The 144,179-nt window shown below is 40.1% G+C and overlaps 1 protein-coding gene across 1 annotated transcript; it reads right to left on the bottom strand.

The window, feature by feature from the left end:
- Positions 1-77,869: 77,869 nt before the first annotated feature.
- Positions 77,870-143,967, bottom strand: P58IPK (dnaJ homolog subfamily C member P58IPK). Its single transcript, XM_067158052.2, has 11 exons — positions 143,789-143,967; positions 143,221-143,331; positions 130,614-130,738; positions 128,416-128,490; positions 125,013-125,156; positions 122,705-122,886; positions 116,846-116,996; positions 102,412-102,604; positions 100,981-101,149; positions 97,886-97,995; positions 77,870-94,801 (listed from the first exon to the last, which is right to left on the bottom strand). The coding sequence occupies exons 1-11, from the start codon at positions 143,868-143,870 to the stop codon at positions 94,677-94,679; spliced, it is 1,467 nt and encodes a 488-aa protein (XP_067014153.1). The 5' UTR covers positions 143,871-143,967; the 3' UTR covers positions 77,870-94,676.
- Between the last annotated feature and the right edge of the window lie 212 nt (positions 143,968-144,179).

Raw genomic sequence — 144,179 nt, 5'->3', positions numbered from 1 at the left:
TCGTCTCTTTCTGATGGTATCCGTGATTTTTTCTGTGAATTGAAAAATTTCGTGTGGTTTCTTTTTCATCCAAATTCCATTTTCGAACTTTGGTCCTAGGATTTTTCTGAGAATTTTCCTCTCTTGTTTCTCAATGCTTTTCATTTGTGACCTGCCGCCAATGATCAGTGTTTCAGATGCATAAAGTGCCTCTGGTTTGATGACTGTATTGTAGTGTCGTAATTTTGCATTTTTTGATATACATCTTTTGTTGTATCTGTTCCATGTGATTTTGTAAGCCCTTTGCAGTTTAGCAGTTCTTTCTTTGTTAGCTTCCTGATTTAACCCTGCTGGCTGAATAATTTCACCTAGATACTTGAATTTGTCTACTTGGGAAATTATTCCACAATTGGTGATTAATGGTTGATTGTCGAATCTTGATTTAGTTCCTTCCATAAACTGCGTCTTTTCAAATGAAATTTGAAGTCCGGTTTTTGCGGCTATTTCATTCAATTTTTCTATGGATTCTATTATTATTATTATTATTATTATTATTATTATTATTATTATTATTATTATTATTATTATTATTATTATTATTATTAATTCGTTATGCTCAACTAAGGAGTACGATTGAACTTATTTAACTAATGCGTTGCCTTTCTCTTCTCCTGAAATCTCTCCATCCTCTCGTTGTGACTTTTCTTGCCATCTTCTGACCAGGTTTTGTTTGGTGGTAGTGCTGGATGGTCTGCAAAGCGGTGATTGTCGACTAATTTTCTGAACTTAGGTTTCTATAATTCAATGCCATCTGTGATGCCTATTTCCTCAAGATCTTTTCCAAGTTCGAGGAACCAGGTGGGCTTTTACTTTCATTGATAGGGCAAGGTTCAGAATTCTTTTGCCAAAATCTGAGAATCTCATTCTGAGAATATGTCCGTACAATTTCAAATGTTTTTTCCTAAATGTGTCCGCGATTTTCTCTGAGTATTGGTATAAGTCATGAAGTTTTCTTATCATCCACATTCCCTCTGTACAGACTGGTCCAAAAAATTTCTTAAGATTTTTCTTTCTTGTTTTTCTACATCCTGAATCAATGAACTGTCCTGAATGATCAGTTTGTCAGATGCATATAAAGCTTCAGGCTTGATTGCAGCGTTCTAATGCCTTGATCTTGCATTTCAGGAAGTTGATTTTTTATTACATCTCTTCCAAGAGAGTGTGTACGCTGTTAGTAGTTTGCTTCACCATTCAGTCTTTCTTCCAGGTAACTTATTTGAACTTAGACACTTGAGACATTTCGCCATATTGGGTTTTCAATGCTTGTCGATCTATGTACTGAAGAGATCCTTTATCTTATCTTCTTCTTCTTAAACTGTTTATCCTCCAGGGTTGGTTTTTCTTTCGGACTGAGCGAGGGATCCCACCTCTACCGCCTCAAGGGCAGTGTCCTGGAGCTTCAGACTTTGGGTCGGGTGATACAACTGGAAAGGATGACCAGTTCCTCGCCTAGGCGGCCTCACCTGCTATGCTGAACAGGAGCCTGGTGGGGGAAGGAAACGGCCGTGGCCTTAAGTTAGGTACCATACCGGCATTCGTCTGGAGGAGAATTGGGAAACGACGGAAAACCACTTCGAAGATGGCTGAGGTGACAATCGAACCCACCTCTACTCAGCTGATCTCCCGAGGCTGAATGGACACCGTTCCAGCCCTCGTACCACTTTTCAAATTTCGTGGCAGAGCCGGAAATCGAACCCGGGCCTCCGGGGGTGGCAGCTAATCACGCTAACCACTACACCACAGAGATACTTCATTACAGTGGATTTTCTGGTATGAGGTCTGTAGTCCTGCTCTGGATGCAATTTCATGGAGTTTTCAATGGATGAAATCGCTTCCTGTCTATTATTACTAATATCATTATTAACTTGGATATGTTCTTTGGCTCGACGACTAAGTTATCTGGATTTAGGGGCTCCTGGCCGAGGCAGTAAAGGCGTACTCGGTTCACCCAGACGTGGGTTCGATTCCCCGTCAGGAAGTCGAAAAATTTAATAAACGAGTTTTCCACTTCCGGAGGTGCACATGGCCCAGAGGTTTACTCAGCCTACACAAAAAATGAGTACCAGGTTAATTCCTGGGGGAAAGGCGGCCGAGCGTAGAGCTGACCACTCTATCACACAAAGTGCCGAAGTTTTCTTCCACCCTTCCAAGAGCCTTCATGGCCTGTACGGAGATGACTTTGCTTTTTGACTATCTGGAATTAACGTAGGCAATTTTGCCTGGACAAACAGCCAAAACCGTAACCAGGCAACCAGTCTACGTCATACTATTGGGAGAAGGGCGCCATTTTGGTGGACGGAAAGGCATGTTTTTGGAAGATCTTGATGTTGGACGTATTAGATCTATAGGCTGTAAACAAAGCAATGGCGAATAATTTTGACGGGAAAACATCAATTAAAATTCTGAACAGAGCGGAAGGAAGAGAAATTTATGTATTTATTTATTTTTTATTTATTTAATTATTTCTTCTTCTTGTTTTCGAATGGGTCTACTATGGACCACGTTAAGCATCATTCATTTACGGTTCTTCCTCTTTCTATCGGCCCAGTACTTCTTCATCCTTTCGGAGTGGGCTTCTTTACGTTCTCGTGACCAGTTGTTGCCGGTCCGTTTTTTGCTACTTTGATCTTGGAATCCCTTAATTTTGTTGATGATTTTTCTGTATTCCTGTCTGTTGTATACCGCCTGCTGTGATATATTATTTTCCTCCATATCCTCCTTGACCCCTTTAAGCCAGCTAGTTTGTGCCTTCCTGTTCTCCATGTATTCCAGAATTCGCTTGGCTGTTCTCTCTGGTGGCATTCTTTTAATGTGTCCGTAGAAGCAGAGTCTTCTCTTCTTGTAGGTAGGTAGGTAGGTAGGTAGGTAGGTAGGTAGGTAGGTAGGTAGGTAGGTAGGTAGGTAGGTAGGTAGGTAGGTAGGTAGGTAGGTAGGTAGGTAGGTAGGTAGGTAGGTAGGTAGGTAGGTAGGTAGGTAGGTAGGTAGGTAGGTAGGTAGGTAGGTAGGTAGGTAGGTAGGTAGGTAGGTAGGTAGGTAGGTAGGTAGGTAGGTAGGTAGGTAGGTAGGTAGGTAGGTAGGTAGGTAGGTAGGTAGGTAGGTAGGTAGGTAGGTAGGTAGGTAGGTAGGTAGGTAGGTAGGTAGGTAGGTAGGTAGGTAGGTAGGTAGGTAGGTAGGTAGGTAGGTAGGTAGGTAGGTAGGTAGGTAGGTAGGTAGGTAGGTAGGTAGGTAGGTAGGTAGGTAGGTAGGTAGGTAGGTAGGTAGGTAGGTAGGTAGGTAGGTAGGTAGGTAGGTAGGTAGGTAGGTAGGTAGGTAGGTAGGTAGGTAGGTAGGTAGGTAGGTAGGTAGGTAGGTAGGTAGGTAGGTAGGTAGGTAGGTAGGTAGGTAGGTAGGTAGGTAGGTAGGTAGGTAGGTAGGTAGGTAGGTAGGTAGGTAGGTAGGTAGGTAGGTAGGTAGGTAGGTAGGTAGGTAGGTAGGTAGGTAGGTAGGTAGGTAGGTAGGTAGGTAGGTAGGTAGGTAGGTAGGTAGGTAGGTAGGTAGGTAGGTAGGTAGGTAGGTAGGTAGGTAGGTAGGTAGGTAGGTAGGTAGGTAGGTAGGTAGGTAGGTAGGTAGGTAGGTAGGTAGGTAGGTAGGTAGGTAGGTAGGTAGGTAGGTAGGTAGGTAGGTAGGTAGGTAGGTAGGTAGGTAGGTAGGTAGGTAGGTAGGTAGGTAGGTAGGTAGGTAGGTAGGTAGGTAGGTAGGTAGGTAGGTAGGTAGGTAGGTAGGTAGGTAGGTAGGTAGGTAGGTAGGTAGGTAGGTAGGTAGGTAGGTAGGTAGGTAGGTAGGTAGGTAGGTAGGTAGGTAGGTAGGTAGGTAGGTAGGTAGGTAGGTAGGTAGGTAGGTAGGTAGGTAGGTAGGTAGGTAGGTAGGTAGGTAGGTAGGTAGGTAGGTAGGTAGGTAGGTAGGTAGGTAGGTAGGTAGGTAGGTAGGTAGGTAGGTAGGTAGGTAGGTAGGTAGGTAGGTAGGTAGGTAGGTAGGTAGGTAGGTAGGTAGGTAGGTAGGTAGGTAGGTAGGTAGGTAGGTAGGTAGGTAGGTAGGTAGGTAGGTAGGTAGGTAGGTAGGTAGGTAGGTAGGTAGGTAGGTAGGTAGGTAGGTAGGTAGGTAGGTAGGTAGGTAGGTAGGTAGGTAGGTAGGTAGGTAGGTAGGTAGGTAGGTAGGTAGGTAGGTAGGTAGGTAGGTAGGTAGGTAGGTAGGTAGGTAGGTAGGTAGGTAGGTAGGTAGGTAGGTAGGTAGGTAGGTAGGTAGGTAGGTAGGTAGGTAGGTAGGTAGGTAGGTAGGTAGGTAGGTAGGTAGGTAGGTAGGTAGGTAGGTAGGTAGGTAGGTAGGTAGGTAGGTAGGTAGGTAGGTAGGTAGGTAGGTAGGTAGGTAGGTAGGTAGGTAGGTAGGTAGGTAGGTAGGTAGGTAGGTAGGTAGGTAGGTAGGTAGGTAGGTAGGTAGGTAGGTAGGTAGGTAGGTAGGTAGGTAGGTAGGTAGGTAGGTAGGTAGGTAGGTAGGTAGGTAGGTAGGTAGGTAGGTAGGTAGGTAGGTAGGTAGGTAGGTAGGTAGGTAGGTAGGTAGGTAGGTAGGTAGGTAGGTAGGTAGGTAGGTAGGTAGGTAGGTAGGTAGGTAGGTAGGTAGGTAGGTAGGTAGGTAGGTAGGTAGGTAGGTAGGTAGGTAGGTAGGTAGGTAGGTAGGTAGGTAGGTAGGTAGGTAGGTAGGTAGGTAGGTAGGTAGGTAGGTAGGTAGGTAGGTAGGTAGGTAGGTAGGTAGGTAGGTAGGTAGGTAGGTAGGTAGGTAGGTAGGTAGGTAGGTAGGTAGGTAGGTAGGTAGGTAGGTAGGTAGGTAGGTAGGTAGGTAGGTAGGTAGGTAGGTAGGTAGGTAGGTAGGTAGGTAGGTAGGTAGGTAGGTAGGTAGGTAGGTAGGTAGGTAGGTAGGTAGGTAGGTAGGTAGGTAGGTAGGTAGGTAGGTAGGTAGGTAGGTAGGTAGGTAGGTAGGTAGGTAGGTAGGTAGGTAGGTAGGTAGGTAGGTAGGTAGGTAGGTAGGTAGGTAGGTAGGTAGGTAGGTAGGTAGGTAGGTAGGTAGGTAGGTAGGTAGGTAGGTAGGTAGGTAGGTAGGTAGGTAGGTAGGTAGGTAGGTAGGTAGGTAGGTAGGTAGGTAGGTAGGTAGGTAGGTAGGTAGGTAGGTAGGTAGGTAGGTAGGTAGGTAGGTAGGTAGGTAGGTAGGTAGGTAGGTAGGTAGGTAGGTAGGTAGGTAGGTAGGTAGGTAGGTAGGTAGGTAGGTAGGTAGGTAGGTAGGTAGGTAGGTAGGTAGGTAGGTAGGTAGGTAGGTAGGTAGGTAGGTAGGTAGGTAGGTAGGTAGGTAGGTAGGTAGGTAGGTAGGTAGGTAGGTAGGTAGGTAGGTAGGTAGGTAGGTAGGTAGGTAGGTAGGTAGGTAGGTAGGTAGGTAGGTAGGTAGGTAGGTAGGTAGGTAGGTAGGTAGGTAGGTAGGTAGGTAGGTAGGTAGGTAGGTAGGTAGGTAGGTAGGTATTTATTTATTTATTTATTTATTTATTTATTTATTTATTTATTTATTTATTTCGATTTATCGGAACTCTTCATTATCTGCATCCCCTGCATGTTGTAAGACGCTTCTAGGCGGGGAACAACCAAAGAATCTAAATTCACTCTCTCGTCTTCTGAGCCCCAAAACATATCCATGATTGTATGTATTTCCGAGTGGCGTATAAATTTACATTATTATTATTATTATTATTATTATTATTATTATTATTATTATTATTATTATTATTATTATTATTATTATTATTATTTCCTCGCGATGTTGTGCCCAACTAAGGAGTGCGACTGAACTCATTTAGCAGATGAATTTGCTTTCTTCTCTTCGCAGAATCTTTTCATCCTCTCGCTATGATTTTCATCCTCTCGCTATGATTTTTCTTCCGTTCTTCCATTCATGCCGTGGTGATTAAATATCTTTTTAGTAAGTCGTTCATTGTCCATTCTTTGAACGTGGCTATAAAATTTCAATGGTCTTTTCCTAATAGTGTCTAATATTTTCTCAGAATGTTGATATATAACCTCCTTTCATCAACACTGGGCCAAATAATTTCCTAAGAGTTTTCCTTTCTCGTTTCTTCTAAATTCTTAGTTAGTGATCTGTCTCCAGTGATCAGGGTTTCTGATGCGTGTAATGCTTCTGGCTTAATTGCCGTGTTTCAATTTAGTATTCCAAGATATTGATTTTTTTGTTGTACCTGTTGCAAGTGATTCAATAGGTTTTTGTAATTGAGAGATTCTCTCTTTGCGGATGGTTGGATGATTTCCCCTAAATATTCAAAATTATTTACTTGAGAGATGTTGCCAAAGTGAGTTACAAGAGGTTGTTTATCTAAGTATCGAGAAGATGATTTCCTGCAGGCAGTTCCAGATGCTGTGTTTATGGATTGACGAATTGAAAATTCAGTTGTGAAGCTCATGTAACCTTACTCAGTTCATTGTTTCACAATTGTAAATATGTATAGTTTCTATGCATTTTTTGTTGATAAATGTGTGTATTAACCATACGCTAAATGAACAGTATTTGTTCGATTCCCGTTGGTCGTGATTCCTTTATAAACTTCACGGAAAATGATGAGTTATCGACTGTTCAATCAACCGCCACTGATCTGCACTTAGGGTTGTCACCCGGTGGCAGATTCCTCATCAATTGTTTACCTAGCTTTTTCTTAAACGTTTTGGAAATTTATAGAACATTCCCCTTGATAATTTATTCCAATCCCATACTCCTCGTCCTATAAATCAATATTTACTCCAGTTTGTCCTCTTGAATTCCAACTTTGCCTTCATATTACGATCTTTCCTACTTTCAAAAGCTCCGCTCAAGCTTATTCTTCTACTTATATCATTCCACGCCAACTCACCACTGACAGCTCGAAACATACCACATAGTCGAACATCTCGTCTCCTTACTCCGAAGTCTCCCCAGCCCAAAGTTTGCAATATTTTTGTAACACTACTCCTTTGTCAGAAATCACCCAGAACAATTCGTGCTGCTTTCCTTTGGATGTTTTACAGTTTTTGTATCAAGTAGTCCTGGTGTAGGTCCGGTACACTGGAAACATGCTCTAACTGTGGTCTTACAAAAGACATACACGTCTTCTCCTTAACATCCTTACTACAACCCCTACATAATCACGTGAAGAGATCTGTAACCTTTCTTAACAACCTCGTTAATACCCCAATGAAGATCATTCCTTATATTAACACCTAGGTACTTACAGTGTTCCCCATGAGGTAGTATCACCCCATCAGCACAGTAATTAAAAACTGAGAGGACTTTTCCTTTTGGTGAAACTTACAGCTTGGCTTTCTATCCCATTTACCATCATACCATTATCCGCTGTCCATCTCATAACACTGTTTAGGTCCTCCTGCAGTCACTCGCAAACCTACTTTATATAATATAACATCATCCGCAAACAGCCTTATCTGTGATTGCAGTTCTTTACCCATATCATTTATATATAATAAAATATAAAGGTCCAATGATAGTGCCCTGCGGGACCCCTCTTGATCATTACAGGATCAGATAACAATTCACCTGCTCTAATTCTCTGAGTTCTATTTTCTAGAAATTTAGCCACCCATTCAAACACTCTCTTGTCTAGTTCAATATCCCTCATTTTCGCCAGTAATTATAGGCTACGCAAAAATACCATATAGAGTATATCGCTCTCACATACAATAAATTGTCATCATACAGCTCACAAAGCTCTGTGCGCCTTTGTTTAATGTGTTGCTCATGAGCAATGCACTATACACACAAACTCGCGCACTAATAACGAAAGAAGAGTAGGTTAATTAATCAAATAAATAAACAAGCAAACATGAGTGGATCAACTTCAATGGTTAATTCCGACATTTGTTCACGTGTGAAGTATTCCTGGATATAATTTGGCTCGCCTCAAAAGCTAATTTGTTTCATGTCATTCACTTTGTATGAACTGAATCCTACTGTAATTCCATAATCTGCTGGTATTATAACCAAAATAGCATACAGATCTGTTGTGGTGCAGGGATTGTTTCTCTCTACATCTACGGTACGTCAAAATGAGTGGAATTTGACAGCATTTATCACAGTTGAGTGGAAAAGTAGAAATCAATTTAACCTATACCGACGACTTGATCTTAATGGCTTAACGTGCTGAAAGCCTGCAGTCTAATATCTCGGAACTTTAAAAGAAATGCAGAGAATATGACTTGAAAATTGAAGCAAGCTCAGATGATTTAAGGTTCTTGTGTTCTGGTCACAGCTTTTTATCATTTGACAGAGATGTTTGCCTTCATTGTGAAGCGAAGGAAGCTGTGTCAAGTTGTGTTTCCTCTTGGCACGAAGTACGTACGTTATCGCTGATGCCTGCTTGAAGAGGCCTTTCAAATCAAATCAATTCAAATCAAATCAATTCAAATCAGGTCAAATCAAATCAAATCAAATCAAATCAAACCAAATCAAATTAAATCAAAATTACAGTATTTGCAAAATGAGGTGTCTACGTCAATGACAAAGCACTAAATTTTAAATTAAAAAGAAAGGAAGACATTTTCCTAAAATACAGTATTATACAATTTACACTAACATTGTTTCTATTAAACACACAGCTCATCCTTATTAAATGTATATTATTTACAAAATTCTACTCATATCTTCTGTACTTACACGCATAATCAACTCATATAGCCTACTGTATGTGGAATCACTTCAAATAATACAATACAACTGCTATAAGATTTAAATTGACATTGCTTTTTCTTTTTACCAATGTTGGTACCTAACATGCATAACGATCTGCTGCGTCTTAACCAGAGCCGCTTTTGCCATCGCTTTACAGAGTTACTGAAGGGCCTACACAGCTATCCCAGGGCCCTCGAAGTCGCCACTATACTTCACACCTACAGGCAGTCCCCTGCTTCGGCTGTCCAATCTCCACAGACCACGGAATGGAATTAATTTATTCACAAAAAATCTTTATTTAAAATAACCTGCACAGGTCGAATGCCCTCTAACATTTCTTTTTTCTGTTGCTGTTGCTGTTTATTCTTTTCTTGAATATTTTTACAGATTTTCGAAAGGGATCAAACACTTCCCCTGGTAAACTGTTCCACTCCTTCACGCCCTTCCCAATGAATGAAAATTTACCCCAATCGCTTCTGTAAAATCCCGTCTATTTTTATATTTGTGGTCAACCCTGCCGATGTAATTATTTTCCAACTGAATCCTCTCATGGATTTCCCCCATGCTTCCTCTCCTGTATAGACTCTATATACTCCTATAAATATAGTTTTCTCCCTTCCCTTACTTAAAGTTTCCCAACCAAGTTTCTATAACATTTCTGATACACTACTTTTTCTCCTGGAATCCCGTTACAAATCTTGCTGCTTTCCTCTGCACACCATCTATGTCTTTTATTAGGTATTCCTGGTGAGGATCCCAAACACTGTTCGCATATTCCAATAACGGACGAGGCATACTTAAGTAACTCTTCTCTTTTAATTCTTTGTTGCATCCGTTAAGTAGCATCATTATGACATGTAACCGTCTCTTGCATTCCCTTTCATTGTTAATGAGTTGCAGCAGATCTTGGCAGTACTGAGAGAAAGATTAAGAGATCCCAACCCAACAATTACGCAGGCAGTTTGGTTGAAATTTGTGCATGATGATCTATTTGCCGCGTGTGTCATGAAGTAGGCCCTACTGATTTGTGATTCTGAAAATGAAAACCGAAAGTACCAATCAAATTATACTCTTCTCTACAACTTCCTAATCTTAAAAACTGGCCAATTGCACAAAAAACAAAAGATCAACATGGATCAGCTTTAACGTAGACTTAGCTTCCTCGACAACGACAAGACGCTTTTAGTGTTTGGGTAGAACACGTATATCGCCAAGAGTATTCAACTTACGATTATGCTTAATGTCTCAACTGACAGATAAAAGGGGACGCCACCTGTTACAGAAAAGCAATTGAAAATCTGAAACGTACTTTTCATGAAATTGCGTTTCAAAGTAAGGCAAAATTTGTACTAAATAGGTGACGTCACGCGTATACTGTGTTATAAGATGGCGCTGTGTAACCTGGCGCACCCAGTTGGAGGTTAGCTTAAAACAGCGAAAACAATATTTAATAAGTAAGTCTACGAAACTCTAAAAACCCTCCGGTCGTTACTATAGAGACAGCCAAAGACCAGCTTTTTGAAAAAGTGCTGGGAATTCTAGGGCCACTTATCTTAAAACTGATCAGTTAGTGGGAACTGGTTGAAAAGTGGAACCCAATCTTCATAGTCAGTAATGTTACTAGTATGTGGGATGTGAGTTTCAGATCCACTACAACAAAGTGTATCATGTGAAAAAGAAACAAATCACTTTTCCCCTTGTAAAAATCAAATGATCATAAATATATCACTCGGCCATGGCCATCCACCAACAGCTGTTAATTTCAGATTGATTGATTGATTGATTGATTGATTGATTGATTGATTGATTGATTGATTGATTGATTGATTGATTGATTGATTGATTGATTGATTGATTGATTGATTGATTGATTGATTTATTTATTTATTTATTTATTTATTTATTTATTTATTTATTTATTTATTTATTTATTTATTTATTTATTTATTTATTTATTTATTTATTTATTTATTTATTTATTTATTTATTTATTTATTTATTTATTTATTTATTTATTTATTTATTTATTTATTTATTTATTTATTTATTTATTTATTTATTTATTTATTTATTTATTTATTTATTTATTTATTTATTTATTTATTTATTTATTTATTTATTTATTTATTTATTTATTTATTTATTTATTTATTTATTTATTTATTTATTTATTTATTTATTTATTTATTTATTTATTTATTTATTTATTTATTTATTTATTTATTTATTTATTTATTTATTTATTTATTTATTTATTTATCGTATGATGAATACAATATTATAAGCTATACAATAGGTACAACTATCTCAAGTTTATAACTAAAGTTCCATATCAAAATTTGAGAGCCAGAAAAGAGCTTCGCTTGAGACACAGTGTAAGTCCTCTACAGATCCTCTATAAGCACGCAAAGGACACTCAATTGCAATGTGATCCACTGTCTGCTTCTCTTCTTCGCAGTCACATTGCGGTGATGTCTTCCATCCCCATTTGAAGAGAGTGGCTCCACATCTACCTTGGCCGGTCCTAATCAGTTTAGCGTCCTTCACTGCCGTCTGGGAAGGGAAAAATCCATCTGCGCAGTTGCAGCGGTTCGTAATGATGTGCATCCGACCAACCAACACACACTGGCTTCCCACCCTAAGCCACATACCGCCTCCATCCCTAAGAAGATCTCATTCGCTGCTTAACTTATGGAATAAAATAGAAAACAATCCTCATCTCCCTATTCATTCTGACATAGCAGCTTCTCCAGCTAAACGACTGGAATTCCAGACCCCCTTCTTGGCGTACTGGAATGAATCTACAGGACACCTCCTTTAATGTATCGGACGCCTGGAAAGAACAAGGGCAACAACAATCCTCTTTACCACATCATCACATCATTAAGAATCCCTGATAATTTCAGATATCCACCAGCCATAAGACATAGAGTGCACGGTTGCTAGGTAACATACTTTAAGTGGGGTAGGAGATCCTTCCCAGCCTGTGACTGGTGCAGTTAAGCAGACTGTCAACCATACTGTCACTGAATGTGTAGGCAGAGCATTCACCGGAACAACACAGGACTTCAATATGGCTTCTACTGAGGCCGCACGATGGCTAGAAAATTTAGATCTAAATCTTTGACCAACCTTTTGCTTGCATGATTGTTTCCGCTGCTTGAATGTGTATATTTTGTACTTATAATGTATATTAGGGCTTGCCGTTTATGTATGTTGTTTTCTGTACACATCCATACGCTAATAATAATAATAGTAATAGTAATAATAATAATAATAATAATAATAACTAGAGGACCGGTGCAGCTCCACAGGCATTCCTTATAAATAGTAGTCGTATTGTTTTGTCTTCCCTTTTCAATGGTTTTATGAACATTCAATAAGAAACGCGTTGGGGTATGGCACAGTTCGTAGTCAGAATTCAACCATTCTGACGTCATCATGCCGTCTGTTTGGTAAAAAATCTATAAATCGCTTTTTTTTAATCCTGCAGTTCTTGATGTAAAGCTTGGTATTGTGTCGTAGAAGGTAACGGTATTTCCAATTGCAGTTCGTCTATATAGAACGGTTGTCTTGTGAGCTCATAGGATAATCTCGAAGGTGCGGTTTTTTTTTCTTTTTTTTTGGCTACACAGAGAACTGTTTTATGATATATGGCCTTCACTCTCTTCTAGTGCAACTACGTTATCCTTCGATAGGTGTTCCCAGGTAATGTCTAAGGCGTGTGTCATGATGGGGTCTGTTCGTACGTAGACTTTTTTTCTCTTGGCAGCATGTATTTCGAACGCTCTGCCATTTGTTAAATAAATTTTGGAATAGGAAAGGTTAGAGAATCAAATAGTACCTATCAGGGAATAGTATTCTTCCATGATGAGAGGAAGTGTATACTCTCTGGCTTGACAGGTAGTAATCAAACATGGCTGCATGCAATGACATTACTAAAGATGAAAATCACATATATCAGAATATTACCGGTAGTGAAAGTGTTAGTCGCTTAGCAACCTACTACCGACAGAGTGTATTGCGGGTTAGGGTAAGCCTTCGCCTGCAATTATTGGAGTGATCGTTTAATGATTCGATTTTATGATTACTCGAAGTTGGCTGAACTTAGAGACCTATCAATGTCTGATGATTGACCAGCAGTAATTCCGGAGAAAATAAAACAAAAATGAATCAAATCGAGCCTGTAGAACGGACGGACGGATTTACCAAAGCTGTTTTTTTAGTAAACTCTTTTTAATTACATAGATAATACCGTCTGGCCATCCATCCATACTTTACATCACAGCCTGCACGGTTGCTAGGGTTACACTTCCGTCACACTAACCTCCGTCATGCTAACTTACGTAAAGCAAATTTTCAGATGAACCCCAACCATAAGACAGATTTATGTCAAAAGAAGAAGGTTGATAATAAGACAAAATTGGTAGGTATGTTAGATTCATCAGAACTGCACTACGTTCAAGAGAAGATGAAAGCAGCATTTATGAGATTCAGAATAAATACCATTAAAATGAGTTAAATTCCTCAGAGCTCACTCCAGAGAGAATCATACTAAATTACTAATTACTCGATCTGCATGGAAAACTGTAAACAAAATAAGAAAGGGAGATGAACTTCATAAAAACATGCCTGAAAAGATACCTTTAAAAATTAGTCACTCTACAATATTACCCACCCACAAGAAGTGCGCACTCCTTTCAATAAATTATTTGGTAATTTCATTCATGGAAATACTTGTCTTCATGATACAGTCGAACCTGCCCAAACGGACACCCTTATTCAGCGGACACCTCCCTATACGGACAATATTCCTCGGAACCGATTTTATTTTACATAAGACAAGCGTTAAATTGGCCTCATTTAAACGGACATCTCGAACTTCGGACAGCGGACATAGTCATTTATCCCGTCCACTTGACTTAAGCGGACAATTTATTACGCCGGACCACATGTCATACTTTCTTTTAAAACCATTCTTCAGACATTCATGTACTATTTCGAGTGCAAGGGGAGAGAAGTCACATCGGAATGCGGTGTATAGGCCTATTCCGAGAATTCTAATTGCCCAGAAATGCTGACAGAGACTGTTGACTCACAAGTTACCTGTGGATTTACTTCCCTTCTTGCACCATTCTATTCATAACTCGGATTGTCGCTGATAAGGTCGAGCTGAGGTCGTCAACTTGAGAAGGATAAGACAGTGCAGGCGCTACTTAGTGAGACAGAAATGCAGTAGTATTTCAGTTTCTGTTAAACATGAGTAACAAGGGATTACTTCACGAAGCTGTAATGTTTGTGGATGATGAAAAATCACTTATAATAACTCTCTATGAAATACTAACACATAAATAACTTACAATAATAAAAATAAAGACATGCATGCTTATATTTAAGGTGGATGTTCTTTGCCGTTAAAATGTTCGATTGTTTTTACAAACTTGTTTTAGCGGACACCTCTCGTAACGGACATTTTTCCTCGCGTCGACACAGCTCTTATGGAGGTGATGGCTTAAGAAAGGCCTAGGAGTGGAAGAAAGCGACCGTGGCCTTAATTACGGTATAGTCCCAGCCAGTGGCGAAGCGTGAACTAAGCAAGGGGGTAGACAGAGATTTCTTTTATTTAAACTGTTTTAAACATATTATTATATGGAATTTTGTTTTCGACGCATACGTCTGTATTCAGTATTAATTACTCTGAAAATAAGACAAACCCTATAACAACCTATAACCCTACGTACACTTGCTTTGTTTTTAAATATAGACGAAATAGGCAGCGGGAGTTGTCAAAAAACAACATACTTCTAGAATAAAAATAGCAATATATTTCATTGTTATGCAGATTTAATAAAATAAATAAGAAATAAATAGTTGTTCGTACAAGTCACCTTAAACAACAGTCTTGTAAATGAGTTTATTCCGCCTGTCCTTCATTTCGGTAAATATATCTATTATTCTCGTTTTGAAGTTAGGCGTCTTGCTAAGATTCCACAGAAAATTCTTCTCTATAGCTAGAGTTCCCAAGTTAGACGGTCTCTGGTTGGTCATCCAATTTCTTAAATACGTTTTAATTCATTTGAATGTACTCATAGGGCGTTCACTAGAAAATGACTTTAACGGAATATACAGCATCAAGTTAAGCAATTTTTTCCGTATGCGTACTCTGGAGTACCTTATTAAGACTGGAAGCCAATAGTTATTGGGGTTATAATACCGCAACTAATATTGGCGGGCAAGAAAATGCACGTACTTGAAGGGTTTTGATGCTGTCATTCATTTATTAGGTGTAAGTTTACTATACTTCTTATTTAAATATTATTAATTTATTTTTAAACGTGTCTTAAATTCAAATTAATAACATTAAAAGCATGTCTAAGATGGTAGCCAATAAGAGCACCTTTATAAGAGAGATCCAAATACTAGCCAATGAGAGCAAGAAGAGACGCTGGTAAGTCTGTCTACTGGGCGGAGACATCTCGCTATAGGAAAGTCATAGTTCCACAGTCAGCACCTACAGATAGCGTTAGTGTTGCTCTATCTGAAAGCTTTGAAAATCAACGGGAAAATACACAGAATGGACAGCGTCTACTTTCGCCTACGTGCTTCGTGTAACTAACGCGAGCCTTAGCATTGCCGAAGTGAGAAGAAAATAAGTAAAGCGGGGAATACAATAATGTCACGAATCTGGAAATATTTAATGTTCTAAAAAGTAATTGAATTAACTAGACAATATTTATTTCACAAAATGTTAAGGGTACACGCTGTCTACCCTGTCTCCCCTGACGCTTCGCCCCTGGTCCCAGCATTTGTCTGGTGTGAAAATAGGAAACCACGGAATACCACCTTCAGGGCTGCCGAGAGTGTGGTTCAAACCCAGTGTCTCCCGAATGCAAACTCACAGCTGTGCGCCCCTAACCGCACGGGCAACTTGCTCAGTACCCAAGAATTAGACTCAGCCATTGAGAGCCTAGGAAATTCTCCTTCAGCTGGGTGGGATGGAATATCTTCAAAATTATTGAAACAGTGCAAGAATGAGCTAATGGATATTTTAATCCAAGCGCTAATGAATGGAATCTTTCCAGAGTGTCTTAAAATTAGTATCATTATACCTGTTGTTAAGAAAGAAGCAGTTGATGATATAAACAACAACAACAACCCCATAACTGTAAATTCTGCATTAGGAAATTTCCTTGAGAAAATTATTTTAAATCGTCTTCTTGCATTTCTCGGCAAACATTCTCCTCTTATACATTTTCAAAACATAGGTACACGAAAGTTTTGTCAACGGTTACTAATCTAGCAGCTTTTACTCGTAATGTTTTAAATAATCTTGATCAAATTAATGTTGTTAGTTCAGCATTTTTTGACTTATGTAAAGCCTTTGATAGCGTTGTCCACGATTGACGTGTCTAAAGCATTTGATAGGGTAGATCAAGGGAGACTACTGGCAAATATGAGAGCTATTGGACAAGACAAAAGAGTGAATGAATGGGTTGCTATATTTCTAGAAAATAGATCTCAGAGAATTAGAGTAGGCGAAGCTCTACATGATCCTGTAATAATTAAGAGGGGAATTCCTCAAGGCAGTATTATTCGACCTTTATGTTTTGTTATACATATCAATGATATGTGTAAAGAAGTGGAATCAGAGATAAGGCTGTTTGCAGATGATGTTATTCTGTACAGAGTAATAAATAAGTTACAAGATTGTGAGCAACAGCAAAATGACCTCGATAATGTTGTGAGATGGACAGCAGGCAATGGTATGATGATAAACGAGGTTAAAAGTCACGTTCTGAGTTTCACAAATAGGAAAAGTCCTCTCAGTTTTAATTACTGCGTTGATGGAGTAAAAGTTCCTTTTGCGGATCAATCAATCAATCAATACTGAACTGCATTTAGGGCAGTCGCCCAGGTGGCAGATTCCCTATCTGTTGCTTTCCTAGCCTTTTCCGAAATGATTTCAAAGAAATTGGAAATTTATTGAACATCTCCCTTGGTAAGTTATTCCAATCCCTAACTCTCCTTCCTATAAATGAATATTTGCCCCAGTTTGTCCTCTTGAATTCCAACTTTATCTTCATATTGTGATCTTTCCTACTTTTAAAGACACCACTCAAACTTATTCGTCTACTAATGTCATTCCACGCCATCTCTCCGCTGACAGCTCGGAACATACCACTTAGTCGAGCAGCTCCTCTTCTTTCTCTCAATTCTTCCCAACCCAAACATTGCAACATTTTTGTAACTCTACTCTTTTGTCGGAAATCACCCAGAACAAATCGAGCTGCTTTTCTTTGGATTTTTTCCAGTTCTTGAATCAGGTAATCCTGGTGAGGGTCCCATACACTGGAACCATACTCTAGTTGGGGTCTTACCAGAGACTTATATGCACTCTCCTTTACATCCTTACTACAACCCCTAAACACCCTCGTAACCATGTGCAGAGATCGGTACCCTTTATTTACAATCCCATTTATGTGATTACCCCAGTGAAGATCTTTCCTTATATTAACACCTAGATACTTACAATGATCCCCAAAAGGAACTTTCACCCCATCAACGCAGTAATTAAAACTGAGAGGACTTTTCCTATTTGTAAAACTCACAACCTAACTTTTAGCCCCGTTTATCAACATACCATTGCCTGCTGTCCATCTCACAATATTTTCGAGGTCACGTTGCAGTTGCTCACAATCTTGTAACTTATTTATCACTCTATAGAGAATAACATCATCCGCAAAAAGCCTTACCTCCGATTCCACTCCTTTACTCATATCATTTATATATACAAGAAAACATAAAGGTCCGATAACAATGCCCTGAGGAACTCCCCTCTCAACTATTACAGGGTCAGACAAAGCTTCACCTACTCTAACTCTCTGAGATCTATTTTCTAGAAATATAGCAACCCATTCAGTCACTCTTTTGTCTAGTCCAATTTCACTCATGTTTGCCAGTAGTCTCCCATGATCCACCCTATCAAATGCTTTAGACATGTCAATCGCGATACAGTCCATTTGACCTCCAGAATCCAAGATATCTGCTATATCTTGCTGGAATCCTACAAGTTGACCTTCAGTGGAATAACCTTTCCTAAAACCGAATTGCCTTCTATCGAACCACTTATTAATTTCACAAACATGTCTAATATAATCAGAAAGAATGCCTTCCCAAAGCTTACATACAATGCATGTCAAACTTACTGGCCTGTAATTTTCAGCTTTATGTCTATCACCCTTTCCTTTATACACAGGGGCTACTATAGCAACTCTCCATTCATCTGGTATAGCTCCTTCGGCCAAACAATAATCAAATAAGTACTTCAGATATGATACTATATCCCAACCCATTGTCTTTAGTATATCCCCAGAAATCTGATCAATTCCAGCCGCTTTTCTAGTTTTCAACTTTTGTATCTTATTGTAAATGTCATTGTTATCATACGTAAATTTATTACTTCTTTGGCCTTAGTCTCTTCCTCTATCTCGACATTATCCTTGTAACCAACAATCTTTACATACTGCTGACTGAATACTTCTGCCTTTTGAAGATCCTCACATACACACTCCCCTTGTTCATTAATTATTCCTGGAATGTCCTTCTTGGAACCTATTTCTGCCTTAAAATACCTATACATACCCTTCCATTTTTCACTAAAATTTGTATGACTGCCAATTATGCTTGCCATCATGTTATCCTTAGCTGCCTTCTTTGCTAGATTCAATTTTCTAGTAAGTTCCTTCAATTTCTCCTTACTTCCACAGCCATTTCTAACTCTATTTCTTTCCAGTCTGCACCTCCTTCTTAGTCTCTTTATTTCTCTATTATAATAAGGTGGGTCTTTACCATTCCATACCACCCTTAAAGGTACAAACCTGTTTTCGCATTCCTCAACAATTTCTTTAAACCCATCCCAGAGTCTGTTTACATTTTTATTTACCGTTTTCCACCGATCATAGTTACTTTTTAGAAACTGCCTCATACCGGCTTTATCAGCCATATGGCACTGCCTAACAGTCCTACTTTTAAGACCTTCCTTTCTATCACATTTATTTTTAACTACCACAAAAACAGCTTCATGATCACTAATACCATCTATTACTTCAGTTTCCTATAGAGCTCATCTGGTTTTATCAGCACCACATCCAAAATATTTTTCCCTCTGGTTGGTTCCATCACTTTCTGAATCAGCTGTCCTTCCCATATTAACTTATTTGCCATTTGTTGGTCATGCTTCCTGTCGTTCGCATTTCCTTCCCAATTGACATCTGGCAAATTCAGATCTCCCGCTACAATCACATTTCTTTCCATGTCGTTTCCCACATACCTGACTATCCTATCAAATAATTCCGAATCCGCATCAGTGCTACCCTTTCCCGATCTGCACACTCCAAATATATCAAGTTGCCTATTATCTTTAGAAATTAGCCTTACACCTAGAATTTCATGTGTCTCATCTTTAACTTTTTCGTAGCTTACAAATTCTTCTTTCACCAGAATGAAAACTCCCCCTCCCACCTTTCCTATCTCTACGATACACACTCCAGTGCCGTGAGAAAATTTCTGCGTCCATTATATCATTTCTCAGCCATGATTCAACTCCTATTACAATATCTGGTAAATATATATCTATTAAATTACTTAATTCTATTCCTTTCTTTACAATACTTCTACAGTTCAACACTAACAATTTTATGTCATCCCTACTTGATTTCCAGTTCCCTGTTCCCTTATCACCGCTCCCTAGGCCATCCCGTTTCCCTGAATGTACCTCCCTATTACCCTTCCAAACAAATTTCCTAACTTATACGTACCACTGCGGTTTAAATGAAGGCCATCCGAGCGCAGATCCCTTTCTCCTACCCACCCATTAGGATCTAGAAATTTCACTCCCAGTTTCCCATATACCCACTCCATAGTCTCATTTAAATCCCCAATCACCCTCCAGTCAGTATCCCTCCTACACAGTATTCCACTAATAACAATCTCCGCTTTCTTAAACTGAATTTACCAGATCCCACACATCTCCAACTATGTTGGTACTTATATCAGCTTGCCTTACGTTGTTGGTACCAACGTGAAACACTACCACCTTCTCCTTCCCCTCCTCCCTCTCTTCTACTTTCCTCAACATCTGCCTCAACCTAATTCCTGGATAACATTCTACCCTGGTTCCCTTTCCTCCACACACGTTCCCCACGTGTCTAACGATGGAATCTCCCATGACCAGAGCCTCAACCCTACCCACCTCATTTGATCCCCTCCCCTCCTGGTCAGCCCTATCTTTCCTGATAGCTGCAGAAGCTACTTCCTCCTCCCTTTTCTCCTTCCCATGACCCTGTTCCACCTGTCTTTTCTTATCCTCTACTCTACATTTCCCTTTCCTACCTTTTCCCTTCCTCCTACTTCCACGCATCTCAGCAACAGTTCCCTGTCCCTCATCTTCCCTCTGTTGTTCTACCTGGAGTGACTCGTACCGATTTCCCACAGACACCTGTCCTGAATTCTGATCCTGAATAGAGCCCTTGGCCTGCAATCTCCTTCCCCTTAGAACATTAGAACACCTGTCTTCTACAACTCCTCCCTTTCCTTCCCCTCCCTCTTGTACACCTACTGTAACCTGTACATTGTTTGAGGGAGTCCTATCTTCCTTCCCGTCTTCTGTGAGAATCCTAATTATCTCCCTCAAACTTTCCAACTCCTCCCTCATACCCCTCAATGCCTCACCACACCCACAATAAGTACACTCGCGCTCCTTAGCCATTCTTTACGGGGGGAAAATTTTAAATTAAAAAAATAAAATAACTTATTTGCAAAAAAATAAATGAACGGAGGGATATATTGTCTGGGATAGTACACAACAATAAGGTAATTAATATACGACTACACTACAATACTACTTAGTCGTGCTCTATTATTTTTTAATTTTTTTATCCTACAACCCCTAACAGGATCATTGTAAGTACCTAGGCGTTAATATAACAAAGGACCTTCATTGGGTTAATCATATAAATATGATTGTTAATAAAGGGTACAGATCTCTGCACATGGTTATGAGGGCGTTTAGGGGTTTTAGTAAGGATTTAAAGGAGAGGGCTTATAAGTCTCTGGTAAGACCCCAACTAGAGTATGGTTCCAGTGTATGGGACCCTCACCAGGATTACTTGATTCAAGAACTGGAAAAATCCAGCTTGATTTGTTCTGGGTCATCTCCGACAAAAGAGTAGCGTTATAAAAATGTTGCAAAGTTTGGGCTGGGAAGACTTGGGAGAAAGGAGACGAGCTGCTCGATTAAGTGGTATGTTCCGAGCTGTCAGTGGAGAGATGGCGTAGAAATGACATCAGTAGACGAATAAGTTTGAGTGGTGACTGTAAAAGTAGGAAAGATCACAATATGAAGATAAAGTTGGAATTCAAGAGGACAATTGGGGCAAACATTCGTTTATAGGAAGGGGAGTTAGGGATTGGAATAACTTACCAAGGGAGATGTTCAATAATTTTCCTATTTCTTTGCGATCATTTAAGAAAAGCCTAGGGAAACAAACGATAGGGAATCTGCCACCTGGGAGACTGCCCTAAATGCAGATCAGTAGTGATTGATTGATTACAAGCTGAAACCATTAGCTAATCAACATCGCGCCCACCAGAATTGCCTCTGTTTGTAGAATGTATTGCATAACAATGCATAAAACACAACGTTTAATTCATAGAATAATTTAGAAAGTTGGGCCTCCGTGGCTCAGGTGGCAGCGCATCGACCTCTCACCGCTGGGTTCCGTGGTTCAAATCCCGGTCACTCCATGTGAGATTTGTGCTGGGCAAAGCGGGGCGGGACAGGTTTTTCTCCGGCTACTACGGTTTTCCTGTCATATTACATTCCAGCAACACTCTCCACTATCATTTCATTTCCTCTGTAATTCATTAATCATTTCCCCAGAGGAGGGCGACAGGCTTCGGCAGCCGGCACAATTCCTATCCTCGCCGCTAGATGGGGGCTTCATTCATTCAATTCCTGGCCCGTTCGAATGACTGGAAACAGGCTGTGGATTTTCATTTTCATCGGTCCATTTCACCAACAATTCGTTTTAACATGATGATAAGAATGTAATAAGATGATTTCATTTTTTACATATGTAACAACACAGTGTGCGTTTAGCATTAAAACTCACAAGTGGATTTTAAAATCTTCGCCCTCTGTTTTTGTAATAATGCACTGTGTATTTAGCATTAAGATTCACAACAAGAAGACTTTTGAAAATAGTCGCGCTATATTTTAATGAACTTTTACTTTTCACAACACACCATCTCTTTTATCTATACTAATATTATAAAGAGAAAAGGATTTATTTGTATATTTGTGAACCGATATTTCACATACAGAAAGCTGCATTACCAGTGAGTAACATGGGCTGTATTTTATATTCAAAACAATGAAAATTGAAGTGATGTAACCCCAGGTATCAAAAATGTGTCTATAAAAGGGAAATATAGCCGAAATATGTAATTTATCGCACAAGGACGAGACAAAGTTCACTTTAAGCCTCACGACGCGAAGAAAAAACTCGATAAGGCTCTCCGGCCCCAAAAATCATGTTTTAAGGCCTAAAATCAACCGTTACGGGGGTATAGCTATCACACTACCCCGCTCTAGGAATCAGATGAACTGACCAGCCGTAACCATGGCAACGTCAGCTCAGGGATTCTACAGTAGAATACAGGCCTGCGGTTCGAAGTGGACATGTGCGTAAATGTAGGATAGACCAAGAAGAGATTCTGCTACACATATGACTGTCTAAAACTAGCACTGTGGGGGCAAGCCTCACCTATGGATGGAGGTGGGGAGCGGGTGGGATATAAAAATAATCGAAAATATTGTCGAATCCACAGGTTTAGGGGTCGCTGAGATGAACAGTGACACTCCACAAGTCTTTTAAGTCCAAGTTCAGCTCCCATCGGCATGGGGGTTGAGAATGAGTGAAAAAGTAAAAAACAATGTCCAGATTATGAATTTATGTGTGTGCACCCCTCTGGGCGGGGATGTAAAGGGGGTGAAGTATCAGTCAACGTCACAATAACGAAATCTACAAAAATTCGCTTCACACATAATTAACAGGTAATAAAATACTGAAAATAAACAATCAATAAAGTGCCGGGCCAGCGCCCGGTAGTCTAGCTAGTGTATCATACTTTTCAAGTAATGTTTTACAATGTCTCTAGTTAATTTGTTTGTTAGCCAGCTGAAGATGCCCTAACGGGAATCGAAACATGTTCTGGTGTTATAAAAAAAATGACTTTAATTTTTTATTAATAACGTAAAGTCTTTCTTAACGGTGTATTGAACGATAGAAAATTATAATTGTCTCTTAGGAGTCAATGTTTAATGATATCCAATGCATATTTGAAACCTGTATTTTTAAAATTATTTTTCCGACAGATTTCTCTCTTTTTATGAAATAAACACGTGAGCTTGTACCTAAATATGCTTTTGTACACTAGCTTTTGGCAATAGCCAGTCCAGTAGAAGGGAATTTAATAATAATGTTATTGGCTTTACGTCCCACTAACTTCTTTCACGGTTTTCGGAGATGTCGAGGTGCCGAAATTTAGTCCCTCAGGAGTTCTTTTACATGCCAGTAAATCTACCGACACGAGGCTGACGTATTTGAGCACCTTTAATTACCAACGGACTGAGCCAGGATCGAACCTGGCAAGTTGGGGTCAGAAGGCCAGCGCCTCAACCATCTGAGCCACTAGGCCCGGCCGAAGGGAATTTAAAAACAAAGACAAGAGACAATCGGTCACATTTGAAACAGACATTCAGTTATTCCAAACACCGCCCTTGTGCCAGTAATCTACAATTCCTTTCTATTCGTTTTCCGTCGTTGAATGACCACAGGATAAGCCTCATCATCATCATCCTCTTTTCTTATTTTATCGTAATCTGCTTACCCTCCAGGGTCGGTTTTTCCCTCGGACTCAGTGAGGGATCCTACCTCTGCCTCCTGCCTCAAGGGCAGTGTCCTGGAGCTTCGGGGGATACAACTGGGGAGAATGGCCAGTACCTTGCCCAGGCGGCCTTCGTGGGGGATGGGAAGATTGGAAGGGACAGGCAAGGAAGAGGGAAGGAAACGTCCGTGGCCTTAAGTTAGGTACCATCCCGGCATTTGCCTGGAGGAGAAGTAGGAAACCACGGAAAACCACTTCCAGGATGGCTGAGATGGGAATCGAACCCACCTCTACTCAGTTCACCTCCCGAGGCTGAGTGGACCCCGTTCCAGCCCTCGTACCACTTTTCAAATTTCGTGGCAGAGCCGGGAATCGAACCCGGACCACTGCGGGTGGCAGCTAATCACACTAACCACTACACCACAGAGGCGGACGCTTCTTATTTTATTTCTTTCTAAATCTTTCTCGAACTCTTGTATCTAGCTCTTCGTTGACTTTTTCTGCCAAAGGTACTTGAATATCTGTTTTGTCAATCTATTATCATCCATTCTATAGGTATGTCCAAAAAGTAGCAATCTTCTTTTTCTTATTGTTTCTGCTATATTTTATATGCTCTGGTATTTTTCCTTATTACTTCTTATTTTCTATTGTTCTATTATTCGAAATGCAAATGGTTAATTACGCAATACCTCATGATAGCTTAAAAATGGTTTATCCTTCACTTGTTGACTCACTTATATCATGGTATAAGTGAATGGGGATCAGCTTCTGTTACATACATAAACATGGTAAAAAATTGTATTGTCAAGACATTCTTTAGGTGCCCGGAGAAGTCAATGTTTCTAGAAACACAGTCCGCTGCTAATATATCCCAAAATTAAGCTACCGTTATCTCTATACACACAACAGAATTCTAAATTTAACCTATAATAAGTTGTTTATATGAACTCACCAGGAAATATTCCACGCTCCTTAATTTCTTCTTAAGTTTCCATCGCTTGTGGGGATGAGCTGCTATTTCTGCTATTAACACTTATTCCGGAGGCTGCACTTAATGTAATAATAATTCACACAAAAACACATTCACAACAACACTGGATCATTACTTTCTTTTGAAAAATCACAATTAAAACACACAACCGCGTAGATTAACACTAAAGAAATTCACACACACACTATCAACATTTAAAACACTCTTCTTGTTTTTCCTTCCTGTTCATTTAACGGTTTTTTTCTCTTTATGGTTCTCGTTATGATTTTTAAGAAAGCTTTGCCAGAAACACACGCCGAGATACGCCACTGTTGTATAATTATAATTAAGAACAACTCAATACACTTAAATGCATTTTGTGTATATTATGAAAGTCACAAGCCTGCACTGTTCTTTGGTTGGTCTTTCTTCGAGACTTGGGGTACACGTAGGTGTATGAACTACAGTATCATTCAAAATTATTGCCACGGCTAAGAACCAGTCTTCAAATACGTATTTAAAAGCATAAACAAATCCCTAGAGAGGTATAATCCACTGCTTTGTCAACAAACAACAAATTTAGCACCGCACTAACACTGAATCAAAGATGTGCACGCTTTCAATCCATTCATTGCTAAAACCGAGTTGAAGACAATACAGCAGCAAAGCTAACGGTGATGAACTAACTACTGTCATTGGTGGATCAAATAAAGAGCGGCCTTCTCATTGGTTGTTGAAGACAGGTGAAGCACGCCGGTGATAGAGGAACAGGTAGTAAGAGCTGTCCTGTACAAGCTGTATCAGAAGTGCGTACCTCTCCGTCTGTGTGTGTGTGTGTGTGTGTGTGTGTGTGGGCTTCGTAGAACACTTTCTCTCCAACGAGCTGTCAGCAGACAGAGGGGGAAAACAGTGTAGGTACAGGACGTAGGCTGACAACAAACTAACAGTGAGATGAAGTGGCCCGCAGTAAAGTGAAAGGAATATAACAGGGTGTGGAAATAGATTAGGTGCTTTAACAAGAGACCAGTATTCAGGAGCGTAACGTGGTTGTCTACTTACAGGAAGCTGTCGCAACGTGCCAGGATATTCAAAATCTGAACATGGATATCTCGGTTCAAAGATACCGTAAATTTCTCTTTGACCCCTAAAGAGACTGCTATTAATTAACATGAAAAAACGCAAGCAATTATAATAGGACAGACTAGGCTTTTAAATACACTAAACATCACACAACTACCTACTCTGATGCTCTGTGGTGAAGCTATACCTTTTCAGAAGCCTGTAAATGAATGACACATTAAACTAGAATGAACACATAACAAACGTCTGCAAAAAGGTATATGAATCTCTCCACCCACTAAAAATGAAACAAGCCATTCTTTCGCACAGTATAGAAATAAAACTTACTCAATCTCTCATTTTTTCCGATCATTTATTACTGTGATGTTGTATTAACCGATGCAACTGTAGAAAAAACACTGAAACTTCAAAGGGCAATGAACTCTTGCAAACGATTTATATTTTCTTTCTCCTTATTGAGAAGCCTCCGTGGCTCAGGTGACAGCGCGTCGGCCTCTCACCGCTGGGTTACGTGGTTCAGATCCCGGTCACTCCATGTGAGATTTGTGCTGGACAAAGCGGAGGCGGGACAGGTTTTTCTCCGGGTGCTCCGGTTTTTCCTGTCATCTTTCATTCCAGCGACACTCTCCACTATCATTTCATTTCATCTGTCAGTCATTTGTCATTGCCCCAGAGGAGATCGACAGCCCGCATAATTCCTATCCTCGCCGCAAGATAGGGGCTTCATTCATTCCATTCCTGACCCGGTCAATGACTGGAAAACAGGTTGTAGTTTTTTCCTCCTTATCATGAGAAGCGACGTCCTATTCGTTGGCTGAACGGTCAGCGTACTGGCCTTCGGTTCAGAGGGTCCCGGGTTCGATTCCCGGCCGGGTCGGGGATTTTAACCTTCATTGGTTAATTCCAATGTCCCGGGGGCTGGGTATTTGTGCTGTCCCCAACATCCCTGCAACTCACACACCACACACAACACTATCCTCCACCACAATAACACGCAGATACCTACCCACGGCAGATGCCGCCCACCCTCATCGGAGGGTCTGCCTTACAAGGGCTGCACTCGGCTAGACATAGCCACACGAAATTAAAATGAGAAGCGACGCTGGCTGAAAATCGATAAACTAGGAAACTTACATGGACCTACTGTGACACTAATTTTTCGACTTCTGAACGAACCTACACCTGAATACCTATCCTCACATTTTAACTTCCTCTCACCTATCCATGGACATAAAACCAGATCGAATTCTACTCTTATGATGCCGGTTAATCGCTCATCTGTATACAGCCACTCACTTCAGATGTCTCCCTGTCAGTGTACCTAATAACACTTCAATAGCCTAATTTAAACGGTCTTGTCGGCATTTCCTCTTAAATACGTGAACAGCTTGTATGAATGTCAGTATGATTTTGACCTACTGTTAGGCAATGTAGATAGATAATATTAATCATTAAAAAAATCTATTATAATACTATTTTATTCCATTAATGTAGATAGTTTCTAGAGACTGTATACAGTGTTATATTTCAAATTATGATGGCTTTCCGTGGTTTCCCATTTTCACACCAGGCAAATGCTGGGGCTGTACCTTAATTAAGGCCACGGCCGCTTCCTTCCAACTCCTAGGCCTTTCCTATCCCATCGTCGCCATAAGACCTATCTGTGTCGGTGCGACGTAAAGCCCATAGCAAAAAAAAAATTCAAATTATGTGACTGTGGTTAATTGTAAGAGAGTGCCGTGACCTTAACTTCGCCACATACAAAGGCATAAAGTTAATTCATTCATTTATTCATTTACTAATTAATTAAATGAAAGTAAGTCCATGAGAGATGGAAAGTAAAGGGTAGTTATTAAAACACACGCAGTTTTCCTGTTCTGTTTAATAGTTTCATTGTGCTTTTCCACAACTAGTGTTTGCTGCTCGCTTAAAAACGTTCAGTTCGCATAATTTTCTCCCGATAACTGAAGCGATTTTTTTTTTTTTTAGACTGTGTCTTTTATCTGCTTTAAAAATGTTATTCAAATCGTCGTACCCATGGGTGTTACATGCGTTCCTATCTTTCAAAAAATAAAAGGCAGGGCCAAAAATACATTATATTCAGTTGTTTACACCCACGGTCTAGAGTCATGAAATGCTGAGTAAATGCCGGGCTGAATGGCCTTCTGACCCCAACATGACAGGTTCGGTCCTGGCTCAGTCTCGTAGTATTTGAAGGTGCTCAAATACGTCAGCCTTGTATCGGTATATTTACTGGCACGATAAAGAACTCCTGCGGGACTAAATTCCGGCTTCTCCACGAATTTGCGCTTGGCTACTATTGGGCTAAAGGCTCCAATATCTTCTATGATATTTTGACCTTCTTTCAGTTGATTACTTTAAATAATCTTTTGCTGAGTCTGTCGCTGTCCATAGATATGGCCATAGAAGCTCAGGCGTCCCTTGCGTACGGCATCAGTAAACCTGTCAGTTAATGAGTACAGGTCCGCTATTCTCCTCTTAATCCACATTCCATTCTCTCTCGTGGGACCATAAATTTTCCGAATAATTTTCCTTTCTTGCTTTTCAATTTCTATCATTTTAGTGTGACCTCCAAGGAATATAGTTTCTGAGGTGTGTAAAGCTTCCGCAAAAACCAGCTGTCTTGTAGTGTCGTAATTATGTATTACGCAATATGACTCTCTTGTTGTAGTGATTCCACGTTAGTCTGTACGCCTTATGGAGTTGGGTGACTCTTTCTACGTTGACCCTACTGCCTTGTCCCGATGGTACTATGATTTCTCCAAGGTATTTGAAAGACGACACCTGTGAAGTTGTATCGTTTTCCATCTCTAGCAGAGCTTTTTTTTTGCTATGTTGATAATGATTAGTGAATGACAGATGAAATGAAATGATATTGAAGAATGTTGAACCACGGAACCCAGCGGTGAGAGATGGTGGTGGTGGTGATTATTGTTTTAAGAGGAAGTACAACTAGGCAACCATCCTCTATATACAGTAACAATAATCAGAAGGAAAAAAAGAAGGGATCCGACACTTCGAAAAATGAAGATATCGGTCAAAGAAAGACAAGGGCCACGAAGGGCGTGAAAATGAAAGACTCCCTAGCCCTTGCAAACCTAATAGCGTTGGGGTCGGAAAAGAACAAGAGTTGACCAAGGGAGGTCGGATAGGATAGATGAAAGTGAGGAGCCTGGCACAAGTAAGTGGAAGCAATGCCAGGACTCAGCTAAGGGCCCCGTGGTCGCCAACCCACGCTCCAAAGTTCAGAGCCCCTGGGGCCCCTTTTAGTCGCCTCTTACGACAGGCAGGGGATACCGTGGGTGTTATTCTACCGCCCCCACCCACAGGGGGAAGCGGTGAGAGGCCGACGCGCTGCCGCCTGAGCCACGGAGGCTCTTAATTAGTACTAGCTACCAGTACTTGGCCTTATTTCTGGTGTACCTACTGCACTCTTCCGTCTGGTCAACACACCAACCATGTCGCTATGGCAACAGTCAGATGTATCTGAAACTGCCCTTAACGGGACCAATGACTGAAATTTTCAACTTCCACAATTTTGTAGATATCAGCATGAAATTTTGTGAGCACATTCATGAAGTAAATATTACCTATTATACCAAGTTTCAAGGCAATGGCTTGATTCAATCTTCTTCAATTATTATTTTTTAATGTTCAATTAGCCTATGAGCTACTGAAAAACGTTCTCTGAGACACAATTTTCGTTTCTATGCCTTCAAAATTTGAAAATGGTGTTTACATACATATATAAAAGCGTATTTCTTCTCAAATATGCATTAGACTAGAAATGTTTGAATTTCTGGTTTGCTAATTTCTGTACGAAAATATAGCAAAGTCACCTCCGTACAGGCCATGCAGGCCCTTCGAGGAGTGGAAGGTAAAGGCTTCCACCATTGTTAACCTCGGCACGTGATGGGGTAGAGTGGTTAGCTCTACGTCCGGCCGCCTTTGCCCCCAGGAATTAACCTGGTACTCATTTTTGGTGTAGGCTGAGTGAACCTCAGGGCCATATGCACCTTCGGAAGTGGAAATCTCGTTCCTTAAATTTTACGACTTCCTGACGGGGATTCGAACCCACGTCCTTCCGGGCGAACCGAGCACGCCTTTACCGCCTCGGCCAGGCAGCCCCTATAGGAAAATATATACTGTCTAATTAGATGCATGTAACGTTGCTTCCAATCAACAAATAAAATTCTTTATAAGTATGCTTTGTTAGATGAAGATGTCACTATAACTCCACACATTTTCATATCAATCAAACAAGAACTGCAGCACATGGAATTTTTCACACGAAGCAAAGCACTGGCAAAAGTGAAAGGTGTGAAAACAGTGGAACATCGTAAAGCGCTGACACCATACCACAGTCATTTGTCAAACGTTGGAGCCAAATTCGAACGGCAAAGGGAAAATACTGCCAAAATTTACGATAAAATGTGAGATGGGCGTAGTGGAGAGACCCACACGACAGACCATCAAAATGTCCGCACGGCTTTTAAAAATGGCGGAGCAGGGCTGAGTGGCTCAGACAGTTAAGGCGCTGGCCTTCTGACGCCAACTTGGCAGGTTCGATCCTGGCTCAGTCCGGTGGTATTTGAAGGTGCTCAAATACGTCAGCTTCATGTCAGTAGATTTACTGGCACGTAAAAGAACTCCTGCGGGACAAAATAATAATGATAATAACAATAATCTTCTTCTTCTTCTTTTCCTGCCGCTTTTTCCCACACCTGTAGGGTCGCGGATGCGAACTGCGTCGCACATGTGGATTTGGCCCTGTTTTTACGGCCGGATGCCCTTCCTGACGCCAACCCTCTATGGAGGGATGTAAGCACTATTGCGTGTTTCTGTGGTGGTTGGTAGTGTGGTGTGTTGTCTGAATATGATGAGGAGAGTGTTGGGACGGACATATATACCCAGTCCCCGAGCCAGAAGAATTAATCATAAGCGAATAAAATCCCCGACCCGGCCGGGAATCGAACCCGGGACCCTAATGATAATGATAATAATAATATATAATAATTATTAATTATCATCATCATTAGTCGTTGTGCTCATTACTGAGCGTCGTGACCTCATAACTCCATCATTTCCTTGTTGCAACCTTGACAAGATGTCTCCATCCAGAGCGGTTTTCACATTTCGTTAATATGACCTGAAGTGGTAGCCCAGTGATCTTCTTCGCCTGATCTATCCATCTGCTTGCTGTTCTTCCTCGTGGTCTACTGCCTTCAATTTTGCCTTGTAAAATTACCTTTCCCAAGCTCTCTCCATCTCGTCTTAAAATGTGGCCAAGGAACTGGAGGTAACGCTCACTCACACGGGAAGATAGGCGTTTCTTGATGCAGAGTCTGTCCAGGATACACGTAGCATTCTCGCCAACACCACATCTCAAAGGCATCAATGCGCTTTTTGTCTTTAGCATTCACGGTCCAGGTCTCACAGCCGTACAAAAAGACGGAGAACACTAGTGATATAATATCATATAATATAATATAATATAATATAATATAATATAATATAATATAATATATTATTATTATTATTATTATTATTATTATTATTATTATTATTATTATTATTATTATTTTGCTATTTGCTTTACGTCGCACCGACACAGATATGTCTTATGGCGACGATGGGACAGGAAAGGCCTAGGAATTGGAAGGAAGCGGCCGTGACCTTAATTAAGGTACAGCCCCGGCATTTGCCTGGTGCGAAAATGCGAAACCACGGAAAACCATCTTCAGGGCTGCCGACAGTGGGGCTCGAACCCACTATCTCCCGATTACTGGATACTGGCCGCACTTAAGCGACTACAGTTATCGAGCTCGGTGTTATTATTATTATTATTATTATTATTATTATTATTATTATTATTAAAATTGCAGAACTTGAAATATTCTGCCATATTTTTATTTATTCACAAATACATCGCAAATGGCAAATATCCCGGTGGCAAAGGTCGCTTCCAGTAGTGTAATAATAAAGTAAGATTAACAAATTTACCCAACAACAAGAACAAACAAACAAACAAACAACAAGAGTACAAGAAGCAATTCCATGGAAAGAAAATATCACAAGAAATAGTGCTAGTTTTACTTTCTAAATCCAGCATCATCATATACAAATGCACACACAACTGAAGTATTTCCAGTACTTAACACTACGGCTTACAATACTATAAGCTGAATAGAAGATCAGAAATCAATTTTTTGTAAGGAATTCACGAAAAATAAGTCATTGGTCCCCTTAAAAGGATATAATGAAACTTATCTTTTGGAGAACAAGAAAGTCCCTCCAAGAAAGGACCCTTATTAATAAGCAATGAGTGCTGAAACTTTTCCTGTGAATATCACCAGTGGCTTAGCGTTATAAAACGTCCAAATGAAATGTAAACAGTGACTAAATAAATAAACAAACAAACTACCTGCAGTTTCCCGCGGGCTCCGGCTGCAATGTATTATGATGTTAATTAACGATTCCACGAATGTACTTGCAAAGTAATGAAATAATACACAAGAGCTGTTGTGATAATATAACGTAATATTATATGAACAAACACTTGAAAATACATCACAAATAGAAATTCAATAACATTTGTTTTTCTGCAGTTTGGTATTCTTTTAACTTATTGCGAACTGTTCGTTAACTTAGTACATCTTTCCTTAACTGCGAAATCATGAATCCAGTGCCGTAAGATAAACAATTTTTGCGTGTCACTACCATAAGAAGCGAATTCCAACCCTGGAACAAGCTACATAGAATTGACCATGAGAAGCTAAACATCACACAACTACCTACTCTGATGTTCTGTGGCGAAGCTATAACTTTTCAGAAGTCTGTAAAAAAACCTAAGCGTTGTCATAAATGACATTAAACTGGAATGACCACATAACAAATATCTGCAGAAAGGTATATGCATCCCTTCACTCCCTAAAAATGAAACAATCCATTCTTCCACATAGTATGAAAATAAAACTTATTCAAACTATCATTTTTCCAATCATTTATTACTGTGATGGTGTGTTAACCGATGCAACTGCAGAACAAACTATGAAATTTCAAAGGGCAATGAACTCTTGCATACGATTTATATTTTCTTTGAACTTTAGGACACATATTTCCCCTTATTATGAGAAGCTATCCTGACTGAAAATCGATCAACTAAGAAATCTACATACTGTGACACTAATTTTTCGACTTCTGAACGAATCTACACCTGAATACCTGTCCTCACATTTTAACTTCCTCTCATTTATCCATGGAAATAAACCAGATCGACTTCTACCCTTATGAAACCGGTTAATCGCTCAACTGTATACAGCCACTCATTTCCAGTGTCTGGGGCAAGGCTATGGAACACTCTCTCTGACATAGCACTTCAATAGTCTCATTTAAACGGTCTTATCGAGATTTCCTTTTAAATACGCGATCAGCTTGTATGACTGTCACTATGATTTAGAGCTATTGTTAGGTGATGTAGTTATATAATATTAATCATTAAAAAATAACAATTATAATAAGTTATAATAGTACTCCATTAATTTAGGTAGTTTCTAGAGACTGTCAACAATTTTATTCTTCCAAATCATGTGAGTATGCACTGTATGCTGTGGTTAAGTGTAAGAGAAGGCCGTGAGCCCTAATTTCACCATATACAAAGGCATAAAATAAATAAATAAATAAATAAATAAATAAATAAATAAATGTCCGGTTCCATAGCTAAATGGTTAGCGTGCTGGCCTTTGGTCATAGAGGTCCCGGGTTCGATTCCCGGTAGGGTCGAGATTTTTACCATAATTGGTTCATTTCCCTGGCACGCGGACTAGGTGTATGTGTTCTCTTCATCATCATTTCATCATCATCACGACGCGCGGGTCGCCTACGGGCGTCAGTTCAAAAGACCTGCACCTGGCGTGCCGAACCCGTCCTGGGATCTCCCGGCACTAAAAGCCATACGCCATTTCATTTCAATAAATAAATAAATAAATAAATAAATAAATAAATAAATAAATAAATAAATAAATAAATAAGTTTCCACATTTATCCCTGCTGCTTACAGCGATTGCCAACGCTGTAGTCCCAATGCTCTCACAGGGCATGACAAATCTCGGACTCAAGACAATCCTGACATTTAAAATTAGCGGGTTGCAGCTAGTTACAACAAACTTCTCTCAATTTGGCATAAATCAGGCATAACTTATAGAAGACATTCTATGATGACAAAGAAGAATGTATAGGGTCCGGCAGAAACAATCTACCATTTTAGTAGAGCCTATAGGTCCTATAGTATTACTAAATAGGAAATATAAACGACTAGAGAGGTAATTGATAGGTAACATAATGACACAATAACAAACATCATGTTTTATTTCCATTCCTTGAAAATCACATCTTTTAGATAACCACCGTCTCTTGCGATGCACGCATTGAGTCAACGAATTAAGTTGTCCATTACTTTCACCAGCATTTCAGTTGGAATTGCCTGGACCTCTTCACGAATGCGTCGCCTCGGAGTCTGTGATATGTGCAAAACTGGAGCGTATTTGTTTACTGAATGCCAATAGCATTCCGTACGCTCTCAATGTTTTCTGGCATCCACGTTGTCCATGACTTTCGCGGTGGTTTCTTATTCGTGGCACTTGCGGTAGCACAAAACTGCTCAACCCACTTCCAAGTTGTGTGCCGTTCTGATACTCCTCCATGTCTCCCAATGTTGAATTGCTGTCGAAAGTTCCGCTGTTAAGAACATCACTGTTCGTTGCTTACGTCTTCAGTCTTATGTTCATACATTCAAATGCCTCACTAGTTCACTGATTTCATCCTGAGAAATATATGAAGATGTGGATGCAAAACCACCGGACTTTTAAAATACGCTTCAATCACGAAAGCGCGCATCGCGATCCAACGCTACACAGTAACTAAAATGCAGCATTGCCAACCCAATTTTCATTTAATAAGCTATATCTCATCATCCAATATAAGCTACAAAAAGCCAATTCAGAACTAGAAAAAGTCAAAAAATAAACCAAAAATTTCTAGCACTGCTAGGGAATGAAATTGTCTTCGTTCAGTTTAAACCGTAAACCATGGATATTTAATTAGTATATGTACACTGAGCTAGTCTTGAAAGGTGGAAGTGGTGATGATTATTGTTTTAAGAGTAAGTAGAACTGGGTAACCATCCTCTATTTAACACCGAGCTCGATAGGTGCAGTCGCTTAAGTGCGGCCAGTATCCAGTATTCGGGAGATAGTGGGTTCGAACCCCATTGTCGGCAGCCCTGAATATGGTTTTCCGTGGTTTCCCATTTTCACACCAGGCTAATGATGGGGCTGGTCCTTAATTAAGGCCACGGCCGCTTCGTTCCCACTCCTGGGCCTTTCGTGTCTCATCGTCGCCGTAAGACCTATCTGTGTCGGTGCGACGTAAAATAACTAGCAAAAAAAAAGAAACGGCTTTACAATAGTCCCTATTCTCCCAATACTTTTGGACTTGCTACAAGACAATTTCTGATCCTTTGACACAGGTTGATCATCTCTAATCAATAAATTTCGTTCTGTAGAAATCTGCGGAGGCCTATTTGAAATGGAACTGCATTCCATACTAATTTCTTCCTCTCTGCTAACAAATTGGCTGTCTTCAACATGATTCGAACATAACTTTATGTTATTGTACAAATAGTTCAAATTTTTCTTCATTAAATCAGTCCTACTATTTACAAGCCATTTTCTACATCTGGAAAATTAAAACACCACTATGCGTTAAATTTTATTTAATTTCATAATTAGATGGATTTCCCAATGAGTTACATTTCTGGATAATTTAGAAATGAAACACCTACTTATTTTAAATTACATTTTTATCATCATCATTTTGCAGTCCGCCTCTGTGGTGTAGTGGTTAGCGTGATTAGCTGCCACCCCCCGGAGGCCCGGGTTCGATTCCCGGCTCTGCCACGAAATTTGAAAAGTGGTACGAGGGCTGGAACGGGGTCCACTCAGCCTCGGGAGGTCAACTGAGTAGAGGTGGGTTCGAATCCCACCTCAGCCATCCTGGACGTGGTTTTCCGTGGTTTCCCACTTCTCCTCCAGGCGATAGCCGGGATGGTACCTAACTTAAGGCCACGGCCGCTTCCTTCCCTCTTCTCTTGCCTATCCCTTCCAATCTTCCCATCCCTCCACAAGGCCCCTGTTCAGCATAGCAGGTGAGGCCGCCTGGGCGAGGTACTGGTCATACTCCCCAGTTGTATCCCCCGACCAAGAGTCTGAAGCTCCAGGACACTGCCCTTGAGGCGGTAGAGGTGGGATCCCTCGCTCAGTCCGAGGGAAAGACCGAACCTGGAGGGTAAACAGATGATGATGATGATGATGATGATGATGATGATGATGATGATGATGATGATCATTTTGCAATCATCCAGCTGTGCTGCTAGGTGCAAATATGGTTCCTCTTCCCTTTTTTTTCGGTGTTTCCACCACTCCTCTTCCAACACTGTGTCCCAGTCCACGTTTCTTTCTCTAATACTGGGTTGAATTGTGTCCTTCCATCTCAATCGCGGTCTTCCGCGGCCTCTCCTTCCTTGCATTTGCATTTCCATCATCTGTTTTGGCTTTTTTTTTTCATCACTCATTCGCTTTATGTGCCCAAACTATCTTAGTCGTCTCTTCTCTATTCTATCATTCATTTTTTCCACTCCATTTATCTCCCGTATTTTCTCATTCCTTCTTTAGTCTCTCCTAATCTTCTGTATCATACTCCTCTAGAAAATTTCGGCTGTCTGTATTCGACTCTCATCCTTCTTTGTCATTGTCCAAGTTTCTGCTCCGTAAGTTGTTATGGGTACGTAATACATCTTGTACATAGTATCCTTTGCTTCCATTGGTACATCTTTACCCCTTAACATGTTTCTTACACTATGATAGAAATAGATTGCAGCTTGAATCTCCTTACTAATTTCAGCATCCAGTCGAGCATTCTCCATTAATTCACTCTCCAGGTATTTGAACGTTCCTTCTCAATATTGTTATATTATACGAAATGTACACAGTAGTTCAAGCTTTACTTTTCAAAATCTTTAGGAAACCTAAATAATGATAGCTCTGGTGTCGTCTTCTTCTTGCAATTGGGCAGTTCATTGTGCTACATACATCTCCTTTCGTAAATACAGGGTGACCGACGGATATCTGACGTTTTTGGCATGGCTAGTACTCTCTCTGTAGGAGGAGTGGGGAGCGGAATTGTCAAGCAGGACACTCGCCATGCGTTGCCGTTTCAGTAGCTATGGGGCAGTGGTCGGTTGAACACCGTATGTTTGCGTACGACGCATTTGTGCAGAATGGCGTCACCGCGGCCCTCACACGCTCGATGTTTTCTGGTGTTCTTGCTGTCTTAGTCGGACCTGGATGGCGTTTTTTTAACAATAGATCCTGTTGTCCGTACATTATTAACACGCGAGGACTCGCCCCGCGGTCTTTTCGACCGCACATTCATTTATTCACTTGTAATCTATATAAATAAAATTGTTCATGTCTGTTTGTTTGTCTGTCTGTTTGTTCCACCATCACGTCGAAACGGCTGGATAGATCTCAACCAAACTTCGTATTTAGAGTATACTCATCCCGGTAAAGGTTTCGATATGCATATCATTTTAAAATCTTTGAATACACGGGGGGTTTATAGGAAAACCAGAATGGTTTTTCCACCATCACGTCGAAACGGCTGGATAGATCTCAACCAAACTTCATATTTAGAGTATACTCATCCCGGGGAAGGTTTCGATATGCATATCATTTTAAAATCTTTGAATACACGAGGGGTTTATAGGAAAACCAGAATGGTTTTTCCACCATCACGTCGAAACGGCTGGATAGATCTCAACCAAACTTCATATTTAGAGTATACTCCTCCCGGGAAAGGTTTCGATATGCATATCATTTTAAAATCTTTGAATACACGGGGGTTTATAGGAAAACCAGAATGGTTTTTCCACCATCACGTCGAAACGGCTGGATAGATCTCAACCAAACTTCATATTTAGAGTATACTCCTCCCGGGGAAGGTTTCGATATGCATATCATTTTAAAATCTCAAATCGATTCTGTCCGCATAGTAGGCAATGGGGCCTGCAATTATAATGTAAACTTCCCAACTCGATTGTGAATGGCAGTAGGCAAGTGAGCCTGCCGTTATATTACAAATCCATAACAAACACTTTACATTGGAAACAACGTGCGGGGACCTCCCCATGCTCTTTCTCGGATAACGCTAAGAGACATGCAATTTTAAAACAATCTTATTTACTGCATGCACACTATTTACTTCGATATTCGAATACAATGTAGAATACCGTAGCGAAGCACGGGTACATTCGCTAGTCTGCAATGAACTTACATCTCATCTTGCTCTTGCTTCTCTTATCCTTCGCTGGAGAGTTGACAACGCTAGTGCAGTAACAGTTAATCTAAATTTGTTGTCCATTGTTACCGGGAAGACAAAACTCTGACCTCGACGGAAGTTGCGGTCTTTTCCACCGCGCGCGAGGCCTTGCCTTTGGCGTTGTTCTTTTGTTTGTGTTCCGTAAAGATACGTTTGCGTAGGATTTTGGGTATTGAAAAAGAGGACCAACGTCACGAAACTGTAAATCAGACAGACAATGGTCGCTGTGCTTATTGTGACAGAAAGAAGAATCGGAAAACCAAACCTAAATGCGGTTCATGTCAACGTTTCATATGTAAAGAGCACACATTGCCATCATGTGTCCAGTGCGCGGAGAAAAGTGTTGAAATCGTACAGGAGGAGGGGGATGATGACTAAATTCTTCAGCATTTGTGAGATCTGGCAAGTTCTGAAGGACTTTCCTTTATTGCACTCAGTGTTTAGTTCCGAGATTTGTTTTGAAGCAGCCATAGGTGATGAAAATTACTAATGACTGGTGCATTGGGACTTGAATGGGTTTTCATTCTTTAATGTTTATTATTGTTTGCTTTTACATTTCCAGAGTTCAATTTTTAAACATCGGTAGCCATAAGTTCTGACGGACAGATGTTCAAAGTAGTCAATTGAAATGCATATATCTTTATTTTGTGTCTTGTAGAATATTTTCTCAGCTGATTAGACATACATTTGTGTAATAAAGCTATGATATGACGTTTTTGTGTATTGTGTTCGAAAAAATAATTTGTGCATTAAATAATGGCCCATGGATTCTGTGCGGTCGAATAGACCGCGCGCGAGTTCTGGCGAAAAAATATCAGTGCGAGTTCTCCTGGGTTAACCCAACTGAGAATCGTGTTGCAGCTGGGAACGGCACCACGACGCACACGAAAAAGTCGCTGCACTGTTATTACAGACCCGCCATTCTGCAAACCTTCGATGTTCAATCGACCACTGCTCCATAGCTACTGAAACGGCAACGCATGGCGAGTGTCCTGCTTGACAATTCCGCTCCCCACTCCTCCTACAGAGAGAGTACTAGCCATGCCAAAAACGTCAGATTCCCGTCGGTCACCCTGTACTATGTTAATTGAATAGAAAACCAATAATCTGTAACAGAATTACCACACGCTAAACTCGCAAAACTTACACAAACTTACACATCCCAGAAAAAAAAATGAGCCGAGCTTCGCGACTGTGTGTATTAGACCGTGGTATGGCAGTGTAAACCGGATCTCTCCTTGGCGATATACGGCTGTTTTTTTTTTTAAATTAATTTTGTCGATAAATACCCAATGTTGTCACCTGACACATGCCGACTTCCTCCGAGATGGAGTGTCAGCCTTCAAAAATCCGATTACTTCAGCAGGGTTTGAACCCTCAATCTTATGGTTCTGAATCCGACATCGTACCACTGATCCACAAAAGGAGCTAGCGTGAAAATAGAGAGGAATGAACACGACTTTGTGCCGATGCTGGGATCTCATTAGTAGAGATGGGAATTATAGGCACGAGTAGGTTAGAATGCAAATGTATTTGAACAAGGCGCAAGTGTATGTTACCCGCATGACGGTTCTGCGGTGAGATTTGCATAAATATTATCGATCTGAATTATCAGAACCCCTAAAATTTATGCAACTCCCCGACAATCTGTAGACGCAGAGCGGCTAGATTTCACTTGCGCCTTGTTCAAATACGTTTGCATTCTAACCTATTCGTGCCTATAATTCCCATCTCTACTCATTAGTGAAGCATGGTGGAGTGCTACAGTATTGTATTTCAGAGTAGGAGGAGCGGAACTTATGCAACAAGTACGTGAGTTAATTCGACCACCAAAGAAGTCAGGTCTCTCTTCAAGGATGGCCTTAATGGCTGGGCCCGTCATCTTCAGAGGTGTGGCAGGCGGACGGTAGCAATTAACAAGAGACGTGTATATGCTGGCTCGTAACAGAACGAAAATAGAATGCGCTCCGTACGAGACTGACAATATCACATTATCTTACGGCGTAGAAACCGTCCCTCTTCCCCTTCAATAATAATAATAATAATAATAATAATAATAATAATAATAATAATAATAATAATAATAATAATAATAATAATCGTTGGTTCGTAATCTGTTTACCCTCCAAGGTCGGTTTTCCCCTCGGACTCAGCGAGGGATCCCACATCTACCACCTCAAGGTCAGTGTCCTGGAGATGCAGACTCTGGGTCGGGGATACAACTGGGGAGGATGACCAGTACCTCGCCCAGGCGGCCTCATCTGCTGTGCTGAACAGGGGTCTTGTGGTGGGATGGGAAGATTGGAAGAGATAGACAAGGAAGAGGGAAGGAAGCGGCCGTGGCCTTAAGTTAGGTACCATCCCGGCATTTGCCTGGGGGAGAAGTGGGGAAACCACGGAGAACCACTTCCAGGATGGCTAAGGAGGGATTCGAACCCCCCAGTTGATCTCCCGAGGCTGAGTGGACCCCATTCCAGCCCTCGTACCACTTTTCAAATTTCGTGGCAGAGCCGGGAATCGAACCCGGGCCTCTGGGGGTGACAGCTAATCACACTAACCACTACACCACAGAGGTGGACAATAATAATAATAATAATTTACTTTATATACTCGAGTCAGAAGCATACACCAGAAATTTTTCTTCTTGGTTTTTACATAACAATTTATTAACAATAAAACAAGGAAATTATACTCATACATACCAAAATGGTATTAAATAGTCTTTGCCCAGAAACGAGGTACTGCCACTGTATTTCCTTGTGCCTTGAATAAATCCTCCTTACTGCAAGAATCAAGGCAACACGAGCACTGACACCAGATGCTTGGTAGTCCGCACCTCTCCGCATTCACATAGAGGTGTTACCCATTTCACTAGGTTGTCCTTAGACTTTCCAACACCTTCTCTTAACCTGTTCAGTGATCTCCATGTGATCCAGTCCAAGTTGTGTCCGGTTAGTACGCATTCAGCTGGTATTGTCCATGTTTGAAAAATGACTTGTTCTGGCTGCCGACAATTTTTCTCTGGCTTTCTTCGGAGATGTATGTAGTGGAGATGTTGACTGTAGGAAGCTTCTCCTAGATTTCAATTATATGAGTAAATAATAATAATAATAATAATAATAATAATAATAATAATAATAATAATAATAATAATAATAATAATAATAATAAAATGAACACAAAATTTCGCCAATAAGTTTGAGGAGAAAAGGTAAAATTATTGAAAAAGTTATCTAGTATTTGCAGACGATTTATCTACACTTTTGTAAAACCTAACAAATGCAGAAATAACGATGATAAAATGGATGAAAAGTTAGGTTGTTAAGTTCCACCAAGAGGTAAAGCCTTCTCAGTTTTAATTACTGTGTTGTTGTGGTGATAGTACCAAATACACTGTAGACAATACTAGACACTTCCGTATTCTCCCGTACTTAACTGAGGGACATGTTGACAGTGGCGCACCTGGTGGCTCGACCTTAAACATCAAGTGCCATTGTTGAAACTACAAAAGTTGCATGTTAAAATTGATAGAAATAATGAAACTAAATAATGGTTTTTGCTTTGTTCTGTTACGAAAGTTGAATGTTAAAATTGATAGAAATAATGAAACTCAATAATAATTTCGTTTTCTCCGAATCCTTGGCTGAATGGTCGGCGTTGAGGCCTTCGGTTCAGAAGGTCCTGGATTCGATTCCCAGACGGATCGAGGATTTTATCCCCGTCAAATTAATTTTTCTGGCTCGGGCACTGGGTATTTGTGTTTGTTCTAACACGTTTCTCTTCATATTCAGACAACAGACTAAACTTGCAATCACTACAGAAACATGCAATAGTGATTACTAGTCCTCGGATTTGTAAGTGATAAAATGTTATTTTATCTGCCTAAAATAGATTCTCAAATAGGTTTTAAAATATTTTTAGGCAGATTCAGTTTTACGTATTTTAATTGGCATCAATTAAAATACAATGTTTATTTTGCTAAAATATTAAACAAGTTTCACTCACCTCTTTGCTGGAAACATCACAGAATATAATGTTTCCGATGTGAAACGGGGAAACTCCTGTAACCACGTTTTAATTAAAGATTACTTTGTATCTGAAACTTTCGGCATAATTCATAGTGTATAGTGTACTACTACACTCGGTTCCAAGGCCGTCCCGCTAGGTGCGCTGGCAATCAATGTCTTGTGATATCTCGCAAAGTGGCACGTGTTCTCTGTAGTATATTTGATAGTACCTCATGCGGAACACCGTAAGTACCTAGATGTTGATATAAGGAATGATCTTCATTGGGGGTTATCACATTAATGAGGATATAAATGAAGGGTCATACCTCTTCATAGGGTTATCAGTAGAGATGGGAATTATAGTCACGAATAGGTTAGAATGCAAATGTATTTGAACAAGGCGTAAGTGTACGTTACCCGCATGACGGTTCTGCGGTGAGATTTGCATAAATATTGTCGATCTGAATTATCAGAACCCCTAAAATTTATGCAACTCCCAACATATCTGTAGAGCGGCTAGATTTCACTTGCACCTTGTTCAAATACGTTTGCATTCTAACCTATTCGTGCCTATAATTCCCATCATTATAGGGGTTGTAGCCAGGATGTGAGGGCAGCAGAAATGTTCTCGTAATATGTATCTTGCGAATATTAGGGTCATAAAATTGTGTGCTAAATCAGCGAGCATTTTGTTGGACATGGATCTTGATGCTAAACATTTATTTCTTTTTATCGGAACTCTTCCATCTCCGCTTGAGTAGAGTGGAAGGATGTCTGTCGTAAGAGACTACTAAAAGGCGAACAATCCAAGAATCTGTAGTCACTCTCTCTTCTTCTAAGCCCAAAAACACCAATCACTCATCAGATCTGCGTTTAGAGCAGTCGCCCTGGTGGCAGATCCCCTATCCGTTGTTTACATAGTCTTTTCTTAAATAATTGCAAAGAATTCGGAAATTTATTGAACATATCCCTTGGTAAGTTATTCCAATCCCTAACTCCCCTTTCTATAAACGAATATTTGCCCCAATTTGTCCTCTTGAATTCCAACTTTATCTTCATATTGTGATCTTTCTACTTTTAAAACACCACTCACACTTATTCGTCTAGTAATATCATTCCACGCCCTCTCTCCGCTGACAGCTCGGAACATACCACTTAGTCGAGCAGCTCGTCTTCTTTCTCCCAAGTCTTCCCAGCACAAACTTTGCAACATTTTCGTAACGCTACTCTTTTGTCGGAAATCACCCAGATCAAATCGAGCTGCTTTCTTTGGACGATTTTTGCAATTCCCGATGAAGTAATCCTGGTGAGGGTCCTATATACTGGAACCATGTTGTAGTTGGGGTCTTACCACAGATCCCCCTGTGGGTGCGGGCGGAAGAATAACACCTGCCTGTCCTAAGAGGCGACTAAACGGGGCCCCAGTGGCTCTCAACTTGGGAGCGTGGTTTGGCGATTATGGGCACTGAGCTGAGTCCTGGCATTGCTTCTACTTACCTGTGCCAGGCTCCTCACTTTCATTTATCCTACCCGACCTTCCTTGGTTAACTCTTGTTCTTTTCCGACCCCGACGGTATTATATTGCGAGTACGGTTGCCTAGTTGTATTTCCTCTTAAAACAATAATCACCACCACCTCCACCACCACCTCTTAACAGAGACTAGTATGCCCTCTATTTTATATCCTCTAAATACCCTCATAACCATGTGCAAAGATATGTACTGTTTATTTACATTCGCACTTATATTATTACCCCCAATGAAGATATTTCCTTATATTAACACGCATAAGGAAATTTCACCCCATCAACGTAGTAATTAAAACCGAGAGGGGGCCGATGACCTTCGATGTTAGGCCCCTTAAAACAACAAGCAACAAAACCGAGAGAACTTTTCCTATTAGTGAGACTCACAACCTGATTTTTAACCCCATTTATCATCAGATCATTGCCTGTTGTCCGTCTCACAATATTGTCGAGGTATTTTTGTAGTTGCTCACAATCTTGTACCTTTATAATCTCTCTATTAGTTTGAACGAAATCTGATTGGTAGTTCGGCATAGGGGTTGAGAAGGGTGAAAAAAGGAAATAAGGGAAATAAAATAAATCGCATGCCAAGTCTGATCAGCGGATTGCCTAACGAACAGTATGTGATGATTATGATGCTATTTTTTTGTTGTTGTTTTTTTTTTTTGCGTGGCACCGACACAGATAGATCTTATGGCGACGATGGGGTAGGAAAGGTCTGGGAATGGAAAGGAAGCGGCCGTGGCACTAATTAAGGTACATTTGCCTGGTGTGAAAATGGGAAACCACGGAAAACCATCTTCAGGGCTGCCGACAGTGGGATTCGAACCCACTATCTCCCGGATGCGAGCTCACAGCTGCGCGACCTTAACTGTACGGCCAACTCGCCCTGTGATGTGTTTCTTAAAACTTTTCCTCTTCTTCTTCTATCAACGGTATATAAAATGAAAAGTCCAAGTTCAGTCCCCATGGCATAGAGGGTGAGAAGGAGTGAAGAAAGAAACGGTCGAAAATGACAGAGATTACGGGTGAATGTGTGTGCATGTTCCAGCATGATTTTTTGCATTAATTTTTGAACGATTTCGCGAGAAGGATACTAATTTTCGCGTTATTTCGCGAAATAGACATTGCCGTATCGCTTTGATTTCGCTTTAATGAAATTCTAAAATTAATCATTGTTTCCTTAGTTGGTTGGCTGTGGGACGGTCTCCAAATCCTAACCAATAGAAAAAAGAAAAATCTTTATCAGAAAGAGGTCTTGGAAAACCTAGTCTTACTATCACTGATCGTTGATTGTGGAGGTTTAATTGATGGACTGTATATACCTGGTACATACTTTTGAAGCCATTTCCGGACTGCAGGGTCGTCTACCTTCTCCAGCGGATGTTGGCTTTGAGTAACATCGTTGTTGTTTCGTGAATAAATTCTATTTTTTCACTCTTAGCTTTCTTTTTCATATCTAATGGGAGTTCTATTGTTGCCTGCCGTTTCACTGTTGGAGTGCTAAATTTACGTTCTGAATGTTCCTTATTTTTAAAACAATGTTTTGAGACAGTATCTCTTTTCTCCCACTCGATACGAACATTACAAAATCTACACATTAAAATATTGCTTTCCGAAACGTATACACCTTCACTCGCAAACTGTTTAGCTCTGCTGTGCACCGTAACACTTGTCGAGCGACCTATCTTCGCTGCTGTCTGTGACCTAGTGATGGGTAGTTCGCGAACGAACTAGTTCTCGAGAACTACTTCACTCCCACGAACTGTGAAGTGTTTACTCGTCTCTCGAGAACTACTTCGCGAACTACACAGAGCAAAGAACATAACGAATGAACTGTGAAGTATTCGCTCGTATCTCGAGAACTACTTCGCGAACTGCAGAACTTCACGATTGTGAAGTGAATGGGAAGGAACTTGTTCGCGGGCGAACTACTTCAGCGGTTGCAGAGTGCTCTGGCGGGAAAATTACACATTTTGAAGTAGTTCGTAAAGTATTTATTTCTTGGGAGCGAGAGTGTTGGAGTCTATTGATAAACTTAACCGTGATAGATTAATATGATTCTTTGATCCGTATTGACAAGTCTGAATCTATTACAGAACTATTTAAAGTCGTTTTACTTAAATCCGCCTTGACGTTTAGCGCCACCGGCGAGAAAAAGTTGACCAACACTCAGATATTATAAATTTATTTTTAAGCCAGGCGATGAAATCACCACCAACAAAAGGGTTTTCTTGCGATAACAGATCAGCGTTTAAAACATCTCATTTTCAAGTCGACAATATTTAACAGAAATTGTCATTATCCTTGAAAAGAAATAGGTTTTTCCTACACTCACATTCCTGAGGGGTTGAGGGCAGGGGGAGAGAGTGTGAGCTGACATTACCGGTAATAGGAACGTTCATCTTTGTAGAAACTACGAATGTTATAGAGAAGTGCACCTGCGTGCCACCTGTTGTCCACTTTGTGTACTTCCTCGTTCTAGAAAGCTCGCGAAACTATCAAGCCTTGTGTGAAGGGAATGAGAAGGAACTCGTTCGCGGACGAACTACTTCAGATGTTGCAGAGTGCTCTGGCGGGAAAGTTACACATTTTGATGTAGTTCGCGAAGTAGTTCGTGAAGTAGTTCTTCCTTGGGAGCGAGAGTGAACGAACTAGTTCTCAGAGGTGAACTGCTTCTTCCCATTGCTACTGTGACCACTTTCTTAATTTTACCTGACCACGAAGTCGAATTACACCAGTCAATTGTGCTGCTTGTAGACGTCATTAGGGATTACAGGACTGCACAATACCGTGAGGAGGCAGGCTGGGGTGGGATTACCAGCCACCACAAGAACAACATTCCAAACATTTCGTTTGGCAAGAAGCCTGGAGCCAACCCCTTTTCTTTGATGTCATGTCTTAAAGAGATTTTCCCGAACATTAATGATAACATATTTCTTTCCTGTTGATGAATCTTTGTTCGCTCTTCCTTTTCTTTTCATACATAATCTTGGAACAAAACGTCAAGTTCGTTATTCACTACAGATTTCGGTGTCATATCGCGCTTATCGCGAAATAATTGAATTTCGCTGCGAAATAATTGAATTTCGCTTTAAAATGGCCTTATCGCTTTAATTCTTTTTAATTCGCGAACATAATATCCATATTTTCTTAACCAGAAACATATGATTCGTAAAGATATCGCAAAATAGCTTCAAAATATTTTTTGTCTTGTTTATCGTTAATGCGAAAAAATCATGCCTCTTCTACTCCTATGTCTTACTGTTTGTGAGAGAAAACTGTAGCGTAAGACACCCCTACGGGCGGGGGTGGAAAAGGGGGTGATATATTAAAATAATAGAAAACGACTAACATTAAAAGTGAAAATGATGTACGTCAATAAATATAGTTTTTCTTTGGAATTTAATTAAACGATTTAGAAACATCTAACGCGGGCGACGCCGCGGGCACATGCTAGTTACTTTATACAGTACATCATCCGCACAAAGCCTTATCTCTGATTTCAGTTCTTTATTCACATGCATGATTCAAGGATTTCCGAGTCGGGGAGAAAATGTACGAGTGGAAATCTCTTTTTATGACTAGAGTCGGGGTTTTTAGGTACTGATAGGTCAGAATGCAAACCCACTTGTTCGAGTCACAAGTATACACTACCCTGAACAACGGCTTTGATATGAGATTTGCATAGACATTAGGGGCACGGCCAATAGAACTCCTGAAATTTATGTTACTCTTGCTACATCATGGAAGAACGGGTTGCATAACACATCCTACTAACCAAATTAGTTTGCATTCTAACTTATTACTACCTTAACTTCCAAGGTCTATTTATTACCTTCATGCTCTTCCTTTTAGTACTTTAAAGTAAACACACAATAATTATCTTTCAACATCTTTTTCAACATTGTAAAAACTGCCAGTCTGACAAGAGTTTAAAATATTTTCTTTGTAAACTGGAGCATAAAATTAACTCTTCAGAATGTAAAACTAATGAATGACAGTTGTAAACAAAGAAGATGTTTTCAAGTTCCTGGCCGAGAGAGCGGACAGAGCTTGTTTGTAGCCTGTCTTTTTTAAAGTGGTACGCTCTCAGTCACGTCCCACTCCTTGTTTGAGGGAACGATACACGTGCACTCAGAGTTACCAGCTCTACCAGTCAGATAAACAAGAGATTTAAGCGCGGAAATAATAGCAAATTTCAAATAAATATTCGCCTTACAGAAGTTAAATCACACTACATGCATGATGAACGTACTTCTTCGTCTACAAATCACAGCAGTACAACCAATGAGATGAGATGAGATGAGATGAGATGAGATGAGATGAGATGAGATGAGATGAGATGAGATGAGATGAGATGAGATGAGATGAGATGAGATGAGATGAGATGAGATGAGATGAGATGAGATGAGATGAGATGAGATGAGATGAGATGAGATGAGATGAGATGAGATGAGATGAGATGAGATGAGATGAGATGAGATGAGATGAGATGAGATGAGATGAGATGAGATGAGATGAGATGAGATGAGATGAGATGAGATGAGATGAGATGAGATGAGATGAGATGAGATGAGATGAGATGAGATGAGATGAGATGAGATGAGATGAGATGAGATGAGATGAGATGAGATGAGATGAGATGAGATGAGATGAGATGAGATGAGATGAGATGAGATGAGATGAGATGAGATGAGATGAGATGAGATGAGATGAGATGAGATGAGATGAGATGAGATGAGATGAGATGAGATGAGATGAGATGAGATGAGATGAGATGAGATGAGATGAGATGAGATGAGATGAGATGAGATGAGATGAGATGAGATGAGATGAGATGAGATGAGATGAGATGAGATGAGATGAGATGAGATGAGATGAGATGAGATGAGATGAGATGAGATGAGATGAGATGAGATGAGATGAGATGAGATGAGATGAGATGAGATGAGATGAGATGAGATGAGATGAGATGAGATGAGATGAGATGAGATGAGATGAGATGAGATGAGATGAGATGAGATGAGATGAGATGAGATGAGATGAGATGAGATGAGATGAGATGAGATGAGATGAGATGAGATGAGATGAGATGAGATGAGATGAGATGAGATGAGATGAGATGAGATGAGATGAGATGAGATGAGATGAGATGAGATGAGATGAGATGAGATGAGATGAGATGAGATGAGATGAGATGAGATGAGATGAGATGAGATGAGATGAGATGAGATGAGATGAGATGAGACGAGACGAGACGAGACGAGACGAGACGAGACGAGACGAGACGAGACGAGACGAGACGAGACGAGACGAGACGAGACGAGACGAGACGAGACGAGACGAGACGAGACGAGACGAGACGAGACGAGACGAGACGAGACGAGACGAGACGAGACGAGACGAGACGAGACGAGACGAGACGAGACGAGACGAGACGAGACGAGACGAGACGAGACGAGACGAGACGAGACGAGACGAGACGAGACGAGACGAGACGAGACGAGACGAGACGAGACGAGACGAGACGAGACGAGACGAGACGAGACGAGACGAGACGAGACGAGACGAGACGAGACGAGACGAGACGAGACGAGACGAGACGAGACGAGACGAGACGAGACGAGACGAGACGAGACGAGACGAGACGAGACGAGACGAGACGAGACGAGACGAGACGAGACGAGACGAGACGAGACGAGACGAGACGAGACGAGACGAGACGAGACGAGATTGAGATTGAGATTGAGATGAGATGAGATGAGATGAGATACGATACGATACGATACGATACGATACGATGAGATGAGATGAGATGAGATGAGATGAGATGAGATAAGATAAGATAAGATAAGATAATACTCGTCTCCCATAATATCGAAAACCACAGATTCAGGAGATGGTAGTGTTTATTGTAATCTTTCCTTATATTTGACACATGCAGTAACCAGAAGTTCATATCCTATAGCATAATTAGAAAACACAAATAAAGGAGAGTCAGGAAAACATTATTAAATTTAAATAATATAAGAATTGAAACGAGAAAGAAAGGTTTGAAATTAACGTTAGAAGCGTTGTGGTAAGAAATGCACTTAAAACAAAACAAAAAAGGACTTCTCTGGCATGCTACAGAGGTTCATCGGATATGCCAGAAACGCCATCCCCCGAAGTGAGGGTCATCACAGTCGCCATCCTAATTCCTGCATACCACGGCAACATCTCAAACGAATATAAATATTATCTTATCAAAACATGCAATTTAAATAGAATATGACGGTTCATTACTTATACGCTGTAACTATAATCTACATACCTAATACCTCTAGTATACTGTCTAGGTTACCTTAGCCACAATACCGTCACTAACTAGCATGTATTAATTCTTAGCTCTATCAATTTACTTCTCCACATTCCCTTAATAATGTCGAATAATTTGGCAATTATTTTCTGGTGCATCCACTTCCTATTCAATAACTTTACAACCGTATACGACTGAGTTTCACTATCAGTTTAGGGTTGGCACTATGTCCCTGTTTCGGCACACTGCGCCGGTGCACAATTATGTTCCGCTCTTACGGAACACAGAGCGTCAGTTGTTCCGAAACATTCCCAAGCGAGACCGAGACAGTGACTCGCTATCCCGCCAGAAACGCCACTATGCACTTCTCTTCGCCCACTAGTTGACTGTCGATACCAGCAATGTGCCGCCATGTACTGGAGTGTTCCGTGTTCCGTCGTATCCTCTTTGTTCTGTGAGTTCCGTTATACCGGCAACTGGCCTTCGGTACATGCGGATAACTTAATGTGTTCTGTTTTGTAAGAGTGTTTTCATTGAAGCCTGATCATATGTACCGTACGAAAGACGGTTTTCTGTTTACGACATTTATATAAAATAAAACTGGACAGAGTGAAATGCAATTTATGTTCTACACTGACTGACAGAGCAAATGCAACACCAAGAAGGAGTGGTCAGAACTTTATGCCAATTGCAGGGTAGACTGACGTCACTGAGGTATGCTCATGATGTGAAATGCGCCGCTGTGCTGCGCACGTAGCGAACGATAAATGGGACACGGCGTTGGCGAATGGCCCACTTCGTACCGTGATTTCTCAGCCGACAGTCATTGTAGAACGTGTTGTCGTGTGCCACAGGACACGTGTATAGCTAAGAATGCCAGGCCGCCGTCAACGGAGGCATTTCCAGCAGACAGACGACTTTACGAGGGGTATGGTGATCGGGCTGAGAAGGGCAGGTTGGTCGCTTCGTCAAATCGCAGCCGATACCCATAGGGATGTGTCCACGGTGCAGCGCCTGTGGCGAAGATGGTTGGCGCAGGGACATGTGGCACGTGCGAGGGGTCCAGGCGCAGCCCGAGTGACGTCAGCACGCGAGGATCGGCGCATCCGCCGCCAAGCGGTGGCAGCCCCGCACGCCACGTCAACCGCCATTCTTCAGCATGTGCAAGACACCCTGGCTGTTCCAATATCGACCAGAACAATTTCCCGTCGATTGGTTGAAGGAGGCCTGCACTCCCGGCGTCCGCTCAGAAGACTACCATTGACTCCACAGCATAGACGTGCACGCCTGGCATGGTGCCGGGCTAGAGCGACTTGGATGAGGGAATGGCGGAACGTCGTGTTCTCCGATGAGTCACGCTTCTGTTCTGTCAGTGATAGTCACCGCAGACGAGTGTGGCGTCGGCGTGGAGAAAGGTCAAATCCGGCAGTAACTGTGGAGCGCCCTACCGCTAGACAACGTGGCATCATGGTTTGGGGCGCTATTGCGTATGATTCCACGTCACCTCTAGTGCGTATTGAAGGCACGTTACATGCCGACCGCTACGTGCAGCATGTGCTGCGGCCGGTGGCATTCCCTTACCTTCAGGAGCTGCCCAATGCTCTGTTTCAGCAGGATAATGCCCGCCCACACACTGCTCGCATCTCCCAACAGGCTCTACGAGGTGTACAGATGCTTCCGTGGCCAGCGTACTCTCCGGATCTCTCACCAATCGAACACGTGTGGGATCTCATTGGACGCCGTTTGCAAACTCTGCCCCAGCCTCGTACGGACGACCAACTGTGGCAAATGGTTGACAGAGAATAGAGAACCATCCCTCAGGACACCATCCGCACTCTTATTGACTCTGTACCGCTCGCGGTGGTCCTATATCCTACTGAGTGGATGCCGTGCGCATTGTGTAACCTGCATATCGGTTTGAAATAAACAACAATTATTCGTCCGTGCCGTCTCTGTTTTTTGCCCAACTTTCATCCCTTTCGAACCACTCCTTCTTGGTGTTGCATTTGCTCTGTCAGTCAGTGTATTTTGTCTGCAAAGGGATCTTCAACCGGTGCAATGACGAGACATTTGAATCTTAAACATCCCACAATTTTTATATTCTTGTTCTGCTTGTATACTGCATACGTAAATAGAGTACTCACGAATGTTTCTTCAACTGTGCGAGTATATTTTTAGTTGGTGGAAATAACATTGTGACATTTGTAAACACATCTACTTCCTATGTAATTGTGACAGGTGTATTTCAGAATGAATGAAAACATTCTTATCCTAAAAACGATATTTAGACATGATATTCTGGGAGCCTATTCCAGAGTTACGACTATATTTTCACGTGCCATGAAGTTTTATCCTGGCCCTAATTACTCACAATATAGGCTGATACATTCTACTGGTGAAAATATCATTGGATTAGTTACTTTTAAACACCTGTAATGCCATTGTAACCGTGTTATATGTATTTCATATTGACCAAAAAATCTTCACCTAAAAGCAGCCTTTAAATGTTATTATTGGGCACGAATGTTAGTGTTCCGACTGTTCCTTCACGTTCTGTGCAGCTTTACGCTGGCCGTAACTACACACAGCACGTCCGGTACAGCAGCACATTCCTCTCAACCGCGCAGTTACAGTCCCGTGTGCCGCGCTCCGGCACACTGTACCGAAACACTCCACCCTCAAGCTCCTAATGTTCCGGAACAACTGACTGTTCCGGTTTGCCAAACCCTATATCAGTTTTCCTCCTAATCTCCTCCTTCCCCCCCCTCATAAATGTCTCTCCTATTTCCCTTGTCTCTAAACACTCTTATAAGATGTGCCCATCCCATTTCTTTAGAACATAACAGATATGTACTATCATCTCTATTCTGTCCTTATGCATTATTTTTGTGTAGCGTACTCCCATTAACCACCATATTGTCCGGCTCCAAGGCTAAGTGGATAGCGTGCTGGCCTTTTGTCACAGGGGTCCCGGGTTCGATTTCCGGCAAGGTCGGACATTTTTACCATCATTGGTTAATTTCGCTGGCACGGGGACTGGGTGTATGTGCCGCCTTCATCATCATTTCATCCTCATCAAGACGCGCAGGTCGCCTACGGGAGTCAAATCAAAAGACCCGCACCTGGCGAGCCGAACTTGTCCTCGGACACTCCCGGCACTAAAAACATACGCCATTTCATTTCATTTCATTTCATTTCAACAACCATATTAATCCCCTCATTTTCCTTTTTGTTATATCGTTTACTTTAGCCCTCATTCTTACAATTATAGTGCTAAATTCTCCCTGTGACCGTTTAGTTTTGCATTGTGAAGCAATATGCTGCTTCTCAATATCTTTAATTCTTAGAACAATATTCCTTTTTGAATATTGTATTCTACATAAAACCTTTCCCAGTAATACCCCATCCCTACCCTTTCCAGAATATTCCGTATCCCATCCACCCAATATCCTTGATTTTGATATGTCATTGGGTGTTAATAATAATAATAATAATAATAATAATAATAATAATAATAATAATAATCGTATGGCCTCGGCTACCGTGTACAGACATTTAAATTTGACGCCATCTGGCTGTCTGCTCGTCAACTTCGTCGTTCTGTTTTACTCTAGGCCTACTAGATGGCAGACCAAGTAAACCGAAACTCTGATGGGCGTCTATGGCTGTTAATGAATTCTGTGGGGTAAACACCAAATGTGTCACCAGAGATCTTTTACATGCCGATATCATACGACATGGAGTGTCGAATGGACTTTTTTCCACCTTTCAAAATCAGACTACCTCTGCCGGGTTTGAACCCGCTATCTTGGGATCCGGTGGCCGACACTCTACCACTGATCCACAGAGGCAACTATTGGGTGTTGGAAGGCTATATTTAACATTTTTCTACATTATCCCAACTTCGGTCTTAACCCGTACCTAATTATCTTTTAACAATATCTAACTGTAGACTTATATAATTACACATCAACATTCATAATACACCTAAAGGAGAGAGTCATCGCAGCTATACGAAGCATTAGTGATATTAAACACCTTCCACAGCTACCTTTGGGGACAGCCATGGCTCTGTTTAATACGAAAGTTGTTCCAACAGCCATGTAGGGTCTAGAGCTAATATGGGAACATCTCTCGAAAAGACAACTACAAGAGCTGGAAAGTCCGAAGGCCAGATTTTTTAAGAGTGTTCTATGTGTCTCTAAATATACAACATCAACAAGACTAGTATACGTTCTTGCAAAGGAGGCGTACTTCATTGAAGACATAACATTTAGATTGTTACTTTCAGCGACAAGGGGTTACAGGGAGTTGCTACAAGAACTGCAATCAAATAGGGTACTGATATGGGATGAGTTTTACTCAACTGATGCGATGTTGGACACGCATACAGTGACCAGGTTTGCCCTACACGGGTTCCACCATAAGGTGTGCAGAACCTTGGGATTTCACAAGCCAGGACCAGGCAGCGTATGACTCTTCTGCGACGAACAATGTGATATACTGTATATACCTCGGATTTGTAGGTGGTAATAGGTTAGAATGCAAAGTAATTTGGTTTGTAGGAAGTGTCATGCAACCAGTTGTACCATAATGCAGGAAGAGTAGCATAAATTCAAGGAGTTCTATAGGGTGTACCCCTAATATGTATGCAGATCTCATAGGATAACCGTTGTACAGTGTAGGGTATACTTGTTACTGGCTTAAGTAAGTTTGCATTCTAACCTATCAGCACCTAATAATCCGGACTCTAGACTCATATATACCATGCCATCGAATGTGTCCATAGAAAAGGAAAAGAAGCTTGGCACAATTGTGTCAATAATTGATGATGTTTTGCACTCACTGATTGTATTGTATATTATTATTATTGATGTATATCTAAGTGTATTTAAGTGTATATATTATGAACATTTGGTTGCAATAAATTTATTATATCATTACACATCATTCTTACTCCACAATTGGCTGTACAACTAGGTGATCCCATTACTATTCTACAAGATTTTCCTCAGCTCCGGACAATACCTTAAAGTTAACAACTGCATAAATTCATTTGTATATGCCCTGTAATCAGTGTATTGCATGTCCAGCTCTATGGCTAAATGGTTAGCGTGCTGGCCGTTGGTAACAGGGATCCAGGGTCGGGAATTCTAACCATCACTGGTTAATTGCGCTGGCACGGGGGCTGGGTGTATATATCGTCTTCATCATCATTTCATCCTCATCACGGCACGCAGGTCGCCTACGGCGGTCAAATCAAAACACCTGCACCTGGCGAGCCGAACATGTCCTCGGACACTCCCGGCACTAAACGCCATACGGCATGTCATTTATTTAGTGTTTGGCAATAATTTTTTGTCCAATATATTAATAGCTGACTCATACCGTTTAGTCTCGCTCTGTTTATTTGTTCTGGTCATTTCCCATTTCCAGTTATTATCATGTCCAGGTACTCTATTTTAATAATTTTAATTTTGTGTTATTAGGCCATGTGCATGTGCAGCATTTCACCCAGACCGTGCCATTTGGGCCCGTCAGTTGGACTGGCACGCCTTTACAAAACGCTCCTCGGCAGTCTTAGACTGTCTGCACAGTTCGACCGTGTTAGCAAATAAGGACTGCTAACAATATGATGACCTGTTCACCAGCAGAGATTTCTTGGAGAGCGGACTGAATATTTTGAAATGCATCTGTACAAAAGAATGCATACAGAATCATCATAGGCATTTATTCGTCAACGAATATATAGTATATAAATGCAATGTCATTTGGACGTATTAATTGTGTCGTCTCAGATGGCTGAACAGTCCGATTCCGGATGCACAGATTTATTTATTTATTTATTTATTTATTTATTTATTTATTTATTTATTTATTTATTTATTTATTTATTTATTTATTTATTTATTTATTTATTTATTTATTTATTTATTTATTTTTGCAGTGACAGCACACATTAGTAGTTGCAGCAGATGGTTGTGCAAGAATGCCTGCCATCCCTCGCATTCGCTCGTTCTTTCCTGTGGTTCCTCCTCTCAGCTTCTAATCTTCTCCTATCTTTTTCTAGATGTTCAACTCCATTGTATTGTATAGAGAATAACATAATTAGAAAACACAAATAAAGAAGTGTGCAGAAAACATTATTAACCAAATTTAAATAATTTAAGAATTGAAAAGAAAGTTTGAGGGAATGAGAAGTGATTTAAGGGCGGAAATAACAGCAAATTTCAATTTAAAAATTACATCATATTACCAATATAATGGGTCCGTTATTGGACATTATAAATGTTCAGGCTAACTCATTCCTGTTGCTAGCGTTTCGCCCCAGTGTGCTAATTTAGGCTCGTCAGTTGGTAAATAGCAAACGTACCAAGACGCATGGCTAGAGCATGTGATCTAGACTCTCTGTGTCTGTAGGTTTATCAGTCATTATGTCAACCTGTCTATCGTATGTCTTTCTCTTCATTTTTCATTCAGACTTTTGTAATTCTGGAACGCCTCCTTCTATCCTTCTTCTGCTGAGTGAACTGTGTCACACCTGTGGATTTGACCTTATTTTGCGGTTAGATGCCCTTCCTGACGCCAACCCTACGTAGGGGTATATCCGACCTCGCTTGTTCAACTCTTGTTCTTTTCCGACGCCGACGCTATTACAGTATTCGAGACCTAGGGAGTCTTTCATTTTCATGCCCTTCGAGACCCTTGTGACTTTCTTTGACCGATACCTACATTTTTCGAAGTGTCAGATCCCTTCCATTTTTTCTCTCTGATTAGTGTTATATAGGGGATGGTTGCCACCTTTAAACTTTTGTGCTCTGGAGTTCTTGTTATCTTGTTTTATTTCTTGAGCCTTGCTTTCATTCTTCTTTATATGTTCTCCATATGTGTTATTACGGTTTTGTCCATGTTTGAAGATGGCTTGTTCTGGCTGCCCACAATTTTTCTCTGGCTTATTCGTCAACTAATGCCATCTGTCCACCGACAGCTCGGAACATACCGCTTAGTCGAGCAGCTCGTCTCCTTTCTCCCAAGTCTTCCCAGCCCAAACTTTGCAGCAGCATCCCTTCCATTTTGTCTCTCTTATTGGTGTTATATAGGGAATGGTTGCCGAGTGTTAATTTTCCTGCATAGAAATGAAGACCAGTGAGGAAGTCCTCAACTTGTTAACTAAGAAAACAAGAGCCTCTAACAACTATCAAGGAGAGAAATCTCAGGTATATCAAGAGATATGAATTACTCATCACCGAGGGGAATATTGAAGGACAAAGGAGAAATTACTGGCTTAAAGACCTATGCTGCTGGTATGGATGAACATCTATTGAAATCTTTCGCGAGTTATCATAATCAATCGGATCGCCAACCTTCGCGGGTAGACAGCGTCAGTTAGGCATTCACAGCCGCAGATCGAAAAATAACGGAGAACGGCGAACCTGTTTGTTTCCATCGACGGCGACACTTGAACGACCATTTGGGTTGCACGACTGTGTCTAGATGTCTTGATTGCTATCGTCAATCAATCAGTCAGTCAATCAATCAATCAATTAATCACTCAGTCAGTCAGTCAGTCAATCAATCACTACTGATCTGCATTTAGGGCAGTCGCCCAGGTGGCAGATTCCCTATCTGTTGTTTTCCTAGCCTTTTCTCAAATGAGTTCAAGTAATCTGGGAATTTATTAAACATCTCCCTTGGTAAACTATTCCAATCCCTAACTCCCCTTCCTATAAACGAATATTTTCCACAATTTGTCCTCTTGAATTCCAACTTTATCTTCATATTGTGAACTTTCCTAATTTTAAGAACACCACTCAGACTTATTTGTCTACTAATGTCATTCCACACCATTTCTCCACTGACAGCTCGGAATCTACAACTTAGTCGAGCAGTTCGTCTTCCCAGCTCATACTTTGTTACTCTTTTGTCGGAAATCACCCAGAACAAATCGAGTTGCTTTTCTTTGGATATTTTTTCCAGTTCTCGAATTAATCTTGGCGAGGGCTCCAGACATTGGAACCATAGTCTTGTTGGGGTCTTACCACATACTTATACGTCTTCTCCTTTACATTTTTACTACCGAGCTCGATAGTTGCAGTCGCTTAATTGCGGCCCGTATCCAGTAATCGAGAGGTCGTGGGTTCGAGCCCCACTGTCGGCAGCCCTGAAGATGGTTTTCCGTGGTTTCCCATTTTCACACCAGGCAAATGCCGGGGCTGTACCTTAATTAAGGCCACGGTCGCTTCCTTCCACTTCCTAGGCCTTTCCTATCCCATCGTCGCCGTAAGACATATCTGTGTCGGTGCGACGCAAAAACAAAAACATTTTTACTGCAACCCCTAAACGTGCAGAGATCTGTACCCTTTATTTACAATCCCATTTATGTGATTACCCCAATGAAAATCTTTCCTTACATTAAGACCTAGATATAGTCATCCCCATAAGGAACTTTCACGCCCATCAACGCAGTAATTAAAACTGAGAGGACATTTCCTATTTCTGAAACTCACAACCTGAATTTTAATCCCATTTATCATCATATATTATCATTGCCTGATGTTCATCTCATAACACTCTCGAGGTCTTTTTACAATTGCTCACAATCTTGTAACTTATTTATTACTATATCGGAAAAAGGTCCCATCTATGATTCCAGCTCTTTACTCGTATCATTTATATACAGGGTGGATGAGAAGTCCCCGTTCTCCCGGAACTGGTTAGTATCAAATGCTATTTAGGTTATGCTACTTATGCAGGTTGGTAGCTATATTATTTCTAATTACTTGTTGGAAGCAAGTGTTAGTGTGAAGCTATAACAGATATGAGCGGTAAGAGTTATACTACTGAGGAGCAATTAGTGGCCAGTGTGTGGATGCACGAACGACAACACACGGGGCAGACAATGAGACAGATTATGGGAGCGTTACAGGAAGGCTCCACCGCGAAAAGCAACACTTATCGATAGGGACCTGGGCCGATGACCTTCGATGTTAGGCCCCGTTAGGCCGCTATTAGCCGTGGGCGACTAGTTACGCCACTAGTTGCCAGAGGATTTAAGTATCGGACGATCAGTGGCGCAACTTGTGAATATACCGAGGAATAGTCAGTTGAGAGAATGGCTTCCTACGAAGAACTTCTTCTTCTTCTTCTTCTTCTTCTTGCTCTTCTATTAAAAAGATGACAGTAAATTTTTCAATTACCTGCGCATGTCAAAGTCGTCATTTTACAAATTGCTTGGCTTCATAAAAGAAGAAATAACGGGAAACGACACAAAACAAAACAAGTGTTTCCCAGCTGAGCTGAATCAATGGTACTTGTAAATGTAAACGATTATAGAATTTTTATGGGTATTACATATTTCCATATAAGAGTAGTAAACGTTTTATAATACTCACATACTGGACGAGTTGGCCGTGCGGTTAGGAGCGCGCAGCTGTGAGCTTGCATCCGGGAGATAATGGGTTCGAATCCCACTGTCGGCAACCCTTAAGGTGGTTTTCCGTGGTTTCCCAATTTCACACCAGGCAAATGCTGGGGCTGTACCTTAATTAAGGCCACGGCCGCTTCCTTCCAACTCCTAGCCCTTTCCTATCCCATCGTCGCCATAAGAACTATCTGTGTCGGTGCGACGTAAAGCCACTAGCAAAATAAAATTATAATACTCACTGTTCCGAGGTATCTGTGGAACAGCAGATGTGAAAGAAGGTGCGGGCTGGAATGGGTCTAACTACAAGTCCGAAAGATGAATTTAAAATTTAAATAAAGGTTATTTTTTCAACATATAACAAGATTTAACAATTTTTCACTAGGTGAAACAACAATGAATATTCAGGTACAATAATAATTTTACAAGCGAAAACATAAGTTAAGGTGTCTTTACAAATCCTGGGCTTCGAGCCCCAATTTCACAATCCTTGAGCTCTCAGCTCACAATCACAAATTACCAAAGGGCAGAAAACCCCTAATTACATGGAGCACTTGCTCCCACCTCGTAATGTCAAGCCTCCTAGAGGCACCTTTCAAAATACCAGAAAGAGCTGACCCGCTCTCAATCGTCCAAGCCCATAAAAGGCAATAACAGACTATTACACTAAACTGCCATCAAGGCACAACTTATAATGGAACAGGGGTATCTCGTACACAATCTACTGGGCCTTCGCAGGAAGGAAAACAAAAACGGGTTAAGTTAATGGCCCAAAATACAAAGCTGAATGGAGGCGAGTACTTGCACTCCTACATGAAAGCTTGTTAAAACCTAAGTGGTGGTAGGCCGATTCCACAGGGGCTATTCCCACACTAGGGAGGTGACTCGTATAAGAAGATTTTAATACATTAGGAAGGAGAAGTAAATCGGTTATGAAAACGTAGTCACCTCAGATGAAAATGCAGGGGAGCTCGAGAGGGTAAAGCACTCTCTATCCTCGATGTACAGTTAAAGTAACATGAAAATTTTACATCGAAATGGTATAGGTTACAACAAAACGGTTTCGGACCTTCCCCGAGGATTAAACTGCTGAACTAGCAAGAAAATAAAGATGTTAAACGGCCATTACCTTTTTGAAGGGCTGCTGACTGATGAAAGAGGCGCTTCCCGCCTCCTGCTATTCTTCCATACACTAAGCTAGATGTTGTACGAGTGGCCGAGAGACCAGAAAATCAGCAGCTTAAATACCTTCGTGGAAGATTCGAGACCTTTCATGAATAATTAAGACACATCCACATGCGTTTATTGGTCGACTAAAAGTTACAAGTCAAAAATTAAGAAGAAACCTGTGATTGGAGGGAAATTAATTACAGAAATTACTGATTGGGTAAATTCAAAACAGGCGGAAAGAAAGGATTAATATTGCCAACCCACCAACGAAAGAACGAAATTTAGTAAAGACAACAACTTATGAATACAAAATATCTTCAAGAAAAGTTCCTTCACTTCGCACCAGGGTGCATGATCATAGTTTTTGGTAGAGACATCTGTGAGAGAATATCCACACTTCTTGATAATTAGTAAACAAAAACAATTCGAAATTAACACAGTGACATCTTCTGATAAACGGTTGAATTAATTCAGTTTTAAAGTTCAGAGTTTCAGCAGTAGAGGAGTACTTTAAGGTGGAAAATTCAAATGTGCGGCGTATAGGTGTACCAACCGGTACACTCACCTACAGTATTCTTCTCGCCTACGGGTTTTGCTTCGAATTCTGGAATAAAGTTTTTTTAAATGCTGTTCCAAGAATCCATTGTTTCTATTTTGTCAGTGTAAGCTTCAGTTCTGGAATCCCAAGTGACCGTTTTTCATTCTACCTCAAAAATGGTCTTCAGTATTTATTTGACTTTTAAATAATATTGCCATCTCCTTCATTTGCTGTCGTAGTTTATTTGATGTCTGCATGTTCAATAAATAAACTAACACAATAAGTAAAATATTCACTCTACCACAGCACGAGACCAAACAAGGTAATGAAGAAAGGTAATGGTTAGGTGGATCGCTGACTCAATTGCGTTCCATCTTCCGCATTACGTCAAGCTGGTGTGAGAACCATAGAGTTAGTAAAGAATAGTATTATTTACTAACTCTATGGTGAGAACACGAACTTGAGTGACGTTTCCGTATGCGCGGGGAAGTAGGCACCACTAGTCGCCCACGGGTAATAGGCTACATTCACTGCAATGCCCCGTCACGCAAAGTCGCCAGAGCAGTTGCCGGCTCAGATGACTGCCGGCAACTAGTTGCTCAGTTGCGCCACTAGTCGCCCGTGGCTAATAGGTTACATTTGATCCAATGGTCCGTGACTCGCCAGAGCAACTAGTTGCCCCACAAGTCGCCCACAGCTAATAGCGACCATCAACAAGCATCATCATCATCATCATCATCATCATCATCATCGATTGGGACAGACGTTCTTTTACCTCGGGCAGTGTTAAGGACAGGCCGCGGAGTCGAAGGAAGAAGAATACGAGAAGAAACATGTGCTTCGAGTGAACAGTATCCTATGAAGTCGACGCGTAAACGTGCTTCGGAACTCTGCATACCGAGAACAACAATGCGAGATCACATTAAAAGAGACCTTAAGTTCAGACCTTTTCGACCGACCTCCGTAAACGAGTTGTCGGATAGAGACCGGAATGAGTGCGATCTAGCATGTCGTGCTTTGTTAACTACAACTAAGAACAGCGCAATGCATTTCGCACTATAACACCGAACATGCTCAGAAATATGTCAAGAAGAAGATGGAGACGTATAGAATTGTGTTTACAGCATGATGGGAAACATAAAGATATAGTGAGCATTTAATACGTAAATAGCATAACCTAAATAACATGTAATACTAAACAGTTACAGGGGCACGGGGACTTCCCGCTCACCCTGTATATAAAGCCGGCCCCGTGGTGTAGGGGTAGCGTGCGTGTCTCTTACCCGGAGGCCCCGGGTTCGATTCTCGAGCAGCTCAGGGATCTTTACCTGGATCTGAGGGCTGGTTTGAAGTTCACTCAGCCTACGTGATTAGAATTGAGGAGCTATCTGGCAGTGAGATAGCGGTCCCGGTCTAGAAAGCCAAGAATAACGGCCGACAGGACTCGTCGTGCTGACCACGCGACACGTCGTAATCTGCAGACCTTCGGTCTGAGCAGCGGTCGCTTGGTAGGCCAAGGCCCTTCAGGGCTGTAGTGCCAAGGTCCAATAACAGTGCCTTGAAGCACTCCTCTCTTAATGATTACAGAATTAGATAATTCTTCACCTGGGGCTGGTAAGATGCCAGACTCAGCTGAAGCTCTTTACGAGCAGGTGAAGACAGTGAATGACGTCGCACCTACGACGACCTTCTACACAGTTACCACGAAGATGGTAGTGGGGAGCAAGGTCACGCAGAGAGCAGAAATGTACAGGTAGGAAGATTGTTTGTGTGATACAAGGCAGGGTAAGCGCTATATCCAGACAGTGACAAGTGTGATGTCACACCGAGTTCTTTTCCTGAATACCAAGATGAGAAAATGGTAGTGACAGCTCCTTTTCTGGTGCACAGGAGCACGAGAATACTTATGCAAGAAGCAGAATAAGGTTTATGTTCCAGAATTCACTGCTGTACACAATATGTTCAAGCTGTAATGGCGTCTCTGTTTAATTCATTAAAGACGGTCCGTAGATGCAGAGGAGGTCGCGGCCTATCAGTAGCCACGGCTGGTCCGTGGTCCGACAACTCTCCACACTGACCGGCAAACCGAGCAGAGGAGGGGTAGCCCCGTCCCTACCATGGCTCTACGCCTCTGCATTCGGGAGACGGGACAGGGCTGGACCTCACGGCTGGCCCCAACCGTCGGCTGTCCTGAGAATGGTTTTCCGTGGTTTTCCATTCTCCTGCACTAAGGCGAATGCCGGGACATTTCCTACTATAGGCCACGGCCGACAACCCTATGACCTTCTCCGAGCATCTCCTTCACTGCAACAAATCTCCCGGCCTAAGAGACGGCGTCACCGTCTAGGAGGCCCGCCTCCCCCTTCAGGGGGAACGAAAACATTTTAGCAGTATTGCCATTAAAGACTAACTCCAGAGCCACACACGAAACGATGGTACGTTATCCCATCTATTTCGAGAGTATATCCCCCTGTGGCACCCACGGTATCCTCTGCCTATCGTAAGAGGCAACTAAAAGGGGCTCGAGGGGCTCTCAACTTTGGAGCGTCGGTTGGCGACCACGAGGCCCTTAGCTGAGTTCTGGCGTTGTTTCCACTCATTTATGCCAGGCTCCTCACTTTTATCTATCCTATCCGACCTCCCTTGGTCAACTCTTTTTCTTTTCCGACCCCGATGCTATTAGAGCATTCAAGGCCTAGGGAGTCCTTCATGTTCACGCCTTTCGTGGCCCTTGTCTTTCTTTGGCCAACACCGTCATTTTTCGGAGTGTCGGATCCCTTCCACTTTTTCTCTGAATAATGTTATATAGAGGATGGTGGCCGAGTGATGATTCATTTTAAAACAATAATCACCATCACCAATTCGAGAGTATATGAGTAAAAGTACAGTAATTTTTGTGACAAAGCAAAGAGGTTTTTGTGGCCTCTTAGCAGTGCCGGATTACCCAATAGGCAGAGTATTTATTTATTTATTTATTTATTTATTTATTTATTTATTTATTTATTTATTTATTTATTTATTTATTTATTTATTTATTTATTTATTTATTTATTTATTTATTTATTTATTTATTTCGCATACTGCTACGTCACTAAAAAGTAATATTTACAATTATCTCATAATTACAAACTAATATCTCTGTGAACAACTTGCGCCGTTTGCTGGATTCACGCTTTTCTGCCTCCGCTTGTAACGCTGATTTTACCGGAATGTCTGTCAAAATGGCACTTTCCCTCGTCTTCCGCTTTCCGTGGTCTTACGAGGTCCTGCCTTAGGAAATGGCCTTACTTCTTCTGGACTTACGTGAAGAGTAGTTGAAGAAGGTCCTGGTGAAGGAGACGATGCGGAAGGGTCGCTGCATACATAGCTGTTCAAAATTAGCAATAAAGGATCAAGATCCGCAGAACACTGTTCATTGTTGGTCTCTTGGAGTGGACGATCAGTTACAGCAGAAGGCAAGAAATCATCGTCTGAAAAGATCTGGCTCTTAAAGGGCCATATCTCTGTAACTAAGAACCCAGACTTGATGTTGTTAGGAGTGACAGCTTTGGGTAGCGACTGACGCACTATGGTTGGGATATCATAGATGGAAAGAGTTTTTCCAGGATTACTTCTCATCCACGCGTGAGAAGCACAGCTCACAAACTTCTTGAAAGGTCCGAAAACAGATCTATCCAAGGGCTGTAGTTTGTGAGACGTGTGCGGTGGAAAGGAAAGCAATACCACACCATTTTCCTTTGCGAGGTCGAGAACTGAAATATCAAGGTGAGATTGATGGTTATCCAGAAGAAAAGAACTGGTTTCTCCTTGGTAGACTTGGAGTGAGTAATGAAATGTCTCATGAAGGACTGAAAATCTTGGCCTGTCATCCATCCTGATTTATTTGCAGATCCTGCACTTCCTTCGGGTCCGTTAGCGATAAAATGTTCTCTGAAATTCTTCCTTGGGAACACGAAAAAGGGCGGCACTGAATTTCCACTCGTACTTAGAGCCACAGCAATGGTAACCAAGCTACCCCTCTCCGCAGATGTCACAGAACCAACTTGTTTCACGCCTTTCCTTCCAAGTATCTTGTTTGGGTTTTGAACAGTTGTTACAGCGGTTTCGTCCACATTGTACACTTCATGACACTGAGACTTATACCGGTCATACACGACACTTAACTTGTTAAAAAATTTCCCTACGTTGTGCCTATTAAAACTCGTTGCCTGTGGCGTCCGGATAGACAGCGTACTTTTTCGTTTGAGAAATGCTGATAGCCAATCACAAGAAGCTTGTTCTGTTTCACGTTATTTTTCACAGCATATTGGTACGCTAAGCGTCGGACCTCTTTGGTTGAGAGACCATAATAAAGTTTTGATGCTTTCTCTATGTATTCTGCAAGATCAGACTCTTGGTAATCAGAGAAGACTTGACGAGGACTTGTATCCTACACTAGGTACAACGGAATGTCCAGATTCTGAAAATAGACATAAGGGGAAATATTTGTATTTATCAGGCGCGGCTCCATAACACGATCTGCGGAGCTGCAGAACCACCACAATGAAAGATATGCAGTAATATATAGCGATTAGCAATGCCATCCTTCATATTGAGTGTCTATATCGAGCCAAAGATCGATACCCATACAGCTGTTGGTGATCTGGCAACCCTGTTTAGAACTGTGAACGACAGAACATTAGGAGAGCCAGGGCCGACTGGAAGTGCACACTTAACTACAGCTTTCTTCCGATAGGTGGCTAAGAGTCGCCCATAAGGCTCTGTATGAACTGCACGCCTTGCAGTACGTCTGACCTATTCCTGTGACCACAGAGTTGGTAAATAATACACTAGACAGCGCCACCGTCCGTGAGAGAATCGCTGCAGCGACGAGCATGTTGAAATCTCAGCTGTTTGGGAAAGGCTCCCTCCACTGTACTCATCAGTGTAAATAGAGATTTTTTAAAACTGTATGGATATTGATATGGTTTAAAATTCTTACATGTCAACATTCTCAGATACTATATTATAGTTGAGATGCTTCTGTTCAGTAGAAAGAAAGCCCAAATAGCTTAAATACAGGATAAATGCGCTATAAAAGAGGATGGTTGTGATTAAGTAACACAAAATCAATTTACTGTTCATGTTAAGTCTTCAAACAACGTACCTTGAGATTGACTAGGACTTCAGCATAATTCTATCCAACGACCGAAAACATTCTCTCTCGTACGAAGCGAATGAGCGAGTTCTTAGGCCTACAAGTAATTATGACATTGTTTCTCCGTAATGGTAGTGAATTCTTCCGAGTTAGGTAGTCATGAAAATGATAACATAAACGTTAGTACCATTAGATGATGTTCCCCCTCCATTGAGAAAGCCGGCTCCCAAAGATGTATGCAGGACTCGGAACCTTTGTAAATATGAATGTGTCGAGAGATCAACATTTTTTCGATAAGCGGAAGAGGGGCTTTAATTTTTGTAACTTTTTAATTGTTGTTTTTTGTACAAGTCAGTTATTTATATTGCCGATGTCCCTCGAAATCGGGGTCTTACAAATTGAGATGAACGTCTACCTGTATTTTTTCGGTACATTTCAGAGAACTTCACATTGAAAGGACATGGAGTAAAGCGTTTCCGCGGAGTTGGAGGACGGATTCCTACGAGCTCAGCTGACACTTCCCGTATGCAATACGAATTAGATTTGTCTATTACACTTACTGCAATGGACTGGGCGTCACAGAGCAGAACCACCAACATTATTGAGCACGAGCCGCCACTGGTATTTATTAAGGAAATTTGATTATGGTAAAATGTAACGTGTGACATTAAAAGTGAAAAAATAGAATTACATCCTAAAATAATTATAATCTTACCTCTGTAAATAAAGTAACATTTTTGCATACCTATGATTGAATGAATTACTGTACTGTATTTATTTCATTATCTGAATGATGGAAACTAAGCAGCTTACCTGACGTTCCTTTCTCAAGTTTCTTACAGAATCTCTGTAACGTCATAAAATTTATTCCATATGTTTGTGCCGCCTTCCGTAGGGAACACGAACCAGCAAACACTTGCTTCGCCGCCTCCATGTTACACTCTTTCGGCGTACTGCCTCTGTCTGTCTTGCGTTTATAATTCCTCATATCGGCTGTAAAAAGTAAGCTATATGCATCCTACGCACTTAATACACATTAAAATCTAGTGAGGGGCAAGTTGTTACAGTGTAACAACTTACCCCCAGCTTACTGTAACAACCAGCCCCTTGTGACGCCATTTTGTTTCACAGCTTACATCAACACCATAATATTACAATTTAGCTTTTGTGAATATACTGTCACTTGCCTCAAATATTGATGAATTATTGATATAATTATTGAATCCAAATCTGTTGATGCTTAGAAGCTATGAAACAATATACTGTTAACAAAGAAATTACTCGGAGACACGAAATACACATTTGCTCACATAAACACTGCGTGGCTGAATGCCACGAGTGGCGAGGTTGAAAGGAGAACCGGACCGACAAGTGACACCATCTGCTGGAAGGGCGAGGGTATACTACTGGCGGCTGATTTAAAATTGAAATATAACAACTAGCCCCGGTCTCCCCTACGTGGCATACGTATTAATTCGACCCTACTTTCTCCATAAATTAGCAACAATTCAACGTGATCTCCATAGGAATATATCGCGAGGAAATGAATAAGTGCTTTGACGTGACCTGATCATAGTGGATTATGATCTGTGTGCGCTGGACTCGGGAGGTTGTGGATTCGAATCCCATGCTGGCCGTTCTGAAAATGGTTTTCCTCTGTTTCCCATTTTCACTACCAGGCCGATTTCCTTCCCCCACCCATCCTTAGGGGAAAGACGCCAAATAAGAGCGCACTCCTTAAAACCAATAGCAAAAAATATTGATTATTATTGTATTTCCGTTAAAATGGAGCCTCTCTGTCGTTCAAAAAATTTGCCTCATGCTGGACTCAAACCACAACGCTGACGATATTCACAAACACACCTTGTGCTCCGACCCTTAACTGCTTCAGCCACGAAGTCAACATACGTGATGTTTGTTAGAGATTTAATACGCTGTGTGCTTGCATTCGGGAGATAGTGGGTTCGAATCCTACTGTCGGCAGCCCTGAAGATGGTTTTCCGTGTTTTCCCATTTTCACACCAGGCAAATACCGGGGCTGTGCTTTAATTAAGGCCACGGCCGCTTCCTTCCAACTCCTAGGCCTTTCCTATCCCATCGTCGCCATAAGACTTATCTGTGTCGGTGCAACGTAAAGCAACTAACAAAAAAAAAAAAAGTTTAATACGTATGGCCATTCCACCTCGAAAGTTAATATTTGTGCCAAACTCTTCAATGATAGTTTGCAGTGTTCATTTAACTTCTTTACATTACAGAGTACGTGGCATAACCTATTAATTCGATCGTATTACGGGCATCTGTGTTGTATCAAAGCGCAATAAATCACATGTTAGCAGAATGGTCCACAGCATTTGGCGCGGAATTGTGCATAGTAGTTTTTTTCTTTCTTTGCTAGATCCATGGATCAATTTAGAGTGATGACACACAGTAGCTTTATCGATCATAAGGAGAAATTTCAAGTTATTTGGTGTTCATAAAACTAAATTAGCCTATAAGGATATTTAGGTTATACGCGTTATTTGGGTTGCCTATCTCCGATAAAATGAGGGGCTAGTGAACCACCCAGTATATTTTTCAATACAACTAGAGTAGAACGCAGCCCGGAAGGCGGTTTGAAGAGGGTTGCGCAGTAACATTCGCGCGCTTTGTAGTATGACGTGTTTTCCGCTGAGCCAATAGAATCTTTTCAGTAAGAGATGCTTGTTTGTGTGGGTCACGAGTGAATGTTTCGAGTTTTATTTGTAAATATCATAATCAACGAATTTAGGGAACTATTTGCGTGTGTAAGATAGATCCAGGAAGAGCAAAAAGACAAGTATTCCGTCGACAGGCGAAGGAAATAGTATTTAAAGTGTATTTGTATTTGGTAAGCATGCAACAGCAGGCGTTCATAGCCGGAGAAGGTGAGGAACGCCATGTTGCCACGCTTCAAAAGAAGACAGCACTTGCGTGTGGTATCGGCCTGCAAACTGTACAGAGGATAAAACAAGCTTCGGAAACAAAAATAATGCGGTGTTCAGGTCGCCAGAGAAGAACCCTTAGAGCAAGAAGGCAGTGACGTTCCTCGATGATTTCATTAAAATGTTGTGCGTACAACAATATTTGATATGTATAAAAACGGCGAATATCCTACGGCATTGAAACTGGACCGTCCATTTACCTTCCTTAATATCTCGAAAATTCTCCTCAACACTTTCTCGGGGTTTGATGTTAAAAATTAATTTGGACTTTCACGAAACTTTCAAGCTCACAAAAAAATATAGGTCATCGCTTTGGAATTCAAGATATAACTGGATGAAAAACTGTTTACACATTCATGTGGTTATGCTCTCTGTCCTTCGCCTTTCATTTCTCTCACCTTACATTTACCTTCCTTAATATCTCGAAAATTTTCCTCAACACTTTCGCGGGGTTTGATGTTAAAAATTAATTTGGACTTTTAGGAAACGTTTAAGCCCACGAAAAATATAGGTCATCGCTTTGGAATTCAAGATATAACTGGGTGAAAAAATGTTTACACATTAATGCTATTATGCTCTCTGCACTTCGCCTTCATTTCTCTCAACTTCCTTTTAACTTCTTTAATATCTCGAAAATTACCCTCAACACTTTCTCGGGGTTTGATGTTAAAAATTAATTTGGATTTTCAGGAAACTTTTAAGCCCAAAAAAATATAGGTCATCGCTTTGGAATTCAAGATATAACTGGATGAAAAAATGTTTACACATACATGCTGTTATGAGTAGCCACATTGGCATCACCGCACCTCATACTTGTATCTCTCTCTGCGCAACGAAACCGCCTTCCGGGCTGCGTTCTACTCTAGTACAGTGAAAGCATTTAAACTGAGAGCGAATCTCGAGGCATGCTCCTATTGCCAAGAGCAATAGTGTGGTTGCCGTATGTCGGCAGTGTTCAGACAGCGGCGGTGATGCAACTATGCAACAGCATCATGAACTATAGTATTTAAAGAAGTTTGTCACTTCGTTGGTGGTATAAAGGGAGATGCTGAAACTGCCCGCCTTCATTGTTCCCCACATTTGACACCTCTTTAAGGAACTATTACAAGATATCCTCCTCCGTAGGATAACGGTTAGCGGTACTGGTTGCTGGATTCGATTTCTGGTGAAAATAAAAATCCACAGCCTGTTTCCATTCATTCGACCGGGTCAGGGATGGAATGAATGAAGGCCCTATCTACCGGCGAGGATAGGAATTATGTCGGCTTCCGAGCCTTGTCGCACTCCTCAGAGGCAATGATTAATTACTGACGGATGAGATGAAATGATATTGGAGTGTGCTGCTGAAATGAAATATGACAGGAAAACCGGAGTACCCGGAGAAAAACCTGTCCCGCCACTGCTTTGTCCAGTGCAAATCTCACATGGAGTGAGCTGGATTTGAACCACGGAACCCAGGGGAGAGAGGCGCCTGATCCTCAGAGGCTCTTCGATTTCTGGTACTGCCAGAAATTTAAGATTGGCAGAACTGGTAGGTGGTGAAATAGGCGCAAGAAGCTCACTTCCACTAAGGGTGTGCCTGGAAAGAGCCGCATCACCTCGGGACGAGAGCATGACTATAACGACTAGTAGGATCCAAAGGGTCCTGGGTTCGATTCCCCGCAGGGATACTCACCATTATTTCCTCTAGCTAGAGGACATGGTATTTGTGGCGTGTTTAAAATTACATTTCATCCCAGGTAGAGACCCATCCTCATAGGCACCCAGTTTGACTCGAATAACTTGCACCAGGCACCTCCGGAGGGCGCACGCCATTAATACTATTATTGTGATCGTCACTGGCTGTAGTTCACGTTGCTACCAATTTCCGGGCGAGTATTTTTAACTACCTCAGGAATAAAAGTCACAAGGTTACCGGGCTGAGTGGCTCAGGCAGTTGAGGCGCTGGCCTTCTGACCCCAACTTGGCACGTTCGATCCTGGCTCAGTCCGGTTGTATTTGAAGGTACTCAAATACGTCAGCCTCGCGTCTGTATATTTACTGGCACGTAAAAAGAACTCATGCGGGACAAAATTCCGGCACCTCGGCGTCTCCGAAAACCGTAAAATTAGTTAGTGGGACGTAAAAGCAAATAACATTAGTACAAGTCACAAGGGGTTAGATAGGGAGGACGTGTGGCTGAGGGGCACAAATTTCCGTACGAAATACGGTTTCTCAGCGCTCTAATAATGATCTTTCTTGTTATTCATTTAACCATGGAGGTGTAGCCAGGCCTCGCCAGAGAAAATTATTCAGTTTGGGTTTATTTTACCGTGGTATATATTATGCAGAATTAAGGAACAAAATGTGCACCTATACACAGGACCATCCAGCTGAAGAGCATGTGCCACAGTTGTTATTAAATTCGTTTGGGCCACTTACGCACCATGTTAGCTTATGCTTTTCTGCTTCCTGTCTCTTCCACTCCCACAACTTCCCGCTTTGACTCCTGGCCTTCCCCTGGCAGTTTGACAGGTTCTACTGCAGTTTCTAATGTTTCTGGAATTCCCTGTGTGTTGATGATCTTTCTGAATATAATCATCAATATTTAACCATCTCCAGTTTCCTGGGTGTGCTGTAAGACATCTCTCCATTTCCGTCTGCACAGGTACATTCCTTTCTCTTCAACTTTATACTATTTTACGCCTCTTCTTTGCAGATCTTCTTTTATTTGGGATATCCATCTTGTCCTTGGCCTGCCTCTAGGCAGTAGCGGCGTTAAGAAACTCGCCTCTCCCCCCCCCCCCTCATAATTGAAAATGGGCCCCTCGTTTCCTTGACAAGGAAAGTTACAAGTTCATTTCGTAGTAGAGGGTTGTATATTATTACAATGTACAACAACGACGATGAAAAAATAATAATAATAAGAAGAAGAAGAAGTTACACAATTTAGTTTTCAAATCCGAAAGAATTAAATAATACATTTATATGGTACGAATGTACGCACAGACACACACACATACACAAAAAGGCATATTCCAATTATAGTAACCAAAACTGTCACAATATATAGAAATAATCTCGTTCTTTAGGACCAAATCTCACCGCTGGATACCGTGGTTCAAATCCCGGTCACTCCATGTGAGATTTGTGCTGGACAAAGCGGAGGTGGGGCAGGTTTTTCTCCGGGTACTCCGGTTTCCCTGTCATCTTTCATTCCAGCAACACTCTCCATTCTTATTTCATAGCATCTATCAGTCATTAATAAATTACTTTGGGAGTGGCGACCCCATCGTACTAACAGCCTATATATGCTTCATTCATTACATCCCTGACCCGGTCAATGAATGGAAAACAGGTTGTAGGTTTTCATTTTCATTTAGGACCAAAAATTGTCTACTATTTACAACTCAACCGTCCATCCTAGGCCTACTTAGCCACACTGATAGTCGAGTTCATCTTTTGCTGGCGAGATGTAGTGTTTACAGTGCACTATGTCTTCTGGTATGGGCTAGAATAAATTTGTTACTTTCATTGACCTGTCTCAGTCTTATCCTTGGCTTTGAAAATATGAAAGTGACTGAGGCATGAGTGATGCTAGAAATACCATTCCTTATGCAGCCAGTCCCTCGCAAATGGTGTGGAAATATCACTCACAGGGTCGGTTGGTGCGTGCATTTCAGTGGGCTTGGCAGACTAATACGTAATAGCAACTTCTGGCTCGGCGAGGAAAGAATAGATCTCAGAGAATTAGAGTAGGTGAAGCTTTATCTGACCCTGTAATAATTAAGAGGGGAATTCCTCAAGGCAGTATTATCGGACCTTTATGTTTTCTTATATATATAAATGATATGAGTAAAGGAGTGGAATCGGAGGTAAGGCTTTTTACGGATGATGTTATTCTCTATAGAGCGATAAATAAGTTACAAGATTGTGATCAACTGCAACGTGACCTCGAAAATGTTGTGAGATGGACAGCAAGCAATGGTATGTTGATAAACGGGGTTAAAAGTCAGGTTATTAGTTTCACAAATAGGAAAAGTCCTCTCAGTTTTAATTACTGCGTTGATGGGGTGAAAGTTCCTTTTGGGGATCATTGTAAGTATCTAGGTGTTAATATAAGGAAAGATCTTCATTGGGGTAATCACATAAATGGGATTGTAAATAAAGGGTACAGATCTCTGCACATGGTTATGAGGGTGTTTAGAGGTTGTAGTAAGGATGTAAAGGAGAGAGCATATAAGTCTCTGGTAAGACCCCAACTAGAGTATGCTTCCAGTGTATGGGACCCTCACCAGGATTACCTGATTCAAGAACTGGAAAAAATCCAAAGAAAAGCGGCTCGATTTGTTCTGGGTGATTTCCGACAAAAGAGTAGCGTTACAAAAATGTTGCAATGTTTGGGTTGGGAAGAATTGAGAGAAAGAAGAAGAGCTGCTCGACTAAGTGGTATGTTCCGAGCTGTCAGCGGAGAGATGGCGTGGAATGACATTAGTAGACGAATAAGTTTGAATGGCGTTTATAAAAGTAGGAAAGATCACAATATGAAGATAAAGTTGGAATTCAAGAGGACAAACTGGGCAAGTATTCATTTATATGAAGGGGAGTTAGGGATTGGAATAACTTACCAAGGGAGATGTTCAATAAATTTCCAATTTCTTTGAAATCATTTAGGAAAAGGCTAGGAAAGCAACAGCTAGGGAATCTGCCACCTGGGCGACTGCCCTAAATGCAGATCAGTATTGATTGATTGATTGCAACGGGGAAACTACATCACTCATTTCCCTAGTACGCCTCTTCAGCGATGCCTAGGCCATCTATAACAGCTGTTGGCGTAGCTGTGGAGGATCAAACCAGCCTTCGGGCTGAATACCCAACAAACTAACTAACAAACAAACAAACATACATGCATACACACACATCCCATCTTCGCTGACTGCTGGTTTCTCAGAACTGGCTAATTACTTCATCATCATGCTATTTGCTTTACGTCCCACTAACTACTTTTTGCGGTTTTCGGAGACGCCGAGGTACCGGAATTTAGTCCCGCAAGAGTTCTCTTACGTGCCAGTAAATCTACTGACACGAGGCTGACGCATTTAAGCTCCTTCAAATACCACCGGGCTGAGCCAGGATCGAACCTGCCAAATTGGGATCAGAAGGCCAGCGCCACAACCGTCTCAGCCACTCAGCCCGACACTAATTATTTCAAAAGCCTTGTTGATTGTTGTGAGTGGCAGCAAGGGATGGTTATTATTGTAACAGGTTGGGAAACCCACATCCATTCTGTAATGACTACCATACTCCTATTGACAAAAGAAACTCTACACTACGACGACCAAAGTTTGGAATAACCCTCATTAATAAAAATAATACTGTGTTGTGTGCTGTTGCTTTATCAATGTGTAAAATCACTCTTCAACTCCTGAAGTAAGAAACAGTCATGGGCTCCTCACAGGCCATTGGCCCTACCGCCACGCGGGTCTTTATCGCCGCCACTGGGGGGGGCGGGCACAGACATTTATAGAAAACTAGCAAGTACAGGGGGCCTGGGTAATATAGTGGGGCTAGACAACAGAATTGAAACAAAATAGCCACAGAAGGAAATTTTTTTATGCTTTCTGAGCGAATTTCGACTGAGAAGTAAAGATTACAGATCATCAATGTAACTACGGTAATAATAGCATTTTTGAGATTTTTATTCGATACTATACAATCAAACTTTCACCAAAGGAACAGTTGAGGGGTTTCTGTTTACAATGTGTTGTTTCCAGTTCCAAGAAAAGAATAGGTATTTCGTCCACATGCATAGCCATGAGCAGTCCAGACCAGGAAGATGTAATTCCTTAAAAGTTCTGCCCAATCCAATCATGGGTACGTCCCATGTACTTTTTATTTTACGTTTCTTGTGCTTTTCCTACAACTTCCTTAAGGTGGAAATAGCACCTATAGAACAGACACTCCTCAATTACACATGTGCCCAACTAAGGTTTTGTGCCATCGGACACTAATCGTGCTCCTACAGGCTGCTGCGCGAGTCTCCACTACTTGCTGTGGCGCTGAAAAAACTAGTTAGCTGCGCCGAATTACATTTTGTGCGTATTTCCGCTTTCTTTTAATATTTAATGTTAAGGAAATAATTAGGTAATAAATAACAATGTCAATATAAATTGTTCTTTTTTTAAATAATTCCTCGTTTTAGGTGGCTAAAGTGGAATACAAATTTACTCTTTTCACCACTATTGCCACTAATCGCCACTACTACCTCTAGTTTCCACAAGTGACCAAACCATTCCAAACTTGATGTTGCTAGAGTTTCACAAAGTGCTCCCATTCGGACATCTTTTCGGATCATTTCTTTTCTGATCTTATCTCGTTTTAATTTCTGAAGCAGTTATCTCAGGAAGTTCATTTCTTAAGCCTGGAGTCTGCTATTATCTCTTCGATTGATGGTGACAGTTTTCCATCCATATGTTGTTACTGGTATAAAGTACGCCTGATACCGAGTCTTCCTAGCGGCGGCGTAAGCTGGGATCAAGACGTGGGCTATCGTCGTCTTGGTCTCCCTCTACTTCTCTTACCCTCCATAACAGAGTCCATTATTCTCCTAGGTAACCTATCCTCCTCCATTCGCCTCACATGACCCCAACCACCGAAGCCGGTTTATGCGTAGAGCTTCATCAATCGAGTTCATTCCTAAATTAGCCTTTATCTCCTCATTCCGAGTACCCTCCTGCCATTGTTCCCGCCTGTTTGTACCAGCAATCATTCTCGCTACGTTCATGTCTGTTCATCCTGAGTCACCCACCTTTTGCTCCCGTAAAGCGAAGTTGGTCTGAATACAGACCGATGTCAAGATACTTTCGTCTGGGAGTGGACTTCCTTCTTACAGAATACTGCTGATCGAAACTGCGAGCTCACTGCATTAGCTTTACTACACCTTGATTCAATCTCACTTACTATATTACCATCCTGGGAGAACACACAACCTAAATACTTGAAATTATCGACCTGTTCTAGCTTTGTATCACCAAAAGCAAATGTCTTAAAATAATTTCTGGAATTCTGTTGTTTAACCCTCCTTATGATTTCATCCATTAAATCAGTGATGTGCAGTTGCTGGGAAACCGGCAGCGAGCTGCTACACGGGCAATGGACACATTGCACTGGCAAAAGGGTGTGTGCTCTCGTACACTATATGACTGTAGGTTCCATTCGTAGTTAGTCTCGGTTAACATAATGGAGCTTACTGCAGAAGGTTCAAAGCGGACGGTCTCGACATGAATGGACGCTCAAGGGTTGGCCAAATGTTTGTCATAAAACCTTGAACCAATAGAAGAAACTCAATCTAAAATGGCATATAATTTATCATAGTAAGGATTACGATCAATATAATGATGAAAATCGTCTAGCACAAATAAAGCGACTAAAGGAGGAAATGATCGACCAACAGGTAGGTATTACACTCACCTATTTCAGAGTTTGATTAATTTATGCCTTATCATATTAGCCTATTAATTATGGATCAAAACTGAATATGCTCTAACTCCAATGATGCCATTCTGTTACGCATTATTAGCCCATTGCTCAAAGGATCATAAATATGATTATTTAAAAAAAACTAAAACCTGATATTTCCATATGTAAGAATTATTGGAAGTAAGGGCAAGTTAAGTTTACATCACTGTTTACTTTCAGGCCAATAAAATTGTAAATATAAACAACGAGGCAATTGACAAAACGATTACAAAGTTCATCAAATGGAGATCCGATCTCAGACTGTTTAAAAATGGTATCAGAATATTTTAGTCCAAACCTGATAAAACAATATGAATTAGTAAACCTATCAAGATGGACTGTGCATCGTTGAATTCAAGATCATCGCGAGGAGGTGTGGGTTGGATTTGCCAGCCCGCAGGTCACCGCTAGAACACTGGCAAGCAGCTGCTCGCAAGCTCTTCTAGCGAGCCAAACCTGCATTACAGTGATGAATAATGGCGTCAATGCACTGCCTTAGTTGTGACAAACCAATCTGAATATCCACTGCCTATATGGACAGCTCTGACAAAGGTTACAAAGCATTTTCACTTACCTGATAAGAGATTCTGGTACTTTTCATCATATTGGAAATTCCCAATTATTTTACATGGTTTTAATGATATTTAGTAGCCTTTCAAGGAGAGCCATAAGACATTCCTACTTGTTGAGAATTTTCCAAACAATGGTCCCTGTCGCTTAATTTGGTCTAGAAAAAGAAAAAAAATGGGTGTGTTTGTGTGTTATAACAATATTCACGTGTCAGAATAAACTATACGCTCGTAAAATATTGGTCCTATGCTTCATTCACTGGTCATGATACAGCGCACACCAGACATTTTAAAATGTCAATGAAATCATTCTATCGAGGGATGGTGATCATTTTGAAGTCTTTCAGGGGGGGGGGGGGGGTATATATTAACATAATTACATATTTGAAATAATTCAGGTCTGAAAGAGAGTAAATTATATTTGAAGTGAATCCTGGACAATGCACTGGAATATGAAATGATGGATATAAACAAAGAACATCAATGAGTTTTCAAAATAGAAATGTACTTTAATAAGAGTTCATTTTATTCAACAAACTGCATTTTAATTTTATATACAAACATTTCTTTTTACACACTTTCAGACGCACAATAAGAGCATTCACACTATCACTGCATAATAAAACCATTTGTTCAACAAGACACTCGAGGAGCCAGACTAGTCCACCTTCTCCTGTTGGTGTTCAATTTACAACATATCACATATTTAGAACTGTCCACCAGGGAACACTACATCATCAGGATACCCTCCTCAGATGACTGAAGTATGAAAAACTTGATTTCCTCCTATTACCAGCGATAAATCACACTAGCCAATTTAAATCAGTACCTGTGTAATACATGAGTCAATAGCACAATATTTTGAAAAAATATATTAGGAGCACAAACTTGTCTGTAGAAATCTGCAATAAGAGCCATTCTGATACAGTGAAACCTCTGTTATGGACATATTTTTATGTCCCAGCTGAAAAAATGTAGAAATAATTTTTTTTAAATCAACTCTTATTTCTAGACACACTCAGATACAGATTTAGCACCACCACCTCGCAAAAACAATTTGAATACATTTTAATACATTAATACATTATTAGTAGGTTAATACTGCAAAATTTAAATATTGCACAACTTATTTTAAGCATAGTATAAAATTGCATGATGTTTTCCTGTCTTTTGATCCTTTCCAATTCAACATTTTAAAGCATTTGTACAATATAGAATTAAAGTAAGCAATTTCAATAAGAGAGTGAATGGTATACAGTTCATTAATTTACTGTTGGATTGTGCAAACAAATTCTTATATCTCTTCAATGTCCATAAATGAGAGGTTTCACTTCTACGATCAAAATTTAGCTAGGTACGGTATACATGAAATTTGCAAGATGATATAAGGACCCCCACATGACACCAAAGGGACTAATTTCAGAAGGCTGTAATTTCAACTAAAATGCACTGTTGTTTAACCTTCAATAACCCTCTTGAATTTAGCTGCAAGACAAAAATCAAATAAAACAATTAGTTTTTAAAAAATCATTTTTTCTAACAAGACCTTGTCATCAGTTTTATAATGCAGCTCTTAAAACTAAAACTTACAGACTTCATAAGAACCCCACAGATGCTATGCTACTGTGATGTAAATTCAATACATAAATAGAAAGATTTTCAAAGTATTCACTGTTCAAAATAACATAAAAAGGATTTTCCCTTTATATCGTAGTTTGCTTCAGAAATACCAACCACCTGATGCAGGCAGTCTCTCGCAGGAGGCCCAAAGCAAAAGAACAGAGAGAATCACTTCAAAATGCTCACAGAACATAAATACAATGCTTTACTAAAGGGCCATTCCATACTAATGTAAACCACAAGGTCAAAAAATAAATTTGAAGTAACTTACAAGTTCTTTGTACAAAAGTTGTATACTGCTTATACTTTTCTGGTCCATATAACAATGTGTGTGTTTTCACTTATTATTCATTTAATTTTTGTTACAAATTTACACAAAGATTAAAATATATACTGTATTCATACAAATTAAGCCAAAAAGTTATAACTAGCATGGAGTAAATTATAATTTTTTAAAAGATATTTTAATTTATTACCTGATCCCCACGTGGATTTGCCACAAACACAGATTTTTCATTACAATTATTCAAGCTGTTTTGATTAACCTCTTAACCAGGCGTGACGAGTTAATTTGTCTACCAACAGTTGTTACTCAATCGGGTAATGACGAGTTAGCTCATCTAGAACATTCAAAAACTATTATCTGCTGGGTGGGACACGTTTTCTCGCCTCTTTTTGTTGCTGAATGTAGTTCTACGATCGCTCCATAGATGTCATAGGTTCCAGAATTACTGCGCCACAATGCGCGTCAATATTTCATTGCATTTTCTTCCGTACATAATTGCTAAGCGTGCTTGTTTGGATGATTCTTCATCTCGCTGATTCAGACGACGAATTAGATGATAGCTCTTTGGACAGAGAGGATAATACAAGTGGTAAAACTCACAGTGAGCTTGCATCTGTACATTATAAATAGAGGCTCACTGGGATGCAGAGTGGGTTTTGACCCACAAGTGGTCCGACAGCTCTGCACGTGGCCACGGCTCTGCCATGGCTCTATGCCTCTGCATTCGGTAGACAGAGAAGGGCTGGTCCTCACTGTCAACTGTCCTGAGAATGGTTTTCCATTCTCCTGCACTAAGATGAATGCCGGGACAGTTCCTAGTACAGGCCATGGCCGCCAAGCCCCTCACCTTCTACGAGCATCTCCTTCACCGTATCACATCTCCCTGGCCTAAGAGACGCCACTACTGTCTAGGAGGCCCGCTTCCCCCTGCAGGGGAGGAATGAAAACAATTAAAAAGAAAACTGAATAGTGAAATTATAATGTACTTCATTACAACAGTAGCATTGTTACTTTTTGTCAGACACAGTATCATAACGGAATTGCAAGAAGTCGAATCAAATATTGAATAATGTTTGAGTTACCATTTTTCCCGTTGCGAAAATCAATGATCATAAATATGTCTCTCGGTCATGGCCATCCATCAACTGCTGCTAATTTCAGATGACCAGTAGCCGTAAGACAGTTGCTAATGTTACACTACCGTCACAAATTGTGTGACGCTGACTTCCGTAACGCAAATTTTCAGATAACCAGGCAGAACTAAATAAAGTGTTTTCCGCAAAGGCATGCACGCATAATGGACGGGACGAGTGCTTTCGTCGTTCGCGAAAGAGTAATGGACATGACGAGGTAACTCGTCACCCACATCATTATAATGGGCGCGGCGAACTAACTTGTTTTCAGTCAAAATATATTCCCCCCTATGAATGTTCGTTTCTCAGTGGAAACTCCCTGGTTAAGAGGTTAAAATAAAGAGAGATAACCCTTTTCTTCTTTACAGTAATGTGTTCCATTTCCATGCAAGGATTTCTAGCAGGAAATGTATTTCATGTACTAAACATGCTGGGTCATTAGATAATACACTAACATTCCAATTCACACCTGTAACAAAGTAAAAAATTTGTATAATTTACATTTTTTGAATTAGTTAACATGAAACACTGTGCAGTGCTAAAATATTTATGAGAGAAAAAAAAAAACAGATTTAGCTTCATTGGATTAACAGAGTTTTAACTTTACCACTGTACGAGTGAAAGATTCATGTACATGCATATCAGAGTTTAATTAACAATTTTCTCCATGTTTAAAAATATTTTTTGGCATAGTTTGTACTGGGAATTTAAATTATCCATTGCATATTCTAGAATTAACACTGATTTCAAAATTATAATTTATGCAAACACCTTTCTTACAGATTCTAACAGTGCAATACATAGTGAGAATTTCACACCATTACCATGGACTGACCCAAAACTCTTTCATACTATTATTTAATTTACAGCTTTTTCCTTGGCTCAATAAAGATTCAATCATAATATTCCTTACTATTGCAACTGGTATAGGATAACCATAGCCTTTCATACTGATAGAAAAGCAAATGCAAGAAACAGTCCACAACCTATGCACCACACATACATTTTATCACAAACTAAAAAGGGTATTCTAGTGCATGATACAGTTCCTGACACATTACTGTAAATGCTCCTTCTTTTTTTCCTCCTCGAACTATTCACAGTGGAATTATAAGAATAAAATAAAGAGATCAATGAGAACAGAAAATTAATTACAATGATTGACAAAGAATAAGCTAAGGTTTCATATTACTAGTACATAATTTCTTCTAGACTACTGACCAACACAAGGGTTCATTATCTCAGCCACTGCTTTCCCACAAACACTGAGCTTAGCATATAAAAAATGACACTTCGATTAGTTCTTATATCAGTTTGTTGCTGAATTCAGTTTTTATTTGTATCTTCTTGTAAGAATTCTCTTACATTCTGCTAGGTTTAAGGCACCAATTATTTAACTTGTATATCTGCTTTCAGATATCACAGTCTGGTGTGATAAACTTACATTAAGACATATTTTCAGTGTTTGAGTGTAGTGTGCAATTCTCTCTGAAGAAATAGGAATTTATTCAAGGTGGCAAAGTAACTTTACACTATGCAAAACTCACTTCTTTATTTTAACTCGTGTTTAGCCACATGTTTCAAAGTTGATGAGAATAGAAACAAACAGAAAAAGACAAATCAGTAACAATGATTATTTTTTATTACATTTTAACATTTGATTTATTGAATTTCACTAAGTGTAAAGTTACTGCATGAAGGGTGATCCAAAACTTATGGATATGCCTTCTTTAAGACATATATAATACAGAGATCTGTGATTACGTTTTGGCACTATCCATTAAAACTAGACAAAATTGTTTTAAAAATTATCTAGGCAACATTAAATAAATTACTTTAAAACAGAGCATAAACTCCATGTAGGAAAGAATACTGAAAAAATATACTGCAAGATTAAAAGTTGAAACAGATTCTTTTTTAAATAGTTTTGTTCATAATATGTAATGGGCATTAACTGCTGTATTTATGCAAGAGGATCGAGTTTCTTTACAGACTGGAAATATTACTGTATAGAACAGGTTTAATTGAGATAGAATATTTATTATTTAACATTAACACATTCACTGCCAAACACGACTGACATTTACGGTTTTAACTGCTGCCAGCACAAAGTACATTTACAGGCATTTTAGAACACTGGTTTAAATATTTCCTTATATTTCTCACTGATGGTATCAAAATGCAAGGAATGTTGCTATTCAGTGAGGCTTTGACTCATCAACTTCTTTGCCAAGTGTTCATAGTTTGAAATGATTATATTGCTTTTTTCTTTATTTTCTAAAAGAGAATGAGGTTGAACTTGTAAACAAGCTGTGGGCATGGCTACCTCTGCAGAAGAAAAGACTTGATAATTTTGAGGAAATTTAGTATACTTTGGAGGAAGTAGTTGTCGATGATATTTCAGATGACGATATGTAACGATGATTGATGCAACGACAGTGGAAGAAATTAGAAAAATTTAGGCCAACGTTTGCTTATCAGTATCATTACAGATATCATTAACAAACCTACTTTACAAAAGTACTGGTCTCAAAGAATCCTACAAATCCCACTCAATTCTATCCACTAGTTTCTTTTTTTAAGATATTAAAGTTTAAAGTGTAACCTTGTAGTATACAACAGATGAAAATGGCTAGTTTAGGAAGAACAGTACTAATACCTAGTTTACACGATACCATTTAATGAGACAATTGTCAGAAGACAGTTGACTGGCTAACAATTACTGGCTACGTTCGGTCCGCTTGTCTAGGCAATTGCCCTCGCAGACAGTCGACTGTCTCCAGGAGTAGACTGAGGACAACCAAGTGGACACAGCTGCAAACCCCACCAAGAGCTCATTACTGCCGGGACAGTTGACGCTATGTGAACATGACATGCAAGTATATTTATTTTGTCTCAACCGAGAGATGCAGCCGCCTGCATGGTCTTGACAATTTAAATACTATAATTTTTTTAATTATTTGTAAGCTGTTTGCATTATTATGGTTCCAAAGTAGGGTGACAATACTAACGTAAAATTTGATGAGCTGAATAGGGAGCGATGATGTTTGTGGGACAAGCCCAAAAATGCTTGTCAAGCGGGACTTTCTGAGATTACCAATAACATTAACATTCAAGGATTCGGTGTAAATGAGGTCAAAACTTTTGACTTGGCAATGAATTCCCGGCACATATAAAAACAAAATTAATTGAATTACTCACGGGACACTGCAGACATTTCTCATCATCTACTGGCATGGCAACAGCTTCAACATGTGAACGGGTTCTCGATCAACTTAACTGGCCAGCGATTGTCCCGCAATAATTAGAGGTCAATTGTCACCAACCAATTGTCTTATCAACCGGCATTGTGCAAAACCACACATAAGAACGGCAGCGAATGTGTTAATAGAAGAAACACCATGAAATGGTTAAGTCGCTCTGGTTCATGCACCACATGATCAAAATAAACTTTAAATTCATTGGTGACTAAACACCAACTACCCTGAAATTGAGGATTTCTGGGCACTCAAGTTACTATCCCTATTTCTCACTTATGCAATCATCTTACTGTAGAGCATTGTACGTATTAAAAAGTGTATCCTAGCATTTTGTACCACATGCTCTTTGAATTACTTGATACAGTGGGTACTTTGTACATAATTTGTTATTATCCAGTTCTGCAGAAACTCCATAACAGAGTCTTGACATTTAGTTACGCCATTCTAGTTGTACGAGGCCTATTCAAAAAGTAACTGAACATTCAAAATACCACCCAAATGTGAAGTTTACATTACGTGGCAATGCATAAGTAAGAAGTACCTATTTGCCGTACATTTTTTAAACAATTAGCTGCAGCTCGGTATCTGTTAGTTTGTAAGTATGTGTTGTGATTGTAGTAGATTATGAGAATCACACTGTAAATACCATGTGGCCCACTCAAAGGTTGTCTCAATATATTGTTGGTCAACATTCGGTAATATTCGAGGAATCAAATTTACCTTGAGACTGCACCTGTTGTGATCATCCTCCCTTACTTAAGAAGGCATGATATATGAGTGTTTCATTTCCTCACATGCTGATATTTTTTAGGCCTACCTTAAGGTAGAATATCTTATATTTTCTCCGTAATCATGAAATTTATAAGTGAAATAAGGTAAAATGGGTGCACCTATCCAACACATAAATATTAATTAACTCCTACTGCCAGCCTCCACTTCGACTTAGCAATTAGTGTGGCACACTCCACAGTTGGTGCAAGATACCCCTGAAGCTATATGGGGAGGGGTAAGTCTCCTATAACATATATCTATCTTTATTTCCACTTCTAAATAACAGTGATTCATTCTCTTTTCTAGACATCTATTCTGGATATACATATGTGATCCATATCAACAGCCTTTAACATCTACAGGACCACCATTTCCATTGCACTAATTCATAGCTGTCCCCCTCATGTCATTTTCAAGTTTACCATATGCTGTCACCACAAGTTACAGTATAAATCAAGATTAACACTGATTCCACAATGTGACCAATATAGTGCTACTATTTTAATAAACATTTCTTCTGTACATCATTTTGCGGCTGATGGACATGGTGCCAATCTTCAACATATACCGTATTTCACCACAGACTCAAGTTTAAAGCGTTTTCTTTTTAAAAGGTTTTGTGTGTTTCAATGTTCCCAATTGACAACGTAATGGCTGAAGAAGACCCAGGCGAGGTTGAAAGTAGTACCATGAATTAATGTCTTAATGAGAATATAGCCGATTTTAATCAAATATAATTATATTTGACAATAATATTTATGTATTGAATAGGTGGACCCATTTTACCTTATTTCACATATAACAACCGTCAATACGGATCATTATGAAGTTTGCATCATACGATTATGCAGTTTATAATTAGGATAATGTTTGTATGATATACTTTATCAGAAATGGATGAGAAGTTTAGTAGAGAAGATTGCTGCATATTATTCTCCAATTAGGATTTTCATGTGCTTACGCTTCGTTCTTTTTGGATTAGAAACTAGGCCTTTTTTTCTTAACTGCTCAGAAAACCATTATAATTCCACACAAAATAAATAATGGATGTTTCCCATGTGCAGATAAATTGATTATATAAAAACATTATGTCCTTTAATGCAGTAACGTTTATTTACTTTCAAATTACACTTACTTTACTATATTGCCAGCTGAGAACATTTAGTGATATAACTCGAAAATTGTTGGGTTTGAGTTATATGCACCAAAAGTAGCCCCCCCAAAATAGCCCTTAAAATTCTGCATAAACAACAAACGCACAAGATGTACGATACTCCTGTATTAACATATGCATCAGAAACTTGGACTTTGATAGCAAGAAATGAGAGAAATTCAGGCCAGTGAGATGAAGTTCCTGAGGAGTATGGTAGGGAAGACAAGGAGAGACAGAGTAAGAAATGCTGAGGTCAGAAAAGAGATAGGGGTAGAATAAACAGAGATAAGATGGAGAAGAATAAATTGAGATGGTTTGGACATGTTATGAGGATGGAGGAGGGAAGGATACCTAAACAAGTGTTGGAGGCTAAGATAGAAAGAAAGAGGGCAAGAGGGAGGCCGGCCCGGAGCAAGATGGATGGACTCTGTCAAGAACAGTAGAAGGAAAAGAAGACTGGAATGGAATACAATTACTGAAGAGGAGTGCTGGAAAAAGAGGCAATGGTGGAGAAGTGCCATCAGCACCTGGACAATGGAAAATGAAAATGATGATGATGATGATTGTAATAATTAGAACAAAAGCTCCAACAATCTTCACCAGTATTAATACCATTAACGAAAATCTCAACTACTCTTTAAGGCTGAAACTGTCTTTTATTTCAGTGCCTTGACTGATATTCATTAATGCCATTGAGACTGACGTTCATTTATGAATGTGGAGTGATAATAAATTATATACCACAAAAGTATTAGAAAATAATTACAATAATTTATTTCCACTAGTTCTTTGCCTCCATTATTATCAGGCAAAAATAGTGTTTAATTGATTTTAATTAAAACCTGAAGAAATTGTTTCCTTTCACTTTTTGATTTTCCCCGGACCTGATTTTTCTTTGTATTATATTTTAATTCCTGCTTGTATTTTCTTTAAGGATTCACTATTCAAATTGTGGACGTCAGAACCCTGTAATAGCTTTCATGAATGAATGATCTGTGTTTCTTTACACTAAATGGTATACGTTCTATACTCTTATCACATGATCATGGATGCAGTAGAGCCCTGGAAGTTCAAAACTATGTGTAATTTGAGCTCATCTTATGAAGAATAAACTTTTACAAATTATAGTAAAATTCTGTTTATATATTTTTCACAAGCACATTTTTTGTGTGTAATGTACTGTACATACACAAAGAAAATGGCATTGTGTTACTATAAGTAGCAAGTGGAAACTATGCCAATCGACACTACACCTCACAGAAGACTCGAGATATTGCTGCCCAAAAATCGAGGCTACATATAAAAGCAAAAGACTGGAAAATTTAAAATTAGTGTTTCTTTTAAATTTGGTAATGTTACCCATATGTGACAAGTACAGTATGTACTGTATTCTTTAAATATTTATTCACTGTGTAGTTCGAGGTAGTGACAGCCTCAATTACCTTGAATTACCACCAGGGCTTTATAGTACTTACACAAATTATGATGCATAGTGACATATTTAAAATTATAATATCTATATATTAATTCAAAAGACATACAGACACTATGCTTTGTTAATGAAAGGCATACTAGCCACACATTTCAGGAGAAATTAATGATTTAAATTACACAATTCTGGAGTTTATTTTGCCTTTTCAGAGTTATGTCACTAATGTCCTCAGCAAGCAATACAGTATATTTTTCTTATTTATTTGTGTTGCACAGAAGAATTTTTCTATAACTGTAGTGATATTTGAGTTTTAATGTTAACATGAGTGAGTGAACAGCTCATACAGAACTTAAAAGCTAACAAATACTGAAGGAGCATTCTCCAATAATAACAAAATATTCTGCCCATTACAACTTTTCCACTTGAACATCTTACCTTGAACAATTTTTGGTATCGTTACTTTAAGAGTCATCTAATGGCATCAAAAATGGTAACTATGCCATTAATAAAATTTTAATCTAATCAAAGAATTAGTCAACTCCCTCAAGAACGTTCGGAGGTCCCTTTACGTCGATACAGTGGGTGCTGCACTGGTAACCATGGCTGCAGGATGCTCATTGCAGACATATGACCATAGCAGGGATGTGGCAAGAGTGTGTCAGTCACTTGTATAAAGAGGAGTGTGTCAAGACAAGGCAACATGACGACGTAACAGACCGGCAAAGGAGGGCTATCGTGTTTGGGCGTGCCTACAGGTACATGCCGAATGAAGCTGCCCAATTCGTAAGTTTATCAATGCGTAAGGCTATATCTATTTTGAGACAGCTAAAAGATGGATTGAGACTGCAACATGCCACCTGGCCTAATGATTGATTGGCATATGATGATGTTTATCAATGCATAAGGAAACAGTGCGTCAGAACTGTGGTGAAAGGATCCTAACCCACAGGGACTAGACAGAAGTGTACCGCCTTGTCACTGAAAATCTGTTTCAAACCTGTTAGGGACTGCTGCAGTTTGTGAAACAAGGTCCATCATAACAATTTCTGAATGAAAACTGGGACTAACTTCATGCAATGAAATCTAGAATCCAGTGCCATGCAAGAGGCCACTGCTCACAACAGCGTACCAAGTTGTATGTTCTTTATGACTCACGAATAATGACACCTAGACTGCAGCATACTCAAAATATATAATTAGGTCAATTGCAATTTTGTCTACAGTGTGTGTGTAGAGGGTGCGATTCGAGGAAGTGAAGGAGGGTCTGTGATGGTGTTTGGGTGCCTTTTATACGATGACTTGGTCCACTTCTCTAGGAGACTGAACGTGAACCAGCATATGTATCTGGGCATTTTCAATGTCAAGTGCTGCCATCTTCACACTGTGGACAATCTCTTCTTCTGTGTTCACAGACCTCAATGCATGTGGGGACAGTTTGGGGAATATTACGGGCCCAGTAGCATTTTGATTTGGCCCACTAAATCCCCAAACTTTAATCTCACCTTGCAGGAATGACAGGATCTTCCAATGAGCAAGTGGATTCACCTTAGCTTAAACATCTTGTGGAGTCACTTCCTCATCAAATCCCGGCTAGAGGCAGCATCACCTGGTATTACTTCCCTTCTCGAGGGCGTGACTAATTCTTTTTTCCAGGGTGCTTATTTCTCGCATCATGTTTTGAACTAAAGAACTACCGAACTAAGAATTAACCACAAGGGCAGACGGACCTCAGCTATGAGAAAAATAAATTGAACCAAAATTTTCTCCAACAAACAACAACAATTTCACAACAGTAACAACAAAATAGTTTAAGAAATACAAAACATTTCTGGAAAATTCAAGATATTTCTATTACAAATTCTAATTATAAATGCACCAATAGTATTAAAAATGTACGTTCGTTCTTCCACAGCTCTTAAAACTCCTCCTGGATTTATAAATCAAATGTCATGATGAATACAGGGATCATCTGGACTTAAAATAAAGTACAATGTTTTCATCTTTCAATCTGGCAGAAGTAGTAGTAGTAGTAATAATACCCGTTTAAATGTTTCACTCTTGGTTTTATTAAGTTACAGTTTTAAAGTATGAAAAATATACAGAAAAATTTAAGTAGCATATGTGAAGGAAAAATGAATCAGTTTATACAGAAAGACAATCACTGCGGAATCACAATATTTTCAATTAGGCTCTGAATGAGTTCTGAAAGTTGTACACAACAGGGCACAATATCAAATGTACAAAGTATTATGAAATATCACTTTCACATTTCTTTAGTGGTGCTAGATCATAGGACATCACTGCTGCACGGATTTCTACCTTGTTGTATTCCTGTAAAAACATTACAGTTAGAAAAGCCATGCTGCAGTCAGGTCTTGTCTCAGCAAATATGAATTTATAATTTATGACTATCATTGTAGAATGCCATATTGGCATTAACTCAACTTTGGTTTTAAAAGGAAAAATCTCGCCTAATGCGCTGGGTCTAATGTGGTATTTGCTCATATACCACTGGCACTTTTCAGTATTTGGAATCCCACCGTTTTAATGCTACATAGTTCAGTGTGGCCACGGCAATCAAATCATATGGACACGTGTGGTTCAATTGCTTTGCCATCAGGTGACAATTAGTGTGCTATAAAACGGCAGAGTATGTGCTTGAGCCGTGCCCACCTCAACCAAAGAAGAAAGGAGACATGAACCATTTGAATACAGTAAGCCTGCATCAAACTGTAATGGCTTAAATTAACAATAAAAATCTTCACAAGGAGTAACCTTTGGTATTTTGAGAAAAACATTATGATTTTTAAATCACTAATCGAACTTTACTCTTGAGGATCCTTGGAAATTGCTAACCATTCCCCAAGCATTTGTTTACGTTCAATAAGCTATGTTAGCTGCCAAGTGGTTTTCCTAATAATGTTATTTGCTTTTACGCCCCACTAATTACTTTTTCGGTTTTTGGTGCTGGAATTTAGTCCTGCAGGAGTTCTTTTACGTGCCAGTAAATCTGCCCACATATTTGAGCACCTTCAAATACCACCGGACTGAGCCAGGATCGAACCTGCCAAGTTGGGGTCAGGAGGCCAGCGCCTCAACCGCCTGAGCCACTCAGCCCAGCATTGCCAAGTGGAGACATCCTGTCAACCACAATGGATCGGAACTGACGATAATACATCATATAAGTAGAGAAGTTGTAGTTATAAGGATAAAACTGATATGGCACTGGTTTTTATTGAATGTTCTTTGTTAAGATTACAAACATAAAGCATGTAAATTCAACTGTCATAAGAGAACCAGCCTTAAAAATTATTAACTGCTGATTTGAAATTACACAGTCGAAGTCCGCTATAGCAAGTACTTGGGACTTGTTCTGCATCAGACATTAGAGGTGAGTCTCAAATAACTTTTCTCCTTTTTAATTTCTTTTCTGTATGTATAATTATTCCTAATTCTGGCTATCATTTCCAGATTTATTTCTTTGCCTGAGGTCCTAAGTCAACTTAAAGACATCGTATTATAGCAAGAAGATCATAACCATTATTTTTGTTATGTATTTTAATGTTATAATTATTCCTGCAACATTGTCTTTGTCTGGTATACATATGTTTTAGTTATCACATTATCTGCTTAATTTTTATTCGGCTGAAGATGGCCACTCAGTGGCTGAAACTAGTCCCAAGACTGATGTAATATTATTTATTGATATATTGTATTGAAAAGGCTGACCTCTTCTCAATCACTGCACTTCAATACGGAACAAAAGTGGATATTTATAACTTATAAATAAGCCATAGTATGGAAATTAGTGAAAGTGCAGCTTTTTAACAAACTGATTGCCCACTTTTACAAAAATTGGATATAACGATAATCTCCTAGAGCGAATCAATTTTTCGCTGTTATGAATTCCCATTATAATGGAACTCTACTGTATTTCTACAGTCTTTTAAAAATACTAAAGAACTGGAACACGTTGACAAAAGGAGTCTATATGGCAAGTATTAAATGAGCACTTCCAATGATTGTGCACCTCTTAAGAGCTAAGAGCCACTAAATATACAGAGCACTTGTTCTGAAAAGGTTATGTTTACTGTTTTGAAAACACATGCACTGTTATCTATATTTTGTTCATAAGCAGAATTGTAGGGCCTAAGAAATCACCCGGACACAAATTCACATTCCACCAGTGGTCAAATAAGCAGCTCTATGAAATGTTTAACGGGATATCAGTCAGGATGAGAAAGAGAAGAATGAGATACACTGGCAACTAAATTCTCATCATCCAAGAAAAAACAGAAGTCACAAGAGGTACGTCAGGAATTGAAATAAAATGAAATGGCATACGGCTTTTAGTGCCGGGAGTGTCCGAGGACATGTTTGGCTCGCCAGGTGCAGGTCTTTTGATTCGACTCCCGTTGGCGACCTGTGCATCGCGATGATGATGAAGACGACACATACACCCAGCCCCCGTGCCAGCAAAATTAACCAATTATGGTTAAAATTCCCAACCCTGCCGGGAATCGAACCTGGGACCCCAGTGACCAAAGGACAGCACACTAACCATTTAGCCATGGAGTCGGACAGGGCAGACAATACAATGAAAGATGTGTGGGACACCACGAGCTTCAGGATGATAAAAATAATAAGCTGAGGGGTAAAAGATTTCCCCTGAGAAAACCCTTAAGATTTCTGCAAAAAGGTAGTTATGAAGAAGTCAGGGGTTAAATCATCACTGGCAGGATATGAAAGAAGTAAGAAAAACACCTTGAAGAAGGAATTATCTTCATTATCCTTAGACAGCTGCATTGAATAATAATAATAATAATAATAATAATAATAATAATAATAATAATAATAATAATAATAATAATAATAATAATAATAATAATCACCACCATCATCAAAGCTCGAATGTTTAGGTAGTATTAGGTTAGAACGCAAGCTAATTTGGCTAGTAAGAAGTGCGTCTAGTCCACATATCCGGAAAGTAGCAAGAATAACGTAACTTCTAAGGGTTCTAATATTAATGTTATTGGGTTTACGCCCCTCTAACCACATTTTTATGGTTTTTGGAGATGAAGCAGAGGATGGGCACCTGATGTTTTTGCAAACCTCATAGCAGACCTGTTGTCTGGGCTACAGTATACTTGTTACTTGCCTCAGTAAGTTTGCATTCCAACCAAGAAATGCCTAAAACATCTGGGTTCTAAAAATAAATTTGTTCCGTAAAATTTCCTCTTTCATTTTCAAATTTAAAAAGTAAAACTGTTAGCAACTATTCACTCAACTTTTTGGTTGATTTCACAATATTTACAGGTGTATTTCATATGTTAATGTTCCCGTTCTATTAGTTTGTACTATCTTCGAACAGTTGCAGTAGAGCAATACGTTACAGTTGATGTGTGGCCAACGTGTTACTGTCCTCGATCCTAAGAAAAGTTATCAATTACTCCTCGTCTTGCTGTGAAATGCTGTAATAAAGACATCGTTTGCAGAAAAATGACTCCTGGCTGGCAACCAAAGTAATAGTCCGATTATGATTTTTTGTGACAATCCCTGCATCTTGTTAAATAGCCAACTGGGTACAACATTATACACGCAAATAACCAAGTGCCTTTCTTAAAAAAGAGCCGTCATCAAAAATGCAGGTGTGAGCTTTATTTAGGATAACGTTGTTACCAACCTTGTGATACTTGAATCTTGTTATACTTCAGCATTGTGCTTGGCATCAGTTACCTAGATAATCATGCGTTAACCCATTCCGCTACAGTGACGGGTACAACCATCAAGAGTTCCGCATTCATTAACATGCAATGACGGGTACAACCATCGCCTTGGACTCAAGTCAGAAATACGTCTGTCTGACCATTGATTTCTTTCAATTTTGATGTTGTACTTTAGAATTACATTCCTAGTTATGCTAGCACGTTTACATGCCAATGTTATTATCAGACGGCCATTTCGCCATTTTCCTTCTAAATTTGATCATCTTGTTCATGAGATGAATGCTACTGAGCAAAATGTGTAAAACATTCTGAGGAGGAAGAGGAAAGAATTCTGCAATTTCTTCCCGACAGAGGTGATGAAGATAACTCAGAATTATCTGATAGTAGTTTTAGCAGCGACAGTGCGCCTGAGAATTGTGACTCCGCTCATGCAAACGATAGTAAAGATGAAGATAACTCCATACATAACCTCACCAAATCGAACAACTGGAACTTGAATTTGGCCAGTAATGTTCCGAAAGGCAATGCAGGTATGTAAAAGGGTACAAGAAATTGAACTTCTACTTGCTGGATGTGATATTGTAGAATTCTAGCTACATAGATGACATGCTGAGCACGAGGAAGAAGCTTCTCATCGTTCCGAGTGAACATTGCAGAGCAAATTCTGGAAGACGTCACCGTTCCTGATTATGCCACTAGAGGATGTTCATCTCAGATAGCACACCACACTGGGGTCATTTTCCTGAGAAGATTACTCCTACAGCACATAAATCAGCCCCATCGAGGAGATGTAAAGTCTGTTCTGAGCGTGGAATCCGGAAGGAATCTTGCTTCGAGTGCAACAAATGCAAAGTTGCCCTCCATGTGGATGGATGTTTCAAAGTGTACCATACCTTAAAAGCCTTCAATTAAGTGTAGGAAGTTAAACTGTAACCCAAAATGTTGTCAGTTTGATGCAGTCTGCTTTTGTAACCATTTTAGCATCCGTAACTTGAAATATAAAAAAATAATCGCATTCCAAGGCACATTTTTCAGGGAAAATAATTGCATGGCAACGGGTTAAGTATGGCTGCAAGTCCAACGAGTTCTTCTTATCACTTAGCTTTAGCTATAGCGAAGGAACTAGGCATCATAGGCTTAAAGACCATAATTCAACATTTATTCAAATAAATTTAGCTTCCAGAAGAACATCCTTGATCCTCATTCTGTCAGAAGATGGTAATATTTGAATAAGTTCATTAAAAAAAACATGTACAAAAGGATTTGAAATAGTCTAAAAAATTGGGTTTTTGGAAGCAAGTCTGAGACTCAATCTGATGAGTACTAGTTGAAACAAGTTCCTACTGAAACTAATACCAGTGATAATAGTAATGTTTGTGAAAATAATGACTAGGAAATCAGACTTGATTGACAAAGGTAAGGGGAGAATGGAGGTGAAAAATTCTCAACCCTAGAACAGGCAGAAAGACACATTTTCTTGAGGTGTTAAACATCAGATTTGATTCTGTTGAATAATTTTCATGGCATTTTAATTTTCGTAATATAGTGGGATTTTCCTCTTTTTTATTTTTTGGCTCAGTATGCAAGGAAAGGGTTATTTCCAATCCTAGTTGAGAGAATATATTATTGACAAAATTATGTGTTGAAGGAGATAAATGAAAATTGTCTTTCTATAAAAACTGATGCAATTACAGTACTTGTCAGGTTTTTAAATAATCCTGAAAGGAATAGGAGGGTACGTCCAGTCATTGCAGCACCTTCTCTCTCTCTCTCTTCCAATACTAGTAGTTAACAATAGCACTTATTGGTGTGAAGTATTTGTACTTTCATTTTCAACGTTACGAAGAGTAGAGAGAATCCAACAGTCACAGAATAAATAACACTTGCATGCTCCCTGGCAACAATCAAGTCACTCACAGTTTTGGCATCGTTTAGTTGAAGTGGAACTTCCAGGTGTGCTGAAATCCATGATGATGCTGGAAGGGGTTGAAGCCTTGGTGTTGCCCCGACTCTGGATCAAGAGGGTCTTCACCTTGGTCAAACTGTCGTCGCTTCTCTAGGGAGAAGGAAAAAAAATAAGAATTAACCCTCATCCATCTATAACACATTAAAACATACTGTTGAAGCTGGGTGATTCTGCTGCACAGCGTACTTAAGCACAGCAGATATTAAAATCGCACTGCAGTAAAGTTAGGAAATAAGACAGAATGGGAACTGATCAGCAGAGGTGTGAGACAAGGTTGTGGACTTTCTCCTTTGTTATTCATAATCTACAGTATATGAACAACATAATGCAGGAATGGAGGCATGAAAGGCATGGATCAATCCCAGTCAGCAGATATCTCACACATCGAGATGCCATACTCTGCTGATGATTTTGCACTGGTAGCATCATCAGAAGATTATCTTCGGTGGTCAGTATTTGATCTCCAGAAACTCACTTCAAAATCTGACATGATCATTTCACCAGAAAAGAGCAAAATAATGGCCTTTAAGGCAAAGGACCCCAGTAAAATTTGTTTAGATAACATTTCGGAAAAGGTCAAGGAATTCAATTATCTGGCATAAAATTTATCATACCAAAGGGAAATTGATATCTCTGCAAATATAATCAACTTTACCAGAGCAACAGGAATTATAAATCACATTATAATCACATTGTCCAAAAACACACTCACTTATACATCTTCTATACATGTTCAGCCAGACCAACCCTTTGCTATGGCAATGAGGCATGGACAATAACTCAAGACATTTCCAGAATTACAGCACATGAAATGACAGTCCTGCGCAGAACAGCAAGCTATGCAAAATGGGATCGTAAAAGAAATGTGCTTAAGGGACTGAATGTGAAACCGGTAATCAATTATACATCTATGATTACCGAGAAAACTGGAAACGTCACATTCAAAGGAGATCCTACGCTACCAACCAAGACAACACTGAACTACAGGACGTCCAATGAAGCCATGGAAAGAAAATGCAAGATGTAACTGGGCACATGGCCCAATACTTGGAAGGATGATGACGATGACTCTCGCCATCGCTTAATTTTACTTTGAAGTTCAAATTGGAGAAAATATATTTTGGCATACCCGTTTCCTCGAGCACTTACTGTGCATTTTCACCAGTGTTGCAAAATGCAGGCGGCAACCAGCAGCCTTTCTATTTTGACATTCGGAATTTCCAAATTGCAGTGCTCAACTAGTTCGGTGTGCGAGTCAGCACTGCATTCTATGTGAATACTTTGGATGTGCTCTGTGATCTCATAACTGTTTCATCATTAAATCCACAATTCACGGGAGTAGAGCAGCAGTCCGAGTGTAATGTGTGGTACTAGCAGAAACAGAAACACACACTTCGAACTAACAAGTGTCACAGATAGTTTCACGGTACGAGGAGTCAATGAGTCGCCAGTTAAACTGCAGTGATATGAATACTGTTCTTGAAAGCAGACTCTCTCTACCAATAGAGAGTTAATAGTTACAAGAAGGAGAGGAACTTCCGGGATGCACGACATCATTGCATAACGACAGATATGCCGTTTCTTATCACAAGATTTTATTGGAGATAACTGATAATGGCAATGGGTTGAAAACAGTTTCTGCCGAAATTGCCACAGTAGATTTACATTCAGTCCTTGAAGAACAAGAGTAGAGTGTTACTTGAGTGGACCATTTTATTAGTTAAAAATCTTTGAACATGAGAAAAACAGACATTATGTAATAGGTATATTTCAACTGTTTAAGTCATGTTTTGATAATAATTGAACATTAATTATTTTATAATTTTAATCAAGTCATTGGAATTTGTGAGTTCGCTTAAGAAGAGAATGATTTATTAACCCAATCACTGCCAAACCCGTATATATATATTTTTGAATGCCGTGCCATGTCCGCCAAACCCATACATATATGTTTTGGTGCCGTATGTACTTCACCGATCTCACAAATGAATGCGATATAATGTCATGCTTTGAGATTCCGTTGAAATGCTCAAAGAAGTTCTGTACTGCAGATTTACCACTTCATTTCACATGTTTTGAAAGCGATCTGGTGTTATTTCAGCTTTGTTGGAGTGGAACATCTTTCCCGCTTACGTGTAGCCATATGGCGTCTTGAAGTATACATTCATCTCTTGCTGACGAAGAAATTGAATGTTTCCTCATAAATAGTGATTCTGGAGAGCTATATTTTGATAATGAAGGTGGAGAATATCTAAGTGGCGACATTGAACAACAAGGAAGTGCAAGACAAAGTAGTAATGATGAGTCTCATGCGGAATTGTCATCCCTTCCTAAGATAAATTACTTTTTCCCCAAATGTAAATGATTTCGATATTACCAGTTCTTGGATAAAGAATTTTATATTATATTTCAGTAATAGTATCACCAAGCGGAGTAGCCACGCGTATTAATATGCTACGGCTATGGACCCAAGCTCTGCACTCGGCAGGTGAGTGGGTTCAAACCTCATCATCAGGTGTCTTGAGAATTTCTTTTCTTTTCTTTGTGGTTTCCCTTTTGCACTCCCAAGCAAATGCCGGGACAGTTCCTATTCATAAGCCACAGCTGATTCCTTCCACTTCTGCACCCAGTTTCATTCACCATCATCATCATTCATTTCATATTCATTATCTTCTCAACTGAGCTTTGCGTCGGGAAGGGTATCCGGTCGTAAAATATGGTGTAACATATAATCTCACTTCATCCCCGACACCGTATTGGGCTGAAGGGCTAAGGGGACGATATGCATTCCATTAATAATATCAGTAAATATGTATCTGCCTAAGTACTTCTTCCTTAAAAAACCTGGCCCACAGGACTCGGCTGGTCATCAAAACTCGGCAGTGAAAAGGTTAAATATTTTTTTAATAGTACTGACAAGGTGAACTCAATATCTCCTGTTTTTTCAGCGCAGTCATATAAAGCAGAGAGTTTGGAAAATGGGAGCCACCTGGGATGTGAAAATTAATGACTAGGAGATAAGTTCATAACAGTGATAAATACCAGGACTGGCAAATAAAATATGGGTTTGGACAATGAGTCACCAGTGAAAATTGCAGTGATTCATAGCACTAATACAAATACTGTTCTTGAAAGCAGACTCTCTCTCTCTACCAACAGATAGTTAATAGTTACCTGGATCGGTTAAAACTTCTTTGGCAGCTGCAATATCAATAAACTTCTTTTCTGCAGATTTCTTCTCTTCCCCTTGGAAGTTATCTGGATGCCATTTCTGGGCTTGTTTCCTGAAAAATAAAATCCCTTGTGTAAGATGGTGTAATCAAAGATAAATGCGATCAGTGGTCGAGAGGAAGTTGGATGAAAACCAGTTTGGTTTCAGACTACAGAGGGGCTGTCAGGATGAGATTTTCAACATTATTCAGATTATTAAAATCAAAGGCATTTAAGTTGACAATTGGGCTGCAGTGAGAATTGATGGCAGAATGAGTTCTTGGTTCGCAGTACTTACAGGGGTTAGACAAGGCTGTAATCTGTCACCTTTCTTCGTAGTTTACATGGATCATCTGCTGAAAAGTATAAAGTGGCAGGGAGGGATTCAGTTAGGTGGAAATGTAGTAAGCAGTCTGACCTATGCTGACGACTTGGTCTTAATGGCAGACTGTGCTTAAAGCCTGCAGTCTAATATCTTGGATCTTGAAAATAGGTGCAATGAGTATGGTATGAAAATTAGCCTTTCAAAGACTACATTAATGTCAGTAGGTAAGAAATGTCAGATTAGTGATACAAAACTGCAACAGGTAGATAATTTCAAGTACTGTATTTAGGATGTGTGTTCTCCCAGGATGGTAATATACTGAGCGAAACTGAATCAACTTGCAGTAAAACTAATGCAGTGAGCTCGCAGTTGCGATCAACAGTATTCTGCAAGAAGGAAATCACCTCCCAGATGAAACTATCTTTACATCGGTCTGTTTTCAGACCAACTTTGCTGGGTGGACCCAGGACATCTTATTCATAAGTTAGAAGTAACAGACATGAAAGTAGTGAGAATGATTGCTGGTACAAACAGGTGGGAACAATGACAGGAGGGTACTTGGAATGAGATAATGGCTAAGTTAGGAATGAACACAATGGTTGAAGCTGTGTGCATAAACCGGCTTCGGTGGTGGGGTCATATGAGGTGAATGGAAGAGGATAGGTTACCTAGGAGAATAATGCACTCTTGTTATGAAGGGTAGCAGAAGAGAGACCAAGACGACGATGGTTAGACTCAGCTTCTAACGATTTAATGAAAAGAGGTAGAACTAAATGAGGCAACAGCACTAGTTGTAAATAGAGGATTGTGGCGACATTTAGTAAATTCATAGAGGCTTGCAGATTGAATGCTGAAAGGCATAATGGTCTACAATGATAATGTATGTATTTATGTATGTATGTATGTATGTATGTATGTATGTATGTATGTATGTTTGTAACACAAAGACTAAGGAAATGTGCATAAACAATCATAATAATTGTAACTTGACTCTAGATGGAAAGGATGTAGGTAGAGGAATTTTGCTACTTAGGAAGCATGGTGGCAACATAAATGACTACCTCCATTCTTGTCTACAAAAACCAAAAATGGATAAAATAAGGAAAGTGGATATCTGACAGCAGCTTGGATGGGAAACAAGCTTGCTGGAAACCCTAGAACTGAAGAGATTGCAATGGTATGGTCACATGAAAAGAATGAATTCCCATAGGACTCCTCGAGCATCCTCTGACCGCAGAGTATCTGGAAAGAGACCAAGAGGAACCTTGTGATGTTTGGGAAAATCAGATTTTCAAGGATATTAAAATTAGATATGTAAACTGGCGTCGCAAATGTGAACAACATCTGTGGATGATCAGACTAAGTGGAGAAGCCTCGTATACAAATGCACCCAGCTTGCTGGAGCAAAGAACTGATGATTGATGAGAAAATAAGCCAGAATAGAGATGCTTTTAGAGATGTGGTGAGTTGCATAAATAAAGCAAAAGGAGCTTTTGTACAGTAGCAACCATTCGATAATAATGAAGCTAAGAATATTCAACTCAAATATGTTTTACTGTAAGGAAGTGAGACCCAGAAAGTGCCCAAAGACATTACCACAAGGTTACAGAATTTTGTCATTCCATTACTTAAGGCACATTATAAGAACATGGTGACCAAAGACCATCTGAAACAAAGACCCTTGGGAGGACACATGTCAAAATCTTGAACAGTAACAGATGAGAAGAAAATGGATTACATAAAACATACAGTATTTCATATTTGATTCTGTACTGACATCGACTATTCAGTTAATTGCAGAAACTGGAGGTGGATCGGCCACACCCTGAGAAGACCACAAGAAAGCATCAAAAGGCAGGCATTGAACTGGAATCCACAAGGTAAAAACTAAGAAACAATGTTAGATTTTGGTCCACCCAATCAAAACACATCACTTTACAAGTGAAAAACTATTTATTTAAAAAACATATTAAATATATTTAGGAACATGTTTCGTCTCTATTTGAGACTTTATCAGCCATAAAATCACGTGGTAGATTACAAAACTCATTGTTCAGAAATTGAAAAAAAAATAATAAAAAAATGGAAGAACCCAAAGCCTTTTTAAGGACTATTACGAGAAACGCAAAATATTTATATATGTATATACACACATTTTACGCAAATTGACATAACTTCTTGCAAAAACTTTTGTCTTCAATGTTAAAACTGAAATATAACTTGAAATATGATGTGCCTGCCATAACGCCTCGTACAGAATACAAAGTCCATTGTTGCTGTCCGTATTTAAAACGGAAGTTCCTTTATAAACTGTTGAGAAAACACTGGAGAACAAAGATACATATATTTAATGAGGTAGTTTAACACTTCTTGCAAACAATCTTTCTGCAATGTTGAATATGAATGACCTTACTTGCAAATGTTGCAAGCATTGTTGGAATCTGGTAGTTTCATTCTGAACAATGAGTGGCAGTGCAATTTGGTACCAAGGACCAAATACCTAGGGAGGTCTTCTCCGAGTGGTGCATCCAGACCTTGGTCACAACAAGATACTAGGCTATCCATTGAGCCGTAATAAATAGGTCTGTGCGGCAGTATGCAGGAGAGATGGCATCAAAAATGATGTAAATAATGTGTTACTGTTGTAATGAAGTGTTCGCTGCTTGAGAAGGAGGAGCAGGTTGACCTACAGCAGAAAGCTCTCTATAAAAATGGGGGAAGCTTGTACACTCACCTATATGCCTTGATTATTTCCTGCTTGTTTGCATTTCTCCGGACACCTAGGATCTTGTAGTAGTCCCTCTGCTCGGACTGCTTCTGCAGCTTCCGCGCCCTATCCAGACCTTCTTTCGCTCGCTGGAAATGTTCATCGATTTCCAAGGCATCTTTGTAGTCTCGGATTGCTGTTCAAATTGGAACGCATATTAAAAGAGGAATACCTTTTTTTTAAGAGGACAAATATTATAATTTTTCCCTATTCTTTGCCATTCTTATCCTTCTACAAAAAAGTCAAACTAGAAAGATAGAAACTAATAACAACCAATATGTACTCTAGTATTGTTAATTTGCCTTCACAAAATATCACATGAATCTACAATACCAATGAGAGCACATGTAACAATCTGAATAATGATGATGATGATGATGATGATGATAATAATAATAATAATAATAATATCTCTTTGCTAAAGAGTGTACGTTCTCCATGAAAACAGTAAAAATATAAGAGCTAGAGAAAAACAAAAGAAAAAGTTCTGTGAAAAATCAGGGGCCCATTTAAGACAAAGTAGAGACAGAGGGAAAATGAAGACCTCTATAAAAATAAAGAAACTGAAAGAATGTCTGATACGATCAGGAAGAGGAGAGTTAAGTTCTTTGGTCACATAATGAGGGTGGATAATGTCAGACTCACAAAACAAATTGTTAATCATGTTTACGAGAGTAAGAATGGCAATCAGTGGATACAAAGTACATGGCAAAGATGAGAATAACAGGAGATATAATACAGGGCAGAGCAACTTTTACGAGATTGATACAAAATTTCAAGTGTTCCCAGAAGAAAGAAAAGAAGGAACAGAATAACATGTGGTCAGAAGAGAGGAGGAATAAACACAGTGAAATAATGAAGAACTATTGGAAAGAAAGAAAGAAAGAAAGCAGGAAACCAGTGGAAATGAATGCATAGTAGGTTAACAAGGTCCTAAGTTGGCCAAAATCAAGAAAAGAAAAATATTAATGATGTCAGAAGCAAGTTAATACATAATTTAAAAGATTCGGTTTCGATGCCCAAGATTTAAGAATGGCAAGAGGGCTGGTATGTAGCTAAATTGGTACACGCAGCTCACCTCCATTGCGGTTGTGTCTAAAAAGAGCTGCAACACCTCAGGACGAGGACACTTATCATAAAATGCAATTGCAACTGCATTGAGTTGAAAGGCAAGGAAAGAGAGAGAAGGACACTCTCCGGAGCCACATGGTTCCACATTTATCCTTCCTTGCTCAAATGGAAATCATCCCCCCACCCCACCCTCTAATGTTTAATGTCAAATGATCTGAGATATTCACATTTCCTGCATCCTTGTACCAAACTCTTTGCCTCATACCTAATGGACTGAGGAAAAGAACTTCCTCTTGGATACAAATAAATCCATTGAAACTAACATACCATCATCATAAAGCTCACTGTTGATATACGCTTCAGCTCGGTCGCACAAGATGCGAGGTTCTTTACTAATTTCCAGAGCTTCTCCGCAGCTGCGCAGGCTGAGCTCCAGCTTATCTGAATGAAGATAACAGGAACAAAGTTTGTCCTTTGCATGGAACTTGATCATTGCTGCGGAACTCTCAATGTGAAGCACCTGTCAACATTACAAAAAGATCACATTCATCATCAGTTGAAGTCAATGAAACAGAATCTGATTAATGGTGACTAGTACAGATGAGTTTCTAAGGTGATGGGAGCAGAAGGAACTGAGAAGAATGTATTCGGCCTGGTATAAGAATGGAAGAGCAACATTCAAAGGCCTGGATCAGATCTTCAAGTGTTCAGACATATCTTTGCATACTAAAGTTAGAATGGTAAAGACATTAGTCTTTCCCATAGCTACATATGGTTGTGAAAGCTGGACCATAAGGACGCAAGATAGGAAGCATATTGATGCATTTGAGCTCTGGTATTGCAGAAGGATATTGCGTATCACTTGGACAGCCGCGAAGACAATTGCATGGGTCATTCAAAACATCAAACCAGATCAGTCTCTTGAGACATTCATTACAAGATTACAGCTGTCATATTTTCGACACATTACGAGACATACTGATTCATTGGAAAAGACTGCTATGCTTGGAAGGTGGAGGAGTCTCGGGAGACAAGGGTGGCCAGCATGGAGTTGGATAGACTCCATCAAATCCTACATGAACATGTCACTGAAGGATCTGAAGTATATGACTGAAGACCGAAACAACTAAAAGCAGTCCATCCATGCAGTTGACATGATGGCACCTGATCATCATCATCAGAAGGTAAGATAATGGACACGGGAGTGTTGCAACTAATGCAGAGTTGAAAGATCTAACAGTTCTCACCAACACAACAGTTACAAAATTTTGGCACAGAGTTTACAACATCACTTGTGTGTTAGGAACTACCCTTGTAACTAAGCATCAGGGTTGTCATTGTAAGTTTAAGTGTCTTTTGCTAATGTTTTAACCACGGAGTGGGATGATTACGTAGGGGTTGAAACTAGTGATGGGATAATCAAATACTTTTAATAATTGAATAACCTCCACCTGATTATTTAGATTATCAAATAAACAATCAAATAGAATAATTGAATGAGCTACAAATATAATTCAATTGTATCACGTAGAATATTTGAATGCGTCACAAATCAATTTTTCGGTTTAAGTGTGTCGGATGGATAATCAAATGAAATAAGCGAATAGATGAACTCTGGAAAAGTCGTATTTCTATTTTTCATAAAACGTATCTCCAAATGTTGAAATTAATTGAGTGAATTAACTGTCTTAATAACATCACTCTTCATTCAATTACTTTGAAAGCATTCACTGTTCAATTGCTTCAGAATGCAGTTCCGAATGAATAATCAAAAAAATAAATGAATGGAAAAATTCACTATTTGAGCGTTTCATTCATTAGAATGGAATTTCAAATGAATAATCAAAAAAATAATCGGATGGGAAAATAATTAATATTCGACTGCCTCATTCATTCCAATGAATAACTGAAAAATAATCAAATGGGAAATATAATCGATTAATATGAAAAATCAAATAAGTTATTATTTTGCATTTGGTTATCCCATAACTAGCAGGAACACTTTATAAAGTAGGGAAATAAACTTCTGAGATTTTCACAACCCTTAACACACTAAGCACCAAATCCATTTTTTTGTACTTGTCCCTAGAAACCAGGCAATTTTAGTGATTTTCTAAACATTCCTTCTATACAGGGTGTATCATAATTAATAGTGCAAACTGAGACAGCTGTAAGTAAACAATAGTGGAAGCAAAAAAGTCTTAGAGAACATAGGTCTGCAAATGAGCCATTTGCGAGATAATTTAGAATTTGTTGTTACCAGCCACCACTGACTTGAAAACGTCATCCTAGTTATACTCCGCACTGCTTGACTTCTAAATTGACAGTTTGGCCGATTTTGAATCTGTCTGGTAGTTATACGCTAAAACATAGACATCCAACCAATCCCAAGCTGCCATTCATATCGACAGTTGCAATCTCAAACCTAGTTGCCAACTTTAATATTTACATTCGCCACTTAGTTAACCTATCTCATTCAACGTGTATGGTATTATGTATGGTTCACGATCTTTTGAATTTTTCTTCAGTAACTGGTGTTTTTTCACATTAGTCTTTATCTCTCTGGTACAGTATAGCGTAGCTTACAGCTTAGCATAGCATAAGTTAGTACAATACAGGTTTAATAGTTCAGTCATGATGAACAGAATAACACGTGTGATGACTCAGCCGTTATAGCATGGTAGTTTGTGGACCCGCCACTGCAAGCGACAGTGTCCAACACGTGCTCCAGTAATGCCGGCAAACCACGTGTAGGAAAGTGCGAGAGATGTTATTATGCGAGATATTTCAAGTCAATAAGTTGAATTTTCTTTGCTTTCAGTTCCTAAACTCAGTTCATTTTGTGTTGTGCACTTAAAACACGTGTGTTATGTGGCTTGATGAAATTAATAGTTCAACATGCCGTACTGTTTTGTGCCTGGCTGTAAGTCAGACTATGCTAGAGCAGTTAATGGTATTAAGATTCTTTTCACCACCGAAGGATATAAATAAATTTGAAAAATGGGTCAGAGCTATTCCATGAAAGGATAATGTATTAACGCGTAATAGTAGAATTTGTCAAGTTCAATTCTCTGATGATTTGATAGTAAAATCAGATAATTTTATAGTGAATGGTGACAAAGTGGTTATGTCTCATGTGAGATGGAAATTACATCTAGGAGCAGTATCTCACATTTTCCCTAATTTGCCGAAATACCTTTCAAGTAAGATTAAGTCCTGTGAAACTCCCAACAGGAAAAAGAATCTAGACACCACTAGGAAAAGAAGACAGAAGATTGAAGACAGGAGTGCATCAGCGAATTGAGAATTAAAAGATCAGTCTAAAGTTGATCAAAATTTGGGTTATTATTCTAGTGTGCTTTCTGATGCCGAAAAGACCTTTCCATCACCATTCGTTTTAGATTCTAGTCGATACATTTTGAAGTTTTAATTTGAATTTCATTGCACTTTGTACCATTAGGGGCCAATGACCTAGCTGTTAGCCCTTTCAGACCTGAAAGAAAACTGGAGGTGTGAATTTTTGTTTGTATGTCAAAAACTGACTAAAATGCTCCTCAATACACATATTGATAGTTTATTTTACAAAATAAAAACTAACATCCGAAAAAAAGGACCCACACAATTGTGCGTATCAAAATTCAAAACCTCGTATCACATACGATGATGTATCTTCAAAATTTACGTTCACTAACCAATGTACACACTTCATTGAATATATTCCGGTATTCAGTAAAGCTTCTAGATTAATATAAACGCAATAAATAAATAAATACTTACTTTTGGCACTATTGCTTCCTGCCATCTTGCCGATCAACTGTGCTTTTTAAACTCTTCTTCCTTCGCCCTGGCGGTCAAGCGCATACTAAAAACAATTTAAATACATGCCACATGTCTCGCACAATCACTGCAGTCCGGTCTAGCGCCGAAAAAACATCAAATACAGTCAGGGATAAATAAAATATGAACCCGCACAATTGTGCGTACACGGTCTGAAAGGGTTAGGCCCCTTTAAATAGCAAATCATCGTCTTTCTAATACCTATATCAGTGTTCAAAGTGAGTAAATTTATTTTCGTAAGAAAGCTCTTCCTTGCTCGTGCTAGTCTGCATGTTATTTTGTCCTTACTTCTGCCATCGTTAGTTATTATTTTACTACCCAAGTAACAATATTCATCTACTTCCTTTAAGGCTTCATTTAAATCTTGCACTCCTTACCCAAGACTCCGTCCATACCATTCAGCAATATCTCCAGACCTTGGCTGGGTACGTTGTTAATCACTCTTCTAAATTTATTAACTGTTTGCCCTGTGCCCATTCTCTACGTGACAATAATCAAAAGTACATTTTCAGTTCTCTCCGAAATAACAGACTACGGTTCAAGCAATAATGAAGTGTTTTTAACACGCCCTTCGAAAAGTATATGTGACATTCTTTTCCAGGCCGAGAAAGTAATTCGTTAAAAACTGAACTCAAAATCAATGTGGGGCGAAATATTTTTTGACTGTATCGATTCTATAGACAAAATTTCAGTTGATCCTTCAGGCGCCGGCTGTTGTCTTCAACATGTTATGGATATAATGCCCAAACTTGTTAATCATTATCTGAAGTGCCGATTTTTCTTCAGAATGAACGAAATCCAGCAAGATTTACAATACACGTTATAATTCGCATGTTAGGTCCATATTGAAACGTTACATAAATACAAAGTGGATCAGCGTTAGAGTGTCGGCCTCCGGATCCCAAGATAGCGGGTTCAAACCTGGCAGAGGTAGTCGGATTTTTGAAGGGCGGAAAAAAGTCCATTCGACACTCCATGTCGTACGATGTCGGCATGTAAAAGATCTCTGGTGACACATTTGGTGTTTACCCGACAAAATTAAATCTCAGCCATAGACGCCCAAAAGAGTTTCGGTTTACTCGGTCTGCCATCTAGTGGGGGCCTAGAGTAAAACGGAACGTCGAAATTGACTTCTGCATTTTAGCGGGCGTATTGCATCAGCTGTTCTCGTGGCAGTAGCGCGCTGGCAACAGAGATAACTGTTCATGTTTTCAATGAACAAGAAAACAGTCTTACTTAGGATTTTACAATTAGTTCCTTTAGCTACGAGTAAGTACATTGTACAGTCATTGTAACATGTAACCGTAACATACTAAGTAAGACTTGTTCATAAAAAACAACTGCACTTCTACCAAAGTATCTACGTAACAACTTTTCTTAATGTTGTATTGGTACCTTTTCCTAACCAGCATGATGTATACACACAATTAGTCAGTGGCGGCTGGTAACCACAAATTCTAAATTATCTCGCAAACAGCTCATTTGCGGACCCACGTTTACTAAGACTGTTTTTGCTTCTAGTATTGTGTACTTACAGCCACTTTAATTTGCGCTATTAATTATGAAACACCCTGTGCAACTACTTGATGGATATTAACTTGTGATATCTGAAAGGTGCTGTCGTCTACATTTATATCCCACTTGCTGCATTCAAATATTCTGAAATGTTTACTAGCATTGCAATGTTCTTTATCACTACACAGGGGTCCACTCTCTGTCAGTCAATATTAATGGAACAAAATGACATACCGTCACAATTCTTACACGGGGGGGGGGGGGCGAAGGCTACTTTACATGTTCAAAGTGACCCCCCTTAGCAGCCAAACAACGTCGACGCCGCTGAACTACCAAAGTACCGCTGTCAGTGTTGCCGGTCTGACAGCTGCCCAGGACACCTCGATGGTTTCTCCTAGCTCATTCAGTGTAGCTGGCTTCTGCTGATAAACTTCATTTTTCAAGGTTCCCCGTAGGTAGAAGTCAAGAGGTGTAAGGTCTGGAGACCTCAAAAGTCTGCGAATCAGGGAGCTCATGAAACCAGGGTAAGCCGATCAAGCGCACAACGAATTCTGAAGGCTGCAAAGTGGGAAGTGTACGTTCCTCTTCGACCTATCTATTGTCCAGGTAGATTTTTGGATTTTTGGATTTTTAATCCAAGTAGGTTCTGGCATCTCTGTGGTAGTGAGGCGGAGAGCGCCATCTTGTTGTAGGTAAAATCTTTCATTTCCAAACACCTCTCGGATGACACGTAAAATCAATGTTTGCAACATATGAAGATACACCTCACCAGTTACGGTACCTTCAAAGATGAAAGGGCCTATCAAACTGTGTGATGACAGACCACACCACACATTAACACAGAGTAGATTAACATGTTTGTCCACGTGAACGTCAGGACCTTTAGGAGCCCAATAAACACAGCTGTGGCGGTTTACAGTACCATTCAGTTCGAATTGCATCTCGTCAGACCAGATAACCATCCCTGCAAACCGTTCATCTTCGCGAAGCATGCCTTCAAACCACTCGCAGTACTTCATCCTTCGATCCAGGTCGTCCTCGTTCATATCGTGCAGCAATCTTGGAATGTACACTTTCGCAGCCTTCAAAATTCGTCGCACGCTTGAACGTATTACCCTGATTCACAGACTTTTGAGGTGACCTAATGTTGCAACACAGCAGCGCTGGAGGCTGCACTTGTTGCTGCTTTTGGTTGGCCAGGCCTCTTCTTATGCACATCCTGAACAGTACTGTCGGCTTCACATTTATCCAAATACGATAAATTGTTATGCGTGTTACACATTACGCCATGGCCATTGTACCTCCATCATGTTTTCGTACTTCCAGTACCACTCCAATATGTCCTTGCATTGCTCAGATGACAATCTTACTACATTCATTGCTACACTGTCATCTGCTGGAAAACGCGCACCAAGATTGTCGAGCCATTCATGCGACTTCCATCATCTGTTAAGAAAAGAATGGACTACACTACAACGCAAGAATTGCAACGGTATGTCATTTTGTTCCAAAGATATTAACTATCAAAGAGTGTCTACATTTTCCTAGACCCCTCTGTACATAAACAAACAAAAAATAAGTAGTAGTTTCAACCTATTTGTTGTTCTCTTAATTCTTAAATATAGATTACAAATGTGATACCAGCTACCTATTAACTAATTTATCTTATCTACTAATTCTCAAGCTATCATACTGCTTCTTGTGTCCCTCATTTTCATTACAATGCCCAAGCCTAAACTTCAAAAAGTTGTATTCGAAACATTATGATTTACGCCTACCCAAAATTATAAAAATTGACTCCTAACAGAAAATTGTATTTTGTCCACTTTTCAATACAATATTGAGAAAACTTTATCCTATAAATACAGTGGAACCTCAATTCTCCATTTTTGGAGGGACCATGGAAAAAAAACGTACAACACGGGAAAACGGAAAAACTGGGAACGAATGAACCATCAACAATTTGGCAAAACATCACAAAAATGAATTATGTATACTTATAATCTTACAAAGACCCCAAAACCAAACCAAAATACAGCCCCAATGGGCCTTCCGCCTACCAAGCAACTGCCCTCGGAAGACCTGCAGATTACGAGGTGACGCATGGTCAGTGTGACAAATCCTCTCGGCGTTATTCCTGGCTCTCTAGACTGGGGCCGCCATCTCACCATTAAATAGCTCATCAAGTAAAGGTAATCGTAGAATGAGTGAACCTGGAACCAGCCCTCATATCGAGGTAAAAATGCCTGACCTGGCCGGTAATCGAACCCAGGCCCTCCGGGTGAGATGCAGGCAAGTTAGACCGCGGGGTCGGCTTCAAACATTAATTACCAGTACGTGACTTAAAAATCTCGAAACTTTACATTCAGTTTTACGGGGGAAACCTCGTCAGGTTTGCTCTGAAAATTATTTCAGTTCAGCAACTTTGATCAGTCAGAGCCAAACTTCGAAAAATCTAATACCCGTAACGGCAAGCCAAAATCAATCGACCACAAGTACCTAGTTTTTAATTCTCTAATCTAATAAAATAAAGCACCTTAGATACAAAAGCGCCCAAAATGTTGGTGAAATCCTCTTTTTTATCTTCCTTTGGTCACTGGTATGATATAACTGTTCGTAGTCAGTTTATGGAAATCTTGTACCGCGTAAATTAGGCTTACATTGGTTATGTTGAACTCACGAATATGGTTTTGAATTGTTTTGAATGTAAGTATCTATCTTCAATTTCTCGAATGCATTAAATTCAATTCTGCCCATCACTAATCACAATCAAGTTGGAAAGAGAAAAAATATCATTAACACTTCTGAAATTAAGATTATTTGCGACCTTGAGCTCAGCTGGAAAGCGCGCTCGCTGTGCAAGTCGGTACGAGTGTGAAATGATACAAAACTTTAAATATAATGTGTGCAAATAAAACGACTGCGGTTTTTACATAATTTTAACACAAAAACGTGAAATTTCCAGTCTTATATTAGGACGAAAACACTAGTAGGCAATCCCAAAATCTCCCATGGCTTTATGTACGTAAGGTGCAACATCTGTTCTGGTCTCGATAACATAATCGTGTACGATAATATTAAAATACTACTGTAAATTTGTGTTACTTAAGAAGGAGCAGTTTCGATTCCTGCCTGAAAGCCCAGTGACTATACAGTGCCCTAAGGGAAATGCCGAAAACCTGTTCGGCAATACACTCGAAAAAAGTTTAAAAAATAAACATCTACACCCTAGACATAATGTAGACGTTTTGCAAGTACGAACATTTGGCGAAATTTGTTCCGTCTCCAAGTAGAGCTGTCGAAATGCACTCCGTCTCCTTCCAATTGTTGTGGACGCTCTCTGATTTACGATTTCCACGGATTCTCTAAACAATACCGGTACCACCCGAATGCGATGCTAAGATCCCTTATGCAAGTTCGCCGCCGATCGCTTTTCCAGTACCTACAGTACTTCTCAAATTACCGCAATGATGAGACGTTAACACCAAGATCCGTCAGTATGCCGTAGCCGTCCTTTCGTGAGATGCAGTTTCTTGAGAAACACGTGATCGAGGATTTAGCGTTGATGGGACTGAAATTTCTGGACGGTTGATCCGGAAAATCGTTTCTTCGAGGAACGGATAATGCAGGATTTTTACAATGTGATTTAATTAGGATGCTCGCGGGACCACGTAATTTGAACGAATAATATGGGAAAACGTAGTTTTCGGGAACGTATAATCGAGGTTCTACTGTAATGAAAAACTTTTTTTTAATCATCAGTACAACCGAGATTTTTGATTGGATCTACAGACTCTTTCGTAAGATCTGGAAAGAAGGGGACATACCAGTCGATTGGAAAACAGGCATCATAATTCCAATCTTCAAGAAAGGAGACAGAAAGAAATGTTCCAACTATAGAGGCATCACTTTAACATCTCAAGTTGGTAAACTTTATGAAAGAATTATGGAGCGTAAAATCAGACCCCTTATTGAAGAGAACCTCTTCGAAGAACAGTATGGATTCAGGAAGGGGAGATCAACAACTGATTTAATCTTTACAGTCTGTCAGTTAATGGAAAAATACTATGAACACAACCGAGATTTGTGGTTAGCCTTTCTGGATATCAAGAAAGCATTTGATGCAGTGAATAGAGAGAAGGTGTGGGAAGCACTGATGAAAATTGGAATACAGGATGACATGATACACCGGATCAAGAATTTGTATGAAGATACCCGAAGTAAAGTCAAAACACCTGTAGGAATGACTGAAACCTTTGATATAAAATCTGGGTTAAGACAGGGTGGTGTTCTGTCTCCTCTTCTTTTCATCACTGTGATGAACGAGATCCAGAGAAAAATTCACCAAACCATTGGAGGTAAGAAAATGAAAGTTATATTGTTCGCGGATGATATATGCTTGTGGGGAGACTCTAAAGAAGATCTTCAAGGACAAATAAACTCCTGGGCAGAATCTGCTAAAGAATATGGACTCATCTTCAGCCAAGAGAAAAGTGAGGTTATGGTCATGAAGAGATACGGGCAACCAATGGGACACATTGAAATGGAGGGGAAACAGCTACAGATGAACCATCAATTCAAATATCTTGGAAGTGTTATCTCTGATACTGGTTCTATAGATAAGGAAATTTTCCACAGAATTCAGGCAGGTAGCAACTTTTACAAAATAGTTAAAGACATAATATGGAACAAGAAAATACCAACAAAATGTAAGAGAGTCATATATGAAACTTATTACGTACCAATCCTGACCTATGGCTGCGAAACATGGACCATGAGAAACAAAGATGTTAGTAGAATCCAGGCAGCAGAAATGAAATTTGTCCGTGGCATGATAGGCAAAACACGGAGGGACAGAGTCCGTAATGAGGAAATCCGCAAGCAGGCTCAAGTTGTAAGACTGCAGGACAAAATAACAGTGCAGCGACTGAGATGGTATGGACATATGTGACGCATGGGTGATAACAGATTACCAAAAAAATGTACGATCTAAAACTTGAAAACAAAAGATCAAGAGGGCGACCAAGACTCGGGTACAAGGACAAGGTGAAGATTGACATTCAATAGAGAGGACATATTTGGAAAGCACTGAATAAGGAGAGAAGTTCAGGGACCGCAACTGGTGGAGAAGCCTTGTTTGCCGACCCATCGCTTAAGATGGAACGACGTGGGATACGTATGTATGTATGTATGTATGTATGTATGTATGTATGTATGTATGTATGTATGTATACGTTTTGGTTCTTATCAGATCATCTTCAGCTGGCTAGTAAAATTGAGGAGACATTATTAAACACTAGCAGAAAACTACGAATATGATTCACAAAATAAAGATTATTTGTGAAACTGAAAATTCATTAAAAATATAGCACGACTGTTTTAAAAGTCCTCTTGTTGCAAGTCTAATGCTAAATACACACTGTGGAGCAATGCCACTTAAAGGTGGCAGACTCCCTCACACTGGGAGAGGAATCTGTCATTTTGTGGCTATTCAAGTAACTAGCAGCACAAAACTTTTCTATTCGGGGTTTTTTAAGATTATTTACTACATACTGTTAGGTTGCTGTAACATTTTCGGAGCTTCTGAGATTTTTGGGTTTTCGAGTTAACAGAATAAGATCATACCCGATAGAAATTATGGCTTCTAGATCCCACATCAAATCCCCCTGTGAATAGAGGGCAGTAAAGTAATACTCACGGTTATCTAGCTAGAATCAAAATATACCCGACAGAAAAGTGTACTATCTGCAAAATCCCTGGATCAGTGATGGACATCAAACACCTACTTCAGTGCACAGGACTCAACCCAATCCAACAAAAACAAGGGAATTTACCAGCCCTATACTGGACAGCCAGGAACAAGATGAAACGAGACTGTTCCCTAATACATCTGTATATTATTAATGTTATTTGTACATTACTGTTTAGAGAGATCAATTTTGTATCGGAGTTACTTCCCAGTACAGTGGAAACCCGATTCTCCGTTTTTGGAGGGACTACGGAAAAAAAAAGGTACAACACGGGAAAACGGAAAATCCGGGAACGAATGAACCATCAACAATTTGGCCAAATATCACAAAAATGAAATATGTATACTTATACCCTAAACCAAACCAAACCCCCAATGGGCCTTCTGCCTACCAAGCGACCGCCCTCGGTCTGAAGGCCTGCAGATTATGAGGTGACGCACGGTCAGTGTGACGAATACTCTCGTCTGTTATTCCTAGACCGGGGTCACCATATCACCATTAAAAAGCTCCTCAATTAAAGGTAGCGTAATCGTAGAATGACTGAACCTGGAACCAGCCCTCATATCCAGGTAAAAATGCCTGACCTGGCCAGTAATCGAACCCGGGCCCTCCGGGTGAGAGGCAGGCAAGTTAAACCGCGAGCCTAGCTTGAAACGTTTATTACCGGTACGCGACTTAAAAGTCTTGAAACTTTACCCTCAGTTTTATTGGGAAAACTTAGTCAGTTTCCTCTGAAAACTTTGTCATATTCCTTTGAAAACTTCTTTCAGTTCAGCAACTTTGATCAGCCAAACTCTTCGAAAAATCTAATACTTGTAACACCAAGGAAAACAACAATCGACCACAAGTAGTTTTTCATTCTCTAATCTAATAAAATAAAGCACATTAGATACGAAAGCGTCCAACATGATGGCAAAATCCTTTCTTTTTAATTTTTATCTTCCATTGTAATTTGGTCACCAGTGTACTGCTCCTAGTCAGTTTGTGGAAATCTTGTACCGCGTAAATTAGACCTACATCAACTTTTAAAGGTTATGTTGAACTCGAGAATATGGTTTTGAAAGTATCAATCCTCAAGTTATCGAATGCATTATATTTAGTTCTGCCCGTCACTAATCACAATCGAATTGGAGAGAGAAAAAAATATCATTAACACTTCCGAAATTACGATTATTCGCGACTTGAGCTCAGCTGGAAAGCGTACTCGCTGTACAAGTCGGTATGAATGCGAAATGATACATATTTTTTAAATGTAACCTGCGCAAATAAGACGACTGCGGCTTTTATAACATTTGAACACAAAAACATAAAATGTCCAGTCTTATATTAGGACGAAAACAGTAATAGGCAATTCCAAAACCTCCCATGGCTTTATGTACGGTATGTACGCCTAAGGGGAACATCTGTTCTGGTCTCGATAACATAATCGTATACAATACACTAAATTTGTGTTACTTAACACGTTCAGTACCTGCTTCTGAGCGGGACACTTGAATGCCTGGACCGGCCATTTTCATGCCCGGCCCTCTAGACGTGCATCACTTTATACAATTTACAATTACTCCTAAACTATAAATGTTAGAAAAACGATACTTTGTGCTTACCTGTAGTAAATATTTAAGGTGTGATATCTGGTGTGACAGGTTTTAAAATACGTCTAATTTTATACAGCCTATCTGTATTTTCGGCATAACGATTACTGTCGCCGAAGTGAAGAAATGAAAGAATATGAAGGAAGCGTATTCGAAACATTGTTTTAGAAAATATCGTAGTATGAATAACAGGGTCTTCGGTCCAGTACATTTTTATATCAGGATTTTGGACTAATCGGTTTCCACGATTGCATGATCGAATTCTTTGTGAAAGGCCGGGGCGCCGCACTTATCACTTGACTCGCGTATAGATTGGTCTGCTCACACACGTACTGATAAAATTCGTCATTCATGAAAACACTCACGTAACTCAAAATATCCTGCTTATTTTCTATTTGAACGTTTATACCTGAATTCTCTGTAAATGGTGGAACGGGTGGAGAATAACTAGAATGATACGTATCAGGCACTTCACTTTTCTCTATAGGCCTATCGGATTCGGGAATTGCAATTTCCTCGTCAGTCTCACTTTCACTATCTGAGTCTATTTCAGGAATAAATTCATCACCAGAATAATCATTGTGAACAATATCTATTTAATCTTCCGTAAGAAACTTTGTATTATAAGCCATTATACTACACTCGGTAAGGACGACACGCACTGCATTGGAATCTCAAGTACCGACTTGACGCGTGAGGAAATTATGAGATTTTCCAGCTAAAACTGCTGAGATTAACATGAGCCCACTCAACGCAAGGGTTATCTTCCTGCTACAACCAGTAACGCTGACTAAGATGTAAGAACGCATAGATGACAAATATAAACAGCATTGCTTTGTGCGGAACATTAAACGTCTTACGCCATCCACGGCCCGCAGCATAGGAGCAAGCTTGAACGTCTTACGCCGTCCACGGTCCGCAATGAGTTAAGGAGCAGTTTCGATTCATGCCTGAAAGCCCAGTGACTATGCAGTGCCCTGAGGGAAATGCCGAAAACCTGTTCGGTGATACACTCGAAAAAAGTAAAAAAATAAACATCTAACCCTGGACATAATGTAGACGTTTTGCAAGTATGAACATTTGACGAAACTAACTCTGTCTCCTTCCAATTGTCATGGGCACTCTCTGTTTTATGATTTCCGAGGATTCTCTAAACAATACTACCCGAATGTGATGCTAAGATGATCCCTTATGCAAGTTCACTGCCGATCGCTTTTCCAGTACAGAACTTCTTCAAATTACCGCAAAACCAAGATCCTTAAGTATGCCGTAGCCGTCCTTTCATAAGATACAGTTTTTTTTAAATGCGTGATCGAGGATTTAGTGTTGATGGGACTGAAATTTCTGGACAGTTGATCTGGGAAATAGTTTCTTCGAGGAAGGGATAATGCAGGATTTTTAGAACGTGATTTAATTAGGATGCTCGCGGGACCACATAATTTTAACGAATAATATGGGAAAATGTATTTTCCGGGAACGTATAATCTAGGTTCTACTGTACAGCCTTAGGTTACAACACCACAACCCACAGTATACCCTGCCTGGCGTCTAGTAGGGACCCCAGACACTCTGAAATTTGGAGTGTGGGCTGGCGACTACGGGGTCCTTAGCCGAGTCCTGACATTGCTTCCACTTACTTGTGCCCAGGCTCATCACTTTCATCTATAGTATTCGACGTCCCTTGGCCAACTCTTTATTCTTTTACTACCCTGACGGTATTACTTTTCTAGGCTTAGGGAGTCTTTCATTTTCATGCCCTTCGTGGCCCTTGTCTTTCTTTGGTCAATATATTCATTTTTCGAAGTGACTGACTGATCCCTTCCATTTTCTGTCCCTGATTAGAGTTATATAGAGGATGTTTGCCTAACTGTACTTTCTCTTTAAAAAATCATCAACAAACACCACCACTTCTCATGTTGATATAAATTACTGTTCTTCCCTAGCTAAGGGAAATTATTCCTGAAATACTTGCCTGTATTTCTGTTACACCGGTAGTAACTTTCCCTCCATTTTTAATACCTTCCATGCAAGAACTCCTGATAGGTGAAAAGGGGAGAGAATACTCACCTTATTGGCTGAATCAATACATCTGGCATAATTCTTCCCATTGAGAGCTTCCTGAGCATCATCTAGGAACTTGGCTACCTTTTTCACCTTCCTGTAGAATTCCCCACCTTCCTTGTGGTCGGGGTCAAGCTTTAGCAGTTCACGGATCTCTCTAGGAGAAAAAAAATAATAATCAGTTTCTACTTTTATTACTGATAATGAAGAAGCTTGATGTTTAAAGGGGCTTAACATCTAGGTCATCGGCCCCACTTTTATTATCAAGTAAAGTAAATGGTGGTGGCTAGGGTTCGGAAGTTAATGACCAAAAACATGGTAAAAATGACCTAAGCATTTTAAGGATAGGCAGCAAGTATTAAGAGTATTTTCAATATTAAACGCGCCAAAAAGTGATCAGCAGACACATTCAATCATGCAAACTGACGGAGCTACAGTAGGTAAGTTAAAACTTTGTACATTCATTCAGTAGCATAGCCCTGATTATCACTCCATTTTCCTATTTAAAAAAAATAAAGAACAACACAATTTTAAGACACCTTGGACTACACCCCAAATTAATAAACATGATAAAATTGACTCTCACCAACACCAAATCAAAAGTGAAGTTTAGGGGTGAAACATCAGAGACATTTGAAATAAAAACTGGGCTACGGCAGGGAGATGGGCTCTTACCACTATTATTTAACTGTGCTCTAGAAATGGTAATGAGGGAATGGTTTAGGAAAAATCCCCCCAAAATAAAGATTGGCCGAAAAATCAAAACAAATTGCCTGGGTTTTGCTGACGATTTAGCATTACTAGCAGTGGACATGAAAGAAGCAAAAACCCAGATAATAGAACTTCAAAGCATTGCAAATAAAATTGGCCTCAAAATATTATTTGAAAAAACAGAAATTATGCCGCAAAAACCAACACAGCTAACAGAAGTCACCATAAATGGTAATAAAATCAAAATAGTAACTCCATTTAAATATCTTGGAGAAGTAATAACACATAACCTAAATGAAAAAAATCTCAATCCAAATAAGAACAAATAGATTAGCTAAAGCACAAAAATTAACATGGGATATCTACAAAACGAAATGTCTATCAATAAATACAAAAATAAAACACTACAACACAGTTATAAAACCAGAAGCTACATATGCAGCAGAAACACTCTTTTACCTGAATAAAAAATCAAAGACTGACAAACTTCAGAAAATTGAAAGGAGGATTGGAAGAACCTGCATCAACAAAAAATACCAGAAAGATGGACAGTGACGGTTAATACCTAACAAAGTCGTGTACAAAGAGCTAGAACCCATTACAGATACTATGTGTAAGAGGAGACTGGGATTCTTTGGACATATCATGAGGGTGCTGGATTCGAGACTTCTGAAACAACTAGTACAACACAATCTCGTCTCAAAAAATACCACAACAGGATGTAAATGGATCAGAGAAGTACGAGAAGATCTGAAGGAAATAGACCTTACAACAGAAGACACCACAAATAAGATAAAATTGAATACAAAACTCAAGAATACAAACCTCCGCTTTACCCTTACACAAAACAAACCAACAACACGCACATTTTCAACTGAGGAAAGGGCACGAAGATCGGAGCGTCTGAAGAAGTACTGGGAGGACCGCAAAGCCTGAACAATCCCTTCAAAGACCTGAACGACGGACTGACTAAAGTGATCCTATGTGGTCATAAAAGAAGAAGAAGAAGAACCAAGGAAAGGTGAAAAAAAAAAAAAAAAAAAAAAAAAAAATGAAGTATTAGCATACTTTTTTGGTATCTGTCAGCGCACATTCCTACATCTTTCTCTGAATAATGTCTTCTAAACCTGCTACCTAAAAATTTCAGGAAAAGAAAGAAAAATACATCATCTACAATATTTTGAAATCCTGTGTTTGAAACTCGGCGAGGATAACACGATGTGTCAGTTTAATACAACATTCTGGTATGGGCTAGATTAAATTTGTTACTTTCATTGACCTGTCTGAGTCTCATCCTTGGCTTTGACAATATGAAAGTGACCGAGGTATGAGCGATGGTAGAAATACCATGCAGCCAGTCCCTGTAATGAATGGTGTGAAAATGTTGCTCACAGGGTCGGTTGGTGCATGCATTTCGGTGGGCTTGGCAGACTGATATGTAATAGCAACTTTTGGCTCAGAGAGAAGAGCAAGGGGAAACTACCTCACTCCTTATGTCCCTAGTACGCCTCTTCAGTGACGCCTAGGCCATCTATGACAGCTGTTGGCGGTGCTTTTGAGGATTAAACCAGACTTCGGACTGAATACCCAACATACAACATAGACATATATCACTAAAATAAGCAAAAGCGACCAAAACAATAAAAACGGTCGAAATATGCATTTATATGCAACATAAAATTGCTTTAAACGGAGTCCGGGATCCATCATTCACACTTATTTTTCAGATTTCGGGTAAGATTACCTCAGAAAGAAATATGACTTTTCCTTTAACATCCGAACCTTAGTGATGGCATTCTTCAATTTAGAAACGGGAAGTCATAAAGGAGAAAGGATTTGGAAAACAATCATCAAACACCGTATTTATTCAATTACAAGCCAACCCCCAGGAAAAAAGAAACAGAGTTTTTTAATAAATAATTTAATGAAGCACACAAAACATAGGGAATGAATTTTCTTCCATTTAGTTGTTTAGTCAGTCATCGCCAACCGATAATCCAGGATTCATCATAATTTATACCTTTGTCGCTGTCTTCAAAGAGTTCCGAAGGGCAGCAGTTAATAATAATAATAATAATAATAATAATAATAATAATAATAATAATAATAATAATCGTATGGCCTCAGCTACCGTGTGCAGACATTTCAAGTTGACACCATCTGGCTGTCTGCTCGTCAATTTCGACGTTCCGTTTTACTCTAGGCCCACTAGATGGCAGACCGAGTAAACCGAAACTCTCTTGGGCGTCTGTGGCTGAGATTTAATGAATTTTGTCGGGTAAACACCAAATGTGTCACCAGAGAACTTTTACATGCCGACATCATACGACATGGAGTGTCGAATGGACCTTTTTCCGCCCTTCAAAAATCCGACTACCTCTGCCAGGTTTGAACCCGCTATCTTGGGATCCGAAGGCCGACACTCTACCACTGATCCACAGAGGCAGCTAGGGCAGCAGATTAAAAATTTTAACAGAAGAGATATTTTTTGGATATTTCCAACCGTTTCCTTAAAAGTCCTTCCAAATCCATTAGGAAATTCGCACAGCAAACTGACGTCTCTATCTTCACAGTGCATAGAGCAGTAAGAAAAAAGCAAAATCTGCTGCGAACTGTTAAGTCTATAACAACAATTTGGCTTACAATGAACTCCTCTTCAAGTTGCTTTGTTACTGGCTTTGTTAATAGTCTATCTTTGAGTAACATATTGTTACAGAAACATTGTGCTTTTAATCTCTAGATTCACTTCATTGCACAATCTGATGATGATGATGATGATGTTTGTTGTTTAAATGGACCTAATAGCTAGATGATGCAACGAAAGAGAACGATAATTAAAACTTCAAAACGTATCCACCGACTAAAATATAAAATGACCATGAATCCAAAACAATCAGTGAATCCAATTCACAATGTTTTTTCTGAGATGATACTTGTTATAAAAACGGGTGAAAAATTTCAGGTCACCAGCATCTCATAATGGTAATAATCACTGGTAAAGTGGAACAATGGTGTTCATCCTATAGTCGTACTAATCACAGGTAACTCAGACTCATGGTGATTCATGCATGGTGGTACTAATCACAGACAATGTAGACCCATGGTATGTCACACATAATGGCACCACTCACAGGTAACACAAACCCATCGTGTTCCTCACCTAGGTGTACTAATCATGGGCGCCGGTTTTTCTGTGGTGTTCCTCACTCAGTGGAAGTAATCACAAGCCAGGTATACTCATGGTGACGCTCAAATAGTGGTACTAATCATAGGCAACGTATACCCATAGTGTTTCTCATTAAGTGGTACTTCTCATAGGAAATGCAGGCCCATTCTGAAAACAGTGCAACCGAACAGTGGAATACACACAATGACACCTATCACAAGCAACATCCAGACCCGTAGCAGTTCTCACATAATGGCACAGTTCCCATGTAACGTAGACCCACGATTTTCTTTGCAAGGTGGTACCAGTCGCAAGAAACATCGACCCATGGTGTTTTGCACGTAATGGTACTAATCTCAAGTAGTCTCATGGTTCTAATGTCATCATCCCATGGTCGCCTCTTACGACAGGCAGGGGATACCGTAGGTGTATTCTTGTCTGCCTCCCCCATCCACAGGGGGTGTTGCAAAATCTCTTGAGCTGTCCGATCACATCTGACCCTGAGCAGACATTGGTGCCACCCAAACAGTGCATTCAAACAGGCTGCAGCTGCACTTCTATAACACACTGTACAGTTCAATCTCGATTCATCGTTTTTGGCAGAATTGCATAAAAACCTGACAGATGTGGGAAAATTATGTGGAAAATACCAGCCATAAATCAACTACAAGGATAATACTTAAAAATAAAAGCACACATAATAATAATAACACGTGTCCTCATCCTGAGGTGGTGCAGCTCTTTTCAGGCACACCCTCATTGGAGGTGAGCTGCATGTACCATTTCAACCACATACCAACCCTCCTACCATTCTTAAATTTCTGGCAGTACCGGGAATCGAACCCGGGCCCCCGAGGATGGCAGCTAATAACACTAACTGCTACACTATGGAGGCGGACACACACAATTATAGGAGCACTTGAAACACGAATGATAAAACATATTACAGTACACATTTTATACTTTCACACTTCTTGCAAAAAATAGTTACTTTCTTTCATCATCTCTTTAAAAAATTCTTACCAGATGTTGCTTTTTAGACCTGATTATATTTCACGCAAAAGAGACTGGTGATTTTTTACAAGTGTTTTATGGCACTCCAACGCAGGTAGGTCTTATGGTGATGACTGGTTAGGAAAGGTCTAGGAGTGGGAAGGAAGCAGCCATGACCTTAATGAAGGTACAGCCCCAACATTTGCCTGGTGTGAAAATGGGAAACCACAGAAAACCATCTTATATACTGGGCGAGTTGGCCGTGTGGTTGGGGGCGCGCAGCTGTGAATTTGCATCCGGAAGATAGTGGGTTCGGTAGCCCTGAAGGTGGTTTTCCGTGGTTTCCCATTTCCACACCAGGCAAATACTGGGGCTGTACCTTAACTAAGGCCATGGCCGTTTCCTTCCCACTCCTAGTCCTTTCCTATCCCATCGTCGCCATAAGACCTATCTGTGACGGTGAAGCGTAACGCAGATTCTTCAAGAAACTCTGATAAAAGTTTTACCAGGTTTGCGACAGATACATGGCACAGCTCGGATGATGTCACAGTGGTTAGACATACAGGTCAAAAAAGTTTGATACCGGTACCCGGTTTGCAATAGATTCCACGTGGTGCAGCTCGGACGATGACACAGCATTGGATACAACTCTACTCGAAATTACATCAGATAACAGCAGGAGTGAGAAGGTGAGAGTGTATATCGATATGATGATCAATAGGGGTTTAGAGTTAGTAGCAACCGAAATTAATGAATGATAGATCCAGGGAAAACAATACCTTAAAAAATGAGAAATAGGTTTTTAAACCCAGAATGTACTGGATATATTCTCAGGACTGTAAATTATTAACAACAGATATGGGAAAGCAACAGTTCCAGGATTGATCAATGGAGGTTCCACTGTATATGTATTAAAATCAAATAATAACTATCTTTCTATGTGACTTTGTCCCCTTGCATTTTTCTTTTTCCTTTTCATTACTTAGAATACCTACTTGAGGGCCTCTCCAGCCTCTCCCAGCTGGTAGTGCAAAGCTGCCAGCTTACGGTAGCCTCCTGTGTTGTCCGATTGGAGTTTGGTGGTTGTACGAATATCTGAGATGGCAGACATCGTGTCCCCTAGAGCTGTATGGCAGTCGGCCCGCAACTCTCGCAGCCATGACGCCCATGGACACACCTGTAATCAAAATGTATAATAAAAAGTACACCAGCATAGTCACAAACTAGTGATCACATTGAAGGAAAAACAACTGGAAGTGATTGCAAGTTTATTTAAGAACAGTACTCAAAAAACACATACACCAATCAAATATAAACACTTGGTAGGACCGGACTCGCGCTTCTAGTATGATTGGGTAGGGCTGTTAGGAGTGAGGAGAGCCAGCCATTACATACTTCCAATCGCTTTGTCAGCGATGCTCACGATGTCAGCGCAACAAGTGCCTGTAAAGTGTGTTACAGATGGGTCCCTCGCCTTTTGACCGAAAATCAGAAGTTGAGACGTCTGAGAGGTCTGTCAGAGGCTTACAGCAAGGTGATGCATATTTGAGTTGGATCATCACCTGCGACGAAACAAGGGTCCACCATTACACTCCCTAATCCAAACAAGCCAGTAAGGAGTGGCGGAGGAAAGGGGAGGCAGCCGTAGTGACAGCTACGACTCTGCTGTCAGCTGGCAAGGTTCTTTCAACTGTTTTTTTTTTTTGACCGGAGAGGTATTTTGCTCATTAGTTTATTGCATGAGCAACACACAATCAATGCTGCTTACTATTAAGAGCTATTAAACGAGGTGAGGGATGTATATCGCTGCAAAAGATAAGACCAACCGATCTGATGCGTGATCCTCCTCCACAACAATTCCAGGCCCCGTACTGCAGCTCTAATGGTCTCCAAACTACAGAAAATGAACTGGACTCAATTTGATCATCCTCCTTACAGCCCGGACCTTTCGCCCTGTGATTTCCATTTGTTTAGATCACTTAAAGAAGCTCTACGAGGGCAACAATTTGAAGAATGACAAGGGAGTGGAGGAATCTGTGCACAATGAGTGCAACCAGCTTCATTCTACGATGCTGCTATAAATTTTTTAAAAACTTCCTTCTTGCTGGGAAAAATGAGACTGCCTACTACACAGACTGAAGTAGTTGGCCATGTAAGAAGGATGAGTGCAGCAGGACTGCAAAAAGGGAACATGAAAGAGAAGTAAAAGGAAAAAGACCCGTGGGCAGACCCAGAGAAAAATGGATCGATCTGGAGAAGAAAGTTGTCGAAGAGAGAGGACAAGATTGGGGAGAGAACAGTGGTTCATGAACAGATAAAAATAGAGGGGCCACCACACCTGGGCAACTGGAGATGATGATGAGTGTAAATAATAGAGAATGTACAAAATTTATTCGAAATAGCATGTGTTTACATTTCTGGATTGGAATGTAAGAGCAAGTGATTTAGATCTCAGTTCAGTCAGCTGGTAACATCAAGTTACATTCCAGGTATTATGAGAGGTGCACTAAACATTAATGTAAGTAAGACAACATGAAGGTGAATGGCTTTTATGGATGTTTAAAGACCATAGTATGGGTTATCAAGTCAGTAAGGACCATTTCGAAAGTAACGTGCTCGTTACAACAGGCACATAAAATAGAGCTGTATAATGTTCCCTAGCAGCTTTTCTTGTGTGCTCCGTATGTAGCCATTAACAAAGGTCAATGGAGAAAGTAATAACGAATAATAATTTTAAAAACCATAACTCTCACGGAAAACACACTTGTGAAACCCTGTTTCAAATTAAAAACTGTCCCTGTGATGGATATTATGGAAGTATCAGTTGGCGTATCCAATTCAGAGGACGATAATATCAACCTTCAAGTCAGGAGTGATCTAATTGAAAACAGCCCTGCAGCCAGTTTTGCCCTGCCAAGAACATGAACTATCCTCAATAGGATTCGGACTGACCATAGAATCTATGCTGAATAACTCCTTGAAGGTGTGACTATGGTGCTCCCTCGCAGTCAGTTCAACACATTGTATTTGAATGTGATAGAAGTGTATATCAGGGAAACTGGTTCAATTTCCTATTGACAACACCTGCAGAATTAGAACGGACAGGCAATTTAAACTAAGATATAAACCTGCCTTGTCATGTGCCCATGTAAATTCGTCAATATTAATGTGTATATTTATCTTACATGCCTATAAATAAATAAATAAATAAATAAATAAATAAATAAATAAATAAATAAATAAACAAACAAACACCAAAAAGTAAACCTTTCCTAGCTATTATAATGTAAGAATCAGCCTTACCTCTATTATCCTAGTGATGACATCAATAGCAGCAGGATAGTCCTGTCTCCTGTATAAGTCTTGAGCCAGCTCAATGTCCTCTTTAACAGGGCCTATCCTGCTGTAACTCAACATCGCTTCTTCATTGTACGGGTTCAACTGCAGCTGGAAATTAAAATACATGTTCTTGGTTTCAGGATTATTTCTACAAATGTAGCACAAAACTTGTTATACTCATCTCCTCCACTGCTGTTCCCAGCATATTTTCAAAAAATTAAACAAACAACCTACAGATAATGAGAATATGATCAGTGCAAGAATTTCTACACTTCCCAGCTCCCTCCACAAGCTCATGTCTCGTAAGCCTGGAGTGGAGAGCACTGGATCCCAGCTTTCATTTACTTGACCCAGAAACCAACTCTTCTCTTCTGCCCATCCTCCTCTGGTCACCTGTTCTCTTTCAAACCTTATTTTATTAGGTTTGTAAGGCCCACTTTTATTGGCCTTCCACTTTCCTTAGATTCTTTGCAGGGCAGACACACTTCCTTTCTCCTATGATTACTGTTATAATGAAATGAAATGGCATGTGGCCTCTTGAGAGGCCTGGTGCAGGTCTTTTGATTTGACGCCCATAAGCAACCTGCGCGTGGTGGTGGTGGTGGTGGTGGTGGTGGTGGTGGTGGTGGTGGTGGTGGTGGTGGTGGTGGTGGTGGTGGTGGTGGTGGTGGTGGTGGTGGTGGTGGTGGTGGTGGTGGTGGTGGTGGTGGTGGTGGTGGTGGTGGTGGTGGTGGTGGTGGTGGTGGTGGTGGTGGTGGTGGTGGTGGTGGTGGTGGTGGTGGTGGTGGTGGTGGTGGTGGTGGTGGTGGTGGTGGTGGTGGTGGTGGTGGTGGTGGTGGTGGTGGTGGTGGTGGTGGTGGTGGTGGTGGTGGTGGTGGTGGTGGTGGTGGTGGTGGTGGTGGTGGTGGTGGTGGTGGTGGTGGTGGTGGTGGTGGTGGTGGTGGTGGTGGTGGTGGTGGTGGTGGTGGTGGTGGTGGTGGTGGTGGTGGTGGTGGTGGTGGTGGTGGTGGTGGTGGTGGTGGTGGTGGTGGTGGTGGTGGTGGTGGTGGTGGTGGTGGTGGTGGTGGTGGTGGTGGTGGTGGTGGTGGTGGTGGTGGTGGTGGTGGTGGTGGTGGTGGTGGTGGTGGTGGTGGTGGTGGTGGTGGTGGTGGTGGTGGTGGTGGTGGTGGTGGTGGTGGTGGTGGTGGTGGTGGTGGTGGTGGTGGTGGTGGTGGTGGTGGTGGTGGTGGTGGTGGTGGTGGTGGTGGTGGTGGTGGTGGTGGTGGTGGTGGTGGTGGTGGTGGTGGTGGTGGTGGTGGTGGTGGTGGTGGTGGTGGTGGTGGTGGTGGTGGTGGTGGTGGTGGTGGTGGTGGTGGTGGTGGTGGTGGTGGTGGTGGTGGTGGTGGTGGTGGTGGTGGTGGTGGTGGTGGTGGTGGTGGTGGTGGTGGTGGTGGTGGTGGTGGTGGTGAAATTATGAGGAAGACTGCACATACACCCAGTCCCCGTGCCAGGGGAATGAACTAATTATGGTTAAACTTCCCGACTCTGTCGGGAATCGAGCCCAGGACCCCTGTGACCAAAGGCCAGCATGCCAACCATTTTGCCATGGAGAAGAAAGGAGAAGGTGATTATCAGCGCCCGGATTGTGATGACGTCACCATTTAACTGGCACATCGTACACACTGCTAACTTACACACAAATCGTGATCATGGCCCCTGATTACAGAAATGCATATTTAGTAAGTAATTTTTAGTCATATTTTGCCTTTTAGCATGTTTCCACATCAAACCACTTTGTCCTATCTTTGTCTTTACACTACCAGTTCTTAACAATTCAAAATTTTGAGGTTACACTCTCCTAGCAAGTTTGCATTTTTAGGAAGGTAAAAATTGCAAAAATGATGTGAAATACCAAAAGTACATGAGAGGAGAGATCCTTCCTTTCTGATTGCTAAGAACCCACCAATCCACCTCTCGAAGTATTCCTTCCTGTACAGAAAAATTAAATTCGACACTAGACAATCTGTACTATACTGTGTGGCCATTTCCTCTGTTGTTGTTATTGGCTGCATGGACATGCCTATTGTCTCCGATAGAGCTCGCACCATGTCTCGTCCACTGCTACCACATTCTGTAAAAATAATGAACCACTGAGTTAGAAAGTGATTTGTCACAACGTAGTTACACTCTACGCGAGGCGATCTGGGTGATTTCCAACAAAAGAGTAGCATGACGAAAATGTTGCAAAGTTTGGGCTGGGAAAACTTGGGAGAGAGGAGACGAGACGAGCTGTTCGACTGAGTGGTACATTCCGGGCTGTCATGGAATGACATTAGTAAACATATACGTGATGATGCTTGTTGTTCAAAGGGGCCTAACATCTAAGGTCTTTTTGACAGTAGGAAAGATCACAATATGAAGATAAAGTTGGAATTCAAGACGGCAAATTGGGTAAATATTCCTTTATAGAAAGGGGAGTTAGGGATTGGAATAATTTACCAAGTGAGATGTTGAATTGCCAAATTCTTTGGAATTATTTAAGAAAAGATTAGGACAGGGAATCTGCCACCTGGGCAACTGCCCTAAATGCAGATCAGTGGTGAATGATTGATTGAATTGATTGATTAAGGAACAGTGCAAGTCACTGTAGAGTGTGTACAAGAGACCTGCAAATGAAAGTTAGCGGAACTCAATTTTCACTTGCCAGACTCCCTTTGCTTGCCCCCACCAGAATGGTCTTGTCATTAGCTGGACCTAACCAACCCAGCCCAATGGTCGTCACTAACCGGGTACTGTCACAGAGGATACTAGAAGCCCGTGGTCTGCTTCATGACTCTAATCTGGGGCTTACATCCCCAGACCCCCTTTGCTAGTCCCCAGCCTAACAGTCCTGTCACTAACCAATCAATACCAATTTTCTTGTCACTAACCAGACCTAACCAATCAAGCCCAATAGTCTTGTCACTAACCAGACTTAACCAGTCCAGACCAACAGTCTTGTCACTAACCAGACCTAACCAATCAAGCCCAATAGTCTTGTTACTAACCAGACCTAACCAATCCAGACCAACAGTCTTGTCAAAAACCAGACCTAACCAATCCACTATATATTATATACTATATATATACTATATATTTCCTTTTTCAGAATCAACGCACTATGACGTCATGTGAGCTGTGTCATGCTTCATTCTTTACCACTCTTTTGCGAACTAACCAATTTCAAAAAAGTTTATTTGGTAACTTATGGTAGAACATGATTTTTTTTTTTTAATTCTGCAAGATATATCCAGTTTTCTCCATGTACTTTCCACACACACACACGCACACGCACACGCACACGCATGCACGCGCGCGCGCTAGATACAAAATTCAAAACTGTTCTTACCACTGTTTCCAGATCACCCCTTGCTTCATCAAAATGAGCAAGTTTCATATGAACCAATCCTCGCTGAAGTCTTGCCTGAAAAGTAAAAAGGAAAGAACATCAGAACAGTTTTTGAACAAGTCCCTAATATACAACAGCTGATCAGATGCACACAGTTTGTGTGCCTTATGCTTACTTGAAAAAACCTGTAATGCATTTACTGTGTAGTGCAAACACTAAACTGCTAATTCTAAAGGAAATACATCCAGGAGAGAACCATTAAAGCTGGCCTAGGTTTATATATGGCTGCTGCCTTATGCTATCCTAAAAATGGTGTGAAACCTATTTTGCGCCATTAAAAAATAAAAACAAGTTTTCAGACATGCGAGTAGGAGGAAAAATATATTTCCTTTTTAAGAATCAAGCATAAAATGTCCATGACAGGGACCTAAATTAACATTAAGAGACCCTCTACTATGAGCAGCAAGGCCACACGATTTCAAGAAGGCACATTTCAAACTCATCTTGAAAGGTATAATTTGAGACTAATTCAGACATACCTATTCAGAAAAACAGTATGTTCATTATGCTCATTAAGAACCCTAAGATAGTTTTCAAGGACCAAAATATGAGAAATGATAATAAACAAAAGATAGCAACAACAGGAACAGTAAGGTTAAATAAAGCACCCGTAGGGGAAGTGCAGCATGTCATTGACCTGACCAGGGTGGGGGAGATTGACATAATGGAGGGACAACAAAAGAGCGACGGATTTTTGAGCACCTCGGAGTGTACGGTGGAATGGTGACAAAGCAGGACTTCATTAAGGTAAGTTACAAATTTCAGATTCACAGATGTTTAGACAGAGAAAAACATAAATATTTCCAAATATTGAATGCGACTTGATAGAATCTGATGATTTTCTAACAACCCTTACCATTCACACGGCGGGCCATGCCCGAAAACAAGAATATCCCACATAGATCCTATGTCAGGGTTGCCCGACATGATTTTCATCCCTATATAACACCTTTGTCAGGTTACGCATGCATGAAATACAAGTACAGTAAGCCACTGCCATGTTTCAATGACAATTAGAAGCCATGTATACCTATAATATCTTTGAAATCTCTTTGAAAACAGATGTTGTTTAGCAACGTGGCGTCGTTCGAGCAGCATGTGAAAGAAATAGCCAGACTTTTATATGAAAGTGACGTTGATTTTAGTGATAGTAAGAGTGATTAAGTGGTGAGGAAGATATGGCGGAACGAGATTGTGTTGGTGAGTTGAGTGATGAAGATCCCAATAATCAGAAAGGTATGCTAAATTGCAGTGCTGGTACCTCTACTGATGCCTGGAGGGAATACCGTGACACGGACCTGGACTTCAAAAGAACCCCATTCACAGGTACGTCAAGTTAGAAGCCAGCGCAAGGGACTAAACCTAAGAGTGAACTTGCTTTTTACAATTATTCATGACTGACGAGTTATTGTCGGAAATTGTATGCGAGACTAACCGGTATGCCAGTGTAAACATTCAAAAGGTTACGCCCCTCAGACATGAGTCTATATGGAGGTCTTCCTGAATTCAAAGCATTTTTAGTTGTAATCCTAAATAGGGCAATGAACAGTAAGCCTGAATTATGATGTGAGACAGTGTTTTTCTGCAATACTTGTAGGAAAAAGCCTGGATTACACCCCGGCGAGTGCTTTGAAAGGATCCACACAATGCACAATTACAGATAAAAAGTGACTGTCTGAGATAATTTCAGGCTTAAAAATGCTGAACATTGCACCCGGATATTGCATTATACTTTATATTATATTTATGTTGTGTTTGCTTTAGTTAATTTTTATAACTACGCTGCCCATATGTTTGTGCTGTCTCTTATCCCTCTGCAAGCAGGTTCTTAAATGGAGCTGGAGAGGCAGGAGTGTTCAGCAAAAAAAAGGAGCGCTAAGGGTTAAGAACGAAACATGTCATTCTTTGTTTAATAGTATGGTATGTTATAGTACAATATTTATATTGAAATTGTGTGTTTGGCAGACTGGCAAGCTTTTAAGTTTACATTTTATGTACAACTGGTACAAGTTAAAAAGGACTGGAGAAATAATACAACCTGTCTCACAAATGTTTGTATTGTGATCTTATCAGTAGCATCGTTAACTTTTACAAATTGACAGTAAATTACCAAATTCTTTGCAACCAAGTAAACTTACCGCTGTGAAGTCTGGCTTCAGTTCTATGACAGTGTCCAGATCGGTAAGCCCGAGTTTTGCCTTTCCCAAGGCCAGGTACACGGTGGCACGTTTGAAATACGTTAGGTAATTCCGTGGATCTCCCTCTACAATACAAGAGAACACTGATCAGCAACATTACTTTCAGCACACAAAGCTAATATAATAACAGAACGAAGCAATGACCAAAAGAATACAAATTAACAAGAAGTTATGGATTAAATCTTATCACAAAAGATGTAATAATATCAAGTTGTATATAGCAGTGGTGTATGCAGGGATCAAGATGTGGGCTACCACTAGATTTAGGTTACCCTTTTTCGATAGTTGGTTTAGTGAACGTCGAGCCCTAAGCGTTCTGAGCTGCAGCCAATAGCCAACAGAGTATCTTGCTGTTTCACAAGCTACTGCCCTGGCCTATGTTGCTGTCAATAACCAACACCTGATCAGTGGAGATGGTAGCCTAAGGTTTAGCAAATTAAAGTCGTCTTTATGGCAAAATGGTCTGATGGGCCCAGTATAATTCTCAGAATCAACTCCCTCATACTGTTAACTCCCCTGGCTTGGGGACTGGGTGTTCATCACATCTTCACCATTCATTTCATCCTCAATACGTCACCACCAAGCCTGTACAGATGCCAGGTGCTATTATTATTATTATTATTAAATTAAGATTTTGAATTTTACGGCATTACCAGCAGTCGTACCCATCATTCACTGGTTTATTAGCTTCCATGCGAGATGAATGGTGGTATCCAACCCTTCATCACAGGACCTATTTCCAAAAAACCAAAGAGAAAACTAAACCCAAAAGATGATATTTTAGCGGATCTACTTATAAAAGGTAAACTATATTACTCCTATACCAGCAGCCCTGCAGTGTCTTCCTATAAGAATGTAGAAGCAAAAGGGGGCAAAATACCAACACTCTATTATCTATGTAATTAAGTCAGAAGTATGAGGTGAGGAACGCATGTGTCAATTTGGAAATTTTGGAGAACTTGGAGTCTTTGAGTTATCTCTCCTGCATTAGCAGTGGTGATCTGACGGACCGAAGACTAGCACACCCATCCTTCCGGTCCGCGCACCTATTGGGCATTCAACAGCAAGCCATGCAAGGTGAGGCGAGGGGAGAGGGATGCAGTGCTTGGGGTGCAACATCTCTCTCTGATGCCTTGTACTCAGGAATGAGAGCGACGTTTTATCTCAGTTTTGTAAATGGAACAATGTGCCAGATGTTACAATATAATGTGCTTTAGATTTGAGGTTAGAGCTTCACTCATAGCCTTGGTAGCCCTCAGTACACGCCACTGGTATATAGACAGATAGGAACATGAAAAGAAACGCACAATACAATAAACATGGTGTAGGAAGATAATGATGTTGATGATGTTTGTTGTTTAAAGGGGGCCTAACATCTAGGTCATCGGCCCCTAATGGTACGAAATGAAATGACAAATTAAAAGCCCAAAAACATCCACTGACCACAATTCAAAACGTGAGGATGAAGAATGAATGAATGGATATGAATTTAAAACGATCAGTGGAACCGACCCACAGTGCCTCACATGCACAGAAGGTGGCATAGAACAACAGTAGTACTGACCAAGGGACTGCTTCTATAGCACAATACTGAATCCATGATACTTGCAAGCGAAAGGGGTCCAAAATCCAAGTCGCGGCCTCTCACAATGGTAGTTATCGCTAGGAAAGTAGAACCATGGCATTTGTCAGGCAACGCAAACCTGTGGTGTTCATCACAGAAGTGTACTAACCACAGGGACTCTTACTATCCCGTGGTGTTCCTCAAATAGTGGGTACTAATCATAGCCAAGCCAGAACCATGGGTTCCCTCATCCCATGGTGTCGCTCATATAGTGCTACTAATCACAGGTACTGTAAAAGCCGTCGCGCTCTCGTTTACTACTAATCACAAACCTATTTGGTACCTAACATAGTGGTGCTACGCGCAAGTAAAAGCGACCCATGGTGTTCCCCGCGTGGTGGTACTAATCACAAGTAGTTTCATGGTTCTAATTTAATCATCCCTTGTTCGCCCCTTTTAGTTGCCTCTTACGACAGGCAGGGGATACCGTGGGTGAATTCTTCGTCTGCGCCTTCACCCACAGGGGGTGGTGTAGAAAGAGAGAGCAAAAGAAAGATAACATGAAACCACAAAAGGACAAGGACAATCTTCATTTCTTCATACAGTTCTTCTGCTTGGTGTTGTCCCACAAGTGCACAGCCCACTCTTCAGGTCCTTAAACGCCGTTCTGCAGTTACGGAGATTGTTTGGTCTCAAGCCAACAGCCGTCACATGATCTTTTTCCACACAGCCAGCACATTTTTGGTCGTCCAGGTGGACGTACATTAATGGCAAAGTGGAAGGCGAGATTGGCAATAGTGCAAGGTGCTACTTGTAGAACATGGCCGTACAATCAGAGATGCCTTTCCAGCATTTTCTTCATAAATGGTGCGATGCCCATTTGCTGACAAATTGTATCAATTCCTTATGTGGTCGATTAAGGAGCATCACCATGACTTGAAATTGGTGTTCAGCGTTTTGGTTGGATGTTCGGCATTCAGCACCATAAAGTACTATGGCACGTTTTCCAATAGATAGGCTCTCCCCTCATCAATCCCAGTTCTTCTCAGCTCCTGAAGAACATATCACTGCTAACCAGTTTCATCAGAAGGACATCCTGACAGACCTTCAGTCTTGGTGTGGGAAGTGTAGGATAAGAGGAAAGTCATACAAACTCAGGAAAAGCAATGGGACAAAACTGGATTTATTCAATCCTCTTCTACTTCATGATGATGATTGTTGTTTAAAGGGGCCAGCATCTAGGTAATCAGCCCCTAATGGTACGAAATGTAATGAAAATTTAAAATTCCAGAATTCATTCACTGACCAGAATGCAAAACTTGATGATGAAGAATGAATGGATGTATATGAATGTAAAATAATCATCAGATCCAACTCAATATTAAAAGTTAAAAATAATTCCAAAATCAGTCCGCTAACTAGTATTCAAAAAGACAATGACGAACAATGATAATGAACTTAAAACAATCAGTGGTTCTGACCCGCAAGGCCCCACCTTCCCAGAAACCAACTTGAAACAACGGTATATACTGGTCAAGAAGCTGCATTCAAAGCACAATCCTGAATTAATGATATTTGTTGTCTAAAGGGGTAAAAAAAAAATCCAGGTCACCTGCCCCTCATAATGGCACTTGCCGCTAGTAAAGTAGATCCATGGCATTTCTCATGTAGCGGTACTAATCATAAGTATCGTACACTCACGGTGTTCCTCACATTGTGGTACTACTCATAGGCAACACAGACCAACGGTGTCGCTCATGTTGTTGTTGAGTCATCAGTCCATAGCCTGGTTTGATGCAGCTCTCCATGCCAGCCTATCCTGTGCTAACCTTTTCATTTCCACATAACTACTGCATCCTACATCTGCTCTAATCTGCTTGTCATATTCATACCTTGGTCTACCCCTACCGTTCTTACCACCTACACATCCCTCAAAAACCAACTGAACAAGTCCTGGGTGTCTTCTTCTCGTCAAATTTAGCAGAATCGATCTTTTCTCGCCAATTCGATTCAGTATCTCTTCATTTGTGATTCGATCTATCCATCTCACCTTCAGCATTCTTCTGTAACACCACATTTCAAAAGCTTCTATACACTTTCTTTCTGAGCTAGTTATCGTCCATGTTTCACTTTCATACAATGCCACGCTCCACACAAAAGTCTTCAAAAACATCTTTCTAATTTCTATATCAATGTTTGAAGTGAGCAAATTTCTTTTCTTAAGAAAGCTCTTCCTTGCTTGTGCTAGTCTGCATTTTATGTCCCCCTTACTTCTGCCATCGTTAGTTATTTTACTACCCAAGTAACTTCCTTTAAGATTTCATTTCCTAATCTAATATTACCTGCATCACCTGCCTTCATTCAACTGCACTCCATTACTTTTGTTTTGGACTTATTTATTTTCATCTTGTACTCCTTACCCAAGACTTCGTCCATACCATTCAGCAGCATCTTGAGATCTTCTGCAGTCTCAGATAAAATAACAATGTCATCGGCAAATCTCAAGGTTTTCATTTCCTCTCCTTGGTTTGATTCCCTTTCCAAATTCCTCTTTGATTTCCTTTACTGCCTGTTCTATGTAAACATTGAAAAGGAGGGAGGACAAACTGTAGCCTTGCCTCACTCCTTTCTGGATTGCTGCTTCTTTTTCAAAGCCCTCAATTCTTACCACTGCACACTGATTTTTATACAGATTGTAGGTAATTCTTCGTTCTCAGTATCTGATCCCAATCACCTTCAGAATCTTAAATAGCTTGGTCCAATCAACATTATCGAATGCCTTTTCTAGATCTACAAATGCCATGTACGTGGGCTTGCCCTCCTTGATTCGATCCTCTAAGATCGGACATAAAGTCAGGATACAGTGGTACTAATCACAGGCAACACTCACACCCGTGGTGTTCCTTGAAACGCAGACCCACGATGTCCACAATCACAGGTAATCTCATGGTTCAAAATTCAAAATCCCTTTGTCGTCCGGTTTAGTTGCCTCCTACGACAGGCAGGGTATACCGTGGGTGTATTCTTCATCTGCGCCCACCCTACCCAGAGGGGGTTCTACTTCACTTCCCATTTCCAATTCTCTCCTAGCACGGGTTATGAATCAAGGACCTCCACCATTGTCTGTCTCTCCACCACTCTCTTCTCCATATGCTCCTCCAATGTATCCATCCATTCCTTCCGAGGCCTTCCTTCAGGTCTCTTTCCTGTTGGTTCTTCTTGTTGTCTTGCTTTTCTCTACGTTGATCCTGAACCCCCATTGTTCAATCCTTCTATTCCAAGGTGCCCACTAGTAACCAAATCTGTTTTCCCTGGGATATTTCCATTTTCCCTGCATTAAATTTAGTGGGACATGATTAGAGGCACCTGTTTATAGTGAAAATTTTTGCCTAAATTAGTCATTAAAAAAAAAAGCTATCCTGGCATATTTTTTGCCATTTTTATTTTATTTTGTCGATAATTTCTTGCAAAGTTGTACAGAACTATTTTAATCCTCCCAGTCAATACTATATATTTTTATGTCCAATTAAGACGAAAGTTCACACATAAATAGACATGTTTCGAACCGGCATTGGGAAGACTCCACTTCCTTGCAGCAACACGTCTTGTATCTTGATTGCGGAAGCAAGTCAGTCGAGAGCTGGACTCCATAATCAGAGAACACGAGTGATACAAGTGGGCTACGTAACACAGGTGGTTTGGAACACAAAAACTAAGCCAACAGTATACAGATACAAAAAGCACTGAAACAGAAAGACTTCAACCTCAAGACTGTTTTAACGATCAACATTTCAGTTTTTCAACTTTCATTATGCTTTTTAAAAAACTTTTTAACTAACATTTCATTTTGTGTGTTTCCTATGTTTTTAATTCATCATACATGTCTTACCAAAAATGATCCAATGGCGGGTTGAAACATGTCTATGTGTGAACTATCGTCTTAATTAGACATAAAAATATATAGTATTGATTAGGAGGATCAAAATAGTTTTGTACAATTTTGTAAGAAATTTGACTGTCAATATGAATTCAACAATGAGATGCATAGTCTGTAATTCGTAGTTAATTTTGCTAAATTTTATTTCCACTTCTAAGTAGTAAAAGCTAAATCAAAAGATAGTTGATGGCATATTTTATTTTTTTGCAATTATTTTTTACAGAAGTAAAAGAAACATGAGAGTTATGCTTTTGCTGAAAACACATATTACATAAAATAGCAAATCATGGATGTTTGGAAAAAATTTAGTCTACGTACATGATTTATAAATCGTGTCTCAAAAAGACAGAGATACCATGAGTCCCATACTACTGAGAGTGAGGGGAGTTGTTCTCCCATATTACAATACGTTGAAAATAACCTCTCCATATCAACTTCACTGACTGGGATATATAAAGCCTGACTGCAGCTTCCATAAAGTGTCCATATTCTGGTTTCAGGGACACGAGAATGGCAGTCGCATCAATACATTTACCTGCTGTACATGAGCTATCAACTAGATCCCTAATAACTGTGCATGGTTCAGGATACTCTGATGTTCAAAGTTGTCGTACGATGGGAAATTGCTTTATTAGATGAGAAACTTAATCATTTCCTAAACAACCTCTCATTATGCCTCTTGGATTAAAGAGTGATTGCACACAATATCATCAATTGTTTCACTATTGTGCTTAAAGGTTTCACATTTTCAGCCGAATTTGCAAAATTTTGACAATATTTTGAGACTTTGTGCTCTGCGAAAAAAGGCGCCTCTAGACTTGATACATAAGAGTGATGCTTGAGTATGTTTACCACACTCTTGAATCATCATCTAGAAACGTATTTTTACACAAACACTTACAATAGCATAAAGAACTTGAAATACTGTAAATGTATTATAAGTCAAACAAGCTACATCTTATTATGAAGTGACAAGCTGTGAAGTGGGTAATTAGTAGGACTCGGAAGTTGAGGACCTATAAATTGCCTTTAAAAAAAACATGTAAAAAGACCTAAAAATATTCAAAAGAGGACCTAAGAACTGACAGAAAAGGACGAAAAAATGCAATCCAAATTCATGTTTTAATTACGAGGGTATTCCCAAAAATAAGGTATCCTTTTTTTAAAATAAAATAATACAGAACTCTGTTCATGTGGCAGTTGGTTACAACATTGTGAAGTGTTTTTCCTGTGCTCGTATATAAACATACAAATGCCGCACTGAGGCACTCGGTCTTGGCTTGGCAGCCATTGCGAATGGAGCTCCCGATGGATGTTGCCGCCAAGAGCAAAGTGCGCGCAGTTATTCGGTTTTCGAATGCAAAAGGTACTGAACCGATTGAAATCCACCGCCAATTGACGGAAATGTATGGTGAGTCGTGCATGGATGTCAAAAATGTTTGTAAGTGGTGTACAGAGTTTGCAGCCGGTCAGACTGAAATTCACGATGAACGAATAAAGGAGCGGGAGAGGACAGGAATTGTGCCGGCTGCTGAAGCCTGTCGCACTCCTCTGAGGCAATGATTAATGACTGACAGATGAAATGAAATGATATTATATTGGAGAGTGTTGCTGGAATGAAAGATGAAAGGGAAAACTGGAGTACCTGGAGAAAAACCTGTCCTGTCTCCGCTTTGTCCAGCACAAATCTCACATGGAGTGACCGGGGATTAAACCACGGAACCCAGCGGTGAGAGGCCGGTACACTGCCACCTGAGCCATGGAGGCCAGCTATCTAAGATAAAATTCTAACAGAATTTAATTGTATAAAGTCCACCTGTTTAACACACGTTTGCCATTTGATAAATGGTCTGGCTAAAAAGCTACACAGGACATGTTTCAACATAGCCCAGAGGTCATCGTCAGCTAAAAATAACGCAAAGATGAAAGACATATACAAAAACAGTGATACAGAAAAAACTTGAGATAAAATACAATCAACAAATGCAATGAAAATCTATGTTTAAAATGTTCATAGTTTCATTCTTGGACAAATTTAATTGAAACAGGTGTGGGTCCAACCGTATTTAACACAACTGTTGGTTGGCTGGAGGAATACTTTAAACTTGTGAAAACTGTGTAAATGTTGTTCTATTTGTCATGCTTCTGGAAACGGAGTGAAGTTTTAAAACCCGTAAAATTTCTTCATGGAGAATACAAGCATAGCCAGGATCTGAAAGTGAAACTAAAAAACAGAGTATGAGAACGATAAAACATTAATTGTAATGGTTAGCCAGCGCGAATCCCGTTGGTGGAAAAAATGTCACCATCAGAATGTTGCATACCAAAACCCTGAATTAAATTCCAAACCTCAACCGCAGTGCTCATATGGAGTGAGAGCATATGACGCTGTTGACTCGTCCTTCGGATGGGGACATAAAGCTTTGAGCAGACCCCTTGGTGTTATTCAACAGGAGTAGGCTACATGCCGACACTGGGTTTCACCATTATCATCATCCCACAACCAGACGCACCGATCAGCTATGGGCATCAAACAGAAAGACCTGCACCAGGCAACCAAACATGTCCTCGGACACTCGCAGCACTAACAGCCATACAATAATTAAATAATAAATAAAATAATTTCTTAATTTTAAAAAATCACTTCCAGTATGAGGCCTATATATTTATACAAGCCAAAAGCATGGATTAAATTCCATACCTCTCCACAGTGCTCATATGGAGTGAGGGCATAAGACGCTGCTGATAGTGATTCGTCCATCAGATAGGCATGTACAGCCTTGAGCAGACCCCCTGGTGCTATTTGACAGGAATAGCCTACATGCTGGGACCGGGTATCACCCTCTCCCTTCCTACTACCACATATCACGTCATTCTTTTCATCTCATTTTACTCCTCTGAAGAGGTTAGTGTCAGAAAGGACATCCGGTTTTAAAAACTCACTACAAAGATTCATCTCACTTCATACCCGACCCCATAGAGAAATGGGATAAGGATTGGACATACACTTCTATTACAATCTCATATTCACACAAGCATTTATGGAGTGTAGAATTCCATTTAAGTCACTACCATTCAATTGTTGGAGGTCGATTTCTGATTCAAAGTCACAGAAAGCCTGGGTTTTCTTTAAAACTTAACGTGCCAGGCCAGTGGCTCAGATGGTTGAGGCACTGGCCTTCTGATCCCAACTTGGCAGGTTTAATCCTGGCTCAGTCTGATGGTATTTGAAGGTGCTCAAATACATCACCCTCGTGTCAGAACATTTACTGGCATGTAAAAGAACTCCTGCGGGGCCAAATTCTGGCACCTTGGAAACCGTCAAAAAGTAGTTAGTGGAAAAATCAACATTATTATTATTATTATTATTATTATTATTATTATTATCATCAAAACACCAAGCGAGTTTGAAAACAACACTTCTGAATATTTTTTTATGCAAGATGGGGTACTATTCTACAGGGTCTCACAAAATATTACCTGTCCCCAGGAATGCCATCCAGAACACGCAACCTCTCCATTTTTGGAGGTTTGGTCTGTGTTTAAATCTTGTGGATTACTTTGTCATAAGTCAACTTCATAAGATGGTCTACCTTAACAGGCCGGGCTGAGTGGCTCAGACGGTTAAGGCGCTGGCCTTCTAACCCCAACTTGGCAGGTTCGATCCTGGCTCAGTCCGGTGGTATTTGAAGGTGCTCAAATACGACAGCCTCGTGCCGGTAGATTTACTGGCACGTAAAAGAACTCCTGCGGGACTAAATTCCGGCACCTCGGCGTTTCTGAAGACCGTAAAAGTAGTTAGTGGGACGTAAAGCAATTATTATTATTATTATTATTATTACTACCTTAACAGTACTATCTGAGATGGTGAATACCATTAGAAAAGATTATACGTAATTGTTGGGTTCGGCTTCCCAAGAAATAGTAAGCAGCTACAACAGACAAACGCAGGCAGTGCCAGCATAAGGTTCTGTCAGCAAATATTGGGTCGTATATATTGAGCCAGGCAACATGCGTATGACAAGTACAATTTTGAAATTACTGTGAAAATTAAAAACAATTTTTCACTTTGGCATTAATGTTAACCTTTGAAATGTTTTATTCCCATTTCATATATATAATCTTACATCAAAAGGAAAAGAACAAGAGCTTCAAAAGTCTTAAATTTTCTTCTGAATGAAATGAGGTGGTCAAGTTCCAGTAAATTGATATTTAGGAAAAAAGGCCTAGTTATTATATTAGATAAAAACGGATTATTTCACAGGCAAAGCGGCATAACTTTACAAAGAGGGCCGCAAGAATTAGTAACACGAGCCATCACTAGGTGGCGCACGGGAGTTGACTGTCCCGCAAGAATTAGTAACACGAGCCACCACTAGGTGGCGCACGGGAGTTGACTGTCCCACTAGTAGGGCTTAGAGGGAGTGCCGAAAGGAACAGCAATGCCGCCAACTGTTGGTTTCATATGGCTATACTAGTTTTCTTGCCGTGCAGACAGTATGCGCCGCAGCAATAGAAGAGAGCCTCTCGAAGGGAGTGTGGCCCTAAAGGGACCACTGTTCTCATGACAGATTGGCCTGGATGTGCATTTTATTTCACGCCATAAGCCTCGAGATTAAAGGAGGAATTGACACTTTTAAAATTTCGTAGGTTATGATTTTCATTTCCGTGCTGACGTATAACTAATATAATAGAGTTTGAGGGATGTTCCACCATTCAACGCATTGTAAAATATATCAAATTTATTGGGCAAAGGCCGGTCTCAACTCCCTTGGAGTCATCATCAGTTCTTGCTGAATATCAAATCAAGGGGAATCTGATAATCATCATTAGGGATGCCTACATACAATTTGATATTCAACAAGAACTGATGATGACTCCAAGGGATTTACAACGAAGTTTTTTATTTTCCACCTTGTCGATACACTAAATTGCTTAAGGCAACTTATTGATTAAAAGTAGTACATGTTTTGTATATTATTAACATCTTCAGCCACATAACACTGTTTAGATGAATTTTTTTTCTAGTTGCATTACGTCGCACCGACACAGGTAGGTCTTATGGTGACAATGGGACAGAAGAGGGCTAGGAGTGGGAAGGAATCGACCGTGGCCTTAATTAAGGTACAGCCCCAGCATTTGCCTGGTATGAAAATGGGAAACCACGGAAAATATGAAAAATTCATATACAGTAGAGTCTCGATTATCCGACTTAAACGGGACCTGGAGTACGTCGGATCACAGAAAATGTCGGATAATACGGAATAACTTTGAAAATGAACTAAAACAAACAGGAAGGCTATACTGTATTATGTACTATGTTTTAGGGGACTCTATTTATTGACTTATTAATTCAATTGTACAGTAGAAGCAGTACTGTTTTCTTACTACGCCTGTAACCAGGTGCAGACGTCTTGGCTTGGGCTGCAAGAGTTTTGATGTCAGCATCTTGAAATTCAGCCCAGTCTCAACACAATTAAAAATCTGATCACCGGTTGAGCCTTCAGCAAGAATTATTTCTTGAAATTGTCTTTTAAATTTCATAACATCATCGGATTTAGCAGACAGTTTTTCTCCACAGATATTAAGCTGCCCAATATCGTACCGTTTATTCCACCGATCAAGCCACGCAGCACTAACAGTAAAATTAGGGTCTCTTTAGTAAACTCCTTCTGGATATACACCGCCATTTCTTGCAGAATGGGGCCAGATATTGATAAGCCCTTTTCCTGGTTTTTAGTGAACCAAAGAAATAGTGCTTCACTTACTTTTTCGTACTCACATTTTTCATTGTTTTTTCTAATTTTCAATGCATCACTTGTTGCTCCCGTAGAGCACCACTTTTCAATTTATTCCCTCGTATGTTTCCAGTCTCCCACTGTAACACGTCCAAAACCATAATCTGAAGCCATTTTTTGGAGAGTTTCCCCTTTGGCCAGTCTCTTTAACCCACTCTACTTGTCTTCCACAGAAACAATCACTTTCTTACGTTTACTCGCCATACTCACAGAGGATATGCAAACTACTGTATAACATCCGCACCCAACCAATACTACATTGAACAATCCTACCGTATGACTGCCAGTGCTTGTCCCACAGTCGCACCCTCCACACCCCGTGTCCCAGAATTGCATCCACCTAAAGTTCAAATTAAGACTACCAGTGTCGGATAACACGGAGTGTCGGATAAGCGAACGTCGGTTGAGCAAAACTCTACTGTAATGACAAAAGTATCAATGCTTTAGAGGAAGTGTCCTTAAAATTAAAGCATTCATACTTTGTCATTATATGAATTTTTCATCTAAACAATGTTATGTGGCTGAAGATGTTAATAATATACAAAACAGTACCACTTTTAACCACTAAGTTGCCTTAAGCAATTTAGTGTATCGACAAGATGGAAAATAAAAAAATACTTAGTTGTGAATCTGTGCAATTGTGAAAGTGCGATACGGACCATGAAGCTGATTTTATGAAATGACTCCAAGGGAGTTGAAACCGGCCTTCGCCCAATAAATTTAATATATTTTACAATGTGTTGAATGGTGGAACATCCCTCCAACTCTATTATATTAATTTTATACTTCACTGGCCACTTCATAATATTTTTCTTCTGCAAAGGTTGGTAACAAAATCTCGGCCTTATCCTAGGTGTCAATGACGTCATCCTGTTCCATACGGGAACCAATCACCGTTATAAGCAATGGACTATGACGTCAAAAACAGTGTTTTTGGTTATAAAAGTAAATCTAGGGGTGGGTGGGTTGATCCCTGGCAAGCATATTGAACACATCCACAATCATTTTTAGGTGAGAATAGCAGCATTTAAAGTAACATGTCATGTAATAATCCTTGCGGCCCTCTTTGTAAATTTCTACCAGCAAAGCAGAGCAGCCAAGGACATTTGGACATTTATTACAAAAGTAAACAAAAAAATTAAAATGGGTTGTCCAGATGGTTATGATTAACAAACGGATCCTTCTCAAGGTCACGTTGCTTTATCATCCATCAACATCTCAATCGACGGAAGTGATCGCAGAACTTACCGACTGCAGCATGAAAATGAGAGAGAGCATCTTGAAGCTGGCCACGACTGAGCAATTCTCGACCAAGGTCCAAGTGCTTATTTACTTCTGCTTGTGATGTACTGAGACTAACTATAAAAAAAAAAAAAAGAAACGAGAGACATTACTTCAAATTATGTCATTATAACATTAACATTTTCAAGGTAAACGTGGGTGAATTGAAAATGAAAGAAATAACATGCAACCAAACACACAAGGGCAAATAGATAAAATCCTATAGTTTAATAAATACCCAGTTTATATAATCAGAATTGACGATACAGTTATCACTAAAATTTTACTGAAGAATTAGAGTTAATCTCCACTATACACAAAATATTTGGAAATGTCAAAAGAATACAGAACTGAAAGTTAACATTTCTGAATACTCATAACAATGTCAAATAATATATTTTTAAAAAAACCTATAGAATGTACACATTATGCTATAACCAAAAGTCAACAGGTCACAAAAATCATAAGATACAATTTATTTGACAATATAAATAAATTAAATTTTAGGTTAAGTCATTATCTTCAATGTGCTCACCGTCGAATAAACCATCTAAAATGAGAAAGAGCATCCATGCAGAAACTATTTTAGATGACAACACCGGTTGTAAACATTCCATTTTCAATTTTGACGAAGCAATTCCAACAAACAACAAAGCTCCAACAACACCGACGTTCACAGACTATCATTCGCATCATACAAAGACACGATACAAAGGCTCCATGACAATCGTGGTGATCGTGGTCTTCTTTCATTGGCTGAACACGATGCGCCTTCACAACGTTTTGGATTTTTTTGTTGTAGTATGTTGCGCTATCTATCGAACGTTTGCGCACATCCAGTATAACGTTCTAAATTTTCCCAAAGATGGCACTTGACAACAGTGAGGAATCGAAGCGGCAACGTTCATAAATTCACACGCAACTTA

Source organism: Anabrus simplex, chromosome 14, assembly GCF_040414725.1.
Source record: "Anabrus simplex isolate iqAnaSimp1 chromosome 14, ASM4041472v1, whole genome shotgun sequence".
Taxonomy (NCBI): domain Eukaryota; kingdom Metazoa; phylum Arthropoda; class Insecta; order Orthoptera; family Tettigoniidae; genus Anabrus; species Anabrus simplex.
This window is presented reverse-complemented; position numbering and strand designations above follow the sequence as displayed.

Bases quoted from the DNA above. Each gene is read 5' to 3' on its own strand.
- P58IPK (XM_067158052.2), bottom strand. From the start codon at position 143,870: ATGGAATGTTTACAACCGGTGTTGTCATCTAAAATAGTTTCTGCATGG. The intron at 143,332-143,788 runs GTGAGCACATTG...TTTTTTTTATAG, and splicing joins TTTAGATGGTTTATTCGACG to TTAGTCTCAGTACATCACAA. The intron at 97,996-100,980 runs GTGAGTGTACAA...TTTATTTTTCAG, and splicing joins GAAATAATCAAGGCATATAG to GAAACAAGCCCAGAAATGGC.